The sequence below is a fragment of the Ctenopharyngodon idella genome, chromosome 8 (assembly GCF_019924925.1).
Source record: "Ctenopharyngodon idella isolate HZGC_01 chromosome 8, HZGC01, whole genome shotgun sequence".
Lineage (NCBI taxonomy): Eukaryota > Metazoa > Chordata > Actinopteri > Cypriniformes > Xenocyprididae > Ctenopharyngodon > Ctenopharyngodon idella.
Window position 1 is genome coordinate 30,924,071 of NC_067227.1, and position 144,179 is coordinate 31,068,249.

Sequence of the window (144,179 nt, forward strand, 5' to 3'; positions counted from 1 at the left end):
CTGCTGCTCCCGGCCCCCTTTCCAGAAGAGGGTGGAGCTTTAACAGCTCTTCAGTTGCTCAACAACAACAAAGCTGGAGAATCTCACGCAGCCAAAATGAGGATTGTCAGTAACGGTGTTCAGCCTTACATTGTTCAAACCGGAGTCGACACTGATGGAGAGACTCAGGAAGAAGTTAAATCTTTTAGAATGAAACTGGACGTTTCTGAATGGTTAGTGGATAAATTTATGTAGTTGCTGTGGAGTTGATTCAACTCATCGACTAGCATGTGCCGTCATGTTAATCTTTTGTGCAAATCCAGTGTTGAATTGACCCTCGTTTGTGAAGCAGTCCAGTGTAAAATGACGGCATGACAACAACACTCTACTACAACAACTCTTCCTCTTCTCTAAAGCAGCCCAACATGGCCTCACCCCCTTTGTAGCATGTTCTCAGGGGCGGGGTTTACGTAAATTTTGGGGTTTGTGATGTCACCAACCCGGGAAGAAGCTTGTTGTAGTCCCTACCAGCCGTTTGTTGTAGTCCTTAAACAGTGATTTCTGTAAAAGAAAATATCTCCCTTTGCATTGAACTTTGAGCGTCGTAACTTTCCAGATGTTGTTTATGCTCAAACAGCAACATTACACACTAACTAAAGTTAAAAAAGTCAAATCATAATCAACCACCCCTTTAAGTCTTTTCAAATAATTTTGATATAAGCCAATTTCTAAATTGCTTTGATTACTAAAACTAAAACTGAAATAATAATAAAGGTAACACTTTACTTAAAGCCTTTATGTATAATGCATTATAAAGGTATTCATAATATCCGTCATAATGCATTATATCTTTTCATAAATAATTGTAACCAAAGTTAAAATGCATTGTAATATTTGTAGATCTGAAGTTGGTTGTTTGTCATGTGTTTTAATGCACTTTATACTTTCTAAAGGCGTAACAATGAATAGATAAGTATTATAATTAGATATTAGAAATCATACAATGCATTATAAGGTGCAATAAAAGGAATAATTAATACATTAAAAATACTTTTATAATGCATTATATATAAAGGCTTTAAGTGTCACCAAAATAAGTTAAAGCTATACAGAAATATAAAAAAAAACACTGAAACTGACAAGAACATAACAAAATTGTTTAAACGAACATGAAAACTGAAAATATGAATATATAAGAGAAAATTCTAAATATTAATAAATATTATAATGGTATATAAATAATAGTAAAATAACGCTGCCTGGAAAGCACAATTAGACTGTGTGAAGCCTGTGGTGTTTGCTTTTAACATTAGTTTGACAGAATGCAGAAAACATTGCTTTACATATGAGAAATGCATTCACGCTGCAAATGCTCCTGAGGCTATTAGGATTGTGTAAATAGAAAACATAAAACAAGTCTAAGAAATCAAACTAATGCACACTAACAAATGCATGAAGAACTTTTCTATATATCTGAATGAAAAGCTAATCTGGCGCAATCCGCAAGAGCAGAGCTATAATAATGTGCTACAGCACTCACGTCATTAACTTCAAAGTATCCTGCTAACAGGAGGGATGCGATGGTGATCAGTATGGTGCCGATGAGGAAGAGAACGGTTGCCAGGGCGATCGCTTTATAAGGGACTTTAGGTGGACTCTTCTTAAACTGAGAAGAGAAAGAACAATGCTCAATATTACAGCATTTCAGTCAAGAGCAGTACATGGAAAACAAGTTAAACATGAATATCTGCAATGATTTGTGTGTGATACATATTTATAATTCATTAAAATAATATTATATGTGTTATATTATTATTTATTTGTGATATTATAATGAAGATATCATTTATGTGTGATATTTAAATTTATACATATATTATGCGTGATAAATACTGTACATACATACATACATACATGCACAGATATATAAAAAGACATACATATATAGAAAGACAGACAGAAAGGCAGACATATTAATAAATAGATATGTAAATAAAACCTGGAAATGACTAATATTAAAGTGAGCAACACTGATATATGCATATATGCAGCCTTTTTCTCTCTCTCTCACCTGCAGATCAATGTATCCGTCATCATCACTCGCTAGTTTGGAGTATCTGACTCCACTGTTGATCGTGTTTCGAGCTGGCATCTTCTCACTCGGATTCAAAAGCATATTTAATACTTCATAAACACACACGAATGAAAACAATAATCAAAGCATATGCTGTTATCTATTACTAAACTACTAAATCAGGTCGAACATTTTTAATGGTAATATGTAGAAGAGATATTTACATGTCAACGTATCAAAATAAACATGTTTAACCTGTAACTTGCTTGCTAAATTAATTACCTTTAACTTGATATTGCAGCCTCAGAATAGTCTGATGACGAATTTTCCTACAAATCACAAGAAAAAATTATTTATACTTCCGTTTTCACAGTCATTTTAAGCTCATGTTTATTAAAAACGCCATTAATGTCAGTTTGAGACAGTCGCACATGAGATTATGTTTATAAACCTAATGCTTCCGGATGTATAAAGCACGCATGCGCCCTCTACTGGTGTCTTCCGGGTTCACTTCAAACTACGCATGCGTATTGAATTCGCTGCCAAAACCGCATGAGGGAGCTCTATCATTATCATAGAGAAACTTATTATTGATTACCACCAGTCTTTGGGAAGTGAGTTTTATGAAATATAAATAATATACTTAAACAAAGGATTTGGTCATTATCTAATTATTAAATTCAGAAGATAAGTCTTATAAGGTTTAATAAATGTATGAGACGTAAAAAGTATTAGCGTCTAGATGCACGTGTCATCATCCAATTAAAAAAAAAAAAACTAAAGAAATCATTACGTCAAATGAACAACAAACAATATCAATATATGATACCATAAATATTGAAAAACGCTTACAATTACTCATTTGATTTTGTCCAAAATATTGTCAGAAAAAAAACAAAACTTATGTTTATGTATTTCTACCAAAAGGCACAGGTTAGTATGTTAATGTTTAAACTAGCCTGTCAGGTCACATATTTTCATAAATATTACAAAAAATATAAAATATTTTAATTTATTATATTTTGCACAAATAGCCTATTGCAAAATGCCATAAGTATTTTTGTTCTTAAAATTAGAATTTGTCCAAAATATTGACAGAAAATATTTTATTTAATTTTTTTTACAAAATGGTACAGGTTGTGGGTCTAGGTGTGATATCCTAAGAAAGAAACTCTTAAAGTTAATTTAAGTCTTGAATCCAGCTTGTAAGGTCACACATTTTCATACAGACAGAGATGAATATGCCTTTCAATGCTGTCAAATCACTATAGAAACATTTCATCACTTAATGATGAACAGTCTGGCTTGCTTAAAAGAAATAATACAGCAGATGCATCTATTTCTTCTTTCCCCCTGTTTCCGGATGTTTGCTCAACTGCGTTGAAAAGTGACAATGAGCGGAAAGCAGAGAAATGACTCATGTTTGAAAACTCAACATTATCTCATGACGTATATATAACCCGCAGTAAACGACTAAATAAAAATAGTGACCACCCTCCATCTAACAAGCTCAACTAATTAGCAATTTTGAAATAATTAAATCCCTTGTGAATGTAAAGAATCAGTAGCATTGCATGTTTTTTGCTGGCAGACTGTTAAGACTGTTCCTCTGTCTGTCTTCTAGAACAGGGAGAAAGTTTAGAGAAAAATAATAATATTAAAAATAAAATTAAACAATAAATAAACTTATTAAAATTAATTAATTTATACATAAATAAATACATCTCTTATAGTATAGTTCTATAATGAGTAGTAAAAACTAAACTAAACTAAATACTTTCCAAATAATATTTTAGACATATTTACAATAAAAAATTTCACAGTAAAAATTGGTTCTTTATACATGAATGAATGAAGGGATGGGAGTCCCTCGCACAAGGATGATCATATTTGGGGGAAAAAATTTCATTCTCAAATTTGCACTAATTTTATCAAAAATGATCAATTCTAGTGCTGTCAAGGGACATATCATGAAAATCAGACTTTTTCTGTGTTTAAGTGCTATAATCGGGTCCCGGTGCATCTACCAACCCAGGAAATGTGAAAAAGGACAACCCAGTAACCTTTCTCTGCAAGCATGTGAAAAAACGAGCCACTCAGATTTCACTCCCCTAGTGATGTAGGAAGGGGATCTTATTATAATATTACCGCCCCTTAATCTGCATGTTTCCATCCACGGCGCCGCCATTTTGTTTTCGCAAGCGAAAAAATGTGTACCAGTTCTAACGCCATGGCAAAAGTTCATGCAAAGCATGCTAACTGTTCTGTCGTTGGCTGCACAGACGAGCACAGACACTTTTCTGTCCAAGCGATATTTTGGAAAAAATATTAGACCATTCACAGCATTTGATAGCAATCATAAACGTTAGCCGGGTGTGTATGGCTCTGTTTGGCAAACAGGTACGCTATGTATAGTGGGCGTCCATACGGGTTTTGCACAAAAGATTAACATGACGGCACATGCTAGTCGATGAGTTGAATCAACTCCACAGCAACTACATAAATTTATCCACTAACCATTCAGAAACATCCAGTTTCATTCTAAAAGTTGTAACTTCTTCCTGAGTCTCTCCATTAGTGTCCGACTCCGGTTTGAACAATGTAAGGCTGAACACCGTTACTGACAATCCTCATTTTGGCTGCATGAGATTCTCCAACTTTGTTGTTGTTGAGCAACCGAAGCGCGAGCTGTTTCCTCTTCTGGAAAGGGGGCCGGGAGCAGCAGCTCATTTGCATTTAAAGGGACACACACAAAAATGGCGTGTTTTTGCTCACACCCAAATAGGGGCAAATTTAACAAGCTATAATAAATGATCTGTGGGGTATTTTGAGCTGAAACTTCACAGACACATTCTGGGGACACCAGAGACTTATTACAACTTGTGAAAAGGGGCATAATAGGTCCCCTTTAATTGCTTTTCATAATATGACCGGTGACCACAGTGTGTTTTGCGCTATTATTATATTGGCTGCCAAGAACATGAAACCATCAAAATTGAATTTTTACTACCCTGTTGGGTTGCTACTTGGTCCTGAAGCAAAACTATTTGAGTCTAGACAGTGAGGGATAAAGGTTGATCCAACACATTTTACAGCTTCCATCCTCTTGTTTTGTCCTCTTTTAGATGGATTAAGAGGATTCGTTCCAGGACAGAGATGTACAGTTCCTCTTAGACGGACCATTTCATAACACATAACATCAGCAATGAGTTTGGTAATGGCCCCACTCAGCATTAATTACGGCATGTAGCCGCTGGCTTCACCCCACCATCACCCTGAAACGCTCCAATGCACCATGAAACAGCAGAAGGGTAAAAAAAGGTTTCACAACAGGAGTCAATATATGGATTGTGATGTGGATGGTGGTCTTATTTAAAGTCTGGGAGACGGGGAGGGGTGGTGGAGGTATCGATTCAGACGCTGGACCACTGATCCATCACATCTCTCACTGTGGGCACTGTCTGTGGTCTGGGCTTTTCTGTCAAGTCTATTGTCTTGACCGCGTTTAACGGACCAGCGAGTATCTGTTTAACGTTTGGAGTCAGGGTTGTGTTGAATTAACATTGATCGGGCAAAGCCTGCTAGCTAGGAAGGGATTTTAAAACACTAGAGTAATTAAACCTAATTATAAAACAGCTATTTCTGGTCCTGGATGCTGATTGGTCAGTCTAGTCATGCTAAAATACACTATATAGTGAAAATAAGATATTGCATTATATGTACAATACCTGTCAAATGTTTGAAATAATTAAGATTTTTAAATGTTTTTGAAAGAAGTATTTATGCATATATTTGTTAAAAAATACAGTAAAATTGTTAAAAATTTCAAATATTATTACAATTTAAAATAACTGTTTTATATGTGAATATATTGTAAAATGTAATTTATTCCTGTGATCAAAGCTGAATTTTCAGCATCATTACTCCAGTCTTCAGTGTCACATGATCCTTCAGAAATCATTCTAATATGCTGATTGTATTGTAGTGATGATTATATTGATAACCTCTCGTACCTTATTGCTTAAATATGCAATTTTCATCCATAAAATCATACTAGTTCACAGAGGTCAGAGAAAAGCTGTGGTTTTACCGCGGTCTCCCGCTTTAAGCCCTCATGATTACAGCTCCTGTGATAAGCATCGGTTAATTATCTAAGGGGTCGATTGAAAGCACAGGCTTGACAAAATGATTCCTCTCTGCTGCTCGCGTCAGCTTCATGATGAGCATTGCTTCTGTCACGTTCACATGGTCCAAGACACGCTTTTCTCATGCGAATGCTGCTGTTGGATGGTCACTGTGAAAGTCACTAGTTTTTGCTTCTTAGAGTTGGTATCATTGATGCTAGATGTATGTATCGGTAATCAAGGTGATGAATGGTACAAGAGAGAGGTGTAAATCTCATAAAGTTTTGTTCAAATGAAGAAAAATTATTATATTACACTTTTTTATTAATTTATTTATATTTTTGCATCATGATATCATGCATCATAAATGTCTTATATAGTTTTTTTGTTAATTGTATGAATTTTGTTGTTTATTCTGTTTATTTTCATGGCAATTAAGCACATTCAATACCCAAAATCTCATTACTGTAATATGACATTTTATTTTTTTTAATTTTAGTAGGTGATTCTTATTCTCAGTGGAGTTTCTTTTTTTATTTAAAACAGAATTAAAGAGGCTGTATGTAAAAAAAAATTCCAGATCTATATAGCCTATAGTCCCAAATAGGCCTATAAGCTACTTTATAATCAAACTATCATAATGGTGTAATTTTAATTACCTCATCTGTCGACATGATGCCGGTGAATTGCAGAGCTGGTGCAGACATATCCATATCGCTATGATCAGATGCTTTCTTAACTGCTGTTTACTCTCCACTGTCATTTTTTTGTGTGTTTGCTTTGTTATTGAGAAGAAAGTGCGTAGCACATATTTACATATCTAAACGTCGCTCTCAGCAGTGTGGATGGCGTCTGGATTTTCGTTAACAGTATATTGCTGTTTTTCCAATTTATTTTTACCCCTAAGCGAAGAACAGAAAAGAACGTCGCCGTGAGTATATCGGGTGTTGAATCACGTTCAGTCTGTTGTACGTTACACGTGCACGAGCGCAAGCACGAGCTGTAAGTTGCTGGCTGCAGTTCACTTAACAGCCACTGGTGTTGCTACTAACAAGGGTTTCTGAATTCTACATATAGTCCCTTTAAAGCAACACCATGGAACATTTGCTTATGGTTCCCCCATGTGGTTGATAAGCGCAACTGTCTGTTACCAGTGTCGTAAATACTGTCGCTGTATAAGCTTCCCCGTGGACAGCGCCATACACGTGAATTTGTTGACTAAGCTGACGGAACCGGCGAATGCAGAAACCTCGTTTGGAAACCATGTTCACCTACCAGGTAAAGTAGCCCGTATTACACTATGTTCTACAAATATCATTACATGGTTTTATTTATTGTTACTCCAGAATTGAAAATTGTTCGTATGTAGCATTGTTTGCAAAGGGTGTAATTTGTATAATAAAATAAAATGATGTCCGCATGGTTTTGAGACTTGCATATTAGATTGTTTCGTCTTATAGTTAGCTGTTGGCTAACTCCACCCAGGCTACGAGTAAAATATGTGACGTATGCCGTAAAGCAGGTCGCACTCTTCCGCTGGCAGGGGATGGGCGGGGCTGTGTGTACCGACCCGAACACAAAACTCGCAGAGTGTGGTTGTAGCCGCTAGGAGGCTGCTCAGGTAGCAGTGGCAGTAGAATTCGTCCGGTTAAGAGTTGTTCTACCACTGAAATAATTTTAGAGACATTATTTTAAGGTAAAAAAACTACATAGTGTTGCTTTAAAGGGGACCTATTATGCACCTTTTTACAAGATGTAAAATAAGTCTCTGATGTCTCCAGAGTGTGTATGTGAAGTTTTAGCTCAAAATACCCCACAGATAATTTTTTATAGCATGTCAAAATTGCCACTTTTTCGGGGTGAGCAAAAACGTGCAGTTTTTGTGTGTGTCCCTTTAAATGCAAATGAGCTGCTGCTCTGGGTCTCCTTTCAAGAAGAGGGTGGAGCTTTAAGAGCTCATGCTCCGGCATATCGGTGTAGGACAGATTGTCAGAACACCGGCAACAACAAAACAGGACAGTCTCACGCACTGAAAATGTCAGAAACTGTCAGTAGCGGTGTTCAGCCTTGAACCGGAGTCGTTGAAAAGACCCTTGTTTGTGAAGCAGTCCACCGCAAAATGATTACCGCAAACATGTACATTTCCTTCGAAAATGAAATTTAACCACGGTGTCCTCAGTGGTGGGAGTCTATGGAGACTCTTATGTGCATTGGTACATCCCAAAACACAACACTTGTAATGCCTCTTTGGCGCAGATGTTGTACAACTCCAGCTGCTACAGTGAGGATACAGAAATGGCGGACTCTGTGCTTCTCACTCAGGTCTATTGCGATCTCAGAATTCAGGCCAGCTGATAATACCTAGAATATCAAAATCAACCACAGGCGGTAGATCCTTCTCCTATTTGGCACCTAAACTCTGGAACAATCTTCCTAGCATTGTTCGGGAAGCAGACACACTCTGTCAGTTTAAATCTAGATTAAAAACGCATCTCTTTAACCTGGCATACACATAACACATTATCAATTTATATTTTCAAATCCGTTAAAGGATTATTAGGCTGCATAAATTAGGTCAGCCGGAACCGGGAACACTTCCTATAACACCTGATGTACTTGTTACATTAGAAGAAGAATGGCATCTACGCTAATATTAGTATTTCTGTTTATCCCGAGGTTTACCGTAGTCAACCGGATCCGGGACGTATCCAGGTGAGATCGAGGACCTGCGCCTTGACGCGACCACAACGCAGCCCTGATGTATCAGCAGAGATTGAGTCAACTAGATCATCCATTGTGAGGGCCTCATCGACACAACCAGTGGCATAGTTCCTCAACAAACCGTCCATACCGGCGTGATGAATACGATCCTCAGCTGGATGGAACTGGAATAAATACTTTGAATGTTGCGATCCCATCGGACTTATGATAGCTACCTGAATCGTAACAAAGCACTGTTTGCCAGAGGAGAACTGGCCCCCCGACTAAGCCTGGTTTCTCCCAAGGTTTTTTTCTCCATTTTAACACCTATTTGCCACCTGTTTGCCACCTGATGTCACCTGTTGGAGTTTGGGTTCCTTGCCGCTGTCGCTTTTGGCTTGCTTAGTTGGGGACACTTGACGTTTGATATTCAACAGTGCTTTGCATCTGCCTGCATTGACACCATTTTCTTTAAGAGTGCAACCAAAATTATATACCAGTTATCACTGTAAAGCTGCTTTGACACAATCTGCATTGTAAAAAGTGCTATATAAATAAAGGTGACTTGACTTGACTTGATTGTGTCTATGCTACTGTAATAGGGAAGATCGTCACCGGCTGTGGCCGGGCTTCTCCCTATAATGACATTATCGTAAGGGGGAATCTGAATCAGCTCATTTGAAGAGACTGCTTTTGATTTATGGGAATTATAAAAACATGACTGAGTGGATTTTTACCATTATAGGCTGGTTGTTCTCACACACTGCGGACACACATCAGTGTTCAAACACCTTATAAAAGCGAATTTTGCATAATAGGTTCCCATTTAAAGGTGGTATAGCAAATACAACGATATAGAAATACTTTACTATTTAAAAAATGTGTAATTATTTTTCTTTCATAGTAATGTTTTTGTGCAGTAATACGTAAGGGTGGAAATGTTCTTTTTATCTATATTATACTTTTTTAGTGCATTTCTATTTAACATGTCATTAAAATAATGTCTCAGTGCTAGACAAAATACTTTCTTGCATTGTAAAATAACACTGTTACATGTTCTTGACCAGTTTTGTAACATTCATCTAGAGAGCTTTTTCTTGTGTGTATGTTTCATGCTGCTGAAATAATGACATTCATTGTTGTTTTCTTTTATTATTGCTTTATATACAGTATATATAAAAAGTTGTATCATATTATCTCACTGCACACAGTTTGATCTATTTAATTTGCACGCCGAATGAGAATGAAAATATCATTCAGAGTAAGTAATGAGCATTTGGCAGTATTCTGTAATTTGTAGATCATATTTTCTCAGGTTCTTGGCTGCAGGGGTGACTGCATGACTCAATATATATAACAGTGATTTTACTTTAAAGAGTTTGTGTCATAATTTATCTGAACATCTGCATAGATACGTGCATTGAAAGATGACTAGCACTCTGTAAATATTGTTAGAAAGGCATTATGCAGAGGTGTATTTGGGCACTTGCACCACACATAGAAATGTCATTGCATTAAATACATTTATTGCAAAGAAAGTTATTAAAGAAAAACACATTTTGTGACTTATGTTTGCTTTTGGTTAGTGGAGCATGTTGATAGTTAATGTGTGATCTTTGTGAACTGACTACACCCACTAAAAATCACTACAAGTGAATCAAAAGACATTGAGACTTCAAAAATGGAGTAAAAGGTTAATGAAAGCAAATATCCTGCAGCATTTAAGAAGATACAGATACTTGTTTAGTTTACTAAAACAATGACATTCAGATGTCAAGTGTATCCAAAAACATTTTAGGGCCCCTATATATTTTCAGTGAGTGTTAAAAAGAGGAATGCCATCCATCTTTATTAGGACAGTAAACACTGTGCCAATCTCATCAGCCTTTGTGTGTGTGTGTGTGTGTGTGTGTGTACATGAGTGCGTTTGTGTATTTGTGGGAGTGAATGAATGGTTGTATATGCTATTTGCTCTGTAATAACCTAAATGTGTCCTACGCTCTTGGTAGGAGGGTAAAAAGCAATAAAAACAACAGCAAAAAGTTAATCTCGAGGTCCACAACTTCCCCGTTGTTGAATAATTGATGCACTCTGAACAGATAGAGAGAAACTGTCAGAGTCCAACCCACCTACTGGATCACTGAGACTGCCTGAATATTAGCCTGTCATGTAGGCCAATGTGACGCCCCCTGCAGGCACTCGCCTGTACAACAGCTAAAGCACTGAACTCCATTACAAATCATTGACAGGAACATTATAGAAATGTTCCAGCTTAAATACAACTTAAACAATATTAAAGGGTTAGTGCACCCAAAAATGAAAATAATGTCATTAATTACTCACCTTCATGTCGTTTTACACCCTTAAGACCTTTGTTTATCTTCAGAACACAAATTAAGATATTTTTGATGAAATCCGATGGCTCAGTAAGGCCTCTATTGCCAGCAATGTCACCGAACTTCTCAAGATCCATAAAGGTACTCAAAACATATTTAAAACAGTTCACATGAGTACAGTGGTTCTACCTTAATATTATAAAGTGAGGAGAATACTTTTTGTGCGCCAAAAAACAAAATAACGACTTTTCAACAATATCTAGTGATGGGCGATTTCAAAACACTGCTTCATGAAGCTTCGAAGCTTTATGAATCTTTTGTTTCAGATCAATTGTTCGGAGCGCCAAAGTCACGTGATTTTAGCAGTTTGGCAGTTTGATATGTGAACCGAATCACTGATTCGAAACAAAAGATTCGTAATGCTTCAAAGCAGTGTTTTGAAATCGCCCACCACTAGATATTGCTGAAAAGTCGTTATTTTGTTTTTTTTTTGGCACACAAAAAGTATTTTCGTCACTTTATAATATTAAGGTAGAATCACATTAACTGTTTTAAATATGTTTTAAAACTAACCCTTTAACAACTTTATTCATTATGACTAGACTTCAGTTTTTGAAAACATTTGTAAAATCCAATTTGTTTAAAAGAAGTCTCTTCTGCTTACCAAGGCTGCATTTATTTGATCAAAAATACAATAAAAACAGTAATATCACAAAATATTATATTATATAAAATTATATATTATTTTCAAAATGAATTTATTCTTGTGATCAAAGCTGAATTTTCAGCATCATTCTTCAGTGTCACATGACCCTTCAGAAAACATTCTAATATGCTGATTTGCTGCTCAAGAAACATTTCTTTTTATTATTTTTACTTAATATTTTTTGTGGTAGTTGAGTTTTTTTGATGAATGATGTTCAGAAGAACAGCATTTATTTTATATAGTATCTTTTGTAACATTATTAATGTCTTTACTGTCATTTTTGATCAATTTATAGCGTCCTTGCTGAATAAAAGTATTATTTTCTTTGAAAAAAAATCGTACTTTTGAACAGTAGCATTTATTCATTATATATATTGCAGTAATTTATCAGGCTAATTTTGTAAGATGAATTATACAGTTAAATTATTTGTTCTGTAAAGCTGTCTAAATGGCCCTTTTAAACGGGTCGACTTTTTCAGGTGGGAACATCCTGCACCGTTTGTGGATGATTTTTCTAATCACGTCTTGTTGAGGAGATCTGTTACTTTAGGTGACCAGACTTATGATATTTTTCATCCGGAGGCCTATAAAAATAATCTCTGACTTACATTAAAGGACAAACCCGAGGCCAAAAGATCATTAAGACTTGAGGATGTGTAGGCTCATTTGACTAAGGCTAGTTAGCTACCACATAGCAACATTATATCATTTATAATATCATGGCAGCGAGTTGCGCAGACAAACACCACTCAAATTTTTTTGAGAAAAAGAGCGTTCTGCTGTAATTGATGTCATGGTTTTGAGTGTTGGTGATATTTTTAGTCTGTAATCTAAGTGCATATACGGCCCACATCAGCGGGGATCCCACACCAATTTCATGAATTTAATTGGTTGTTAGAGCAAATGCAAATAACCTTAGTGCAATTCCTCCAGGGGTTGTAAAAGACACAGTTAAGGATGGTTTTAAAACCCGATTTCCCTCTTCAGCTTTGAGGTGGATGACAGATTCTCTACACATGAGCGGGCTTGTTGCCATACGGCTTTGTAATGAGGCAGCGTCGTCGCTTGCTATCTTGTTTTCGAGATGCCGTCTCGCTGATAAAAGGGATTCAGAGACAAACGCAAGTACAGGAGGGCAGATTGTTGTTTTTGTAAAGTATTTCATAATTGATGGGCTGCTTTGATTTGATTTGTAGCCTGATGGATTTATCTGAAGTAATTAGGGAGAGCACGGTTTAAAAGCAGCAGTCATCTACGGCCTGAGTACTTTGATATTTTACGTGAAAGAAATAAATGAATATAAACAGACGCACACACATTCCCACAGGGGGCTTAACTGTAAGTCTGGGAGACATCCGGGGTTCAGTAATTTAGTCTGAGTCCATTATGAGACAGGAAAAAGAAGGTTGTGGCGAAAAATGAAAGGGGTGGTTTTGCAAGGTCTTTAGGTGAGCTGTTAGAAGTAAACCTTCTTCTGATAGACTCTCGACACACACATGCTCAAAAATACTTCATTAAAGATTAACATAGGAATAAAAAAATCAAAAAGAATGTCTCTTTAACATCTCAGTTGTTTCTCCTACTTCTGCTAAAGTCTCGCATGTTTCTCTCAAGAAAAAGACCTTGTTAATTTCACATATCAACAATGGCTGCATTTACACTTGCCATTAAAGTGTTAGTTCACCCAAAAATGAAAATTCTGTCATTAATTACTCACCCTCGTGTCGTTGTAATTAGACTTTTGTAAAAAGACTTTCGTTCATCTTTGGAACAAAAATTAAGATATTTTTTATGAAATCTGAGAGATTTCTGTCACAGACAGCTACACAACCACTTTGACGCTTCAAAAAGTTCACAAAGAGATAATAAAACTAAATTATAATTTAATTTTATAGCTATGTACTTTAACTGTATGCAAACATTTGACTCAGTGTTTGCTTAAATGAACCAACATTACGTGAAAACATCACAGCTAGAGTTAGAGTTATAATGCATGTTGTTATTTTTATGTAGATGCATCTTTATGTTGTCAAACCCCGCTATTTATTAGATTTAATGTGTGTGTTTGCTTAGCTATAGTTAGACAAATGTGTCCCCAGAACTGAGTTAAATCTGACCTCCTGTTGGGGACAAGGTTCACAAAGACCCGCCGCCTTTAGTTACTGTTGCTATGTCCGACAAGCCATGCCGCTCTCACGCTACACATCATGTTCTCACGCAGAGAACGCGACGACGGACAAGGCAGAGAAGGTTACTTTCGATATGAAACAAACTCTCAAATTTCAAATATTGTAATTTTTAAAGAAATTTAAACAATAAATACCGTTTTGTGGCTCTTTTCGTGACAGATTGCTATAGCGCCTTACTTCAAGCGGCTCGTGAACCGATCATCTCTTCCTACTAGTTCATTTATAGCATCAAATAAACATGAATCAGAAAGAATGTTGTTTCAACCACGGAAAGACGTCAGTACACACCATTTTTCAAGTTCAAGTCCACCAACATAATCTACTAACTCCCCTGACTGCTTTGTCTGACATAATGGCGGATTCGGCGTTATGATTGGTTAGATCGCCTGTCAATCAAACTCCCTGCGAAGGGTCAATTGTAAAAAATATTTTAAACGAAAAATAATTAAATAAATAAATAAAAATGTCTAAATAGCAATAATAATATTTGCAATAATATAAATTTAATATTTATTTATTATTAAATATTTTATTTTAAAGATATTAGTATATAATAAATGAATATGATCTAATATATTTACTTTAAATATATGTAAAAAAAATAATTATTAATAATAATATTTACAATAATATGATTTATTTATTATTAAATAAATAAGATTTTTTATTTTAAAGATATTAATATATAATATAATATTAATATGATATATAATATATTTACTTTAAATAAATTTATTACATATTTCAATACAAAACATTGTATTTTAGGGTTAAAAATAGAAACCTAAGCAGCGTTTCTACCACAATTACCCGGAACAATTTGTCCCAGGAACATTTTTCCCCCCGGACCTGTTGCTGTCTGTGTTTCCATCGCAGTCTAAAGTACCGTGAAGATTAAGTCCAGTGACAAAGGATTTTCCAGTTCCCACTGGATTTTGTCCTCCGGATATAAGCTTAATAAAGCCTGAACCTCGTCAACGGTCCATCGGTTGTATGTTGATTCGAATAGCAAACAGCTCTTACTGCACGCACCGCAACAGACTTTTAAAAATGGTGGTTGAAATAAAATGCTGCGTGGAGTCAACCAATCAAAATGCTGCATGAACTCAACCAATCAGTATGTTCAGTGCACAAGTCCCACCCCCAAAAGTTCCTGAACTTTGAAAAAGTACTACCTCGCTAGCAGGGACTTTCTGAGGGGGAAATTTTTACCCGGAACTTCATTTAGATCCTGGTTCCTGCGGTCGAAACACACTGAGTACCACTCCAAAGTCCCTAGGGAAAGTTCCTGCGGTGGAAACGAGGCTCTATTGTCATAATTTTGATAGCTGCATTAGTGTGTGTGTGTGTGTTTGTGTGTGTGTGCGTGTGGTATATAAGTTTACACAGCTGTGACTTTGAACTCCAGTTCTCTTTCTCTGTCTTCAAACCGCTGCCCTGCAGGTCACACATACAGTATTTCTCAGAGCACAACACACTGGCTCAAGTTCCTGCTGCTCTCACTTACTGGGTTCACTGCATCATTTTGAATTATATTTAAAGTTTCTATGTGTATTTTTCATGTTAAAATACTTTTAACATCCCAGTTTAACAAGCAGAGACAAAGTCAGTGGCAGTTTGACCTTGTGAAGAGTAAAGCCTCGTGACTGCGATGCTTTCAGAACATTGATCTGTTTGTTTGGGTGGCTCGACATGATGACTTCTGGCACAACTAAAGGTAAAGTTTGGGGCGGGAATGTCTGTTTGCTTGCCCATTGGTAGATGGGGACAGGGTAGAAGGGAAAACATTTTGTACAATGTGTGCTAGGCATTAGATGGTATCACATGCAGTCTGCACGCATGCACATTTACACAGAACTACAGCTTAAACTAATTTAATTGGTACCAGACCAAAAAAAAAAGCAGTTTGCAGTTAAAAAAGTCCCCAACCCTCCCAAACAATTCAGAGTTCAAAGTTTCTGTTTTCATCTGCCAGAGTGGTTTATTGATCATTTGAGAAATACAGCTCTATTTTGAGGATGTACACAGTGACATCGGTCAAAGGTGTGTGTTTGTGTGTTGTTCTGCTGATGAGAGCTGGAATTGGCTCTCTGAGGTACAAAGAACATTTCTGGACATTACACGCTGTAATTCACTCAACTAGGACTCTCTCTCAGACATCGTAATGCTTAATTTGATCTGTTGCCTTCTGAGGAGACACCATAGCACTTCATCAGAAACAATTAGGAAATTAGGGGAGCCTGGGGCTAGTTGTCACATGGAGAAATCCCCACAAGACCTATATATCTGGAAAATATCAGATGTTTTGTTTACAGTAGCAGTGGTTTTGTATGTTGGTTTTAACATCTTGAATTAGCATCATTTTTTTTTTTTTGTTAGTTGTCGAATCTAAAATTCCAAAATCATCATATTTTCTGTTACATCTGATGACAATAAATGTTTATATATATATATATCTACAGTCAAACCAAAATGTATTCGGACACCTTGAACATTTCATTCATTAATACAGTTTATTCACTATAGTTTAAAAAAATGGTAATAAAATATGACAAGATCTCAGAGTTAAACTGTGTCAGAAAAAAATTATTCTTAATTATGTCAGATTACACTTAAGCAAAACATGGTCAGGTCAAAGTGTCTGAATAATTTTTGTTCAACATTTTCATAAATTTTACTGGTAGTCCACTGTATGAAGAATTTTTGGGTATAATATGTCACAGTTTACTTTATTTTGCTCTCCTCACTTACATAAATGAACTATAGTGTCCTGCACCCACAAGTAAAAAATATCAAAAATATAAAAAATGTCTGAATAATTTTTGGTTTGACTGTATAATATTTTGTAGCCTACTTATTTTTTATGTACTTTACTCAGTAATGAAGGTTTATTGTTACAAGGGCTATTTATCAGAAACTATTAGATGTTTTGTTGCTGTCATCTTTTTTTTTTTTTGTCTTTGTTTTTTACTTTTTATTGGTGCAAACTGTCATGTTTTGCTTTCATTTTAATGCATTTCTTTAAAATAACATTTAGATTTTTTTTGTACGTTATCTTTAATATTTTTGCTGTTTGTTATGAATGTTATGTAATTCATAATTGTTTTGCATAAACAATTTAATGGCTGATTTATAATAGTATATAATACAATTTAAAGGATGTCATAATATTATAATAGTGTATATTAAACTATAATAGTTTCATTGTTTACTCATGCCATTCAAATACTTGTTTTATTTTTGGGTCAACGATTCTTTTAAAAATAAATATGTTATGTCTTGTTTTTAATTTAGGTGGTATTTCATATTTCAAACAGCAGGTTTACCCCACTTACCCCATATGGTGTGGCAATACTATTAGACCAAAGAACCATATCTTTTTTTCTCTCAGCCAATAATGGTGCAGATGTTCAATAGCTGTGTTTTGTAGTGAAGGCTTTAAGGTTTGTTTTTACTAGTAATAAGATGGCAGCTAACTCCAGCCTCCACTATTATCATGTATTCCGATTTGCATTTAATGTAAGATAGTGGTTTTGCTGCAAAACAATGTTAATTGTATGTTTATCCAGACAATTGAGTGTTGAAAAGGGTTCAATTGTGAGTCTAACTCTGAGTCAGAATGCATGTTAAGGTCCACCACAGGAAACATCCCTACGAGAGAGGAGAATTCATTAATTTACTCAGCAGCATTTGACTTTGCATGCTTTTCCATACATTAACTTTTAACAGTCAGATGACCCTGAAATTGATTTTCATTTCTCTCGGAACCCTTTGAAGTTTCTGCCTCTTGCCAGTTCTTGTGAGAAGAAACCTCAACCCCAAGATAATTGCTCATCTGACAAGCATCTCAGGATATTCTTGGAGACTAGGTGAGCATGTATTCATGCAGATGCTCACTCAACATCTTTTGCCTGTTGCCTTTCTGCCTGCATTCTCCACCAAGTAAATTGACTCGAAAATATCAGTGTGGATTTCGCTGATTTTTTCACTTGGCAAAATGCAGGTATTCTGTAGGGCTTTGTAAAGTAAGCAATTCCGAGGCGGAGACGCCCCCAAAAGAATAGCCCTCAATCTGCGGAGGTCACAGTTGGGACACAGTTTCATTACACCACTGTAGGAAAAGTAAAGGTCCATCATGGTTCATCCCAGTGATCCATGCGATTTCGCTATGTTTGGAGAAAATGCCATCAATTCTTTAGTATGTCAATGCAGTGGAGGAATAATTCACCCCAAAAATTAAAATTCTTTCTTTCTGCCGTGAAACACAAAAGGATACATTTTGAATGTCTATACTGCTCTTTTCCATGCAGCTAATGTTTTAAAAAATAACACACTAAAGTACAGACTGACTGAAGTGCAGATGAAAACATAAAGGCAGAATCTATTCACGAGCAGTCTCAAAAGACTCAAAAACATAAACTTGAATGGAATAACCAACTTTACACAACGAATACCAAACAATGACTGAAAACAAGCACAATATACTGTATACTACAAGACTAAACCAATGACAAACAGGTGCAACTGATAATCAAATCAATGAAAAACCATGAAAACTAATGGCACTTTTCCACTGCGTGGAAACTACTCGGCTCGGCTCGGCTCGCTTTACTTTCAGTTTGCTTTTCCATTGCAGTTAATGGAAAGTGGGTGGGATTATAGACTAATTGTTATAGTTTTGCCGCCTCTACTGCCGTGGATCGGCTCCTGCACCTCATCTACTGACCACGATACAGCCATTTCTTTTTTCAAGTTGTGTGCAACGGTTGTTTAAAGCAAGTCCTTTCACGAACAAATGATACTGTGGTGGCTGTTACTGACTATTTAAATCTAGCGGGTTTGGTGTCTCGTGTTTCAAATCCAATGACGCTGGTAGTGATGATTCTCTCTGACCAATCAGTGATCTGCAGTGTTTACACATCACATTTAGTATCGGTACGGCTCGCTTGGAACCTCACCGAGCCGTCCCAAGCAGTGGAAAACACCAAAAAGTGAGCTGTATTGAGCCGTTCCGAGCCATACCATGCAGTGGAAAAGTGCCAGAACTTTACATTAACACAACAACAATGTGCTAAAAACGAATTCACACGGATCCGCGAAAACGACTACAAGCTGTATTATTCATGCCAGGCCAGCAGTCGGCGATGTCACTTTGTAAGAGGGAGGGAGAGGGAGGGCAATATGCATTTTAAGAAAATGATTCCAGTCGGGGGGCCGCCGTACAATCGATGCCCCCACCCACACATCCCAATCCGCAATCCGCAATCCCTTCAAATTGAGTTTAGAGAGAATATTAAAGGAATAGTTCAGGCAAAAAATAAAAATCGTATAATTTGCTCACTAAACAAATAAAAATAGTCCATACAACTTGTGCACTATCTTAGGAAGTCATTTGATAGCTTTGTCTGAAGAACAGATTTTTTAATTAACAAGCCTTATTTATTCTGCTAAAAATAAACTGTTTTATTAGCAAATTGTCCAACAAATCACAGAATGCCCACCAGATTGTCCCAAAAATACAGAAAAAATGTCCAAATTATTAAAGCGCCTATAGACTGAACACATAATGACGTCACCGTTTTCACAAATTCGCATTTTTGTAGTTTACAACAACGATGCTGGGATTGTTTTCAAAAACTTGCAATTTGTAACCCGTTTTCAAAAGTTTGCATTTTCAGGCCCCCAAAACGCCATTGTCGTGCAAATGAACGGCCAAATCGCATAAAAAGTTTTTAGTTTTTTTTTAAAACAGTGTCGTGTAAACTGCCCCTGAAACACAGGAAACTGAACTACACATGCAAAACCCACCCAAAAACAGAAACAATACATGATCACCTGTAACAAGTACAATAAATGTAGCCAACACTCAAAAAATTAATTGTTGGATTTACCTAAAAAAGAAGTGTCAAGTGGTTCCACGCAACTATATTGAGTAATTTGTACAAATAATAATTTAGTTGTATGAAAAAAGGAATTCAAGTAAAGCTGACAAAATTTCTTTGAGTAAATACAAATCATTTGAATGTCACTGTTACATGATTTTATATGTGCAGTTTACTTAATAATGTTATGTTTATTACATAAGGTGAACACATTTATTGACTTAATTTACCTTATTAAATGAACTATTTGCTCTACAAAATGCACTCAAAAAATAACTCATTGAACAAACTCAATTGAATTGAGTGAATTCCATCCTATAAACATGCATATATGAGGCTCACAGCCTAAACGCAGGCAACACTCTTCTGCATAATGGTAACCATAAAATTCAAAAACATTACAGAAACTACTCTAAATGTCCAACATAACTGAACATTAAACATTAACATAAACTAACAACATCTTTCCCTTTACTGAAAAACACATAAAATAACACTTTAATCCCTAAATTTACTCTCCTAATGCAGTCCCTTGCAAAGCATGCTGGGAACCACGGATCCACTGCCCAGTTAGTTATGTCAACATTAATTTGTGCGTTTCACTCAGCAATGTTAAGTTGACTGAACAAACACTTACTAAGTAAAGCTGACAATACTCATTTTTAGTAGAAACAACTCATAAATTATGTTTATGTAGTTACATGAGTTTTTTAAGTAATGTGAACAAGGGTGGTTTGAGTGAAACTAACAACAGTGAAAGTTAATTTTTTTGAGTGAATATGACCCATATGAAATCATATGATAGCAACAGTTAAACATTTTCATTTATTAAAATGTGGCGATGTTCCTTTAATAATTTGCAAGGTGGAAATTTTCTCTAGTTTTTAACCAATTTATTTTTTAGAACAGTTGTTTTGATATTTTTTCTGTATTACCGTTTACATTATTTTTCATATTCATTGTTTTACACAATTGTTTAATGACTGATGAGCCTATAATACATTTTAAAGGAACAATTCTCCCAAAATAAAAAAAAAAATGTCATCATTTATTGATGTCGTTCCAAACCTTCATGACTTTCTTTGACAGAATTTTCTACTTGTTTGAACCAATCCTGTCAATACAAATATGTTATTGCTTTATTTTTTTTTTTTTACTTCATTTCATATTTTAAACAGTACAGTAGGTGCCTATTGTGAGTTTGTGACAACTTACCCCATATGGTGTGGCACATTTCTTCACAGTTATTTAGTGAACAGCATATTAAGGTAAATTAAAAAAAACTAAATTTGATCTGTAGTAATTTGCAGATGCTCTTTTAATAATTTGGTCATTTTTTTCCTGTAGTTTTTAGGACAATCTGTTGGGCATTCTGTGTTTTTGGACAATTTACTAATAAAACTGTTTATTTTTAGAAGAATATTTTTATTTGTTTAGTGAGCAAATTATATGATTTTTATGTTTTTGCCTGAACTATTCCTTTAATATTCTCTCCAAACTCAATTTGAAACCTTATTCCATGCTTGCTGATGATACCAGTCCTCATGTTTGAAATCCAGACCCATGACATTTGTTTATTCAAATCACTCCCTGCTGAAGCGATACGTTTCATTCTTGCCATCTTTTACTCAACTGCAGAATGAATCTCACCACCCTTGATGGATATCCATGCGGATTGGGATGTGTGGGTGGGGGCATCGATTGTACGGCGGCCCCCCGACTGCAATCATTTTCTTAAGATGCATGTCGCCCTCCCTCTCCTCTCATATCTAAAGCTATTCCTGAGCAGTGATTTAGGAGATAAATACAACCTAAGAGTTGTCATGGTGATTTAGACTCGGGAGGTGGCGATAAGACGGCAGAGGAGGGCGCAGACAAAGACAAAGAGGAGGATGAGAGACACCGAGCGCAAGAAAGAGAGAGAGAACACGGAATACCGCTGCTGGAGGGCATGATAATGTAGAAACCCACTTGATTAGTTTGTGTTTCCCTCTAAAACGAAACTGCCAGACAAATGGTGATAGCACATTAGAGCTGGAGACCATGGAGTGAAAATGGGTTTGTGTGTGCATTTTGATAGGTTGGGGAAACGGACTGTGGGAACGACTTGACACGAAGACAAGAGAGCTGTTCGGTTGGATCAATAGATGCTGTCTAATAAAGTGCTTTTGAATAAGTCCCATCACCTTTAGTGTCGCAGGTATTAGAAAGACGCTTTTAAAAATGCCCCTCCTTCACCTGAGAGTGAAGCGCTCAACTATAACAAATAAATGTGTGGGTTCCTGATAAGATTCTTGACAATCTGACCCCGTCAAATATTGAACAATGGAGCAAAAGTCACCTGAGATCAAGAGCGTTTGCGCTTGCAACCTCTTCTGCTCAATCAGTTTATATGTAAACAAACATCTTCAAAGATTCACTATCATCTAATGTAAATCGTCTCAAGGGCAGTCAATAAATCTGAAGGAGAAAGACGGACAAATATAGCCCTGAACCAAAAGGCAAACCCAATAGACTCCTGAACACGAGCCTGTCAATCCAATCATAGCCTGACCTGAGCTTTAGGAAGACTGACTCGGGTCTCCCGGGATTGACTGTGATAAAGGAAGAAGGTGAAATAATAAAGAAAACACATTTAAGGTCTGTTCAAAACCAACAGAGATGCCTTGAAGTCAAAGGGAATGACACTTGTTGTTGTTTTACTCATAATGTAATAACTCAGTATGTAGACTTTATGGAAGTAGCTTCACTTAACTTTGTCTTATACTTTTTCCTTATGTTCTCTTTTTTTTTTTCCTTTTCTTTTTTTACATTGTACATGCTATTTTTTGCCGTAACTGTTTACCTCCTTATATGTCATTGCATGCAAACCGGGGTTTTATAGTTAACTGAGACTTAAAGTCTCCCTGTGGTGAAAATCAAGTATTTAATGTTGTTTATATGTCTATGTGGTGTTTTTAATATGCTTTAAGACGAACCATGTGCAAATTCATAAGTCAACACCATTGCGGAGTATTTTCTCTTTAAAACTGCAGTGATCTAAAGACAGTCTCAAAAACACGGTTTGAAATCGCTGGTGTTTCTTACGTCACAAACTACCTTGTAACCAATCACGTCAACGTGCCGGCAGGCTTTAGCATATCATTAACTATGACCGCTCTGAAGCAGGAGAGCCTCAAGAGAAGCCAGGTTATCCCGCTATATTTTTTTGTTGATATGAAAAATCCGGTAGATTTAGTAATATAGCAGGTGTATGATGTATATTACGATGTTATAATGAACTATATGCCTTTCTCCACTAACGTTCTGAGTTGTTCAAAGCGTTTGTAAGGATGCTGATTGTTAGAAGGCAGCTGTCTGACTCTGAGATGGCGAACAGGAACATGGTTTGTGTAACATTAGCAGCACATTATTAGCTGTTTGATAACGCAGTTGTAACAAGTCCACTGTAGGCAAGTTGCAGAACCCAAGTGCAGTTTATTTAACATAAATCCAAACATGAACAAAATATAAAACAAAGACGTGGCATGACTTGGCAAAACAAAACATGAACATAACAGAAGCTTACCAACAGTGGTACAGGAAGCAATGCATGACAAAGACACATGGCAAACACAAGAGTTTAAATACACAAGGGCTAATGACATAACAAGACACACCTGAAAGCAATGATTAAACCAATGAAAACATGGGACACATGACAAAGGAGCACATGGCAGGATCACACAATACAAACAAGGGAAACACATGGCAACAGGGACATGAAACATGACAATGACTACTTACAAAATAAGAGACATGAAACTATAAACATGAAACAAAACCCATCACCATCTGTGAAATATTCCCCCCTCTATGGGCGGCTCCAGACGCCCAAACATGAAACAAAACCCAACACCATCTGTGACAGTAGTCAAGCAAAAGGCTAATCATATCATATTACCGTTATGTGTCCGACGTTGTAAAAAGCGATACCATTGTGCGGCGTTTACCTCAGTAAGTTGACCGAGTGGATCTCTGAGCTCATGTGCCTGAGCGGAGGAGGGGCTAATTAGCATATTCATGGGTCCACGTATATTAAATGAAGCAAAGGTGTAGAGTTACATTCAAGCTATTTTAAGGCATGAAGAAAATTTTTCACAGGAAAAAACGTTTAAATATGTCATTTTGGTGATCAAAGATGAGTTTTAAGGGATAAAATTATTGACTACAGGGGGACTTTAATAAAAAATAATAATAATAATAATAATAATAATGACAAAAACACAGCAAAAAAAGAACAAATGAAAACAGAACATGTATTTAAAAAATTAACAAAAACGAAAATAACACTAAAACACAGCTTGCTTATAATCTGCTGTGAAATTAAATGCAATTACACAAGAATCACAATTGTGGGAAGCGTTGTATCATGCACCTAACACTCCAGTTTTTACAAATAGTGTCTTTATATATATATATATATATGCACTCGCTTAGGACATATATATTTGGAATTCTCATGCAGCCAATAGAAAACATTACGGCAACACCAAGTAACACAAGTTCTGTCAATTTATAAAAATAGTTTAGTCTATTATATATCAATCATTTTTTAGTATTCACTGAAATATATTTATAATTATGTCTCTTGATTCCAGTTGCCGTCTTAGACGGATTACATTTACTGCACTGCATTTTTGGATTTTGGTGAAGGACGTTTCCTTAAAATTTGTCCAAAATGAGACTTGGAAGGCAATCGGAACAGCCTTCGTGTGATGTCTAGGTTGACAGCTCACTTGTTTTTGGAACAGAGCTTTATAGTGAGTGGGTGGACAGTTAATCACAGCTGCTATCAGCATCTGTGTGGCTCAGGTACACAACCACTGCTTTTCTCTGACAGTGATGAACATTTCAGAATGACTGCCTTCTCATGCATCATTTCACTGAGTGATTCTTCTACCTGTACCTGTTTACTAAGGATAGCATCACTATACCTATTACTATACTTATATGTTTTGATATTAAATAGGCCAAAAAAAATCCAGTAGACGTAAAATGAAGGAGGGACTTTATAAATCTAAATCTAGAGACCAAAATATCACACTTTTTAAAATTGGGACAGTAAGCAAATACCCAGAACACACTAGCAATTGCACAGCAGTGTATTAACCTCTCCAAAACATCGTAGCAACAGCATAGCAAGAGAGTTTTGCATGGGTAAACTCCAATCACATTTACTTTGGAAAAAATAAAAAACTAGTTTGAGTTATAAATGGGTTATGCAAAAGACGCATATTAGCATTTTGTTCCAGGAATACTCTGAGTCAAAAGTTTACATTTAAATGATTTAACAGACATCAATTATTTATGATTTTAGAATTCCTTCCTTGAAATATTGATCCAAAAGGCAACATTCAATACAATAAATCTTTGTAGGCAGATTTAGAAATGGTCACATCAAATACAGAGTGACACCTCGCAGCTGGTAGTGAGATTGATTTCTAAATGTAGAAATGGTTTTGGTTTGCTCGCTGGGGTTTTGTAAGGCACTAGTCTTTGTAAAGCTGATTTGCGCTGTGGAAATCACCAAACACATAACTGTGAATTTTGTTGGACGTCTGTACTTTACACCCTAATTACGACTAATTAGAAATTTATTTAGTTGGATCCTGTCTGAAACAGATGGAAACAGATGGTTTGAAATGCAGAACTACAGTATATATATATATATATATATATATATATATATATACTTACTGTAGACTTACTGTAGAGGAAAACATCAGTGAACAAAACATTTTTTTCACAGTCTTATGGACAAGTTCTGATACTTTGGTGTTTTTTGAGTTTGGCAGTATTACATCAGCATCTATTTTATGGACGGGAGCAGGACACTCTACAGAATTTGTCTTTTATGTTCCTTTTTATGACAAGAAACAGAAAAACTCAGACAGGAGGGGGAGTTTTCACCTTTGCTTGAGGGTCAAAGACGAAAAAGGATTTTCAAGCATCAAAACAATAAGTCTAATACAGCTTTGAAGTGTTGTTGTTTTTCAGTACATCAGAATGGGTCCTGCTTAATTTGTTTGTTCTTTTCTGAGCAAAAATTAAATATCATACATCACCAATGATTTACAGAAGACGCACACTAAAATGTCATTCAGTGTAACAATCTTGTCAGGAATATTTACAACAAAAAATCTATTTATGCCATATTAAAGACTAATTACTTTTACCCCAGATCCTAATTACTTGTAATTTTACATTTTTAAACTTTGCCTCTATTGTAGGTTTTGCCCATTTGTCAGCAACAATTTTTTACTCATTTAAAATGCAGTATGCTCACTTATTCTTTTAGATATTTTAATACGTACAGGTCAGAATAAGTATGTTGTTTCAAGTGTTACACTGAATGACAACGGAACATTATTTCACCCACATTTTGACATTTTATTCTCCCAAAACTTATTTTGAAACCTTAAAAGTAGACGTTTATTTGCATTTAATGTGCTCTCTATGTATATAAAATCACTTTTGTAAATTTCTATTGATGCGGACATCTAAATGTCTTTGACCCTTGAACTTATGGGTGACTCTAACAAAAACATGTCTGGGTTATTTTCGTTCCATAACACGGTAACAACAGTTCATGAACCTCGTGGAGCTTTGGGTACCCGCCCTTCTCATGTCTATTTTAACTTAATAGACGATGGAGGCTATTTTAACCAGAAATCGCGTCAGCAGCTGATTCACCCTTCATTGAGGTGATGTTCCATTGCTGGCCAATAGCCACGTCTACATCCACGAGCTCAGAGCACAGCAAAGTTTGTGCGTAAAGGAGGAGGCGCGGCGCCATGACTCACTCACTGTCACCTCCTCTGAGAAATACCGATGTCCCGAGGACCCTTCCGCTCAAATGTGCGTGTGGAAACACAGAACTGCACTTGACTCGCTGAACTTGAGCTCTGCTGCTGTTTCCACAGCGATGACTGGAGAGAGTGAAGCGCTGAACCGGAGACGCGCTGCACGTCCATCTACCCAAACACCTCCGGATCGAGTTCTCGCGTTCGCCGACACGCTGCTGAGGTGAGTGTTCATTCAATCGTACAACTGCTAGACAGTATTGAGCAGGCAATCATTAGGTATCACACAGTATAAATGTTATTTTCCGTTCACAAACTTCGTGTGATGTAGGTGAGGCAGATGAGCGCTGGACTGAGTCCACAGGTTGCTTCGGATAACTTCACAAATATCCTGTCGCGTTCAGTTTACAATCTTCAAAATGAGGGATTGCGTGTGTTTGCTTGTTTAGCCGTTGTATTGGTGCATACTGATGTAATGCATCGATCAGCTGTGTTCCAGAGATTTCTGCATCCTCTCCCAGCTGTCAGAATGATTTATGCATGACGGGGAACATGAAAAGGTTACTCTTGTTGGTTTGCATTGACTGGAGCAAAAATTGTTTGATTAGGCTATAAAGCAGAATTTCTCGTCTTCTCAAAAACAAACTGTTGAATCAGAAAATGTGAACTGCGATACACATTTGCATAAAGATGCTGTTGCTTTTCAATTATGATTAGCCAGAATTGCATCTCAAAGTTACTGCTCAAATCATGGAGCAAATGGTTAACGCCTAATTAAATAGACCTTAATTACATTTTGTATTATCAGTTTCTGATTTTATCAGTAGTAAACAATTCTTGTTTAATAATAAGACACATGCTTTTTGTAGCAACATCAAGATTTTAGATTAAGATTTACATGATTAATGCTCGTAATTTTTTTTAAGTTTCTCAATGTTTTTAATCACATTTTTACTTTGGTTTATTTTAAAGTGTAACAATACATTTTTAAGTACGCAATAAATATTCCATGTCTCTTAATTAACACTTATAAGCTACTCAGGGTCTTTTCATCCCCAAATGACTTTATTTGAAATTAAAAAAAAATATATTCAATTGATCCAAATGGCATGAAACTTTGTAATGCTGTCAACACTTTGTAGATCTACAATACAATAAAATAAAATAAAATATATAAAATTGGAATGATGTTTTATGTTAGTGTGAGAAAAAAGTAATGCTCAAGCTGTTCAGGGTATTTAAAAAAATATTTATTAATTTATTTATATAAATTTAAAACATGCCATACATTTCCCCAAAACTGCACAAATATAGAGTAAAAACATTAATAAAGTGAGACAAATTACATTTGTTTTTTAAAAAAAAACATTTTGTTACAAAATCACATTTTATTGTCTGCGGTCTGGAGACTAAGTGAGTGTACATTCCAAACGAACAGCTTACAAGGCTTAATATGAAGTCATAAAAATAAATAAATAAATATGTATTTAAAAAAACACACACAAGCCAGTGAAGCACAAAAGGTGATTAAAAATGGTAAGAAACTTAATATATATTTCATTATAAGACATTTTAAAACTTTTACAATTTAATAAAATTCTTAAATATACATATTGGCATATTGTTTCACATGTAGTTGCCGAAATTTCAATAGACTGACCACCTTCAATTTCAATAATTCTGCTATTTCTCGCTCAGGACAGAGAGGATCACGTGTCCTGAGTCTGTCAGAATGCGTCGTTTCGTGTTCCTGAAGATGTTCTAGAAAGCCGTGGACCTGAGCTTTTAGTCAGCAGAGATATGGCACTGCCCGCATGCCCTCTTCACCCTCCGCTGAGGTCTCACGCTTTGATGTTACATAAACACCGAGCCAGTGACGGAACTCATTTCTGTCTTTTTGAAGCCTGTACATTAGTACGCTTCGACTGGCATTACCTTTCAGTGTTGAAGCCTAAATATTTACCGCTCTTTATGTAAAAGCTGGCAACCGTATCCATTAATTTCACCGGTGGCGTTGGAGATTACAGAGAGAGCGTGCCCCTGCAGGGCTCTGATAAGTACTTGGCAAAGAAGACCAATAATTGTGATTTAATCTCAGTCGGAGTAAGTGTGGCCTACAGGCCGTGGAGGGACCACCGAGCTGAAACCCAACGGATCGACTGTTTTCATGATGAGTGAGACTGTTGGACCGCCCGCAGGCCACCCTGATTTCTTTACTATCTGATAATGAATGATAGAGACTCCTCTGAAGTCTTTAAAGGCCCACTGAAATGCCTTGAAACGTGCAGCATTATTCAATGTGTTGACGTAATTTCCACTGAAACAGGAAGACAGGGCGGGACATATTGAACAGCACCACTCCTAATAGCGTTTCATTTTAATCACAGCTCAACCGGAGCCGTTGAGCTCAGTAAAGCCGCAGTTTCCTCCTAATCTCTAACCGTTTCTCCTCTTAATCTCCTCCATATCGCTGTGCAGAATTCAAATGGGTCCGATGCGTTTTCCGACTCGCGCATATGATCCACTCTGTGCTCTCGTGTCACTGAACCGGAGCAGACTGTGCACGCACTGCTGCAGTTTGCGTGACACTAACGTGAAATCAGACTTCATTTGCCCCAGTGGAAAGCATATTTACACTGTCTGAATCGTTCCCTATCCCCTATATAGTGCACTATGTGCCATTCACTATATAGAAAATAGTAAATGTGTGAACAAGTGACCGATTTCAGCCACAGCTTCAGCGTCTATTTATAATGTAAAGTGCGGGACGCTTTAGATTTTAAGCTGATGCGAAGCTGAAATGCAGCATGATTTCATCAAAATCATTGATCCATATTGGCGAAAGTGAGATTTTTGTCATTGTTTTGGAGCACACAAGCTTATAGATAACAGTGTGGCTAACATATTCATACTAAAAGACAAAAAAAACTTTTGATTTCATGGGCAGTGGTAAGGCAGTGGTTCTCTTGTCCTGGAGACCCTCTACATTTGGAGGTCACACCCATTTCAGGTCTTGGAGTCTCTACTAATGAGCTGATGACCTGAATCAGGTGTGTTTGATTTGGGAGACATCTAAAACTTTTTTTTTCTAAAACTAAAACACTTTTTTTTTACTGTGTAGCCTATGTATGTGTGCATTGATCGGTTTGTTTCAGAAGACTTGAGATTTGAGTCATATTGATTACTATCACACTTCCTTTATGTCCTTTTTGAAAATTCTGGACCTCATTGACTTGTATTGCATGGACAAAAACACTAAAACCTTCAAAATATAATATAAAAAAAAAAATGTAAATATCAAAATATAATTTGTGTTCTGCAGATTAAAAATAATGCTTAGTAAACTGAAAATTGTAACATCTAAATTAACTGGTTTTATTCAAATAAAAAAATATTATTAAGTCGGCACTGATAGCCTCGTGAGCAGCATGCTGACATATAGCACCGTTGCGCTTCGGCCGACCCAAGTTTGAGTCCCGGCTCGCAGACCTTTCCTGATCCCCGTCCCCCTCTCTTTCTCCCACTTTGCTTCCTGTCTCCTTAATGTCCTATCATAATAATGGCAAAAACGCCAAAAATAAATCTTTAAAAAAAAAAAAAAAAAAAACATTTAGCATTGCTGAATCAACTTAAATACATTATTTTATAACAACAAAACTAATTTTTATGTGTTAAACCAGATAAAATTTATAAAAATATATATCATGGCGATGGTATAAAATGCCTATAGAGATTTTGCTATATTGTGTATGTTGCGTTATGTAAATATATAGCACTATTGACACTTTAGAGTGATGAAACGCACGAATGAAAATATAAAGGGTACTTCTATGTAACAATGCATTTTTAAGTAGGCAACAAATATATACAATTTATATAAGTTTATTAGATTTATATAATACAAATTTATAAGAAATAAGATTTTGGTTGTATTGCCCACCCCTACTGTATGGTGTTTCATGTTTTTATCCTGTTGTGGTGTTGTCAAAAGTACTAACTTCGATATCAAGTTGGTACTGAAATTTTTAAAATGTGACTCTTTGAGCACTGTTGAGCGGATTCGTAAACACCACTGATTGGCCATTGTGTTCACACGCTCATCAGATATGTATGCGATTGGCTACAATGATCAAGGCACGGGAGCGTTTGAAAGCACACAGAAGTGTTTGAATTTGAAAGCACTTTGAAAGCAGGAGTGGGAGCATTTGAAAGAAGCCATTTATCAGCGGACTGATAGACACCTGCTTTCAAACGCTCCCATGTGTATCTGTGTAAGCTCTCGGTGAAAAGCGTCATTGATGTCTATTTACAATGTTTTTGAAGTGTTGATCATTGTAGCCAATCACAGACATTTCTGTTGAGTGTGTGAACACAATGACCAATCAGAGGTGTTTACGAATCCGCTCAAAAGCGCTCAAAGCATCACATTTTTACAATTTCAGTACCAACTTGGTACCAAAGTCGGTACTTTTGACAACACTATTCTGTTGTACTTATTTTCATTTTTTTTAGTTGATGTTGTTCAGTGCAGTGGTCAACTATTGTGGTGCTTTATAAATAAATTGAGATTGAGATAGATTACATTAAAGCAAAATGTGTTTTAGTACTCGCTGGTACTTATATATCTCTTGCAAAAATATAAACTGAATTTCTTTTGTTGCTGAGGCGATGAGCTGTTTTATCAAATCGATTCTTGGGCACGACCATATGGGTGCCAGTCTGGCGAAGCTCAAGGTTTCTTACTGACGTTAGTGAGAATCATCTGGCTGTCAGTTTTATTTACGGTTTGCTGGAGGACTAAAACAACAAGTGCTTCAGTTGCGTCCCTCACCATAGCCGAAATCTAGGAGTCTTGTCGATCAGATTGAGCAATGCTCATTAATATGTATAACTCAACTCGACTGAAGTCGGTGAGCGCTGATAGCAACGGCACAGGAGCGGACGGTGTAGCGCAGGCAGGAGGGCTGCTGTGCAATGCAGCATGGCAGCTCAAAGCGAGCCAGCTGAGGCTCTGAACAGCTGGCCTGTCAGCGTGGATTTCCACTCGACGCACCGGTGAGGCCCAAAGGTCAGACGCTGTTGATGTCGTGATGGGGGGATCAGAGACGGAGAGACCGTTGAATGAACGCTGAACTCCACAATCACATTCCTTGGACTATTATTATCACGCTGAGTCTGGCGAAACCTGGAAGGGATTCTGTTTCTCTCGCCTGTGTGGATAATAAGGCAGTTGCTTTTAGACAGAGGAAATGAATGCTGGCATGCACAAAAGAGGAAGGGAGATAATGCAACAAACAGGGGATTTGTGTTAAAAACATTTTTTTTTGAAGGCAACATGAAATCAAATTTGAATGTCACTGGTCTTATTGTGTGTTATTCATCCATGCAGTTTGTTTATTTGTTTATTTCTATAGTCTTTCATCAAAATGCAATAACTTTCCCTGACAGTCCAGGTGGGTGGGAAAAAGATTAATCTTTTCAGAGCACAACATACACCGACAGGTGGAATCCTGATCTTAATTCATACAGTAGCATATAACTCGATGTGCCAAAATGTGCAGTATACAACCACAGCGCACTGCATATTGTATCCCACAATGCAATGACCTCGACACAACAGACCAGAAGTATAAACCATAAACAACTCATTATTTGATCTGACTGCAAAGATTTAGGACATTTGTATACACTTTTGTATAAGTCTTTTCTGCTCACTAAAGCTACATTTGTTTGATCAAAAATACAGTAAAAAACAGTAATATCGTGCAATATTATTACAATTTAAAATAACTGTTTTCTATTTGAATATATTGTAAAATGCAATTTATTCCTGTGATCAAAGCTGAATTTTCAGCATCATTACAGTCTTCAGTGTCACATGATCCTTCAGAAATCATTGCTGCTCAAGAAACATTTCTTTTTATCATCAATGTTAAAAACAGTTATGCTGCTTCATATTTTGTGGAAAATGATTGTTTTTCAGGATTCTTTGATGAATAGAGTTGAAAAGAACAGCATTAATTTGAAAATAGAAATCTTTTGTAACATTATAAATGTCTTTACTGTCACTTTTGATCAACTGAATGCATTCTTGCTAAATAAAAGTATTAATTTCTTTCAAAAACAAACAAACAAACAAATCATACTGACCTCAGTCTTTTGAACTGTAGTATCAATATAAATATAAATGCAGTTGCAGACTTTAACGATGGTCATTTAGAAATGAATTAATCAATTTGAAATCAAATGAATACATTTAATTTGTTGTGGCTTATAAAAGAAAAAATCCTTATTGTCTTAGAGAAGAGAGTGTTTTTATAGGCTTGTCTTGAAGTGCAATATAATTTCTAAACAGAATACAAAAGAAAATAATTCTTTGTGTTAATACAGTTGCACCAGCCAAACCCTGAGCCTGTGTCTATGTGCGTGTTTGTGTTTCAGCACCCGTGTTTTCTAAAGCACAGTTCACGGTCGAGTGCAGCAGGAGTAATTTTGTGTCCTAACACCTCCGTAGTGTCCAGGCAGCAGCGAGAGTCACCTCTGTGCCTCATTAGGCTGGAAATCAGATCAATATTACGACTAATGTCGGAAACACGAGAGCTTCTGAGTAGGAGTGTTAAGCTTGCGTGCATTTCTCCTCTCAAAGTTAATTGATAGAGTCACAAACGGAGGGTAGGCGATCTCATTAGAAGTAATTAGTGTCAATCTGGAAAAATAATAGCAGAGTAATGAAAAAGATCATTTTTTCAGTTTAAAATGAAGCGTGTGTGCGGTTTATAATCAGTGGTTTGATCAGTTGGTGCAAACTCTACTCTCAAAGCTTTGCACAGCTGAATTTATTCTGACATCATTATAAATAGAGACCGCAAAAAAGATTAATTTTTCTGTCTGTCTGATTGCTCATGCTGTTTGGCAGAACACTGGTTAAGGTGGAAGAATGACAGAACAGAACAGAAGATTTTAATTTCTAAAGGTCAGGAAGCCAGAAATCTCTCAAAAGAAACAAAGCAATACGTCTTTGTCGACAGACACAGAGAGAGAAAAAAAAAAAAAAACAAGAAAAGGGATTTTGTTGTGCAGCTGAGGGATTTGCCTGAAATCATGAGATATTTGAATGTTATTAAATATGTTTTCTTAACTTACTAAGCTTTTTCTGTTTCTTATGGCAAGCAGCAAGAATTGGCTTGATTAAAGTGGGAATTAGAGAGCATGAAAACAGCAAAAATTGTTTTTGAGGCAGACTGTGTTTTTTGCCCAGTGTGTGCGTTTTTTCACAACTGTGAGGTAAAGAGAAAAAAAATCTGTTGCTGTTTCAGTTCGTTTTGAACCGACCAGAGTCTCACAGGACACAATCCCTGTAAGAAGGTTGTTTTCTGCATCTGTTACTTCCTTTGCACAGAAACAACCTGAAACTCGCTTTTTACATGTTCTGAAGGAAATGAGAGTGGTTGTCAGAGCGTTGCTATCTTTTTTATCTTCTATTCCCTCATCAGTTTGACGTTTTCAGGAATCTTGGAATAATCTGTGACGCAGCATTTCATCTATCAAGTTCTCAAGGTGCTGTTAATGTTTGTCTTTCTGTAAATTCGTGATATATAACTGATGGCGTAGTCAGTGAGTGATCTGAAATGGTGGGTGGTCATATGTTAGTGAGCTCATACACGTCATTTTGAACTATCTTTTCAGTCTGGTTTCAATAAAGTATCTGCATGAACTGAAACGAGAGGTTTGCATTGTGAATGTTATGACTTCATAATCTTTGATTCAACTCAAAAAAAAAAAAAATGACCTATTTAGACTGCTTTGTCAACAGTGTTGGGTAAAGTTACTTTTAAAAGTAATGCATTACAATATTGCGTTACTCCCTACAAAAGTTACTAATTGCATTACTTAGTTGCTTTCTATGGAAAGTAATGTGTTACGTTACTTTTGCGTTACTTTTTCTCATCTGAGCTGGGCTGTTTGTTTGTTTGTTTTTATAACAACAAAAAAAGTTCTATTTTTGGCAAATGTAAAGGCCCTTTCACACCAAAAGTGAAATGAATAAGCCTCAGGCTGAAGGAAATGCAAATTCACACTTGTACAGTAGAGGGCGCAGCTCAAACAAGCTTTTCAGATATGCTGCCATTCTGGATTAAAGAAGAATAAGACGCAGGAGAAGTAAATGTGTAGCGCTGCATCCGAAATCGAATACTTCTCTACTATATAGTATGCGAAAAACAATATGTGAACAGAGTAGTATGTCCGAATTCATAGTATTCGAAAAACAGGTGAAAAGTACCCAGATGGACACTTTACTATCCCATGAGGCCACGGATTTGTGAATGGTCATGTGACAGTAACAACATGGCGGAAATAGTATGTCCGAATTCATTCATACTACAGGCATTCATACTATATAGAACATACTTTTTCAACGGTTGTGAAGTAAATTTAAATTCAAATGTAGTACCTACTACCTACTCGACAGTACGCGATTTCGGACGCAGCTTAAATGTATGTTCGCATTTAGTCTATAACTAGTCTAGAATAACCATCATGTTCACACAACACCTCTGCAGTCCCAATTTCTCTCAACATGGGGACAGGAGTGGTGTCAGTCAATAAATGGGAAAACGAAGTAACTTGCATTACTTATTTGAACTGCTATTTTGTTGTAAATTAATGCGTTACTTTACTAGTTAATTGAAAAAAGTAATCTGATTACGTAACTCGCATCACTTGCAATGCGTTACCCCCAACACTGTTTGTCAATATATGTTATTTGACTTGTACTGCCTAGGATAGATATTAAAATCTTCCTGATCATCTATTAGTCTGATTTGTGTGTATTAAACAGTGACCATTCATTTTATTTTGTCCCATTTGATTTTGTGTTTGACATCACAGTAAATGATTCACTTCAGGAGAAACATAAATAAAAGCATTTGTTTTGGTGACGATCACTCATGGAGAGAAATCCATTTGCAGGTCCTTTATCAGAGAAATATGAATTAATGAATCTATATATCATTCACTGGAACCGGTTCATAATTTTATGCCAAACGATTGCACACTTCATTATAATGCATGAGTAATGGCTTAAAAGTTCCCTGTCTGATAAATGAATCCACTTCACTGATAAAACTCCACTTTCTCTCCCTGTTTTTCAGGGTTCATCAGTGTTCAAACCAAACCAGCATGGCTGCTTTACGACCAAATCTATTCTGATTGAAGCTGTTCACCTAAAAATTGCAGCAAGAACTGCTCTTCAGTCAAAAATATCTCCTCAGCACATGCCCAAGTGCTTTTAGCTTCGACCTTGTTATCCGCCAGTGACATCAGCCAACGCCGTGCAGACTTTCAGCGTGAATCTACGAGTGACCGTCAGCACCATGTGGACCGTTTCCAACCATGGCAGACGTGCGCAAAAAGATGAGAAGCCTTTCACCTTCACAACGTCTGTTAAAACATTTACAGTGCTTTATGAATGTGCAAAGCAAATTGGAGGTTTGCAGAGCGTTTTGACACCTTCACACATCGATGCATTGATGCACATCTAAAACAGATCACTCATGCATCAAACCTCATGCTTGGAAATTACAGACAAACCTCTTTTGTATCTTAATAGATCACATAAATTGCAACAACGCCGTTTGTGCCATTCTCGTTGTTCTCTAAGATGTTGCAGCTGCACATGGTTATGAATATGTCAAAACATCCTTCGAATTTATGACTTTATGACAAAAGAACCTGACATTCTCCTCAGCATAATATGTTTAGTTCCCCATGTTTGTTTCTTCACCCACAGCGAATTTCCACGAACATGCATCATTAAAAGCTCATCTAGGACATTGAGAAATGAGGCTTAAATTTCATCCCGTTCCCTCAGAGATCTATTGGAAATGCCCTGATTTTCTTGTACCACGGCCAATGCAGTAGAATCGTTTTCAACTTTTCATTGGATACAATCCGATATTAAGGTGCAAAACTGAACTGGATACCACCTGGCTCACAATCAGACCATTATTAAATGCCTGGACATCTTGAACAGATGGTTCCCTTCAAAGACAACATGACCCCGGAGTCATTCTCCGAGAACTGTAGCAACTGCAGCCAAGTTCTCGCCCCGGAGCTGAACGTCATGAAAGCCGTCGTTCTGGGAATGGTGTTGGCGATCTTCATCGTTTTTGGCGTTTTGGGCAACATCTTGGTTATCCTCTCGGTGGCTTGCCACCGTAATCTACGCACGGTTACGCATTACTTCATCGTGAACTTAGCGGTTGCGGACCTTCTGCTGAGCTCCACGGTTCTTCCCTTCTCCACGGTCTTTGAGATGCTGGGTCGTTGGATCTTCGGACGGCCTTTTTGTGATGTTTGGGCGGCCATGGATGTCCTGTGCTGCACGGCGTCCATCATGAGCTTGTGCGTGATCTCGGTGGACCGCTATATTGGCGTTAGCTATCCTTTGCAGTACCCGTCCATCATGACGGAGAGACGAGCATTGCTTGCATTAATAGTTCTGTGGGCTCTATCAATCACCATCTCCATCGGACCTCTTTTTGGCTGGAAGGAACCGGCGCCAGATGACGAATCCATATGCAAGATAACCGAGGAACCCGGCTACGCCATCTTCTCTGCGTTGGGGTCCTTCTACCTCCCATTGGTGGTGATTCTGTCAATGTATTGCCGCGTGTACGTGGTCGCAAAGAGGGAGACTCGAGGACTGATTAGTGGACAGAAAACGGAAAAGTCCGATCATGCAGCGGAGGCCGTCACCTTGCGGATACACCGCGGGAACGCGACGGTGTCCGAGGACGAGGCCTTGCGCAACCGGACACACTTCACACTGCGTCTGCTCAAGTTCTCACGGGAAAAAAAGGCAGCTAAGACCCTGGGCATCGTGGTTGGATGCTTTGTCCTTTGTTGGCTTCCGTTTTTCCTGGTTCTTCCAATCAGTAAGTGTTTCACTTTCTACATTTGATTATAGGCAAATACCAGCTTTTTTTGGAAGTGTCTGATGAAAATCCAAGCCAAAAATACACTTTGACATGAAAGAGCACTTGTAGAAAAATAAACGAGGAAAAAAAAAGGCAGCGGCTATTTGAAAATAACATTTTCTTTGCAATAGATGCTATTTACTCTAAGTGCAAATAGCTGTAGATGATATTTACACTATATAAAAGTAGCAGTTCTTTGCAATAAGTGCAAATAGTTGTTAGATGCTATTTATACTTATAAATAGTGGCAGATGCTATTTGCACCTCAGTATTGTTGTACATTAACAGCATGCAATAATAACAGAGTGTAAATAATAATATTTATTAAAATTATTAAATGGATGCCACTTTATTGGGACAATAAAGCTCTCCCTACACCTACATCTACCCGATAAATACTTTATTAGCCTATTAAAACACTTGTTAAGCACTTTATTTCCACTTTTCATATATTTTCTTAATTTCTATTGAAAATAAATGCCTTTCCAATCTGATTTGTGATGGGAAAAGGGCAGGGGTGTCCAAACTCGATCCTGGAGGGGCACTGCCCTGCAGAGTTTAGCTCCAACTTGCCTCAAGACACCTGCCTGTAAGTTTTATTATGCCTGGTAAGACCTTGATTAGATGGTTCAGGTGTGTTTAATTGGGGTTGGAGCTAAACTTTGCAGGACAGTGGCCCTCCAGGAGCAGGATTGGACACCCCTTGAAAAGGGAGAAGAGCGAGTTCGGCAGAAGGCAGATTCAAACTCAGGCCGATCAACAAGACAGGCTATTTACTCTTAGTGTAAACAGACACTCCAGGGAAAAAATGGCGGCTGTAGGAAAAGGCCTTGTCTTTCAGTTAAGGATCATTTTACAAAATAAATAAGATTTTATGACTTTTGTTCTTTATTTTAAATCTTCTTTTTCCCCAATCAGAATTTTTCATACTAACATTAAACAGTATTACACCAATATCACGTTTAAATTAAACTTATGAAAAATAAATTAAAATTAAATGAAAAATCCACCATGTGCACTGTTTGAACAGCCCATTTTTTCCTTCTTCTGAACTTTGACATTGGAAGTATTTTTTCACAGCTTTTGTATTTTCAAAACACATTTTGTTGATGAAATCATTGAAAAAAGTGACAATTTTAATTATTTTTGTTTTTCTCTTTTCACAGTTTTGCTTTTTTCACAATGTGCGAAACAATACAGAGTAAAAATATTTAATGAGGCCTTTTATATGCAATTGTTCTTCATTATTTGTGAATGTTTGTCACCATATTTTTAGAATAACCCTTAAAAGAGCCAATAACCTGTTTGGCAAAAACACAGCCTTGTCTTTTTTGTCTAGAATGTGCAAGTGTATTATATGGAAGAATTGTGAGATAATTTTTGCCTGATTGTATTGGTGATTTTGCATTGTGTTATTGAAATGTAAGCATGGCAAAGTTTAGGACATGTTGACCTTTCCCCATTCAGATTGACTGGAGTTGTACAGTGTACTTTGTACAAGATGGCCACAAACTTACCTCAAAAAGGACAGTGTGGATTAAATTAGTATAGGTTTGAAAACCATTAGAAAAGAAAAGTTGCCTCTGAGCTGGGATTTTCTTTTCAGTGTGTGTAATATCTGGTCCGTATGTGTGATTTTCACGCTTTTCCTTGACAGAAATAGGTTAACAGACATGCACAGGGACATTTTTTAGGTTTCCTGTCTGAAATTCAGATGCACAGAAATTTTTCCAAGTGCTAGAAGATGGGGAAAATAATTACCTCAAGTGGGTAAAATGCTGCCATGTGGAGAATTGAGAAGATCAGGAAAATATTTAGGTCCACATGGGCTTTGTCTGTTAGCATGCACAATTAGAGTTCATCTTGCAATTTTAGTATACAGGTTGAAAGAATCAACTCGCTTGTGGCTCCGCACATCTTGTAGTGCAGCAGAAGTCTTTGTTGTACCAGTGGTTTAAAAGATGTTTGTTTAAACCTTCGTTTAGAGCGTTCTCTCAGACAACAGGGTCAAGAGTGTTTACGCAACATGTTTGGCTCCAGAAATGAGTTTCACAGAGAGTCAGAACGATCAGTAATTCCCTTAATGCACAGCTGAGCTTCTCGGGTTCCCCAGATATGAATTTTAGCTGTTATTATATTTCCCACCCCTGCAAAAGGGCTCTTGTGAGACCTTTCGGTTCAAGGTCAGTCCGAATTAAACCACAAAATAGAGTCAGGAAAAAAAACAAAGAATCCAGTAAACGGTATTATTGGAAGGCCAATGCAAACAAATAACATAGTTTTCTGAATCTGTGGTAAACATGGGATTCTGTTAACTTAAAAGGACACAAAAAATTATTATGAATCCGCATGTAGATTTGTAAGAAACATGATTTGCACAATACTGAAACGCTTGCTAATTAACTGGCATTAAATTGCATAAAACAGAGTGTTTAATAAAGCTCAGGGGATTCAATGACCTTATCAGCATGACTCAGTCCGAGACAAAAACGACCACGCTCTCGCTCTGCAACCACATCTGTAGTAGCAGTGAAATCTAAAACACTGCGTTCAATAGGAAAGTTGTTCGTTTAATGTTACGCTGATCGATGCGACTCTATTTTTGCATGTATAGCATCTCACGGTGGAGCAGAGAGACATTTTGCACTCATAATGAAGTCACAGTTTAATCCGTGATAATTAAAAACAACAGGTTAATTGTTTTCCCAGTGAAGTAATTACATGCTATTTTCATCACAGAATCCACTGGACGCCTGGAGCAGAAAGACTTATAGATGCTGTTTGGTGGAGACATACTGTATGGTATAATATCAAGGGGATTTTGCTGACAAATGTCGGTATTAGGATGAAGAATTTGCCCTTCGGACAGACATTCTTCCTTTTAAATTTTCCCTCGATGCTTCCAATGCAGTAGCAGCAGTGAAGAGAGAATCATTTTTATGCCTGGTTGAGTCTCAAGAACATCCACTGCATTAAAGTCAGTGTGATAATACTGCATGAACACAGTGACTTATAGCAGCCAGTGAAAAATCACTATGGTAAACAGTTTACTATATTTTTGTTGTGCATCCTCAATAGTTATGGGTTGTTCTAAAGGGTTAGAGAGTCAGTAAGCCACCACCGGCAAGAACACCCTAGCAACTGCATAGCAACAAGGCACTGAGTTTTACATGGGCGAACACTCATTTTTAGGGACAAAGCACTGATGATGCAAGGATTTTCGAATTGATCTGTTTATTATTTCTTAAATTGTTAAATTCTTCTTTGTGATATATCAGTACCATATTATTTAGAGATTTAATTTTTTCTTGTTCAAGCACAACCTCTGTTTTACATATATATATATATATATATATATATATATATATACACACATATATATATATAAGGGATAATCCACGGCTAGCTGTGCATTAAGTTAGGGATAATGTACATCCAGCCGGTTGTTATCTCAGAATAAACCCCGACAGGGTGATCAGGACCCTGACGCGAAGCGGAGGGGTCTTGTATCAGCCTGAAGGGGTTTATTCTGAGATAACAACCGGATGGATGTTCATTATCCCGCTTATTACATGGCTACTTGCCACATAAGTAAATAATTAGACACGAAATATTGAGCTCAGATATTGATCTGAGATTAAAATGATTTAAAATCGTACCTGTTTTTTATCTTAATCCATTATAGTGAACAAAACAATAGTCGCAAAATGGCAGCAGCTGCGTTTGTATGAAACGAGAGAGCAAGTCCGCGATACCGGATGACATAATTAAATAACTACGCAAAATTTGACTGCTTTTTAATATTTTATTAGCTTACCAAAGGCAAAACTTCCACAAGGAAAACCCGTTCCTAGCAAGCATATAGCGCTGCAGACTTCAGTAACCCGGATGAGCCTGTGTTAACTATTTTCAGCGGTTGTTATCGGGGAATAACATACCGCTGGATGGTGCCATTGACCAATCAGAATCAAGTATTCCACAGAGCCGTGTAAAAACTTCCCTCTGTCTTGTTCCCTTGGATGTATGTCATTGCTTACGTTGCACAAGTGGCCACTACTGGTGGAACCCTTGCAATGTGTTTAAATGGAAAACCCTAAGCCCTTCAGTGGAGTCCGAAATGAAGCGTATTTATTATTTACAGTTTCTTCCTTATGAATTTGTTTTATGCATCATTCTATAGGCCTGTATGTATGCTTGGGCTGTTAGAGAACATTTAATAAAATTACACAAACAAAAATGATAAGAATTAGGGGTGTGACACATTAAAATGTGATGAGATTTGAGTGAAAAGCTGTCATACGATATTGCCATGATGGAGCGTAAAGATGAAATTAGCATACACCTCTACGTGTACATTACATTACAGTGCCACCGCAGCACCGCCTCCACTGTCGTTTTGCATTTTTTTATAGAAATAAAAACCACTTAATCCAGTTGGATAACGCTTCAATTGTAAACGTCGGCTCTGCTCATCCAGCACGAGCTGCAGAGTCACACACAGTGCAGCAGGAATCAGAGTTCACTGATCACGTGACGAGAGTAAGGCGAGATGACTGACAAGACCATGGCGGAGGATTCGTTGCGCAACAGAGCCTAAGCCTCTGATAAATGTCTTATCTTGTAGAATGCGCGCTCAGCACCGCCGCTCCATATACACAGAGTGTGCGATCACAAATTCGAAAGCGAAAGTAAAACGCGAGCTCCTTGGTGCGCGCAAATTAGGCTACATAGGCCTGTCTCCCAATATCAAACCAATCTTGAGCTGCGCTGTGTAGTTGTAAACACCTCTTAGCTCTGGTCTGTTTTGGTCTCTGTTTGCACTTTGAATATTGAGAGAGTACTTTGATTATGGTTGCACTTATTGTTTGCACTTAATAAGACTAAGAAGAAACTGTTATTTATTTTTGTTATTTATACTGTTTTTATTTCTATGTTCAATTTGTGGAAAGGAGTTCAATTAGGAGGTCACACACATCCTCAATCAGAAGTTCTGGAAGCTCATAATTCATGTCTGAAGAGACACATGTGAAATCATACAGGAGAGAAGCCAGTCAGTTGAGTTTGCGGCAAAAACCTTTTACAGTGCTTGAGTATTATTGTCTTTCAATGTATATGATAATTCAAACTCAGAAAGTAGAACTGAAATGACATTTATTAAAAGATGATTAGTTAAAACATTTCAAAATGCACCTGCAGACCAATTTTCCAGTCATGAATTTTGTCATTGAGGGTTTCTTAAAAATACTGTGCAAAAATCTTGTCTCGTAAACCCAATCTTGTGTCTCGTCTCGTGAGCTAAGTGTCTCGTCACACCCCTAATAACACTACAATAAACTATAACAGTCAGCTTAAGGAAGCTACATGTATTATGCGGTAAAAAGTCAAAATAACTTCAATATCATAAACTAGAGTTGTGTGTGTGTGGGGAGTAAATTAAGCGCAATCTCCAGTGACATCACTATCGTGTTGCATTGTGGTCTATGGATCTGCCTGACTCACTCAATCCCTCTGCCAAAATTGAGGGGTCAAGGGTCTGTCCAAATAAACTTCCCTCGCCCACTTGCTGTGGTTGAACACACTTCAAAATGGCGGCTAGGATTCCCTTGAGGGGAAGAGCTTAGGGAAGTTTTTGAGTGTATGTTTAAAAGTGGAGTTAAACGCAGACTTCGTTGGCAACAACGGAACTTGCAACCATAGTTGGCTAACAATGCTTTTGGGAAACGCACTCCTGGATGTTTTTATCACCTGTAGCAGAGTCTGTTTCAGGGTTTGTTAGTTCACTTAGAGACTCCTAGAGACTTGTGCTCTGTGCCGTCTATTTCCAGTCAAACCTGCGTCAGACAGCATGAGTTGCGTGACCAAAGCACTGCTTGTATTTCAGGGAGTACACGGTCATATACCGTGACGTGTGCATAAGCCCTCGGTCAATCTTTAACACCGAATTCATCTCTGAAATTCTCACATGGCATAAACTCTCTATTTTCTCTGATCATTTGCCCTGACAAGGAACCATGGGAAATGAGACGGGAGGTACCAAACTGCTCAGGCTGAAAAAATGGAATTGAAAACGAGATCAGTCATCCTGTATTTTTGGAAGCATTAGCACAGTGGATGCATAAATGGAGTAAAATTCAGTTGGGATCCGTGAGGCTTTAATAAATAATGGGCATCAGTATCTGCTGTGGTTAATATTACATTCGAGCTAATATTAAAGAGCAGCGGGCTTGACATTAAGAAAAGCACAGGCAAACGTTTTTATGTCTACAAGTTTTTGAGAGCAGTCGATTCATTCTCAGTGACATTTGTGTCTCCATGGCTTATACTGATATAATGAACAGGGTGCTAAAATAAGTCACATTATTTGATTTAACTTCAGTATTACAAAAATTGTGAATTTTTAAAATAATACATTTTTTAAACACTTGTTATTGGAATATTGCAGAAGCTTGTTTCTGCTACTTAATAAAAAAAAAAATAAAAAAGGTAATTGTGACTTCTGACTTTTTTTCTCGCAATTGCAAGTTTATATCTCACAGAATTGAGATTTTAAATCTTGCAATTCTGAGAAAAATTCAGAATTTTTTCTTTTCTCGCAATTGTGAGCTTTTAATCACGCAATTCTGACTTTATATCTCAAAATTCTGACTTTTTTTCTCAGAATTAGGAGATACAGACTCACAATTGCAAGTTATAAAGGCAGAATTGTGAGATATAAAAAAAATATTTTTTTCCTGACAATTTTGACATTATATCCCACAATTCTGACTTTATATCACAATTGTGAGTTTATATCTCGCAATTTTGAGGGGAAAAAAGTCAGAATTATGAGATATAAACTTGCATTTGCGATTTTTTTATTTTTTATTTCATGGCAGAAACAAGCTTCCATAGAATATCAGCCACTTTGCATCTCCGCATTCATTTTAATGGGATATATAGAATTAAACTTGTTAAAATTAAACTAGTTGCCAAGGCAACATTTCTCATTTTTGTTTAGTTTAAGCTGAAGTAAAATAACCAAAACTAAATAAACAAAAAACATAATAAAAAATATATAGACATTTTTAAAAAATTATAATAATAAAAATGCCAAAACACACAAAATTACAACTTTAACTTTAACTAAAATTAAAATAATAGAAATACTAATTGAAAATATTAACAAAAATAGTTCTACTCAGATCTTTCAAACTTCATATTTATCATATTTCATATTTATCATATTTGAGGATTTAAGATCATAAAAGTATTTTAACTAGATGGTGTGAATAGATAAGTTATACACTTAATCAGTATTTCATTATGATTATGTGTAAATTGGCATTATCAAGCTCACTAGTTCATTTATATAATAATGTATGGAAAAAACAAATCATAGTGAAAATTTGATAGACTTTTTTTCTTGGCCCAAAGTACAAAAATATTGATTGACTATTGTGGTGCAGTGCAGTGATATACACTTTCATAAGGCTGTTATTAGTCATGTTTGCACTGACCTTCAACCCTTTAACATTTTGAATGTAAATAAAAAAAATGACTTGGTTATCTACTTAAATTATAAAAGCATTTATGTATTACAAATTTACTGTAGTGGAGTGGAAATCATGGAGTGCTTTTGGGTTAGGAATGACAGCAACTGGTACTTTGCAAGGCTGTAACCACATATTTAGGATTGGAGGGTAATAGTCAATGGATCATTTTATTGAACAAAATCTAAATAAAAGTTTGCATATGTGTTTTATGTTTTGTATCATATGATACATCAGGCTTTAATGGCTCATATGATATAGTGAGAATATGGCGCTCAAACTCAAGGAGGATAAAACACCTCAGGTTTTATTCAGAGGCTCAAACTGAACAAAACTATGCAATTTGGTGCAGATGCTGATATTTATATGACCAAAAAGTAAGATGAAATTCTGATTGTAATGTAAATCAGTGAGATCTTTATAACAGTATGGCAGACTACTGACATGAAATGCATATAAATATCAGTCGTCACGCTATATCTGCCAATAATATGTCTTAGTAAGATGATATTTAAATGCTTAGTTTTATGATCAAATCTCTGTAGTTTTAAAACATGCAATACAATACAATGATGATTGAGAGATGAACAAATAAACCCTCCTCAGAAGCCTGATGGATCGTATTTGATACTGGCATTTTAACATGATTTTTCTAAAAATAATTTGGGCCTGATGATTTCAGACCATCAGTCATCATTTCAAATGATAATTACTGGGAAAATGTCCAGACACAAATGTCACAGTTTCCTCAGAATGTCCCAGTCACTGTACTGCAACATACGGCCGTGTCAATTTTTTGACAACACCAGATATGCTCGGCGGCCCTTTCTAATGATGACTAACAGAGGCGTTCCAGCAGTCAAGGACAGCGCTGTTATGCATATGCAATGTGATGCTTCAGCAGGACCTGGTGGCTTGATTTAGCGTCAGATGTATGATTGTTTATTTCCGTCCTCTACGGCTCGTAAAGGGCTTTAAACCACACCTCAGTGCACCGAGGACATAACTTTTGATGGAATCTGACCTGATAAACAGTCACTTTCATTGTTCAGGATTTTTACGAGAGCCTTTATCCACAGTCGCACAGAAAGTCCCAGGGTTTGACTCGAGGAAACACACTTTCCCAGTAGAAAGCGTTTGCGTTTCAGTCATTATCATTATGGGTTTGGATGAAATCGCTTTTGTTTTCTCATTTTGACTTCCTTCAATTTAACGCATCATTTAGTCAGATCCACTATTTATATTTCCGCACACATCACTCGAGATAGATGGTAGAACATCAGTCATTTAATGTGTCCATTTTTATATTTTCCTCTCTCTTTATACATTAAAACACATTGTGACTCCTGATAAACAATTCTGAGGATGAGTTGTTACCATCAGTAGCTGGATGAATCTAACAAGACTAAGAATATGACCAGGTTACAGTTTTTTTTTTTTTTTTTTTTAACAGCAAAAGTAAATTATAAACTATCTATCGGTAACACTTTATTTTAGGGTCTTTTAACGAGTTGCTTATTAGCATGCATATTACTAGAATATTGGCTATTTATTAGTACTTATTAAGCACATATTAATGCCTTATTCTGCATGACCTTATTCTACATTCTTAATCCTACCTAAAGTCACAGTTAATAGTTTATATGTGTTCCCTATACTAAAGTGTTACCCTATCTATCTATCTATCTATCTATCTATCTATCTATCTATCTGTCTGTCTGTCTGTCTGTCTCTGTCTACATGTCTATCTATCTATCTATCTATCTATCTGTCTGTCTCTGTCTACATGTCTATCCATCTGTCTACATGTCTATCTATCTATCTATCTGTCTCTCTGTCATCTATCTATCTATCTATCTATCTATCTATCTGTCTACATGTCTATCCATCTGTCTACATGTCTATCCATCTGTCTACATGTCTATCTATCTATCTATCTATCTATCTATCTATCTATCTGTCTCTCTTTGGGGCTAAGTCACCTAAAAAATGGAAAACATTTATTTTATATTTATAATTTTATGATCATTAATTTTCATCATTTATTTTTTATACGAATTTTCTTCGAATCGTTAATTTTTTTTTTTACAAACATGATGCAAAGATATGTTGTTATGAAAATAATGTCAAAATATACATTTCACTCCAGGTTACATTTAATTTGCAAAATAAAGAAACCCCCCAAAATGTTAATGGTCCTAAAAATAGGCTTAATGTTCTTTATGCAAAATAAATAATCTTTTAATTTTGGGGTGAAATATGACTTGGTGGACAGAAACTAAAATGTAGATGAAGAAACGTCAGTTTAACCTCTTCCTCTGGTTCAGCCTGCAGATAGTAATGATTAAAGTGTGGCGTTTGGAGACTGTTCCCACAGCCCTGTCTGTCAGTCTCTGGCTCTCCTTCATCTTCTACCCTGTGTGTGTAAAAGCCCCTCTAGACTCGCTCTTAAAGTGTGTTACGAGACGCTCCAGCTTTTAACGCTGAAGACAGATGCTGCATCTCAAGGCCAGGTGGTTTTGCTAGACACTTTAATTCTTTTAATGGTACGGTCAACGCGGTATTAGAAAAATCCAGTGGGTGTGTGAACGGTTAAATATATAACCATGTGATTCTCTTTTCTGTGCCTGCGTCCTTTATAACGCCGAACAATTCCTTTCCTCTGAAGGGACCTTCTCTGATCAAATTGAGCCGGATTTATGATGGCAATTTGAATAAAACTATTAACCTTGATTAACGGAGGAACGTTCCAGCGTGAGATCAGATCAGATGCTATAAAAAGACTTGGCCGGCATTGTGATGCATGACGTAGTTATCTGTCCTGTCACACAGAGGCAACGGCGGTGAGAACGATGCTTTCTGAAGCATTCACACGTTTTTCTCTTTTCCAGACATAACCTTTTTCATTTTCTGCACCTTAATTTCAGGTCCCATTAATCTTCCCCATCTGAGGGAATGAAACCATCTTTTAAGAGCCTTACATTATTTATCGATTGGTTACCCATTATTATCCGAATCCAGATGAATTTTACTGGATGTGGTCACATGCACATCTTAACCAGACAGTGTGTAGGAGACATGAAACTGTTCTTTTATCAGTGAACTGGTTTCACTTTGCACGGAAACTCATCTATCTGCTAGCTTTGTTTTACATTTATCATGATTCTTCAGTGCACATAATGTAAAATCTGATTTTCATGTTTCCTTTTCAGCTGATGTTCAATTCAATTCTCATTATTTGTATAGTGCTTTTCAAAATACACATCATTTCAAAGCAGCTTTACAGAAAATACATGTGTCTACATTACAATTTAGAGTGATCTGTTATCAGAGGTGACTTTGTTCAAGTAACGGATTTCAGAAATGTACATACAAATCGATTTATTCAGCAAGGATGCATTAAACTGATCAAAACGCAAAAACAAACAGAATGACTTTATTCAACAATTTCTTCTCTTCCCTGAACTATTCCTTTAAGCAGCACAACTGTTTTTAACACTGATAATAATAATAATAATAATAATAATGTTTCTTGAGCAGCAAAACAGCATATTAGAATGATTTCTGAAGAATCATGTGACACTGAAGACTGGAGTAATGATGCTGAAAATTCAGCTTTGATCACAGTATACTGATAAACTCATTAATGGTGATTGAAAATAAGTAGTAAACTTTTTATGATGCCAGACTAGTAAAATTCCTTACACTTTTTGTCTGTCTAGGTTCCATCTTCCCGACGTACAGACCCTCGGACACAGTCTTCAAGATAACGTTTTGGCTGGGCTATTTCAACAGCTGCATCAACCCCATCATCTACCCCTGCTCCAGTCAGGAGTTTAAGAAAGCCTTCCTGAGCGTGTTGGGCGCGCGCTGCCTCCGCAAGAGATCCACGCCGTCCCACCCGCTGTACCAGAGTCACAGTCCGCGGCACGGCCAGTCTCAGATCCTCGGCCTGACGAGCCTTGACAATCCATCCCGTCTGAGCCCGTCCTCTTCCATAGTGCTGTCCCGCAGCCCTTCCTCCAGGGACGGCCGGGACTGGCAGGCCCCTTCCCGGACTTCGTCGGTGGGGACGACCGGGGTCAGCACCGGGGTGAGCGTGGGAGCAAAAGTGGCGGGAATGTGTGGTAAGAACCTGGTGAGGACGTGCTGCTGCGTGAAAACGGATTCGCCGCAGCCTGAGCCGCCTGCGCACAACTCGCTTCCCATCATCAAAATCCATCAGCTCTCGCTGTGTGAGGATGGGGATGCGGTGTGAATGAGCAGCACGCTGGGGAAATCACTCTAAGGAGACTCACACTGGCTGTGATGCCACTTTGCCACTTGAGTCTCAGACTCGAGAACACAAACTGATGAACAAAAGCCAGACGCTTTGAACTGAAACGATCTGCGCTGGGAACATTGAAAGCTGCTGCAAAGCTGTTGATGCTTATTAAAGGGACAGTTTACCAGTGAATGAACACTGTCTTTATTTACTCACCCACATGTTGTTCTAAACCTGTCGAATGACAGTCGATGAGTTGAAACACATGAGATTTTACAGCTTCAATGGAGGTAAATGCACAATGACTTAACCCTGTAAAGCCGGAATTATGAAGTAATAGTCCGAAAAATCAATTTTTTTTTAAAATGGAACAGTTTATTGAGCAAAATCTAAAAAAAAAAAAGTTTGCATATGTGTTTATGTTTTGTATCATATTTGATACATCAGGCTTTTATGGTTCATACTGAGAATATTGAGCTCATAATTGACCTTAATTTTATTCAGAGGCCCAAACTGAGCAAAAATATGCAATTTGGTGCAGATGATGATATTTCTATGAACAAAAAGTAAGATGAAATTCTGACGCGCAATGCAACGCCAGGTGCAACACAAGTGTTTTTTGCTAGTTTCAGCCCGACGCAGTTATCAATTTCACGTCCAGCGGCACGTCGTTTAAATCGCAAATGCATTTGCGCCCATCTGTTCGCCCATGGGTGTGTTGGTCTGAAAACGAGGTGTGTTCAGGTGCATTGTTGGCGTGTTGCTATTTTGAGGCAACTGAAAACCACTTCTTTTTTTTTATGTTATTTAAAAGGGAGCATTAGTAATATGCACCTATATGCGGGTGCACAACGTGAGTACACTCTGCTTGTTACACACACAGGGACGCACAGCAGCACACAAAAATTATTAAATAAAAGGATTACAATGTAAAAGATTATTATTGTGTACATAAAAATGGCTACACGTCATAATGGATAGTCATTGCATGTATCAGAATTACCTATTTGCAGTAATGACGAATGAAATTGGCTAATTATTTGATCAACTGTGTCAATACACACATGTATTTAAACTGACTCGTCAGGTTGAGCGTGTCTATATTCCACCATGTAAATAGCGAATTAAAGGGAATGGGAGATGAGACTCTGATTGGTTTATTGCACATTACGCTCAAAACACACCCATGATCCATTAAGAGACTAGGTACAACTATTTTGGACCACGCGTCTGTTGCGCCGACCATTTTTTCCGTCGTTATACTAGCAAAAGTGGATTTGGCACCTGCGCCATGCACTTAGATCGTTAAAATAGGGCCCCTATATCTGCCAATAATGTCCTAATAAGATGACATTTTAAATGCTTAGTTTTATGATTAAAGCTTTGTAGTTTTAAAACATATAATGCAATGCAATACAATGATGATTGAGAGATAAACAAACTTTCCTTAAAAGCCTGATGATCATTTTTGATACTCACATTTGAACATGATTTTTCTAATATATGGATAATCAAGTTATCCTAAGTTGCTTCAGCCCAGTAAGAAAACAGTACTAACAATATTAAAGTTATTTTTGCATTTACTTTATAAAAAATCAGTAAAGATTTCACAGCAAAAATACATGTGAACCACGAGCTGAAGGTGGATGATTTATACTAAAAGGCCTTTTTCTTGCTAAAAAAACTATGAACTATCAATCAGACAGCAGAAGCCTGTATAGATTGTGTGCAACAAGTTTTTCAGCAAAGTTTTGATCATGTTGATAATTAAGAGACCTTAGAAATCCTTTCATATCAAATATGATACAGTAGCCTTTACAGGGTTAAACTCAGTCTGTTCCTCACACAAAGCTGTCATGTTCTTCAGAAGAAGATGTTGAATATATAACGCACAAGTCTTATGGACTATTCTATGCTGCTTTTATTGTATTTTTGTGTGTGTTTTTTTTTAGACTGACAAAAATGGGCACATTGTTTTATGTTTTTAGGTTTGGAATGACATGAGCATGAACAAACACTGACAGAAATGTCATGTTTGAGTGAACTATTCCTTTAAAAGGAGGCAGTGCACGTGTTTGTTTGCTTGGAAATTATGGTGGACATCATTCTGCATGGATCTGTGATGATAAATACCAGCAATTTTATTATTAATATTATTGTTATTGACTACAGTTATTTTAAAAATGTCTGATAAGTGTTTCTATACAGGGTTTGACATTAACTTTTTTGCTCACCAGCCACTGTGCTTATTGGTTACTAGCCACTCAGCATTTTCACTGGCCACAATTTTGACATTGATACCATGTGGATAAATAATATTATCTCAGAATTTGGCAGCAGGTAAATTAGGCTGCTGTCACTTTAAGACCTGACGCACAGATCCATTACACTGGTACACATGCGTTTTCTGTTGCAACTGTTTATATTCACTTTAAACATAACTGACTGTGTTTATGTGAATACTCGCCAAGACCGGCATTTTGACATTATTTTGTGTGTATTTGACTGTTTGTGCACAATAAGCAGTGAAAAAGGACTCAATTTAGTACTGAGAGCCCATCTTATTTGCACACACTTTGGGTGTGAGCACAAAATCTGCGGGAATGAGTAAAATTATGCGCAATCCCATGCTGAAATTAAAACCCTGTAACACCAATAATATTTATTCTGAGCAAACGAAACGAGTGAGTGAGGGGAGGCGGGTTTGTGTGTCAACTCACTGTCGGAGAGATGAGAGAGAGAAAGCACTGCTGGTATTGTGTATCTGTTCTGCAGAAAACGAGTACTGGAAGCGTTTCAGATATTTCAGTATCAATATGTATCGAAAAATCTGTATTTTTGTCAACACTACATTATTTCAGATGGCTTATTAAAAGACTACAATTGAAAAATGTGTATTATATATAAAATTCAACCCGCCGAAGTGGCTAGTAGAAGTGACTGCGTTACACGCCACTGCTGAAATCCACCCGCATTTGGCGGTTGTTAATGTCAAGCCCTGTTTCTATATACAAAAAAGAAAAGAGTATTATACTTTCTTGTTTGTTCAGTTTTCTGAAATTGCACTACAGTTAATGGCCATGAGTTGTTTGCATTGAGTATAATCAGACTTTCCATTACAGAAAACCCATGTCACCTGATGATTAATAGTGATGCACAGAAACCTTTGTGAACAAAGAATTGATCTTATTGGTATTCCTGCATGGTCGCCTTATTATCTGTACACCCCTGCTACTGTATGTCAAAAATGAGCGTCAGATACGGCTTTCCATGTGTTTCACCCTGGGACCAACAATCACTCTTCCCATCATTTGTGTTTCCATTACTGTGATCTGGGAAACGCACAAATCTCCATGTGATATTGATACTTGACCTTGATCATAATGAATATGTGATGATGACCTCAAAATGACCAACTTGTGTTGCTTAAATGCCTTATAACAAGCGGCACTTCTGTTATTGTGTTTGTTTCTCAAATGAAAGAAAATCGTGTGATTCCAATATGGATAATATCCAATAAAACATTCTGTATCATAAGTGTTTTGGGAATAGTTCCGATGAATCGTCCCACTTAGCAAAGCTTCCGATACAACCCACCATGAGAATGTCATCATGGTTTCTATGACATTCCAGCAGTGGTCACATTCCCCTAGTGACGGACGGCTATTCACAATTACATGGAAATGTGCCATCACAGATGAGAAATTAAATAAAAACTGTGTTTGCTTTTAATATTTTGGGGTTTCTTGTAAAAGTAGACAAGAAATGAGATGATGGGGATGTTTGGGAAATGATGCAGTCTGTGTTCAAACCTGGATCTCATGGGATGCTACAACCCTTATATATCAAGAACATATGACTGTACTTTTGTTTTCTTACAAGATGTCATTTTTCCCTTAAGTCCTCTTATAATTTTAGCAAGGATGTGATTTTTCCATGTTTATACAATTTTTTTTTTTTGGAGTCACTTATAATGAGCTTTTGAAAATGCAACACACACCAACTATCTTCCCAAATTTGTAACGAAAATAGTTTATAAATCTGTTGTCAGCAAAAGACTTGCTGTAGTTTTTCCGCCAAAATAAAAGCTGCAAAGAAATTAAGGCAGCCATAAATATTAGTATTGTAATTTTACTGTTGTTCTGTAAATAAAATTATTATAATTATTATTAAATACTCATTTTTATTTTACAGTGTACATTTTTTATTTATTTAATTGTAACTTAAATAATTCAATGTAATAAAAAAGTAATAATAATAATAATAATAATAATAATAATTATTATTATTATAATACATTAATACCAATACATTAATAATTATTATTAATTATTATTATTAAATACAAACTGTACAAGACTTATTTTTAAAATTTAAATACAATTTTATTATTATTATTATTATTATTATTATTATTGTACACTCTAAAAAATGCTGGGTTAAAAACAACCTAAGTTGGGTTGAAATGGACAAATCTAGCATTTGGGTGGTTTTAACCCAGACATGCTACGAGGCAATTTTATTTAACCCAGCTTTTGTTTAAAAATGACTATATGGCTGTCTTAAAATGAACCTAAAATAGGTTGGAAATTAAAAATCAGAAGCATAATTACTAGAGGCAACAATAATAATCAAAAGGTGAACATTTAATAATAAGCAATTTAATAAATGTTTATTGTTTAATTATTATTCATTAAACTTATTAATAAATGTTAATTTCCAACATATTTTTGGTTAATTTTAAGCGAGCAATATAGTAATTTTTAAACAATAGTTGAGTTAAATAAAACTACCCAAACATTTAACCCAACCTACTGGGTTTGTCTATTTTCAACCCAACTTGGGTTGTTTTTAACCCAGCATTTTTTTTAGTGTGTAGTAGTTACCAGGAAACTATTGCTTCTTTTTTTGGTCTTTAGCTGATCACATGCCTGGTTAGTCAAGGATTGCTGCACCAAAAACAGCTGTGTTTTATGACCTTTTTTGAGCCAAATTCTAATGCAGCATCATATATATCTTTACAAAGCCAATTCCAGAATGCAATGCCCCAAAGGTGCAATATGAGGTTGCTAGGGTCTTCAGGGTGGTTTCTAGGTGATTATTTAGTCAAAATAGTCCGTCCATAAGTCTGTTTGATATTCCGGTCGATAGATATGGCTTGGGTCCCTGCTGTTTTATTTTAGTGTTAGCCTGCTTTATTGTCTGAAAATCACAAGTAAGCCTAGAGATGTAATATACTTCACAACCAGCTGCATGATTTGAGGTGTCACTCATGCCTGAATTCAGGGCAAGTTATTCACCGAACTTTATACTTTAGCACAACTCTGATTTTGAGCAATAGTAATCATGAGGCTTGTCTCAGCACTAATATAGTAAACACATTGTGGTCTGTTGTGGCATCTCAGAATGGCTGTTTTTGATTTATGGCAGCACTCAAAAAAAGCCTGTCTACGGAAGCATAAACTGAGTCATCTGGGGAAGGTTATTTTTGCAGAAGTACTACTTCTGATTAGTCCAAACACCCTCCCCCATATCTTCAACATCTTATCAGCACTGTTCACAGCATTTCTGAGGATGAAGAGACACAGAGAGCATCTCAGATCAGTTGGCGCCTCACATTTGACCACTTATTCTCAACAAGCAGACATTTATTGTACAAGTGTCATATTCACTGTCTCCCTAGCTCTTTATCCCTGTGTTGCTATGTGGCATCAGGCCAACATTTTACTTGTAAATGTAAATTTAGTTTAGTGCAATGATATATTACAAAGGCACAGAAGGTCAAACGCAGTGGGACACTACTAATAATACAGTCACAATGAATCACTGTGGAACGCAGAATTATCAATGTGAGAGCAGGTTTATCAGACAAAATGTTTTTTGATTTTTCATGATTTCTGAAAAACGCTGTTGAAAGTGGATTACACTGAGCACCACAACAAACTTATAGCCAATCAGCAGTAGTAAATAGCTTAGACAAAAATGAATCACTGATGACTTCATGATATTCAAAGACATATGACTTTCTTTCTTCTGTGAAACGTAACAGGAGATGTTTCATAGAATTTCCAATCGTTTCTTTGCATTTGATGAAAGTCAACACTGACCAAAGGCTGTTAAATTCAACAATAAATGCCATTCGAGACCCATTTTAATTCCGTAACAATATATGAGTAAAACACGACATTCAATGAAAAGAAAAAAGATATTTTTAAAATTTGGAATAATGTGCATGCAAGAATTGTGCACAATGAAATGTTTAAGAGAATAAATTTGCTCAGTTGACTTCAAGTTAAACAAAAAAGCATCATAAAAGTAGGTCTTTTAAAAATAAACCTCCTTTTGGAACCTTTTCGTAGCGATGGATGTAATACAAGAACCATTATTGCTTCCCTAAAGAATCTGAAGAACCTTTTTCCATTCTAAAAAACATCCATGTTTCCATAGATGTTAAAGGGGTTATATGTAAGATTTTTTCATGTATGAATCGTTTTTTTATTGTCAATGTGTGAACAGATTGTAACGAAACGTAAATAACGAAAAAAAATAAATAAATAAACACGACCTTCCTCTACTTCCTACTACTTTGTCTATACACCTTTTCATAGCACCGCCATCTTTGATTTTTAATGATGTTTTATTAACAAAATTTGGGAGGAGCAACGTTCAAATAATCTGACTAATCATCACGTCATTTCAGCCAGCTGTTAGCAATCAGTAATCAACATATCTACCCAATCAGCATGAGTGAAAACATATATTATATATATAGACACAGTCGACTCATCCATATTCCTCGACAGTTTTACAGCATCCCTCCACCACCCCGTCTCCTCACACTTGCTTGGTTACTTTCCTAACCAGAATACGAGGGGGAGTACTCTGGGTTCGGGCCAAAATACCGAGCTCGGAGCCCTCTCCTCGGACAGCACGCCAAATACGCATACCACGTACTATTTACTATCTGATTATTTGTAAGTGTGAACTCGTGAAATGGGAACGAAAGTGAGGCTGTGAGGGACAGACGTATGGTTACATCTCTTCAGTAGGTTGTACTGTTATTTCATGTTTTTATTGTTCTGGTGAAGAAACACTGCAAAAACATCCTTCCAAAAAACATTCAGTATACTTATTTTTATGTGAAGGACTCGAAGTTTTGGGAAAATAGAAATGTCGTGACGGTTACGCACGTTCCCGAGAGCCTCTCTTCAGTGACACTTGAAATTAACGCAATGTACTGAACAATTAATTACAAAATAGCTGTTCTGTACTGTCATGTCAATGAGTCATGCAAAAAAATTTATTAATTGAAACTATGTAGTCTCACATAGCCAAATCTATATAGTCTATAAATATAGCCTCCTTTATAATCAAACTATCATAACAGTGTAATTTTAATTACCTCATCTGTCGACATGATGCCGGTGAAATGCAGAGCTTGTGCAAACATATCCACATCGCTATCAGAGAGAAAAGCGTGCAGCACATGTTTACATATCCATCTAAATGTCCCTCTCAGCAGTTTGGATGGCATCTGAATGTTTGTTAACAGTATATGCAAAAGTATTTATTTTTACTTCTAAGCAAAAAACGAAAAAGACCTTAACTGTGAGTATATCAGTGCCTTGAATCACATCCAACACATGTGCACGAGTGCGAGCACGCATGAGCAATAAGTTGCTGGCTGCAGTTCACTTAACGGCCACCGGTGTCCCTAAAAAAGAAACCTTTACTTCTAATGGGGCGTTCACACCAGACGCGAGTAGTTGGATGCTTGAACATTTTGAGTTTACTCGCTTCATTCGCTTCATTCGCGCTTGAAATTCACTTCACAACAGACGCGAATTCACGTCACGGAGGGGCTTCTGCCAGGCGGCTCCAGTCTCGTTGCGAAATGGCTGACATGGATTTTGTTGAGAGGGTATCTGCGCTTTATGTGCTATGGAAGGCTGAAAACCGGCGTAGACTCGTTCGGCGCCGTGTCTGGGTCCATCATTATGTAGATGTATCGTACAGCTCCAGGTATCCACATACAGCGACAATGATTTTGTCCTCCATACGTCGTAATCACATCACTACTAGAGCAAGCTCCTGATTGGTTAACACGGCGCGAATATTCGCCAAAGTTCAGATTTTTCAACTCGCGTGAATCACGTGTTACGCGCGTCAAACGCTCAATTCGCACCGTGTCATTCGCGCCGCCTCATTCGCCGCAGGATGTCTATCGCAACTTTGCATTGACTTAACATGTAAATCACTCACGCTTCACGCTTCATTCGCGTCTGGTGTGAACGCACCATAAGTGTATATGACCCATGCACTTTCAAATCTTCTGAAGTCTTTGTGTGTGAAAAAGAAACAAAAAAACAGTAAAAAGAAAACAGCCCAATATGACTCTGTCTGCATATCTGAAAGGAAAGGACAGGAAAGTTTTGTTTTCATGCAAGTCTGTCTTGAATTTGTCATTGGTCTGACACACCAAGGTTGCACATTTCCTGGGTCTGGTAACGCAGTGTTCTCACGGGACTGAGATATGCTTCATTCAGGCCTTCGTGAGAGCTGCTCCAAACATAGAGCACATGAGAAAGCCATCGCCCACAGAAACATGGCAACGGTCTGCTTAAAATTCCAGTCCTTGCTCGAGGGATTGTGTGTTTAGACCCCAGAGCACCATTTACCTCCACGCTGATGATGATCATGGGCTCTGCAAATGGTGTGATTTATGTTTACAAATGTATGTGTTTGTATGAATCAATCACAAAACATGCACATAAAAATATAGGCCTAAATGTTTCCTGAAACATGCACATGATTGTTCGGCCACACGTGGTGCTTACCGTACACCAGGGTCAAAAGCTGATTTCTTGTGGAATCATGTGGAAATGCAAATCTAAATCAGCATCACTCTTTCTTCTCAGGTGTGTGGTCTATAGAAAATGTTGAACAATTATCATCATTTATCGTTATAATGCATCGGCCTCACAAATAGCCTATATGAAACCCCATACTAATTGTTGTTATTGTGCATTATTTAGAGCATTATTGAAAATATATGAAAAAAATATACATCATAACTCAGTGTGTGGGTAGTTTTTGTGCTCCTGGGTCAGATGTAACAACCCAGTGTTTGCGTAGTTTTTGTGTTCCCCAACTCCTGGGTCAGACGTAACAACCCAGTGTTTGGGTAGTTTTTGTGTTAACCAGATCATGGGTCAGACGTAACAACCCAGCGTTTGGGTAGTTTTTGTTTTACCCAGATCCTGGGTCAGATGTAACAACCCAGTGTTTGGGTAGTTTTTGTGTTCCCCAGCTCCTGGGTCAGACGTAACAACCCAGTGCTCGGGTAGTTTTTGTGTTCCCCAGCTCCTGGGTCAGACGTAACAACCCAGTGTTTGGGTAGTTTTTGTGTTCCGCAGCTCCTGGGTCAGATGTAACAACCCAGTGTTTGGGTAGTTTTTGTGTTACCCAGATCCTGGGTCAGACGTAACAACCCCCAGGGGTTGAGTTATTTATCGCAGGCTTTTTGCGACCTCTTCAGGAGAGAGCAGTGCAGCTCTGTCAAATTGGTGCATGTCTTCGGTAAAATACAGGTTTGTGTACGTTTTATTTTATCTAAAAAATTCGTTATTGTTTCGTATATCGTTTAATTCTATGCAAAGCAATAGACAGGGGCGCGATGTGAGTCAGGTCTGAAGTTAGCAGTTCCCCCGCCAAACGCGAGCCATCTCCAGCACGTGATCCAGCGCCGTTACGGTGGAAACAGGACAACAGAGACTGGTCAATTACACTTGAATTACTTCTAAATGTTTAATTTTTACTTCTAATATTTTTTAAACAAGCTTAAATGTAGGCAATATGTATTAAAAATGATATCAAATATGCTATACTATTAAATATATCATGCAAACCAGTGGTTGTAAGGATTTAAGTTAATCCGTAAACATTAATTCATGTATGTAGGCTAGTAAAAAAAAAAAAAAAAGCTAGTATTATTGTAAAAATAAACAACCCAATTTGCTAGGTAAAATTAACCCAACATGTGTTCTGTCCTATATTTACCCAGACCTTGGGTTGAAAACAACTCAGATTGTTTTTTTTTACCCAGTGTTTTTTATTTTCATTCAGAAACTGCAAGTAATTTCACAAATAATTACAAAGATATGTAGAACACATTGTTGTCTTTTTCTTGTAAAACATACTCCAATAATCTCTATTATTTAAAAATCTGAAAAATCATTTACAGTGTAATTAACAGCCATTCTGTTTCACATTCAGAATTTGCTTCAATTAATTGCAATTCAGTATAAAATGGACGACATGCTGTGTTTTTTGAATGGTTAGAAAAAAGGCTCGCCTCAAGAAGAAAACAATCCTCATTAAAGGTAAAACAGCTCTTAAACATCAGTTCTGGGGGCAAACGCGGCCCCTCATTTCAAAGAAAAGTTCATTTCTGACACTGCTGTACACCCACCTCCACTGCTAAAAAAAATGAATTATGTATGCAGAAGATCAGACAATAGCCCATCATGTAATGATCTATAACAGGCTCTTGCCGCAAGACAGCGGAGGAGAATTTAAAAACCTGTCAGGGTCATTAGTGTTGTAGTCCTGGTGCTGCGGGGGAAGACAGCGCCTGCTCAACATCACCCGACAGAAACTTTAAATGGGAGCTCATGTACATTTGTATAACTTTTCTGATGCCCTCCTCTGTGGGAGGCTGAAATGCCCCTTCGCTTTCCCTTTGCAAAGTGGCTTCAATTGAGCACACACGAGCAAAAAGTACCCAAACATACTCATTACCACATTTTTAAAGGCTAGTTATCTTGTCTAACAAGTGGTAATATGTTTTTGGACATGCACTATGATAAAAAAACGAAATAATAGCTCTTTGAACATGTACTATGGTAATATGTTCTTTGGACATAATGACAACACAATGGTTTTTAGACATGATAGCACCATGGTATTCTTTGAAGTAGTATGTGAATATCATGGTTTATGAATATGGTAGACATTTAATACTATGATACCACTGTCAAAAGTGGTAGCGTGCAATTGTCTCCTTCTAATAGCTGTTTTCTACCTGATGTAACCCATAAAAATTTGTTTTGTGGGTATAAATGTATTTAGGTTGAATCAGTGATGTTAAATAATATTTTTCATTTGAATAAAACTAGCTACCATTACCATTTTTAGGTTACTATTTTTTTCAGTGTTGTTTATCCACTCATAATTGGATCTGTATTTTTTATAATGGTCAATATAATGATCCACAGGTCCAGATGTGAAGGAGGTACTGCTCTTTTTCTGACATACAACACCTCCTACTGTTCTAATGCGAGTATAACACCCAGAGTTTCAACAATTTGGCTGTTCAAAATAGCATACTACTCCATTTCTGCAGTATACTCTGAACTTTCTGTATAAACAGAATATCCAGATGATAGAAGACACTGCGATGCATTTGACTTGACAGCATTGTCAGTGTGCTAGAGTACACATTTCTTACCTATGAAACTTTTTAAAACTTAATATGAAATGCATGACAAAAATGTGTGTAATGTATCACAAAAAAACAACTTGAATACATCTGTTTATACGTTAACTCCAACTCCCGCCATTTCTAGATTTAAAATGAATCGTGCATGAGGACTTGTCACCCTGTGTCACATGACCATAAACAATTAAATTGCTTCCTTGGAGTGACCATAGCATGATCCCTTTGCTAACAGACTTGTGGAAGGGATTCAGTTGTTCACTTTTTGTTTGGAACGCCCCTACAAATGGCATCCCCTTCCCGAAGTGCCCTTCAAGGGTGCAAAAACGCCATTTGGAATTTGCCCTTTAACTGTTCTCATTGGAGTGGGAGGAGACTAGAGCAATCATCCAATCAGAGAGTGATCAGGTGGCCAATAATGTCGATATCAATCAGGGTTGCCAGGTTTTCACAACAAAACCAGCCCAATTGCTTCACAAAACTAGCCCAATCACATTTCAGGAGGGGTTCCCCCGGTAAAAAAATCACCTTCCGGGGGCTAAATATCATGTTATTTGGGGTTGCTTTAACCTGCGGACATGAAAAACAAACCAAGGCAACAGTGTTAAAGTAGCGAAAACCGCTGACTTGGCAACACTCATACTTGAAGGCTGCATCCGAAAGATATACTAGTAGGCAAAAACAAACAGTATGTGACAAAAGAAGTATGTCCGAATTCAAAGTACTCATAAAAGACTAGGCAAAAAGTACCCGGATGACCTACTACTTCCTGTGAGATTCTGAAGTGTGCATATGATGGACACTTTAGGCCCTGCGTTCCATTCGAAGGGCTCATCCCTATGCCCTAATCCCTTCAAAGGGTTTACCCTCCGGAGTGAGAGCTTCGAAGGGATGAAGGATGTAGGGGTTAAAAAAACTCTTTTTTTGGAACGCACTTCTGTCATCTTAACGAGACAATCACGGAGGCGCCTTCGTCGTACATTTTGTACGCTGGTTGACCCCCAAAAAACACGCTCTGAACGATGAGTATATTGTGCAATGTTAGTTTATTTATTTATATATTTATTTATTTATTTTTAGTTTAGCGCACCATATTGTATATTGTGTCTATGTATTTGAATGTTTGAATGGACTGATAAAGGTAGCTGTGAAGTATTTTTGTTGAACTACAATGTTGCACCAAATAATGCACCAAATCTAACTCGTATAAATATTACAGTAGTATAGAAAAATAGCCTACTATACATACATTTATAGGTAAAAATCAAACTCCTAGCCTCCTGTACCCATTCCAGAGATCGTATTATTATAGGGAGATAAGGGTCTGTATCTCTTACCATTGGAGAAAGCGTAATGGTGAACTTAATCATGTGCGGCTCCTCTCAGCCTATCGTGCCGCCAATGCGCACCGCCAGTTAGCATTAGCCGTTACGCTTTTTTGGCTAAAAGTTGCAGCCTTGCCTTCCAGTGACTTTCCCCGTTCTGTGCATTCTGTGACCTCAAACAACTTCCCTGTGCAAAGGATCATGGGGGCCCGAAATGTCCATCAGTTGTACCCTTCGAAATCCTTCATTCCGAAGGGCTCATTGAAGTGGCCAGTTTTGAGCACTTCGGTTTGGAACGACCCTTCAACATGGCGGCCATGATTGTTTTCACTCCGAAGTGCCCTTCGGAGGGTGATATATCCCGTTTGGAACGCACCGTGAATTTGTCAATGGCAGTAAAGAGACGCTGGTAGGTCACATGATAATGACAATATGGCGATTGTAGTAGTCTAAGTCCGGATAACATTCTACACACATTCATACTATATAGACCATATTTTTTTATGCTTTATATGTATGTCAGGGAAGTTATTAGGCTACAAAATGCGAAAATTCGATTTCGGGTGCAGTCTGTTTTTTTTTTGTTTTTTTTTTCTATCAGCTTTACACTTGAGTAGCGGATAATATTGTTACACTTTAAAAAAAAAAAAAAAAAAAAGCCTCCGGATTTCATTCATACCACACGCATTCCTACTATATAGAACGTACTTTTTCAACGGTCGGGAAATAAATTTAAATTCAAATGTAGTACCATACTTAGTATGCGATTTCGGACGCTGTTTAGGATTTGTGAATGGCAGTGAAGCGACGCAACTGACGCTGCTAGGTCACATGATATTGACAACATGGCGAAAGTAGTAGGCCTACGTCTGGATTTTATTAATGCTACACACATTCATACTATATAGAACATACTTTTTTATGCTCTATATGTGTCAGTGAAGTTATTACTTAATCAAAATGCAAAAATTCGATTTCGATTTCTTTCTATCTATATATTAGCTTCACACATTTTTAAAAGAGCACTAGCTGCAAACATGATTTTTTTTCTGTATTATCTGATAGCCATCAATGTGGAAGGTGAAGCAGCCTACAAATATTAGAGTGGTCTGATGAAGTATGTGTGGAAATAATGTGTTTGACAATGGACAAGCTGCACAGGTTTTGTTCACAACTGCATTTTATTTTAACAATCAAAGACATGAAGAATGATGAATTCTGTACACATCTTCCATGAGAAATGTTCAGCTTGTCATAACACTCACAGACATTAATCAAGAACTGTATCACTTGGTGAATAGGCAGGCAAGACGATTTATAAAAACAAAGCAGAGCTGCAACGTAAGAAAATCATTGTGACCGAACGTTTAATTCAGACTAACACTGATCAACCTTACTCATGCCGGACGATCCGTTTGAGAGACAGAGTCGCTGCAACCTTCAAAATGTCCTCACGGTAAAGGTCGGTTGTGTTGCGGGACGGGAGAGAGGGGGTGTGTAGCTGCCCCGCGGAGCGGCTGTGATGTCACGGGAAACGGTTGAACCCGTGCCGAGATCCACCGCACGAATAAAACCCCCGGTGAGAAGAGGTTACCGGGGCAATGCTCCAACACGGCACGGCTGTCGTATCTAATCAGCATCCACGCCGAGCGATCGGGACCGTTGCTATGGTCACCGCCTTCATCCTAAACCGAAATGAAAGGGTGAAAAAGAGCAGCTCTCTCTCGAGCTGTTGTTCGCCCAGAGAGTTTTCCATTATTTTCTCAACTGTATTGTATTCTTTCTGGTGAGACCCCCTTTGTGTAAACTGTGGGACAAAGTAGGAACGGACAGTTTGACATTTACAGCGAAAAATGAGTGAATTCAAATCACACCAAAACCCCACAGGACTGCGCACCATGGCCAACAACACCACTGTTAGTCTTTTTCTTCTTTTTTTGCTCCAAAACTGCAGTTAAATAACGAGAAAATAAAGAAGTGCAAACACGTGAGGAAGACAAACGTGAGGGATTTCAGGGAGCATTGAAACACTGAAACCGAAATCAGAACATACGTACAAAAAAATAAAATAAAAAAAGAAACTATTAAGTTCATTATAAAACAACATTCTAAAAACTTTTAATAAATCAGGCTTTTGTGGAAAAATTGACACTTTTGCAAAATGTAAAATGCATCCTAAACAATAAATAACTCATCGACTCTTCCTACAAGGAAAAACAACAAATCAAAATGGCAACAGCACGTTTAATACTAAACGATACAGGCGGGAGTTTTGTGCTGTTCTTTTCCAGAATGCAAACAAATAAAAACATTAAAGTATGGAGGCAAATGACGGATAGAGTACTAGTTCCTGTTCTTTGAATGTAGCTTACTAAGTTTCAGAAACACTTGGCAAAAAACAAAATTTTTGCATTGCATGTTTATGTCACATTTATCAAGTCGGAAATAAATGATTTATTTTGCATTTTAATCTAATTGCATGTAAAGAAAATCCTAATTTAGACACTGATTAAATAAGAAAATTTCAAAAAAGATGCTGATATTATTTCCAGTTCATTCGTCACATGTGAAATGGATGGTTGCATTGCATTATGGGATACAGTACGTAGTGCAATATGCTCTGTTGCATACTGCACATTTTGCAAAATGTAGTAGGTGGTTCAGTGCACAAAGAAAACTCTCGTACTATGAATAGTATACATACTGAAGAATTAGTAGTATGCTAGTCTGAACATAGCCAACTATTCCAGCACATAACCCAGTTTAATGCCAAGTCATCCTGAAACGTAACACACATTCAAAGAACAGGTGCTAGAAGGATGGGGGTTGGGGGTCGGTGAACGGACTGAAGTGTTGGAGGAAGTGGAGGTGTGCTTGTTGGGACGGATGTCCAGATGCTTGGACCAGTCCCGGAGAAAAAGCCCAAGTTTCTTTAACCCCCCCCATCCCACCCCATCCTTTATTTTCCTCTGTGGTGTAAATGATTTTATCCCAGGCTGGTAATGTTGGCCCTGCCACCTGGGGGCGCCACAATGCGTTGAGTGGTACGACGAGGGACGTTGTCGTCAATTTGAGCCCCTGTGAAACAGTGCAAGAAAAACATTTGAGCTATACATGTATATAGTATACTATTTTCTTTTTTAAATGTGTGAGAAAGAGTATGCAACAATAAAAATTGTTTTGAACAGTTATCAAATTTTATATAAATTTATATGTTATATGCATTTTATTTTATTTGTATAGCGCTTTTCACACAACACATTGTTTCAAAGCAGCTTTACAGTTAATTGTGATAATGTTTATAATATCTTAATATCTTCATGGCTTACAGTTGCATTTAGCAGAATAGGGTTGGACGTTAATATAGTTTACATTTTGTGCCGGTACTACTAAACGATACTGTGAGTATACTAATTACTAAGTTATCATCTTATAAATAAAAATAAGATGCCTTCTTAAATCTATTTTTATGTAAAAATGTCAAAATCGGTGGAAATGCAAAAAATCCTGGCTGCTATTGCTTCTTTCGTCACACTGGAATTGGATGGTCATGTGGAGAGCAATGCACTGTGCAATATGGTGTGCTCTGTTTTTACTGTATATTGCACATTACAGGAAAAGCTACACACACACACATATATATATATATATACACACATTTATATTAGTACTTTAAATCGGTTAAAAAAATTAACCAATTAATCGCACATTTTTTCATTGGAGTTTTTAATATTTTTATTATGGTGGTGGTCAGAATTATTGGCACCCTTGGTAAATATGATCAAGACTGTAAAAATAAATCTGCATTGTTTATCCTTTTGATCTTTAATTCATAAAATTAGCAAAAATCTAACCTTTCATTGAAGGAAAAGAATTGAAAGTGGGGGGAAAATCACATTATGAAATAAATGTTTTTCTCCAAAACACGTTGGCCACAATTATTGGCACTCTTTTATTCAATACTTTTTGCAACCTCCTTTTGCCAAGATAACAGCTCTGAGTCTTCTTCTATAATGCCTGAAGAGTTTGGAGAACACCTGACAAGAGATCAGAGACCATTCCTTCATGCAGAATCTCTCCAGATCCTTCAGATTCCCAGATCCATGTTGGTGCATCTTCTCTTCAGTTCACTCCACTCATTTTCTTTATGGTTCAGGTCAGGGGACTGGGACTGCCATGGCAGAAGCTTCATTTTGTGCTCAGTGACACATTTTTGTGTTGATTTTGATGTTTGTTTTGGATCATTGTCCTGGTGGAAGATCCAACCACGGCCCATTATTGGATTTCTAGCAGAAGTGGTCAGGTTTTGATTTTTCATCTGTTGGTATTTGATAGAATCCATGATACCATGTACATGAACAAGATGTCCAGGACCACCAGCAGAAAAATAGGCCCACAACATTAAAGATCCAGCAGTATATTTAACCGTGGGCATGGGGTACTTTTTATCCATGTGTGCACCAAACCCATCTGGTGGGTTTGCTGCCAAAAAGCTCTTTTTTTAGTTTCATCTGACCATAGAAGCCGGTCCCTTTTGAAGTTCCAGTCGTGTCTGACAACTGAATATGCTGGAGATTGTTTCTGGATGAGACCAGAGGATTTTTCTTGAAACCCTCCCGAACAACTTGTGGGGATGTAGGTGCTGTTTGCTGTTTTTTTAAGGCTTTCTGAGACTCAAGACTCAACTAATCTCTGCAATTCTCCAGCTGTGATCCTTGGAGAGTCTTTGGCCACTCAAACTTTCCTCCTCACCGCGCATTAGGATGATTTAGACACACGTCCTCTTCCAGGCAGATTTGTAACATCTTTAGTTGATGGGAACTTCTTAATTATTGCCCTGATAGTGGAAATAGGGATTTTCAATGCTTTAGCTATTTTCTTACAGCCACTTTCTATTTTGTGAAGCTCAACAATCTTTTGCTGCACATCAGAACTATATTCTTTGGTTTTTCTCATTGTGATGAATGATTAAGGGAATTTGGCCTTTGTGTTTCCTCATGTTCATACTCCTGTGGAACAGGAAATCATGGCTGGACAATTTCATGTTCATGATCACCCTGGTGTGCTAAAAAAATGTAAATATGAATGGGAATATACTTCAGAGATATTTTAGTCATAAAAAATTCTAGGGGTGCCAATAATTGTGGCCAACGTGTTTTGGAGAAAAACATTCATTTCATAATGTGATTTTCCCCCACCTTTCAATTCTTTTCCTTCAATGAAAGGTTACATTTTTGCTAATTTTATGAATTAAAGATCAAAAGGATAAACAATGCAGATTTATTTTCACAGTCATCTTTGATCATATTTATCAAGGGTGCCAATAATTCTGACCACAACTGTATATATATATATATATATATATATATATACACTGCACATTGCAAAAATAGTAGTATGGTAGTATGCCATTCTGAAAAGTCTCTTTGTAGTAATTAAATTATATACAATTGTTTTAAAAATAAGTTAGGACATTTAGTTGTATTCTCACCAGACAGGCTGAATCCAGACTGGTGCAGGTTGCGAACTGGTTGAGGAGCAGTTTTGATCGGAGAAGTCTTACCAGAAGTGACAGGGGTCATGATCTTAGGTGTCACAGTGACCTCACACACTGGACCGTCATATAGACCTCGTGGGACTCCGCGCAGCTCAGCAAGCTGTGAAGAGAGACGCCTTAATTGTTCGAGACAATCGAATTTAAAACATGATTAAAATCATGAATCTCTAATCACTTATGATGAATTAAACTGGGAGATTTGAGTGTATATATGCATCTCTCTCTATATTTAATGTGTATGTACCCTGCTTCGGGCCTTTATCCTCTTGTAGACGTAGTCTGGGAAGGGTTTACGGGTGATGTAGCGTCCAGAACCCTCAGTGGTGTGCAGGTTCCCATCCTCTAGGACGATCTTCCCCTGGCTGATCACCACCAGAGGAGCTCCACGCACCTCAATCCCCTCAAAGATGTTGTACTCCACCGCCTGAGAAAGACAGAACGAGGGAAAAGCTCTCAGATCTTTAACCATTATGTTCTTTAAATGTCTGTCTATTTGAACTTTTGCAGGCTGTGTACTTTCAACACAATCAGTAGCACATCCCTTAAGTAATTACATATTAAATGAACATAAAACATTATGGCAATACAATTAATTCTTGCTCACACTGAAATTTTTTAGTCTCACAAAGGCTGCATTTATTCTGTCTGACATCATGAAATTGTTACTTCATATTTTCAAAAATCAGTCATGAATAAATTACACTCAACATGATAAGAGTTTAAAAAATACTGTGCAAATTATATATAATCTATCAACAGTGGATTATGTAAATTCTCTAATTTCAAATATTTTCAGGTGATTTTTTTAGCAAAACTATTTAAATGTATAAAAACAATTATAAATCTAAAACTACTTTTTTTCTTAATCTATTATATTGATTTATATTATATTGATCACTACTACAAATATTTTCAGAATTTGGGGTTGGTAAGATTTTTTAATGTTTTAATGAAAGAAAGAATGAATTTTCAGCATCATTACTCCAGTCTTGTGTCACATGATCCTTCAGAAATCATTCTAATATGATGATTTGCTGCTCAAGAAACATTTCTGATTATTATCAATATTAAAAACAGTTAATATGTTTGTGGAAACCATTTTGTTCAGGATTCAATCAATAGAAAGTTCAAGAACAGCAGTCTTTACTGTCACTTTTGATCAATTTAATGCATCCTTGCTGAATAAAAGTATTAATATCTTTCCAAAAAATAATCTCACTGACTATAAAGTGTTGTATGGTAGTGTACAGTCATGAATTCCAGAGGTCACCAGCGCTCAGTGACAGCAAGTGTGACCTCATGATAGTTCTCTCTTTCCATATTTGACGGCATCAGCATCTCATTCCAGTCAAATTAAATCAGTGTAGACCGCAGGATCGGCCTCATTGACAAACAGGAGCGGACAGAGCGAGCGAGTCAGCAGAATATCAAAACAGCTCATAGCAGAGCAGAGGATCATGGGAGTCAGAGCTGGTACAGACCTAATGGTGTCGCCCACATTACGGGTCATTTAAAGAGCCCTCAGTCAGACAAGCAACCTGTAATGCACTAAACTAACATTCAGATCCCGAAGCCTCCTTCTCAGTCCACCAACATTATTACACCAAAACTCTTCTCACCAGGTGGTGACTCTTAGCAGAGATGATTTTGGTGGCGTCGGGGTCCCAGAGCACCAGGTCAGCATCAGAGCCCACGGCGATACGGCCCTTCCGTGGGTACAGGTTAAAGATCTTGGCAGCGTTGGTGCTCGTCACAGACACAAACTGGTTTTCATCCATCTTACCGGTCACCTGTGAAGCAGAACATTCATCTTAAGGACAAGTTCAGAAACCTTTTACGGGAATGATACAGTAATGAGAGTTACATTGATTTTTAAAAAAACATTTTTTTACCAAAGTATAGGTATAGTGTGTTGTGCACGCCATGAAACAGAATATTACTTCAATAAATACAATGAAAAAGTACCTTTTATTAATATAAATTAGAGCTGCACGATTCTGGATAAATTGAGAATCATGATTTTTTTCCTTAAGAAAAAACATTAGACAACTAAACAAATTAACACGTAATTTACTAGAGATTCTGACAAAATTTTTATTGCTTCAGTCTATTTAAAAAAAAACATTATTTGAATGAAATAATTACACAAAATCATGTGAATGAAGGAGTCAATGTCTCATTCATAAACACTTGTTTTGTTATTGGATGAATCAGCGTTTGTGAATGAATCTCTTGAATGAATGATTCAATGACAAACACTTTTTTAAACAGTCTCTTGTCACCACCTCCTGGCATAAAAAAAGATAAAACATAGATAAACAAGATAAAATACATACAAGTGTCAAAACTTTAAAAAAGGTGATTTGCTCTATTTTCATCACTACCAGATATCAGTGTTCATACCTAAACAAACTTTTATCTCCTTACACATTCGTTCCTTGTTATTTAAATGTTTATAACACATAAATAATGATAATGTGTGGTTGAAAAGACTGTTTGTGAAGCTGCTTCATATAATACTTTTACATGACAGCTGCTGCAGTGCGATGAATGTACTTTAAAAGGTTAACCAAAGTCCATAAAGTCTTTGGTTTAAAGGCGTTTCACGTCACAAGCGTCAGCGGAGCATGAGCAGCGCTTGTTTTTCCTGCCGACCCTTTTAATCATCAACATGGGCAGCGACAAAATACATGCTGCTCATGCTCCGCTGACGCTTGTGATGTGAAACAGCCATGGTAATAGACAAAGCGGAATTGTTGTCATTTAGAAACAAGATCATGTGGGTTCCTGCTGAAATCCACCTGCATTTGGAAGGTTTACAGGTGTTAAACGTCAAGCCCTGCTAATAATAATAATAATTAATAATAGTAATAATAAAAAATATACAGTGGGTACGGAAAGTATTCAGACCCCCTTAAATTTTTCACTCTTTGTTATATTGCAGCCATTTGCTAAAATCATTTAAGTTCATTTTTTTCCCTCATTAATGTACACACAGCATCCCATATTGACAGAAAAACACAGAATTGTTGACATTTTTGCAGATTTATTAAAAAAGAACAACTGAAATATCACATGGTCCTAAGTATTCAGACCCTTTGTTGTGACACTCATATATTTAACTCAGGTGCTGTCCATTTCTTCTGATCATCCTTGAGATGGTTCTACACCTTCATTTGAGTCCAGCTGTGTTTGATTATACTGATTGGACTTGATTAGGAAAGCCACACACCTGTCTATATAAGACCTTACAGCTCACAGTGCATGTCAGAGCAAATGAGAATCATGAGGTCAAAGGAACTGCCTGAAGAGCTCAGAGACAGAATTGTGGCAAGGCACAGATCTGGCCAAGGTTACAAAAAAAATTCTGCTGCACTTAAGGTTCCTAAGAGCACAGCGACCTCCATAATCCTTAAATTGAAGATGTTTGGGACGACCAGAACCCTTCCTAGAGCTGGCCGTCCGGCCAAACTGAGCTATCGGGGGAGAAGAGCCTTGGTGAGAGAGGTAAAGAAGAACCCAAAGATCACTGTGGCTGAGCTCCAGAGATGCAGTCGGGAGATGGGAGAAAGTTGTAGAAAGTCAACCATCACTGCAGCCCTCCACCAGTCGGGGCTTTATGGCAGAGTGACCCGACGGAAGCCTCTCCTCAGTGCAAGACACATGAAAGCCCGCATGGAGGACTCCAAGATGGTGAGAAATAAGATTCTCTGGTCTGATGAGACCAAGATAGAACTTTTTGGCCTTAATTCTAAGCGGTATGTGTGGAGAAAACCAGGCACTGCTCATCACCTGTCCAATACAGTCCCAACAGTGAAGCATGGTGGTGGCAGCATCATGCTGTGGGGGTGTTTTTCAGCTGCAGGGACAGGACGACTGGTTGCAATCGAGGGAAAGATGAATGCGGCCAAGTACAGGGATATCCTGGACGAAAACCTTCTCCAGAGTGCTCAGGACCTCAGACTGGGCCGAAGGTTTACCTTCCAACAAGACAATGACCCTAAGCACACAGCTAAAATAACGAAGGAGTGGCTTCACAACAACTCCGTGACTGTTCTTGAATGGCCCAGCCAGAGCCCTGACTTAAACCCAATTGAGCATCTCTGGAGAGACCTAAAAATGGCTGTCCACCAACGTTTACCATCCAACCTGACAGAACTGGAGAGGATCTGCAAGGAGGAATGGCAGAGGATCCCCAAATCCAGGTGTGAAAAACTTGTTGCATCTTTCCCAAAAAGACTCATGGCTGTATTAGATCAAAAGGGTGCTTCTACTAAATACTGAGCAAAGGGTCTGAATACTTAGGACCATGTGATATTTCAGTTTTTCTTTTTTAATAAATCTGCAAAAATGTCAACAATTCTGTGTTTTTCTGTCAATATGGGGTGCTGTGTGTACATTAATGAGGAAAAAAAATGAACTTAAATGATTTTAGCAAATGGCTGCAATATAACAAAGAGTGAAAAATTTAAGGGGGTCTGAATACTTTCCGTACCCACTGTAGCTGCGAGCAGCAATTATCGGAGTTTAAGGGCTTTAAGGCCTTTAAGCACATGCGTAAAAATAATGTTTTTAACCATCTCAGTCATAGAAAAGAAATATTTACAACCAATACAGGCAATTTACCATGGGAAATATATGGTTTATAAAGCTTTTTAACAGTTACTGAGGTTGAGCCAAAAACCTAGAACTAGTTTGCCAATGTTTTTTTTTTTTTTTTTTTAAATCTCCAATATTTAACAAACCATTCGATGGACAGCGGCGGTCCCTAGAGGCAAAGTTACTCAGAATGAGGAGGTCTACCATGTGGTACGAATGTTGTGAGTGCGCGCGATACACGATCCTTTACGCATGTAAAAAACGCAAAGGCGCCCCCCCGGTGGCCGATTTCTTTTGAATTTCTCAGAGACTTCTAGGGCCGTGAGTCAAACAGGCCCAGCGAGTTTGTTCCCATCGGCCCCCATTAAACTTGTCTGATAGCTGCTCAAACTTCATTGGCCGATGTTTTTTGAGATATATCAATGTCCTCATAGACAGTCATGGCACCTTGAATGAAGACACTGCATGCCAATTTTCAAGTGGATCGGACTAACGGTAAAGTAGTAATAGCCATTTTTAATTTTTTTTTTCCTGTTATAGCGCCACCGAGTGGCCAGTTGCAGTGTCCTTTTTCATGCGACCACAGAATGAGCTCTTACATATGTGTGCCAAATTTGGTGAAAATCTCATTCCCTTTACAAGTTATAGCCATTTTAGTAAAAGTGGCTCCACCCACTTTGAATGTTTTGGCGGCCCTTAGGGACCGGTAATCGGAATCTCAACTTTTTTTTTATAACTATTGACAATCAGACTTCAGAGAATCTCGCTGCACTGGTTCGGACTAGTTTGTAAAAGTTTTTTTTTTTTTTTTCAAAAAATCCAAAATACCCCAAATTTTCGACTTGGCTGTCTTGAGCCAAGGATTCCAGCGATATTAGACACTTGAGCCTACGCCTAATGGTTTAGGAGTTATGAGCTATACATACTTTTCACCGCTGTAGCGCCCCCGTCAGGCCGATCGGGGCAAGCCTTGGTGACGTTGTGGACGGTGTGAGTACTACCGGCCCTCAAAGATTCAAGTCTCTACAACTTACGGTTTAGTCTGCCCGATCACTTTTAGGGGAGAATGCTGATCCTTGGAAATTTTAACAATTACAATAGGGTTTCAGCGCTACGATGCCCTAACAATACAACATGGCCCATCTAATCAGATGAAACTATTTTACAGATGAAACTATTCATTAATAAATACCCATTTAGGCTGCAATAAATCAAAAAAGATAAGCCCATGAAAAGTAACAAATGATTTTGAACTGTAAACTCCTCATGTGTCATTTAATCTGGATCTGTAACAATACGTATAAACATATAAAGCAGACAAACTGTCTCTCACCACACACTTGTCCCAGATGATGGACATTCTCTCCTCAGTGCCGTTAGTTCCCTCTGGGATCAGGGTGAAATTATCCTTGCCAACAGCCCTTTGGGAGGTGTTGAAGGTGCAGTGGGCACTGGCTGTCACCTGCAGATCACCACTGCACAGAAAACACATGCAAAACAACTGTTTAAAACACTGACAAACAGTATCGTTTTTGCACATGGCAATATAATGTTGTTGTTTTTTTTTTTTAAGTAATTTCTTTCATAGTCATTTGTATTTTGTCTTAGTTTGTCATTAGAAGAAGCCAAGAGAAAAGCTCACAGTAGGCTGTTCTTTGTATAATGGTGCCCTCTAGTGATCATCCCATAAATGTTCTTCCCTTAGCAAGCAGGATAACGAATGGGTGACCATAATGAATGACCCCTGTCTGCACACACTCACTGTGGTCCAAATACCCCCTGTAATCTATGTCCCACAATGCACTAGAACAGCTGTGGACACACACCAGGCCAGCAGGGAGTTGAGATAGTCCGGGGTGGTGGGGTCGGGGCTGAGGGGTGGAGATGTGATGTAGGCTGCAGCTTTGGCCCAGTTCTTGCTCCAGTAGTGAGTGCCGTCTGTCCCCAGGCTGGCTGAGATGGGCTCCCCGTACACCACGGTACCTGCGCAGGGAAAGCACAGGGTCAGGATCGCTAGAATGGTTTGAAGAGCTGTTCGCTGCTCAGTGAGCACAGTAGATTTAAGAGCTACTTCATTCTTCATACTTAAATGCCTCGTGCTCATAAGCAGACGATGGTGTTTCAAACTCTAAAGAGTTGTTTTGCTGTATAACGCCTGCTGAAAAAACAGCTAAAACCAGCCAATGAAGGATGACTGGACGTAGCTGGTTTAAGCTGGTGTTTAGCTGGTTTTAGTTAGTTGGTCAGCCAGTTACCCAGCCTCACCTGCTAAAGAAGTGTAAAAACGTCTTTAAACCAGCTATGACCAGGCTAGGGAAACCATTTTTTTTTTCCAAAAAAAAAAAAAAAAATCTGTAAAATAAGAAATTTTTTCCAGATAAAACTCTTGATAAAAGTTAAAAAAGTGAAAAAATCTGCCAGCAAGTGCAAAAAGACACACTGTACATACATATGGTGCGTTCAAGTCCTCCTGGGAAGTTCGTTTTTACGAGGTGGGAAGTCATGTTAACGACGGCAGTTGCGTTCAAGTCACTTTCGTCGGCGTAAGATGGCGGTGTACCTTCTCTTAATTAATTACACAAAATACAGCACTTTTACTTATAGAAAATGAAGAACAAAGAATGTGCATCAGGTGTTTTTTTTTTTGTTTTTGTTTTTAGTTAATTTATGAAGCCACTGTAAACTTTATTGTTACATATTATGTTGTTATATTATAATGCTACCATATTTTGTGCAGGCAATTAGCTTACTTCACTGTAAATAGAAAAGCCGGACAATGTCACTGCTAAATACCTATAATATTGTGGTATTCTGCCATGCTTCTCACTGACACACCCCCAGCTCGTACAGATCGGGGCTTAAAAAAAATTCCCACTCGTATTTGCGACATTGTGGTGCCATTCATGTGGGTTCAGCTCGTAAATACGATCTTTCTGACATGACTTGAAGATAAAGTTACACTATGTACACTATGTATTTTTTTTTTTTTGTTCAAAATTACCAAAATTTAAATACTGTTTCAATACATCAATGCTTCTTCCAAAATGTGTTTTTGTCTTACCCTGATTCACTATAAGTGTTTATATTTTAGACCTGGAGGAATGGTTTTCACAGGAAATTGCGTACTTGCATCACTCGTCTGTGCGTGTCTCGTCATATCCTTAAATAGAGAAAAGTTGCTCCGCCCACTTTGACGCGTGTCTGGTGTGGGAGTGGCTTATGTTAGTTGTCACAACGAGCGAGAAAGGTTAACATGGAGCAGCTAGATCTCCAACCTCCAGGAATCACCTGTTTTAAACAAACGCCGAACAGTCTACTGGCAAAAAGATAACGTGACAGAGCTTGTAATAAAAAAAGAATCAACAGTGGTTTGGCTTTTCAGAGATGGCGAGAACTGAGGGATTTGAAATGTTGTAAACGCGCCACAGAGATGGTGTTTTTATTACTCAACAGGTTAGTAAGGTATTTTATTGAACAGATAAATTGCCATATGCAACTCTCATTGTAAAGCATTATCTATTGTGAAGGGTCATATTCATCCGCACGAAGCACAACCAAAACAATGTTCTTCTTCTAAATGCATGCATTTTTTTTTGTAACCACTTGAATGTCAAAAGTTACATAGTGTACCTTTAAGATATGTAAAAAGTAAATTTATCTTGTTTTAAGGATACTGAGATATTTTTAGTCATAGGCCTGTTCACACAAAGAATGATAACTATAAAGATAACGGTAAAGATATAGTTCTAAAAATCATTCTAAATATAAAAGAACAGCACTGTTTACACCACAGCTAGCGATAACGATATAGAGAAATGATATTATTGGGATCACTTTCAGAACTATTTTTTTTCAGCTGTTGAACGATAAAACACTGACAGCCAATCAGAATCCATTAATTAAGGGCTAAATGGCAACTGACTTTGCGAAGAAGTTAATCGCCGAGGTCCAGAAAAAGCCACCACTGTTTGACAAGTTTTCAAGGATACTTTAAAGAAAATGGATATATGGAAAACAATCAGTCATACCCTCGGAATAAATGGTGAGAAGTATTAACGATGAGACAATTATGCCAGGCTAGCGTATAGTGTAAAATAAAATTACCTCAGGTATCCAGCGCTAGTTTCGACAACATTGTCTTGCTTCCTTTGAAGTTGCAGTGAAAAAGACTAGACGTTGTTTTTATTCCACTATATTGACTTCGTCAGCTAAATTCACTGTTAGATTAGATCGATTACACTAGCTATTCACTCGAAACATAGCATGCTGAGGACATCTGCTGGTTAAAGCTGTGTAAATGCAACAAGAACAGCAAAAACATGTTGTACACACTTTGAAACCGCAGCGTGAGCTTAGAATAAACAGACCGTTATCGTTCGTTGTTGTAGACGCAAATATAGTTATCGTTATAGTTATCGTTCTTGGTGTGAAAGGGCCTTATAAAACATTAGCATAATGCTAAGCTAACAGTTAGTTTAACAGCTAATAGTTCATTTTAATTACACTTATTATAGATACTGATTAAAAATATTTTTAAAATGACATTTCCCTTAGAAAAAATCCACGAAACAGCAAAGAACTAGTCTAAAGTTTAACAGGTTGGTTTTAGAGGGGTTTTGGCCACTTCTTTAGATACTCAGGCTGGTCTTAGCATCTTAAACCAACTACATCCAGCTTAAACCAGCTTAATCCAGTAATACTAGTAAGCCTCTGCTGAGAAAAAAAAATCAGCCGGTTGGCTTGTCTTAGCTGAATTTTTTTTTTCAGCATAATTTGAGAATAAAACCCATGTGGCAACTTTTTCCAAGCTCATCCAAGGGTTAGAGGGATGTTAATCAATTCATAGGACTTTTATATCAAACATCTGATGTACCTTTTTTCCTAGCCTGGGCGATGACATCAGCAGCACTCTTGCTCATTACTTTGGTGATGTAGAGCGGACAGTTGGTCTGATTGGCGATGGTCACAGCCCGGTTGACGGCCTCGGCCTCCACCTATAAAACATCGGCCGACACTCACTGACCTTCAGATGAAATTACAGACGCAGCCGAGGTAAAGTGCTGCTCAGCACCTCCTGAACGCTGACTGCACTTTATGTGCGCCAACAGACTCGGCTAAAGGTTTCTGGAAGGCTGATGTGTCTGTGATACCAATGATCAATGACTTTGGCAGCAAAAACTGTGGGAAAGTGGAAAGTCTGAACTCCCCTGATCCCTAAAGGGAAACAAACCATAAATGTGTTTTAGTGCAGCATGTTTGAAGGTTATTTTGGAAGCGTTCTCGGGTCTTGATGTACGTGTAAGGCCGATGATGTGCTAAAAACCTCCTTCCATGTGGTGCACAGATGTAATTGTGCAGTGTCAATATGTTCTGATGGTGTATTTGATGTGGTGTGATGTGCCCTAGATTATAGCATTATAATCAAGGTGCATGTGAAGCGTTTTACCTCCTCTGGGCGGCTCAGAACGTGTCCCTCTGGACCAGTGATACCCAATCCCAGAATCCTCTTCTGCTCCTAAAAACAAAGGAGAGTAAAAGAGGTTTATATGGATTTCACCATATCAAATATCCATTACAATTTGGCATACTTGACTCCAATTTGTCATTACTGTAATGCAGACATTTTACTTTTTACTCATTTATTTTGTATTTCTCATTTATTCTAAAAGTTGATTTTCATGGAATTATCATTACTGTAATTCTTTACGATTCTTCTTTTAAATTAAAATAAATTTGAAATAATGAATAATAATAAAAAATTAAATTAAAAAATTTAAAAAAATCAAATAAAAAATAATATTTTTTTAATTCAAATAAATTTCTTTTTGCATTACAAAATACTGTATATATTTTGCATAATGAGAACTGGGGAAGAGAGGATGATTAATTGTCACAATTAAAAAAAATCTTAATGATCCCAAAAATACATATATATATATATATATATATATATACAGTGGGTACGGAAAGTATTCAGACCCCCTTAAATTTTTCACACTTTGTTATATTGCAGCCATTTGCTAAAATCATTTAAGTTCATTTTTTTTCCTCATTAATGTACACACAGCACCCCATATTGACAGAAAAACACAGAATTGTCGACATTTTTGCAGATTTATTAAAAAAGAAAAACTGAAATATCACATGGTCCTAAGTATTCAGACCCTTTGCTGTGACACTCATATATTTAACTCAGGTGCTGTCCATTTCTTCTGATCATCCTTGAGATGGTTCTACACCTTCATTTGAGTCCAGCTGTGTTTGATTATACTGATTGGACTTGATTAGGAAAGCCACACACCTGTCTATATAAGACCTTACAGCTCACAGTGCATGTCAGAGCAAATGAGAATCATGAGGTCAAAGGAACTGCCTGAAGAGCTCAGAGACAGAATTGTGGCAAGGCACAGATCTGGCCAAGGTTACAAAAAAATTTCTGCTGCACTTAAGGTTTTTAAGAGCACAGTGGCCTCCATAATCCTTAAATGGAAGACGTTTGGGACGACCAGAACCCTTCCTAGAGCTGGCCGTCCGGCCAAACTGAGCTATCGGGGGAGAAGAGCCTTGGTGAGAGAGGTAAAGAAGAACCCAAAGTTCACTGTGGCTGAGCTCCAGAGATGCAGTCGGGAGATGGGAGAAAGTTGTAGAAAGTCAACCATCACTGCAGCCCTCCACCAGTCGGGGCTTTATGGCAGAGTGGCCCGACGGAAGCCTCTCCTCAGTGCAAGACACATGAAAGCCCGCATGGAGGACTCCAAGATGGTGAGAAATAAGATTCTCTGGTCTGATGAGACCAAGATAGAACTTTTTGGCCTTAATTCTAAGCAGTATGTGTGGAGAAAACCAGGCACTGCTCATCACCTGTCCAATACAGTCCCAACAGTGAAGCATGGTGGTGGCAGCATCATGCTGTGGGGGTGTTTTTCAGCTGCAGGGACAGGACGACTGGTTGCAATCGAGGGAAAGATGAATGCGGCCAAGTACAGGGATATCCTGGACGAAAACCTTCTCCAGAGTGCTCTGGAGCTCAGACTGGGCCGAAGGTTTACCTTCTAACAAGACAATGACCCTAAGCACACAGCTAAAATAACGAAGGAGTGGCTTCACAACAACTCCGTGACTGTTCTTGAATGGCCCAGCCAGAGCCCTGACTTAAACCCAATTGAGCATCTCTGGAGAGACCTAAAAATGGCTGTCCACCAACGTTTACCATCCAACCTGACAGAACTGGAGAGGATCTGCAAGGAGGAATGGCAGAGGATCCCCAAATCCAGGTGTGAAAAACTTGTTGCATCTTTCCCAAAAAGACTCATGGCTGTATTAGATCAAAAGGGTGCTTCTACTAAATACTGAGCAAAGGGTCTGAATACTTAGGACCATGTGATATTTCAGTTTTTCTTTTTTAATAAATCTGCAAAATGTCAACAATTCTGTGTTTTCTTGTCAATATGGGATGCTGTGTGTACATTAATGAGGAAAAAAAAAAGAACTTAAATGATTTTAGCAAATGGCTGCAATATAACAAAGAGTGAAAAATTTAAGGGGGTCTGAATACTTTCCGTACCCACTGTATATATTTTTTAATTTTTTTAATTTTTTTTTTTTCTGAGGTGATAAACTGTATATCAAATTCAATCTACAATCAGCATTGTCATCACAGGAATAAATTACATTTTAAAATATATTCAACTAGAGAACAGTTATTTAAAATTGTAATAATAATTCACAATATCACTGTTTTTACTGTATTTTTGATCAAATAAATGCAGCCTTGGTGAGCAGAAGAGACTTCTTTGAAAAACAGGAAACTGGTAGTATATTTATATATGTTGAGATCACCTCAGCAATGATGTCACCGTTCTCTGCGTGCACCTGGGCGATGGCTCCCATGTCCCTGATCACACTGAACACCTCATACATCTATAACAGACAGAAGGAACAACACTGGGTGTGTTTTCTGTGTTTTTCGTCTGCTCTGAATCTACGGCTATAGGAAATGTGGTGAACTCTCAAATCACATCAGTGCATGGAGAACTCATCATTACTGCATTCTCAACACACCAAAAACACAGAGATCTTGACTTTATGAAGTAAATACACTCACAAAAAAGTGTCTAATCCACCTTTATAAGCATAATTAAAGGCATATATGCATGAGAAATCATGCTTTACAGTCATACCTGGGAGTCATTTAGCTGAAAAATATCCTTGTAAGCCAAGTAGACCAGGAAAGAGTTGACGCCTGGGAGAAAAAAGGATGTTAGACATCATCAGACATGGACACATACAGAGAGAAGCTGCTAGAACAAGAGAGGTTCAAGTAACGGGGTCACGGAGAGTTTAAAGGCAGAAATGTGCAGATTGTCTTGTAATGATTCTTCCTTTGAAAATGTGTGTAATTTGTGCTATAAAGTGCCTAAATCATTACTTTCATGTGGGAATACTGTTCTAGGTGGATAAACCTAATCACATTATTTTCATGGGAACTAACCCTCCTATTGTATTTGGGTCAGGTTTAACCCGGAAACGGTGCATAAAAATTTCATAAAACTTTGCAAATGGATTAAGACTTTCAAAATACACAGTTTTTTGTTTTTTTTAAGAGATATAACTGTTTAAATGAGTTTTGAGTTTTAACTGTAGTAATAACATAGTAAAACACTGTAACGTTCAAAACTTTGAAATGTTTGCACATTCACTCATTAATGAGAAGTTACTGATCAGATACAATTAAGTTATGACTGTTTTATAAGCTCACATTCTGACTCACAAAACTGACCTGGGAAAGCAAAAGGTGTATACATATTTTTGTAATACAATAGCAGGAATTTGGCTCCAAATTCTCATGACTGTACTGCAGACATTTAGCTTTTTTGTTTATTCTAAATTATTTTTTATTTTTGTATATTATATTCATTCTCAGAGGTGATTTTCCAGTAAAAAAATAAATAAAAAATACAATAATTATTATATTCATTATTATTTTTTTGTACATTTTTAATCTGACTCTGAAAATATGTCATTTAAAGTACCTAAATCAACACTTTTCATGTGGGAATGCTGTTCTAGGTAGATACATTTAGTTAATAATCAATGATGTAACTGTTGTATACACAGTCACTTGCACATACAATGTGAAAGTTACCGGATTTACCCACATCACATGGTCACGGCACGAGAGTATTTTATCACACTAATCTCATGTTAACATATAATGTTTAACTCCTGCAGCTAAACTTTTTAATATGTGTGTATTTGTCAGTGATATATTTAAAGAACAATTTAAAATAATCTTCTCTGAATCTTGCTTTCATTTTCATTGCACATATTTAAGCTGCAAATGTTTTGGCAATACAAATGCAGTATTTGCCATGCAAGTTAAAGTGATGTTGATTTAAAGGTAAAGTATGTAGTTTCTGTGACACTAGTGGCTCAACTACTGTCTCAACAGGTAAAAGTAGGCTACTTTCAATGAAAGATCCAACAAATTAGGTATACTTTTAGCTGTGTTGCGATGTGTCATGAGAGTAAGCAACTGAGCAGCTAACACTCTGTCTTGAGCAAACGTGATTGTCTCTTCTATAATAAACTCATCCAATGTATCTGCATAGGGCATTTTTTGACACGTGTGACAAGTGTGAGGAATATACCGTGATCTTTGACCAGCGCCTCGACTTCCTCCTGCATGCCCTTGTGCCACTCCGTGATGTCCACATGGAGAGAGTAATCACAGCAGGACTTGTGGTCGGCCCACTCCCTCCACTGGTTAAAGGCAGCGATCAGACTAACGCCGGGCTCCGGGACCACATGATCGACTGAAAACACATGTCAAAATCTAAATATAGTGATACCATATACTTACGGTGAGGAAACTTATGTATAAAAAGTAAATGGAAGGATGTTAAACTTCAGCATTAAACTCATCCCACACATTTTGGACACTTAATATTCAGTAAAATTATCAATTTGAGCCCTCTTAAGCTGCACTGAAACTGCAAGTTGGACCTTCAACCTGTTGAACCCCAGTGAAGTCCACTATATGGAGAAAAATGTCCTCAAAAACATTAATTTTTTTTCGAGTAAAGAAGAAAGAAAGACATAAACATCTTGAATGACATGAGGGTGAGTAAATTATCAGGAAATTTTAATTCTGAAGTGAACTAATCCTTTAACATCCACTCAGACGTGACATCTGCTGAGCTGGAGCCAATGCTACAGTAAGTGCTAATGAGAGGGCTGTTATTATAACTTTTATATAATTATCACTAATTATATTGGTCTGTCTAGTTGCTGTGGTGATGACTGACACTCGGCCAGGATCATATACTGGTTCTGTTTGAGTCTGAAACAGCTGTGGTACATTAGCACTGATTCTGTGTGTAAATTCAGACGGCAGTAACACAAACACTTTCAGAGCTCATGCAGAACATATTAGCCAACATTTGTCACAATAAATGCTATATTTATCTTTGTTTTAGCTTCTTACTAGGTGGATTTGCATCATGGTAGTAGCATTTTATTCTTCGATGCATCATAGTACAGCTTCAGTGCTTTTAGAGAAGGTTCGCAAAAAGTACTGAGGCTGTACTATGATGCATTGACGAATAAAATGCTACTACTATGTTGCAAGTCCAAAAACCTGGCAATACCATCATGCTTTTGGAATGTTTTTGTTAGCGCATGACAGTCAGTTAGTAAAATATATTTCTATAAGTGCTGCCAAAGTTCACATCTGACATTAAAGGGATAGTTCACCCAAAAATTAAAATTCTGTCATCATTTACTCACCATCAAGTGGTTCCAAACCTGTATGAATTTCTTTCTTCTGCTGAACACAAAAGAAGATATTTTAAAGAATTTTGGTAACCAGACAGTTGACAGTTGACTACCATAGGATTTTTTTTCCTACTATGGAATGGCTACCGTCAGCTGCTTGAATACCAATGAGTAAATGATGACAACATTTTCATTTTTGGTTGACCTATCCCTTTAATTAAATGTGTAGTGGTATTATACTCACAGATCAGTTTATAAAGCAAACGGCGGATAATGTAATTGATTATATGTCTAATTTATTCATAAATCAAATTCAGATAAAATTTACATTGTCTATATGTAGAAATTTGACTATCATCCAAAACATATTAGGGTAGCACTTTATTTTACAGTCCTGTTCCCAGTGTACATACAATATACTTATTATAGTAATTGCAATAACAGAGTAATAACAAGGTACTAACCATAAACCTGCCCCTAAACCTAACCTTAACCTATGTAGATACCTTATATTACCCAGTACTTTCATGGGTAAGTACACTGTAAGTACACGTAAATGCACGTACTGTAAAATTTTGCATACAATTTTTATATATACTAATAATAATAATAATAATATTAAATACATATTTTTATATAAAGTTATATAAAGTTTATGGTTCTTTTATTTCATTTTGTTATTTTATATATATATATATATATATATATAAACACACTGTATACACATACATACATGCATACGATTTTTATATATTTTATATATAATAATAATAATAATATAACATATATATTTTTAATAAATCGCATATAAATTCTTTAAAGGTCTTGTTATTCATTTTTTTAGACGTACTGATCATAGTGGTGCCGCCAGCGAGAGCAGCTCGTGTGCCCTGGTAGAAGTCATCAGCGGCTGTCATGCCCCGGTCAGGCATCTGGAAGCGGGTATGAACATCAATGCCACCTGGTATAAGCATCCTGCCGTGGGCGTCGATGGTCTTCACGCCACCAGGAACTATGAGGTTTTCACCGATTTGCCTGGAGAGAGAAAGTAAGCGCCACAAAGGTCAACAGAGGTCATCTCTACTGTTAGTCAACACTTGATGAGATAGACTAGAAATTAAATAATAATAAAACACTTGCTTGATGACTCCATCCTCCATATAGATGTCGGCATGGAAAGACTGATCATCGTTCACTATCTTCGCACCTTTGATTAGAAGACGGTCACTCTGTGAGAAAGAGAGACAGAGAGTCATACAAAAACTGCCTTTATTCCCAGCAGCTGTATGCATCTATTTATACAATAATTGGACTGTAACTCAATAGATCTCACATGCTATCAGTTAAGCACAGAAACACTTTGTTTTTGCATAGTATGAACAATAAAACAAAAATGAATGTGCATATTTCACAGTAACATTTCCTTCACCGGTGGTTCTTAAATGCCACAAACCCACTGCTGCTAAATACAGTTTTCACTCATTTTCTGAGTTATATATAAATACTATATAAATACTAAATAGATTCATTCATTAGTTCATTCGTTCATTCTTTTGTTTATTCATTCATTCAAGTTCAGGCATGACTCCTGCATTTCATATACATGAATCACTTTTTAGAGGATTCACTTTTTCGCATTTAAAGTGCCCCTGTTATGCTATTTTAAAGGCTCATAATTTCGTTTTTGAGTCTCCTACAACAGGTTTACATGCATCCAAGGTCAAAAAACATTTTCTCATAATATACATTGTAGCATCAGCTCTTTTTTTCAGTGTCTGAAATGGTTTGATCAAGGATTCGGTCTCTCTGAACCCCGCCTGTCTGAGAGCCTGCTCTGCTCTGATTGGTCAAATGGTTCAGTCTGTTGGCCAACCGCTTACAGTAAGTGCCAAAAACGAAAAGCCCATTACCATCTGAATTTCAGCTCTTCCTCAGCACTTGATACTCAAGCTGCGTCCGAAATCGAATACTTCTCTACTATATTGTATGCAAAAAACAGTATGCGAACAAAGTAGTATGTCGGAATTCATAGTATTCGAAGAACAGTAGGCGAAAAGTACCCAGATGACTTACTACTTCTGGCGAGATTCTGAAGTGCGCATATGATGGACACTTTACTATCCCACAAGGCCACAGGAGAGGATTTGTGAATGGAGTTGAAGGGACATAACCGACGCTGGTAGGTCATGTGATAGTAACAACATGGCTGATGTAGTACGTCCGAATTCATTCATACTACACGCATTCGTACTATATAGAACGTAATTTTACAACGGTCGTGAAGTAAATTTAAATTCAAATGTAGTACCTACTCAACAGTACACGATTTCGGACGCAGCTACAGTTATAAGAACAGTAATGATGGTGTCAGTTTGACATGCTAGCAAAATGCTAAGTCATGCTAACAAGATGCTAATTATGTTGGCAACATGCTAGCAACATGTTAAATCAGGCTAGCAACATGCTTGAAATGTGCTAATCATGCTAGCAATGTGTTAATCATGTTAGCAACATGCTAACAACAAGTTAGCAACATATCAAAAACTTTAGGAGTCAGCTGTCCACGACAATCCTAAACCTGCCACTGTACCAGCACAATAACACACTCAGCAAAATATCTGTTCTAATTCTAATTATTGTTATCGATAAAATCCCAAAAGATATCGAGATAAATTTTTTTGTCAATACTGCAGCGTCGAAAATAGTGTCTTCTCTTCATGTCGACAACACAAACCAAACTCTTCCAGTCTCAGCTACAACTACAGTGTTAGAGGGTTGGGAAAAGTAGATGTTTGCAGGCAGCCAATGGAAACCATTATGCAAATTTGTTACAAACCTACATAGGTTTGAGCAGGAAGACTGGAATTACTGATGACTTGTTTCAGGCAGTTCAGAATCGCTTCTTTCTTTTGGGAAACAATAACTCCATTTATCGTTTATTTTTTTATCTTTGAAACTTTGCAGACTTTTTACACTCACAAACAGCTATATTACACACTACATGAAAGGTAATGTATGAAAAAAAGCATAATAGGGGCATTGACTATAAACCTTGCAGTGTGTATGTGGCTATAAAAAGTCACCACTGTTGTTGACAGTGATGTGATTTGATTTGATAAATGTCTTAGCATGACAAGGTCACTGTAAGAAACAACCAAATGAGATGCAGATCTCTTCAACTGAAGACTCAGGACTGCACAGTCAGAATCCTTTTCTAAACCACACCATGCACTAAAAAAAAATGACCGACAAACACTGGACATCAGGTTCAATCAGAGCTGAAGCATAAAGATCGCAGAGGCACATCAGAAAAATACAGTGATTCTTATCATGCTAAATGGATTCTGACACGCCATCATGGGCCCAAACGTCATTTAAGGACACCGCCATTGACTGCAGCCCGCATGCTTTCCTCCTGTTGAGACACGCAGTTGAATTTTTTTTCAATCACTATTGAATTATTGAATGCCACAGTATTTCCACTTTAACCCATCATGATAGTGCCATCCAAAGGCATGATGGGAATTGTAGGGGGTTTAAGAAGATCTTAGTTGCATTGTGCTCTGTAATTAATGACCTGAAGGGATAATTGTCATGGAAGTCTTAATCTGTAGCTGGTTGACTGCTAATGAGTAGCTATTGTTGAGCTGTGTTTCATGATTCTACTGTAAGAAAAGAGCCTGTGCTGTGGAGAACAAGACATCGGAAAGACTGCTGAAAAGTTAAATATTTATGATTGACCACAGTTAAACTTAACATGCTTTACAATCATATCAGAATGATTGTATTGTACAAAACAAGCACACATGAACGGCACAACAATGCTGTATTTAACAATGGGAATCCCTGGGATTTCTTTAAGCCTTATTACTGACATGTTTTTATCATTTCAAAAACATTGTTTAGTCATAAATAAGTTTTCATTCCGAATGTTGACTTTACAATTTATTGTGTACACAGTTTTAGTACTGTTGACGATGAACCTACTATTTGAGGCAACAGGCTTGCACAACAAACTACATTTCCCATCATTCTCTGTAGCAACACAGTTAAAATGAGGTGCACTGATACTAAATTTCTCTGCCGATACCGATAGCCGATTATTCAGAATGATATCGTCTGATGCCGATAGTTTGGTTTTTCTTTAAGGAAAAAAAATCACTCCCAAATAATGTTGCAAACTATACAGGGAACCCTCTCATTTGGTACACTACAATATTAGAGGTTACAATTAACAACAGAGATATTCAGCTGCTGTTTATTTTCAGATATAATAATTACACTCAAATAAAAACTGAAATGTTTGTATAAAACCTAGTATCACATAAGCACTTGTTGTCTTCATGGCAAATTTACACAAACATATAATTAACAGTAAATAAGCTCTTCTCTGGTGTTCTTTGTGTATATAGATAGCTAAGGAACTGTGAACATTGGAAAACATTCCTGAGGTAAAAGTGACATGATGTGACATATTGTTCACAAGCTGTTTTATTGACGTCTTTCCGCGGTGTAAACACAAATAAAGTGATTACATGAGACATGATACATTCCCGTAAGTTGTACTATATTTTTCAACATACCTTTGATGTTCATGCATGTTTTTCGAGATATAACTTGTATTGAAGAGGAAGAAAAGACTCGCGCTCCGAGTTGCCGGAGGCATTACAGCGATCTGACATTTAAGAGCGTCAAAACGTATTATTGTTTGAATTTTATGACAAAATGGACAGAATTTGAAAACTGACACGTTTATTCTTATCAGAAGTAACAAAGCACAAAGCTTTTTGCGATTATAGGATGGGAGGCGCTACAAATAATATTTGATGTAGCAAAAAAACGCAGACCTGGCAACCCTGGCTTGAACTACGGGTGATTCATAGGGTCAGAAAGAGGCTGCTTTTACATCACTATTTTTAATCTGTTAATGCGTTAAAATTCAACACAAGAGTGATTTTCTTCACACACACAGTATGTATGAGTTGCAGTCTGAACACGTTTTTCCGCACCCTTTTGATTGACAAGGATATAATCGGCCCTGATCATCGGCCGTTTTTAAACAATCCGATTGTATACAACAGTGCATCTCTATGATAAACAATACAATACACAGATGAAGCATCAATTACACACTTTATGTGCATTATTTGCTCTTTATTATATTCCATTATAGGGGTGGTCGAAATGACCAAAATATTATATCACGATATGAATAATTTTATTTCATTAAAATTATATATTACGAAAAAAGCAAAAGTAAGGGTTTTACAATACTTTTTTACACACTGTAAAAAAAAAAATGGTGTAGAATTTACTTTGAAACAATTTTCACACAGAAATTGCTAGTAAATTTCACAAAAAATACAAAGAAATGGCAAGTAACATTGAATTAAACATGAAATTCTGAAGTAGAAAGACTGAAATAGTATTTTCTTGTAAAACATACTCTAATAATTTTTACTTTTTTATTTAATTTTTAATGACAAAATTTTAGATATCATTGATATTTCACAACTCCCGAAACCAATTTCTATATCACATGAAAAAAATAATACTAACCCTATCAGTATGATAAAAACAAGAAATTAATTACAAGCAACAGAAGGACAAATACATATAACAGAACAAAAATACAAATGAAATGAAAAGTGATTTAATTTTTTCAGGTAGGTCTAATTCAGAACCTCTACTGGATGACAAATCAGTTTATCCTGTTAACCCATATATAGCCCAACCCTATGTTCCATTATTGCTAAAATATATATATTTTTGATTGCTGTTAATAAGTGAAAAAGAGAGAATTGGTTTATTCAGACCAAAATACCCTGAACACACATTGCAAATATCCCCCCTAAAAAGTTTTTTTTTAACAATTTAATCACGTTTTAACCAGCCACATCAGCTAGCTAACATAATCTCGGTATACAGTATATCAACCCAGTTTGAGAAAGAATGATCATGCAATTACTTAAACATCCAAACGGAAATGAGGCCTTATCTGTCTCACTGCTTTACTATGACACACACAGAGTCTCCAGACCGCATTTATCATCATAATCGGCTGTGCCACAGAGCGCTGAAAAACATCTCACAAACATCCAAACCATCTTAACTTTGTTAGTCACAGTGGAAGGATTGTGGCTCGCTGGAGCTCAGGCAATCACGTGGGTTATTTGTGATGTTTATACAGAGCTGGAGATCAATGTCAGAGATCAAGATGAACTCGTTTTATTCAACCGTGACAGGACTTGTGCTCTGGAGTTGTTTGTTGGTCACTCTTCCACACAAATCCATTACTAGTGCTGCGTCTAGACAAATGCTGGCTCATTCTGCAGCCGGCATTACGGTCCAAAGGCTCATTAAAACAGACCTTTACATCTGCTTTACCGCTGAGCTTTTGGCTTATTCAGCAGTTGTTTAATGTTCTAATGCATATTCAGGAATACTGACCAACTAAGAGGATTTAAGATGGTAGGCAATATTTAACCTTACTCTACATGAATTATGAGTATCCAGAACTTCTGACTGAGGCTGTGTGTGACCTCCAAATTAAAAAACAGTATAAATAACAAAAATAAGTAACAGTTTATTCTTAGTCTTATTAAGTGCAAACAATAAGTGCAACCATAATCAAAGTACTCTCTCAATATACAAAGCTCAAACAGAGTCTAAAACAGAGACCAGAACTAAGAGGTGTTTTCAACTACACAGCCCAGCCTAAGATTGGTTTGATATTGATAGATAGGCTATTGTATGTAGTCTAATTTGCGTGCATCAGGGAGCTCGCGTTTTACTTTCGCTTTCGAATTTGTGATTGCACATACTCTGTATAGGGAGTGGCAGTGCTGAGCACGGATTCTACAAGATAAGACATTTAACAGAAGCTTAGGCTCTGTTGCGCAACGAATCCTCCGCCATGGTCTTGTCAGTCATCTCGCCTTACTCTCGTCACGTGATCAGTGAACTGTGATTCCTGCTGCACTGTGTGTGACTCTGCAGCCCGTGGTGGATGAGCAGAGCCGACGTTTACAATAGTTTACAACTGAAGCAACAGTTTTCTCAAAAGAGAAAAAAAACAATTGAATTAAGACTGAAATGAACACACTAAAAATATTAAAAACAAAAATTCACATTTTAACCCTTAAAAGGAGTATATGGCTTGGGAAGAATCAGATCCTGAAATTATCGGTACTCATCCATCTCTGAGACAATCATCCCACAAAGACTTTTTTTAAGGTACTTTCATCAAATAGAGAACAGATATAAATATATAGATTGTATATGTAAATATATACAAATGGCTACAACTACAACAAAATATAGTTTTACCCATCCCTGATTTAAAAAAAAAAGTCTCAGTTATGGTAAGGCACGTACAGTGTACAATCAATGTAATGAAAAAATATAAACATTATATAAACAAAATAAACATTAAAATACACACTGTATATGGCCACTAGTTAACATAATATAATTTCAAACCTGCTAATCCTGATACATTTTGCATGAGGTCTACACAAGGATACCAAGAAGTAAGATGACGTAACTTCGTTGTTTACATGAAGCTAAACTGCTAGCTTGCCAGAATGTTGTCTTGAATCCACAGAAGAACGTAAACTTGTCTCTACACGTATCTACATGTTTATGACATTTATCAACCAAAAATATGACACCCATCTGGAACAGCAGTCCCACCAAAAATAACTATTTAGACAACTTTACAAGCTCAAATAATACACATTTTGCATAGAAAAATTAATGTAAGTGCTTTAACAAAAAAAGCTTCATATTTCAATATAAAATTTCTGAGTTTTACTGTATTACTCAAACTGCAAAAAAAGTTAAAATATTTTTCTGTGGTTAGTTCTTCTTACCACAATGATGTTGATAGAGCTGAACTCGTACTGAACCCAGAATATTCCTTTAATCCATTGCAAAGCCTGTGAATGGGCTTAATTGGTCATTACGTAACAGCAAAAAGTCCCTCCTCTAGATCAAGCAGTGCAAAGTGTGTTTGTACTTAAAATGTTGAAGAACTAAACGTTTGTTATGGTTACATGTATTTCCGACAGCTAAGAGTGCCTAGTGCTGCTCTGTTTAGAGTAAAATGACAAATGCTGCACTTAGTAATTTACTATTCCATTTTTTTCCCCTCAGCTTCACGTAGTGTGTACTGCAGTGAGCGTGAGGGGTTGCTAAAGATGGCCTCCAGAGAGCCCGTCCATACCAGACCAAATCCCTGCGACCCACTTACAGCAAATCTAGTGCATACTTTTATCCTAAAGACATACACACTAACTCAAGCTATACTCAAATTGACATAATGGCCCGTGGACGGAGGGGGCTCCCATTCTGGGTGCACGAGAAAAACTGCCTTTCTGAAAGTAATGTGCACTGAGAACTAAGAGAAGTGTGGTCCTGTAAGTGGGTCAAACACACTCAGTTTCTTGAAGGTACAGTCACGTCTAGCTGTAGTGGAAGTGTTTCTGTGTTTCAAGTTTTCAGAAGAATAACATGTATGTATGCGGTCTAAACACAAAAAAAAATACAAAATTTTGAGGGTCTTAGACTGTTCTGTTCTGTTTGCTGCAGCTTTAAAAAAAAATAAAAAACAGAGACCATAGACTTTGTACAGATATCTCTTAGTCATGCCTCACAAATGTCCACTGACAAATGATTTAATCAAGTTAAAGCTGGTTTCTCTTTCCACATTTGTGTTTATTTTGCTTTTGAACTGCAAATCCAGATAGTGTTGGTGAATATAGATCATATTCCTGTGGTTGAAATTATATGCAGTATTTTGAATGGTAGGATCTTACTTTACACAATTACATGAATGCAAATACTTCTAGCTACACAGTCATTGTGTTTGAAATATGCAAGTGTCCAATTCATAACAAAATGCAAGTATGATTTGCTGGCGATATATCGTTACCACATACCAATGAGGACTTTTTCTATTCATCTCAGTCAAACAAAAAGAACATTAACACCAAAACTAGCCTCAGCAGCAAACAGACTATGCTGAATTACAGCAAGTTGACTATCACTGTTGTAAATAACTGGAGCACAGATTATTCAGTCTTTTTACTTCAAAATGTCACATTTAATTCAGTGTGTAACTTGCCATTTCTTTGTAATGTTTTGTGAAATTTAGTCTGAGTTTGCTTCCTGAGTTCAACTGCTCTGTGCTAGCTGGAAATTTGGAGTCTTTCTGATCCAGAGGGTTAATCATGAGTTCAGCTTCAAATCAGAATGACGTTCTCGGGTTCTGAACTAGCAATCAGTGTAATCTACAGGGTCGGTGTGCTGTCAAAGATGGAAGATCATCTTTACCATGACAATTGAGGCAATAACAATGTCATAGTTTTAACCAAATGGATGTCAAACTGTAACGAGCGGTTTGTCAACACCTGCCAGCAATCAAAAGCACATTAGGTGCTGAAACCAAGCTTATTGGCACCGACATTGTTCTAAGGAAGACGTATCATTACACGCTATTACTCTGCAATTTCCTTCTGTGATTTTTCTAACCACACATTTGAAGCACGCACGCTATCAACACTGCTACGATTACATGTGAAACAAAACATCACAAAGGAGATTTCTATATCTTATGTGTTTTAGGTGGTTATGAGGTTAAATGGAGAGCAAACTGTCTCCTGTTTCGCAGATAATCTCACATTCGTTCTTGGGTTTTCAGAAGAGATCTCCTCAATGTATCAGACTTCTGCAATCAAAAGCCAGATGATCCAAATTTACAACTCACTCTCCCAGCTAACAGGGAATGATCTCAGAACTTTAGCTAAAGCTGTGGCAAGGTTCTCGAAGAAAGTTATAAACAAAAGTTCTTCAAGTGAAGTTAATAAAAAACTGTTATCTAGTCTTTAAAAACGTAGCACAAAAACATTATTTACACATCGTTCATGGAACGTTTTTACATGTAATGTCTTAACTTTTTTTTAAATGTTACTACTTGTTACAAAAATAACAATTCCATAATGTTTGAAAAATGATAAAATGGATCGTTCCCTTAAGGTTTGCATAACCAAGAAAAACCGTTGGACGTTTTGGACATAAGGAGAACATTTAGAACATCTTTATAGCTTAATGGGAACATTAGCAGAACGTTCTTAGAACATATTTTTGTTAGCTGGGTCCAAGCCAACAATCAACTCTTTTCTTTCTATTATAGGAGAGGCCAAGTTGATACTCCTAAGAAAAGTATCTGAGAACTGCTGAGCCTTGAGAGAGTAACTTCTGAATGGAGCAGATTCTTAAACACCTCTGATTGGCCACTGTGTTCACACACTCAACAGATACGTCTGTGATTGGCTACAATGATTAACGCTTCAAAAACATGTTGTAAATAGACATCTTTGACACTCTTCACCAAGTGCTTACACAGATACACATGGGAACATTTGAAAGCAGGTGTCTTTTGGCAGATACGTCTATCAGCAGATATTTTAGGGATCCGCTGATAGACGCCTGCTTTCAAACGCTCTGTGTGTATCTATGTAAAGATGTCTATTTACAACATGTTTTTGTAGCGCTGATCATAGTAGCCAATCACAGACATATATGTTGAGCGTGTGAACACAATGGCCAATCAGAGGTGTTTAAGAATCCACTCAACAGCTCTCAAAATGCTAGGGGAAATGCTGGGATCATCACATTTTTAATATTTTAGTACCGACTTGGTACCAAAGTCGGTACTTTTTACAACACTACAATAAAATGCTGCGTTCACGCCATGTTGTGATTACCGTAATTTCAAGATGACAACACATGATGTTCTATTTGGAGCTGTTCACGTCCTCGGACTGGGAATTTTGCTTTTTTATGGCAACACTATCAACGCCTAAATGAATCTGCAGCAGTCAGGCGGTCACATGGTACAAGTAGGAGCTTTCTGAAAATTCCCAGCTTACAAGTTGTAATTACGAGCTATACGAGGACGGGAACGCTTTTACCAAATTGAAATCTTGTAATTATGTTAATTATGACATGGTGTGAACGCAACAATAGTTTCATAGAATCGATCATGATGGGTTGATGAAATACATCTGGGTTTTTTAAGGTGAGCTTCACTGCTGTCACCAATTCAAACGTGAGTCAAAGGGAATGGACGGCTGCACTTTATCAAATCAATGAGAGCATGAGAGTGTACAACATAAAACCAGTGGAGCTCTCAGACATTCGATACGCTGTGGACGATGAAGTCAGGCGAAGCAGAACATTGTCTGTGGGAATGTGATTGCTGCAGAAAACATGGATAGAAAGTGGGCCATGTGTGTGTGTGTGTTTCAGAGGGAAAGGATCGAGTGCTCAGGCCAAGTTTGTCATGAGTGGTGTGGCGATGTGACACTGTCAGACAATGATAAAATGAGAAAGAAGCATAAGAAATATAATTTTAGTATAATCGTAAAAACGCATGTGTCAAGTGTCTTTTTGCTTCAAAGACTTTACTGACTGGTAACACTTTAGTTTAGGGTCCAATTCTCACTATTAACTGATGCTTATTATCATGCATATTACAAGGATATTGGCTGTTTATTAGTACTTATAAAACGGTTAGTTCCTGTCCTTGATTCTGATTGGTCAATAGCTGTGTTTTATTTACCGCTTCACCCAACGGTTCTGTGTATCACTACACAACACCCTTAGCAACCACTCTTAGCAAAGTAAACTGTTCTCAAACGATATTGTTCATTTAAGCTTACTGTATTATGTAGAAGAGTACTGTAAGAAAGAGATCGAGTGAGCGAGTTTATTACCTGCATTCAGATTTAGCATTTTCCTTCAGGTCAGTCCTATGTTCATAATAAAAAATCTGTTTAAATGTCTGATGTATTATCTTGTCCTTTTAACAGTTAACAGTGACTGACAGCGCTAGTCAACGCATTTGTCAGTTGCGTCTTGTTCCGTGTTCACAACAATTCAGTCTTTTCAATGTAAAAGTCTTCGCTACTGACTGACACACTCATAAAGACAATCTTTGCCGCCATCTAATGGTATAATAATGTAACTTCTGTTGCTGTTCATGGTCAGGGACTATTTTTTCCAGTGGAAGGAAGGCTTTTAGTGAAACTTTACTTCATGAAAGTTGCATTGATACGTATTTTTGGCTTTAATATTTGTATTGTGTGGTAATCGTTTTATAAAAGCAATAAGGTACTCAAGGCTAGTGCTGTATCGTGAATAAGTCATGACTTATTCACGATACAGCACTAGCCTCGAGTACTTTGTTGCTTACTTATAAACTTATGACCATATTCTACATCCCATAATCCTACCTAATACCTAAACTTAACAACTACCGTACTATTAATAAGCAGTAATTAGGAGTTTTTTGAGGCAAAAGTCGTAGTTAATAGTTAGTTAACAGTGAGAATCTAAAGTGTGACCAAATAACTTTTATATTGTTAGTAATATTTCAAGATGAACACTTACTGGACTGAAGCAACTTAGATTTACTTAATTATCCATACATCATTATTTATAAAAATCATGTTCAAATGTGAGTCTTAAATATGATCATCAGGCTTCTGAGGAGGGTTTATTTGTTCATCTCTCAATCATTATTGTATTGCATTACATTATATACTTTAAAACTACAGAGCTTTAATCATAAAACTAAGCATTTAAATATCATCTTACTAAGGCTTTATTGGCAGATATAGAGTGATAACTGATATTTATATGCATTTTATGTCAGCAGTCTGATATATTGTTATAAAAATCTCCTTATTTACATTACAAGCTTTCATATAGATATAAATATCAGCATCTGCATCAAATTGCATATTTTTGCTCATTTTGGGCCAACGCAATTAAGGTGTTTTTTACTCCTCGAGTATGAGCTTCATATTCTCACTTTATCATAATATATGAGCCATAAAAGTTTGATGTATCAAATATGACACAAAACATAAAACACATATGCAAACTTTTTATAAACATTTTGTCTAAAGGTTCAGTAAACTCTTCCAATTATTTTTACATGGTTAAGAATCTTCACGCAGATCTTTCCCATACAATCTCATTCACATTTCTGCATATTTTAACATTTTTCCACATTCGCTTCGGATTCTGAACATGGATGCAAACAAGATTTTAAAGCTTTGTGAAGATTAAATTTGGGTCTGTTCCTCATCAAAGCTGATACATAATAAGACTTGTAATATATAGTACAGCACATCAGTCATATGTACTAGCTGTAGGTTATTTTATTGTGCTTTTTGTTCCTTTTGGAACTCGACAGATGATGTCACTATAAAATGTCATCGTATGCAAAAGAGCTGCATGAATATTCAAACACTCTCCTGTGTTTGGAACAATGACATAACGTGAACTATTCCTTTAAGTCTTTGAGTGTGTAGTATCAGCGTTTGCCACCCACTGGCAGTCTTATCACCATCCTTTAAGATGGCTGAAGCTTAGCTGACATCCAAGAGCTAAAGGCAAGATCTAACGGCAAAGGCAGAGTTTTCATCTTTCTCCCTCCTGTCCCAGATCTGCCCGTTCCTGCAGGCCTCCGCGATCAGATCAGCGCCACCTCTAAAACAATCACAGTGAATATCGATGCAGTGCACACTGTCTTTGCACTATGATAGGTTACTGGTGAACTGAACGTGTATTACAGGAATGTTTCAACACATACCATCACAAACACTTTACATTCACTGACCTACTTTTCAAAAGAGGATTTTCATTCATTTCCTCTGGAGACGGTTTTCTGCATTTAGCATGGCTATCAAACCAGCGGGGGTGGGTACGGAGGCCATTGTACCGGCAGCTAAACTGAAGCTGCTTTTTTACATTAATGAACTGCACTTTTGAAGATGAATGTTGTCACTGGAGATATATCTGGTAAGATACATTTCTGCAATAGATATATACACTTGAAGGTTCTGTTGGAATAATGCTTGATCTGATTCTCTTTGATTTGAGGCTGTGATATATCCCGAAGGAGGCATGCATGCTTTCCACAATCTAGTTTTTCAAGTTTTCAGTGCACACAAAACCATAAATCATAAAGATTTCCAAAGAACTGCAATGATGCATTGCTTCACATTCACTGAAGATACTTATCTTGAAGAAGGATCTTAAAATAATACATGCATGCATGCTTAACAGCTTTCCATACAGAAAAAATCACCAATGATGAATTACTGTATATTCATCATTTGGGACAAGATATAGCAACATTATAAGCAACAAAATAAGAATTGAATGTAATAAATTGTAGTATTGCAATCAAATGTGGGCATGTTATGTTTATGGCTAGGGATAATGCATTCTATTCTATTTAAATGAGGTCTGTTTTATAATGCATGCATGCTTGACAGCTTTCTACAAGGTAAAAGTGTAACCTATAGCAGAGCTTCAATGGATCTAGGCGCTGACCCACAAAGAAACCCATTTGAAGGTGGGCCTGAATGTATGTGACATTGAAATGAGAGGTGACAGTAATCCAACATCTGATGTAAAGGTATTGGCATAACTGGACCACTGTGAAACCACAAAACCTAACAGCATATATAGGCTTAACTTGATTATTTCAGCACTCAAATTCCATTATATGAATCTCCACTCCTGTTAGGAGTCGCTGTCATCATTTCATCGCCTCATCTTTAATCGCGAGTGTTTTCAGACCATCATTCGTGTTGATCTGTACTCACAGTGATGCGAGGGATGTTCTTTTTGCCCTGGTATCCGGACATCTCTGCGCTGATGGCTGGAGATCCGCACGCGTAATGGTTCCCGATGCGCGTTTGGAGAAGCGACGCCCCGCAGCTCAATGACACCCGCCGCCGTCGGCACAAAACAACCCGGATGCGATGGTGGAACGTTTCCAGACAATCCTGCAGAGATGCTAAAGGTGGATGATGAATTTCCTCTCGGTTTCAGGTGACGGGCTCTTCTCTCTTGCTCCGGCGCAGCGGCAGGACGCTCCAGACAGACACTGATGGAGATTTACGCGGCCAAAGCCACCGTGCATGCGCAACACCCCACCCTGATCCACACACACATACACGCGCGCGTGCGCACGCACACACACACACACACACACACACACACACACACACACACAAAAGCAATCAGAAGAGTTAAATTTTCTGAATAATATGACCTGACTGTTGATATATTCTGTGGTCTCTTTTTGAATAATATACATTTTGTATATAAATAACCTAAGGGTCAATGACGTGACGGGTCATTTTTTTGTCCAAAGACCTTAATAACAATAAAAAAACAAAGAAATGACATTCAAAGTATGTAGTACAACTAGATCTCTTTTATTGAATCCAAAAGGTTTTAATTATATTTTGCTACATATAAAGGTATTTTAAAGATTTTGAAGTGTCAAAAGGTCATTCGGTTTAACCGTCCAAAGGCCAATACAGCCATTTCATTTGTGATTAAAATATCTTAAAATGTAATAACTGTATATATTTTTTATTCTGGCATGATTTTATAACATCATATATCAACATAGTGCAAAATGGTATTAAAATTATGTGTAGAAGACGTTGCTTTGTTATGAGAAAGAATGTCCGGAAATGTCCGGTCATTCGGAGTAACCAATATAAAGGGACCATTTTGGATCAAATCATGCGGTCAATATCATGTGACAGGATGTGACATCCTTTAGACACATGCAAAGGTCGTGAAGCAAAGTAACTAACTCTCTAAATCTGAAAAATTCATATTTTTACTTGCTCATACGCATATCCCGAAACATCAGGCCATTCGGTACAACCACTATAAAACATGGAAAATGTTGTAATATTTAAAAAACTTCTACTAAATATAACATTTTGATTGTCCTTTGCTAGCTAGCTAGAAATCAGCCTAAAACCGAAATTTTGGTTAAACCGAATGACTTTTTTGGTGACAAATTTTGTCCATCTTGTAAAAAATGACAAAAGCAGTGTTAATTGATTATAAAAAACACATAATATCATTGTTAACACTTAGCAAAACTTCAAAATTAAGTATGTCTCCATTATATATATATATATATATATATATTTTTTACACTTTTAAAAACCTTATTCGTCAATGACCCATATGCAGTTTTTTGTTTAGTTTTTTGTTTGCTGTTTAGGTAAAAAAATTCAATTCAATTAAAAAAAAATAAAATAAAACTATCAGCATTTCTACAAACCTACAAATGTCTTAAATAAAATAAAATCAAAGCTGTTGGGAAATATATATGTTGTATTTAATATATCTGTTCTTTTTTCATTATTCATTATGTTTAGCAGCTTTATTTATTGATAGGTCTAATGTTTAGAGAAAATCTTACTGAAACCATAGAACAAAATAATATATTTGATTAGGACCAACAATACAATTAATGTATAATACAGATGAAGATATGCTTTTTTGTGCCTTGTATTAAACTGACTTTATGTGTCAATGTAAATAAATTTTAATGTGTCAGGCCTGCTGGTCAATAGGCATTTTTTAAAATACAAAAGGACTTTTCTTTTGAGAGATCTCATACTTAAATATAATGAGGAAAATCATAACAATAGAATATGTTGACAAATAATGAATTAGGCACACTTCACACACATGTAACACACAGCCCCTCCACTTCAGCATATGCAACCTCAGAACACCTGCCAGCAGCCAATCACATGAATGGAAGCCCACAGGCTCCTCCCAATGAGTTTCTATGGTTGCCGTGGGTTACTGGGTATAGGCTGGTCGTCTACGCCTGTCTCCCATAAATGAAGACCACCGGCAGCACAATGGATCCTGCTCTTGTGTGAGATAATTTGGTATTTCATGGCCTGGTTCTCACTGCATGGCTAATCGTTCTTTATAAATGTGAGCAAAATGAGTGTAGAAACTATTTGGAAGCATCTCATATTGTTGAATCGTATAACAAAGACGGTTTGATTGTGAAAAAGGAACAACCAGTGAGCTGCTTTACAAGCTGAAAACAGCTCCAGCATGTTTTACAGTGAGATACATAGAATAAAACCTCCACTTGCTCTTCCGAGTGTTACGATGGTCTAAAATCACAATGAGCATCTTGTTGTTGTATCTGTGCTTCTGGAAGGATGTTTGTTTACTGCTACTGACTGCAGTTTCATTTCTACCATCCATTTGGCTTTTTAGCCATTAGGAGGCAGTAATGTGCTAATTATCACTAACTATATTTAGAATAGCATACTACCATACTGTTCCTACAATATGTATACTACACAATTTCTCTGAAGTGTGCATCTTTAGTTTAAAAAATCCAGTATAAACTTAATTTTATCCAATATAATCTTTTATACAACTGAAATATTTGATTCCCAGAATTATTGTAAATAATGTGCAATATTTACTCTTCTTTATTGATTCATTATAAGATTAGGTGACAATTCAGATTAAAAAAATAACTTTTTATTTTCTGGGCCTGATTCAAATCATTACAAGTGAAACGATCTACGTAATCAGATACATTTTTTTTAAGTAACTAGTAAAGTAACGCATTACTGTTAAATTTTTCAACAAAATATCTGAGTTACTTTTTCAAATAGTAATGCAAGTTACTCATTCATTACACTTTTGGTGTGAAACGGCCTTTACATTTGGCAAAAACTTTGTTATTACAAAGTAAACAAGCAAGCCCAGCCTAGGTGAGAAAAAAGTAATGCAAAACGTAACACATTACTTTCCACAAAAAGTAACTAAGTAACGCAATTAGTTACTTTTAAGGGTGTAACACAATATTGTAACGCATTTAAAAGTATCATTCCCCAACACTGCATGTGACTATGTAGCACACTAAATTCATTGTTACATACTCACCTATTTAAAAACAGTAGCCTGTAGACCTTATGTAGCCCCCTTTTCAGCGCTGCGATCGTTGTGTTCTGTCTTGTATTTCCACAGCAAGAAGGTAAGATACGGATTTATGAATGAACCGCTCGTTTTAAAATCTTCACAGTCAACTGACATTTTTTATGACATCTGCTTCAAACATTATGCTCATGATAACTTTCATTAACTCTAAGTAACCAACTAATTTCAAAGACAAAATTCTAAAGATGGCTGCGCCCAATTGCTACTCAAAACTAGCCCAATCGCGTTTCAGGGGGTGGGGGGGTCCCACGGTAAAAATCGCGTTCCGGGGGGTAAAATCCGCGTTTTTGGCGGGACTCCTCAGGTAAAAGTCTCGTTCCAGGGGCTAAATATCATGTTATTTGCGGTCGCTTCAACCCGAGGACATGAAAAACAACCCGCGGCAACAGTGTAAAAATAGCACAATTCCAACAACACTGTGCGCTTGTTTCTCTGGCGCATAAGATCAGACCAGAGCCGTTAGAATAACACAAGATGCGTCACTCGTATTGTTTTGAATGTGAGAAAGTGCAACGCGCAATAGGTCCCGCCTTCTAAATAAGAGCCAATCGCCGATTGGTAAAGTCATCACGTCAATGCAGCGGCCGTTAGAAGCTCCGGTTCCTAGGTACGCGCATTTAGGACTGCACATGCGCATTAGCTTGATCCAGCCTGAAAAATACCGTTTTTTGTCATGATTCAAGCGTTTAGAAACAAAATTTATGTGGCAGTTGTTGTCAGATTTCATTGGTGATTTCAAATATTAAATAAAATCGAAAGATTGGTAAACAGCTTTGGAGAATTTGATGTTTCCCCATTCAAAGAGATAGGAGCTGCACTTGCATGCCTGAGAGGCGTTTCAAAGATGGCCGCCGAGTGAAATGACTTTGATAAGGTCTGTAGACCTTAGCTGGTGAAGTGGATTTACTTGTTAATTAAAGTTATCGTGAGCATTGTAATGTTTAAAGCAGATGTCTTAACAAGTGTCAGTAGACCCAGAAGATTTTAAAACGAGCAGTTCATTCATAAATACGCAAGATCATAGACATTATAATAAACATTATGTTTATTTATGTGTGTGTTTATTATAATGTCTATGCGTAAGATCGCTGTGGAAATACAAACCGGAAGTCAAAAGACAACGAGCGCAGTGCTGAAAAGGGGCGGGGCTACATAAGGTCTATATTATGCAGTGTTCTAATATTCCAAATCCGATATGTTACAAAAATCAAATTTTAAAGTGAGAATAAATTAAGTAAAAATGCTGTTTTAACAGATGAGAATCAGTAGCATTTTACGTGGTAATATAAACAAATTCGGAAACAACACAAAATTCTGTTCATCATTTATCTACTTTTAATGCAAACAAAACACGAGACATGATATACACAAGTGTCATGAATTCATATCTTACAAAGGCAGGCTAAAAATGCTTTGGCAAAAGAAAGCTTACAGCTCTGTGTCCATCTATGAACAAGATTTTAGGAGAAACGAAAACAGGTTCAGACCACATGAAAAGGAGATCACAGTAATCACTAAAAAGACTTAAGTAAACCTAATCAACAGATACTGGTTTACATTGCGATCTAAATATTACTGATTCTATTATGAAAATAATTATTCACAGTGGGTGACTTATGAGAACTAAAGCTGGTTGTGTTTTGATCAACCATCCAAATAAACAAAATAAAGGTTCAGCATGCAATAATTAAGGCAAGTGAAGGAAACATGGGGGGGAGGTTTTTCTTTTGGCAGTGGCATAAAAGCGAACAAAAATCTGCTTTGTGTCCCCATTGATTCCATCATGAAATGAGATATGAACATCAAAAATCATATTCAAACACTCATTCAGTTTGAGTGAGCTCTTAAAGAGACAGCGCACACAAAAAGGAAAATTCTGTTATCATTTGCTCATCGTTCCAAACCTTTTTTATTGATTTGGTTTCTTTTGTGGAACACATAAGGAGATGTTCATGTTGTTTTTATTACCACAGACCTTTCAAATGTTCCATAAAAGTAGTGCATATGATTTTTGTGAAGGAATAGGCTACAGTCCTTTATGTGAAGAACAGTCCCAAATTTAAGCCATATTTCGTTTTGTTTTTGCATGTGGTCACTGCGAGCTTTGTGAAGACTTTACTGTTTCACAGAAGAAAGTAAGTCAAACAGATCTGAACATCATGAGGGTGAGTGACATTTTTGGGTGCACTGTCTCTTTAAAAAGAATGCCATTTTTGCTTTTCTCTGTCACTGAAGCATTTGTTAGCTTTCCATATTTAAAGTTTGTACATAACAGAATAAAAGCGTATCCTGTACCATGCGGTTTTCTGTACCTGTAACATGCATCAGGACAGGAGAGACCACCAATCAGAGTGCAGGTCGCATGCTTGCCTGTCTGTGGAGACTTTTTACCAAATAAAACAAACACAAAACCCCACATTCATAGTGCTCAACAATCACATGCATTCACAGTTCACACGCTCGCTGCCTGTACGCGAGTCATTCCATCAAACACACACTCGTGCACCTGTAAATTAGCCTTCAGTCCACCAAGACCATGATGGTGGCACTATGGCAAGAAATATGGGTAAATATAAACGTCAGATGAATGAAATACTAGAATGTTTTTGCCATAGATTTACTAGGAATTACATGAGATGCCAGGGACGATCAATGCCATATGCTTTGTAAGGTTGAATGGATCAGTGTTGCCAATTTAGGGATTTTGTCACTAGATTTAGTGACTTCCCCACCCCTTTTGAGACTTTTTTCAAAAGTTTAGGAACAAATCTAGCAACTTCTTGGATAAACCTTATCTAGATTCTTATTTTGCCCACTGATCTCTATTCATATTTATATAGATCAATGAATTTGCCATTATGATGCCATCTAGTGACATTTAGCTACCAGTTTTAGCTACTTTCAATTGAAAGCAGTTCTCTAGAGGCACACCAACAGTACACAATTTGGACATCTCCCTTATCTTATCCATACATTCCAGGTCTTGGAGTCTCTACTAATGAGCTGATGAGTTTAATCAGGTGTGTTTGATTAGGAAGAGTTGGAAAATGTGTATTGTTGGTGTGCCTCCAGGAACAGGTTGGGAAACACTGTACTAGGACATCTATATACGAACCCATTTCTGATACTTCCTCATTTGCTGTTTGGTGCCTTCACCAGCAACGTCATTAAGATGTTTTTGGAAAATTGTACTGAACATCTAACATTCATTTGGTGTCTTTTGTGAAGCTTGATCTCAATATGATTTGAGCCAATTTCGGTATAGATTGGACAAACTTAGAAGGGTTATCCTTGAACAAAAAGGTGCAAAAAAATCCATTAAATATAGGGTGAAACTTAAGAAATTGTTCATCATAGTCACCAAATTTAACTTGTATGTATTAAGTCATTACTAATGACTTTAATAATGACTAACGGCTGGCTTAAAATGAACCCAAAATAAGTTGGAAATTAAAAATCAGACACAATTACTAGATGAAACAATAATAATCAAAAGATGAACATTTATTAATATACAAATAAATAAATGTTTATAGTTTAATTATTATTCATTAAACTTATTGATAAATGTAAATTTCCAACATACTTTGGGTTCATTTTAAGCAAGCAATATAGGTTGCTCAACATTTAACCTATTCGCTGGGTTAAAATAACCCAATTGCTGGGTTTGTCCATTTTCAACCGAGCATTTTTTAGAGTGAAGTTTGGTGGGGGAATTAACCCCTAGTTCATAAAATTTAATTTATAGGCGATTCGGTTCAAATGATAAAGCTAAAGACACATGTCGGTCATTTACATTTATCCATTTGGCAGATGCTTTTAAAAGCGACTTACATTGCATTTAAGGTGTACATTTTATTAGTTTATGCATGCCCAGGAATTAAACCCATGATCTTGGCATTAGCGCCATGGTCTACTGTTTGAACTGCAGAAATCCTGGAACAACATCCTAGTAAACCAGTCACAATTTTAAGAAAAATGGGTGTGTTTCAGTTAGGACCATTATTTCCTTCTGATTTTAATGGTATTTGGACTATATGAAGCTTTTGAGACTGTCAACAATTCCTGGTTTATTAAAGCAATGTTCATTTTATGCCACAAGGTTTCCCAAAACTTCCAAAATAATTATTGAAATATTAACTAAAAAAAGTTGGGAATGTCTGCAGCATCAAACTGACTATTGTAGAGTATATAAATCTACATTTGTTCAGTTCTACATGTATATTAGTGCAAGGATATTTAATCAATGAATACAACAGGGAAGCCAAACAAAAAGGATGGGTTTCATAAAACTTCCTAACTTGTCACATGGCAAAAGCAAAACAAATGAGTAACATGGACACACAAACCAACAATGGAATGACAACAAAAGAAAAGATGAATGTCAGGTTATATTTTAATATCAGTTCAGTTTTCCTCCAATACCAGCGAAATACAAGAAACTACACGTTCTTTGCTTCATCACTCCAGTCACTATTGGAATTCAAACGAAACACATCATACAGCTGTCAATCACGAGGGCCCCGCCCTCCAGTATCCATACTCATGATTAAAGCAAAAATTCAAAACAACAAAAGAGATATAACAGAGAAAAAAACATAATAATGTGCGTAAAACATCACGTATGGTGATCCCACCCAACATAGACAGGGCAGGGCTAGTTTATCATATCTGACATGAGCTACAGCTATTCCATTCACAGTTGTCATTTCCGCCCCACGCAGGGGAAAACTTCACCTCTGTCACTGGTCCTGATGTGGATTCTCTGAACACACGCATGCAATGGGGCTCAGAAAAGGTGCAAACAAAACTTGAGGCACGGCTGAAGTGACACTAAATTGGCCTCTTGTATTTCCACTCCCCCTCCGAGACAGAAAAAGCATGAAAACAGAGTAAAGAAGTAAAGTGTGGCACAATGACACAGACGGACTCAATGCAAAGGGTGACCTGTTAACTGGTTAAAGTAGCAGAACTCTCACTGGACTATTTAACTATGAGGTTTCAAGGTCTTTTAAACACTCTCTGCTTAATAGAAGTGTTACTAGATACTGTGAGGGTGAAAAACCTGTCAAGAAAATGTCCAGGTTATCTTTAATATATATATATATATATATATATATATATATATGCACACACACAAACACACCCATATATGTGTGTGTGTTTATGTTTAGGACTAATGCAATTATTATTTTTTAAATTGTGACATTATTTCCATTAATTTTTTTTTTACTGTATTACAATAAAAATTAGTGTAATACTATTTTTTTTTTTAATTAAAACAGCATGAATTTAAAGGCAGTGAAATGAATATAACCATGAATTATACACATTAAAGCAAAAATTATTTCATTCACAGTTTAATTTAAATTTTTCAATTGAAAAGAAAATGGGTGAAAATTAGTTTAATTGTCCTGGAAAAAATACCTCAATACCTTATTGGTATTAAAACCAGGCTTAGGTCTTTATAAATTAGAATATAATCGATCATAAGGATTGATCATGGGATGAAATATGACCTGGACGTGTTCACGACAGATTTCATCTGTAAATCGGTGAGTGTAAACCTGTTACAGTCATCTAAACGTTCTGTAAAACTACTCCATGTCACATAAAAATATGTAGATGGAGTGTGGATCTGTTGATTTGACAAAAGTACGTACAACAGCGCATAATACGCAACTATAGAAACACTATGACTAATATCAACAGGATGTTCACAGTAAAATCAAAGGCCTTGTAAGGTGTTGTCAAAATGGAGCAACTGACGGGAAAAATAATCCACTCAAACCAGTCCGAGTCTACGAGAAGTGCGAGGGACTCGTGTTGGGTTTGGCAGTGGAAACCCTTTGGCACTGAGATACACAGTCAGAAACTGCTGCAAGCAGGATATGCATCAAGGCAAACCAGAGCATGTGAGTTTGTATGTGTGTGTAGCTTTTCTAATAACTCAAAAAACAACTAACCGGACCAGTTTGGCTCTTAAACAGATGTATGTCCATGCTGATCTCTTTAGCTTAAGGTCTTTTGATTAGAAAAACATGTATTGTGGTAGTACATTTATATATTTTTATACTCTGCTGCTATAAAGCAATGTTTCAGTTTTGTATCTGTCATACTGGATCTTTCTGGAAGCGAAGAGCAAATTGAATTTTCAGCAACTCAATCCTCCTAAAACTGAGAGGAAGGTTTACATTCTACACAAAATAAGTCTCAAAATAATTGTAACAGTCCAACATAATGCACTGACATATGTAAAAAATGACTTTAAATAGTCTCATGAGGCCGTCGTTCTCCTATAAAAGTCATTGAAATGACTCTAACATGTATTTATGATTCATTCGCACATGAAGGGAAGTGAATTAATTCAAATGCACATCATTATCTCTCTAGAATGATTTCTTTAGGGTGAAACATCACTAATTTTTTAAATTAGGAGTCAATATACTTGATACAAAGGTGACACTATACTGTGTATAAGTCCAGCGGTACCTAAAACAGTAATCTCCCAAGATTCCCGGCCACATCCAGGAGCACACAGAGAGACATTAGTTGCATATGAAATGCGTCATGCAGAAATAAAAGATAATATGCTGTGGTTGTAGTGATGGAGTGGTAACTGGGGCTCTAGCTTGCATCAGTGAATAATTGAGAACATGTCCAAATAAAAACATAAAACATGTCAGTAAGCCACAGCGTTAGAGGGAAAGGAACTGCGACAGAGATAAAGGTCAACAAGCGGAGCGTCTCCCAGCAGAGGGGGTTATGGGAAACCAGTACCGTGGGTTCAAAGAGAAGATAAAGAGAAAGACAGACAGGGGAGAGAAGAGAGAGAGAGAGAGAGAGAGAGAGAGAGAGAGAGGAATCATCACATGATTGGCCACTGCTGTGCCACGGCTGCTCATGATGGGGCGTCCAGGCACTGGGGTCTAATCAGGTTTAAAATGAGCTGGTGGAGGCTGTAGTCAACCTCTTCCCAATGTAGACCCTAAAAAAAGGACAAAATATTTGTATAATATAATATTAATACAGTAAATATATTGCGTGGGAGAAAAAATGCGCTGATTTGGTGTGTGTACCTTTAAATGCAAATGAGCTTGTGTCCCTGCCCCCAAGCTCATGATTCCAATACATTGAGGCAATAACAATACAGGAGAAGCTCACACAGTAAGTATAACTCTCAAAATGGATCATTATAAACTGTTCGTGATGCAGCATATCAGATCACGTAGATTTGGCATGTATTTTGTGGATGTTCGCTAACATTTGATTCTGAATGAGTCTGATAGCGTGCTGCACGACTAACGTGGCTGAAGCTACACACTGTTGGAGAGGCTCAATAAGAATGAAGCTGCGTTTATGAATTATACAGACTGCAAGTGTTTTCGGGTTAAAAATGAAACTAACAACATGGCTCTGGTCTCTGTGAATACAGTAAGAAACAATGATAACTTTATCCACATTTAACAGTACATTAGCAACGTGCTAACAAAACACATTCAGAAAGACAATTTGCAAACATCACGAAATATATATGAAATTGGATCATGAACAGTTGGTATCGATCCGTCTTTGAGAATCAACTTCTGTGCAAATCCTGTGTTTTACTGACCCTCGTGTGCAAAGCAGTCTGGTGTAAAATGACTTGCACATGCTGATATATGAATTTATCTGGACACATTCCCAAGTAGCCAAGACAGAGGGTGGAAACGGTCATGTAAAACTAAATTACGACTTTCTGGTGCAGGAAACCTAGATTAACATTATAAGTGCACTTCAGAGGAAAAAATATAAGCTTTATGCACAAATAAATACATTTTACCTGCATAAAATAACAACATGTAAAAATACATGTTGTTATATCATACCTTAATAGTATCAGCATGCATCAACATCACTGCAGCTGTATTTATGTGTTGCTTTGAAGTGATTATTGTGATATGCACAGGTTGAGCTTGTAAAGTATATGGTGTTTGTGTTGGCACTCACCCCAGTCCCAGAGCCAGGATGTGGGTGAGCAGCAGCGAGGGCATGAACATTTTGAGGAACTCAGCGGAGAACACGCCTCCTTTCTTCATAGCACCTGTCTTTCTCATGCTCAGAGACACCGATCCAGAACGCTTCGGGTGGCGGAAGTGGAATTCCCTGTGAGTGGTCAAAGAGAACCATTATGCTAATATCTCACTTAAACTGCAGAACACTTCTGTTGTGAGCTTGGTATTTACCGATAAAATAAATTAAAAAAAAAATAAAATAATTTTTCTAAATAAAAATACATAAATAAATAAATTAAAATATATATTTTTTTAAATATAAAAATTTAATTAAATATTAAAAAATAAGTAAATAAAATAATTTAAATTAACACATAATATTTAAAATAATAAGTGAAATAATAAAATAAAAATGAAATAATTTTTTTTGTAAATAAAATACATTTAAAATAAATCAAATACTTTAAACACATTTTAAAAAATATAAAAATTAAATTAAAATAAATATTTTTAATAAATAATTTATTTTAAATAATATAACATTTAAAATAAATTAATATATATAATTATAAAATTAAATTAAATATTTAAAAATATGTGAATAAAATAATATTAATTAATGCATAATATTTAAAATAAGTAAAATAATAAAATAAAAAATAAAATATTTTTTTCTAAATAAAATACATTTAAATTAAATCAAATACTTTAAACATATTTTAAAAATAAAATAAATTTAAATTTTTTGAATAAATAAGTAATTTATTTTAATTAATATGTAACATTTAAAAAATAAATAAATAAATAAATAAATAAATGAATGAATGAATGAAATGAATGAATGAATGAATAAATAAATAAATAAATAAATAAAAACAATAAAAAAAGGTGGAATTCCCTGCAAGTGGTCAAAAGGGATCATTATACTTTTCTAATTGGCAAAACACTTCTGTTGATAGTTTGGTACTTTACTGAGGGTTTATAAAATAAAATAAAATATCTTTTTTTCAATTAATATATATATAATAAATAAATAAATAAATAAATAAATAAGTAATGAAGCTATTTTAGTTAATACATAATGTTTAAAATCAATAAGTAAATAAAATATTTTTAATAAAATTATAAAATAATATAAAAAAAAAACATTTCATTTTCACAGAGAATAGAATAGAATATTTTATGAATATAAAATATTGTATATAATATAAGTATATTGGATTTGTTTAAAAAATTAATAAATTTTCTCATGTGGCAATATGTCATATGTGATGAAACTGTGAACATACACACAAAATGGTTTTCTATAGGTTCTTACTTCGGGGGAATGTTCTCTGGCCGACTGGACCAGTCTGCCACCCAACTCTCCCCTTTATTCATGAGGATATCATCCTCTTTGTCCCTCTCCAGACTATCATCTTCTGACTGAAAGAGATGAGAAAAGACAGCATTCATTAAGGTGTGCTCATTAAATAACAGTACTATCACGCTATATCACTGTTAGACAGTGGTTCAGCAAAGACTCTAGATTACTGTGTTCTGCTCTTACCTGACAGTCTCTCTCGCTGGGCATCTCCACATCAAACATGATCTGCCCTTCATCCTGGTCAGGACTGTGTGGTCGTGGTGGGCTGTAAACACACATCATCAAAGAGATGTAAAAGACAGATCAGAGAAAACCAAACAACAGCATATGCTTGAATCATTTGTGGAGTGAATTAGACTGTACTGAGAGCTGCAGACCTAATAATAAAAGGACTTAATCACATAATACACAGAGCTTTATTTATGTATTTATTTAAATTATTTCAGTTTTAGTTAACTATTGAGTACAACATTCGGGTTCCAGAAGTAAAAACTCATTAATTTTCATTTTGAAATTCATTTTGAACTTTCTTTAAATCTTTAAAGACAGACCTACTGTGAGCTATAAGGTTGTTAATCGATGGAATTTGCTTCTGTTGAAGCCATCAGCCGCATTATTTCAACCTAATTTTAAAATAATTGTGTTAAAAACTACATTACCCATGATGCTATACAGAAAATTCAACCAATCAGAGAATCGAAACTAATATATATATATATATATATATATTTATTTATATATATGCGTATTTGGTTACACTTTAGTTTAGGGCTCAATTCTCATTATTAACTAACTATTAACTACGACTTTTGCCTCAAACTCCTAAATACTGCTTATTAATAGTATGGTAGTTGTTAAGTTTAGGTTTGTGGAAGGATTAAGGTTTAGGTTTCATGCAGAATAAGGCATTAATATGTGCTTTATAAGTACTAATAAACAGCTAATATCCTAGTGATATGCATAATAAGCCACTAGTTAATAGTGAGAATTGGCCCTAAACTAAAGTGTTACTGCATATTTTGCAATAAACAATATATATATATATATATATATATATTATATTTTAAATGAATAGTTTTATGTTTCTCGATCGGTTTTAATTTGATTATGCTGTTCACAATGCTTCATGGGATTGTAAAGCCGTTAAGAAAGGTCTTCTACCTTTGTATTTTTATTAATACTTTTTTGCTTCGAATCAATGTTTATAAAGTTATTCACCTTGTAGCTTGTTGACTTGGTTCATGGCTTATAACTAAGACATTTTCGAAATTCCTATAGGACGAATGAATGGAAAAAATTATTCCAAAACCAACGCCGCTAAAAAAAAGGTGCGGGAGCTAATGCGCTTTATAATAACCCTGGTCTGGGGAGTAGTCCACTTATTTTTAGCCAATCAATTATTTCCTGTCAATCATTTTGAGTGTTTGGGTTTGTCATACCTGTTGCAGGATGAACTGCTAGGGCTGGACTCGTGTTGGGCGTCCAGTAGGATTTTCTCCATGTCTCCGTTATGGATAGAGGAGGAGGAAGGCACGTGCTCCAGTCCTCCTGTTAGGACCTCCTCTTCCTCCTGCACGGCCTCCAGGGCTTGTGAAGCCTGGGACTCGCCTTGGTTCCCATTCCCCAGCAGCGAGGGCAAGCTGGTGTTCTGCTGCTGAGTGTTTCCGTTCAACTCCAGCTCCACCCAGGACCCTAAAAAGCCAAAACAGTCATTAGCATCGGCTCCTGCATTTAAATGGGCCTTGTTTTATTTATCGCTTTAACCCAGTGAAATAATTTAGTTTTTTCATGAGAGTTTCTAACCTCTCTCTAACCCTTAGCGTACGTCTCCAATGGTGTGGAGCTGAGTGGGCGTATTCAATTCATTCTCTAGGCAGACTCATTCAGGGGATTGTGGGATTGACATTAGGACAGAGTAAGCTATGAGAGAACGCCTGCATTTTAAGCAAAGAGGAGCCCAAAAAAACAAACAAAAAAAAACAACAACACATTTTGCTCAAAAGTGAATATGAGACTGACTTCTTAGAACACACATGCTCTGTTGACCCGGTGCAAACATGAGACACGTACGTATCCCATTTGACCCTCATTGTTGCTAGGCAACACAGAAAGATCCACAGTCGGGTCCCACGATGCTTTAATAACATGATGGAGTGATGGGATGTTGCTAGGCATTGTCTTGCGGCTGCTATGGTGTTCTGGGTGGTTGGTTACTGAGTCCAATCTCAAGTTTCTACAGTTGCTCTAAACAAAATAAGAGTTAAGTAAATTCTATTAAAGTGATAGTTCACCCAAAAATGAAAATTCTGTCATTAATTACTCACCCTCATGTCCAAACCTGTAAGACATTCATTCATCTTCGGAACACAAATGAAGATCTTATTAATGAAATCTGAGAGCTTTCTGTCTCTCCATTGACAGTCTATGCAACTACCATTTTTAAGGCCCAGAAAGGTAGTAAAGACATCATAAAAGTAATCCATGTGACTCCAGTGGATTAACCTCAGCTTTATGAAGTGAGGCGAGTGCTTTGATTGTGCAAAATATTATTATCCAATGCGGGCTCATGCAACGTCTGCTCGCGTGTCAACATAACACGCATGCGTGTTGCTCTCGTGAACGCACGTTGGAGACACAGACTGTAAAAAATATGGACGACGCACCTTCACTGTCTTCCATTGTAGTAACTGAAGCCGCCAGTGTGCAAATATGGCGCTGACATCTTGAGTCTCGAGTCTGCGCATAGTGAACGTGGAGCCCGAGTCTGCGCAGTAGTGAGCGCGAAATGGAGCTGCGATATCAATGTTCCGCCCAAACTCCCGCAAAATCAGTTAATGCTGCAGAACAACACACTATGTTGTTGTGAATTAAACAGTTCTGGAAATGTAGAAATTAAAGTTAAAGCTCCAATCTCTTCCCAAAGATCCATAAAAAAGTCTGTTGGTGCTTCAGTGACGACTTCACTCAGAGAAGCTGTCATCTCAGCTGTCAATCATGACGTCAAAACCCGCGTTTTTATAGCATCAAATAACTAACTTAAAACAAATTTATTTAAAGGATGAACACTTTAACTAACATCAGCGTGATAAAAACTGCCTAAAATGACAGAAACCATCTTTGGAAGAAAAAATATTTGACGTGTAATTTGACTGTTTAGTTTGTCTCACATTACATGAGAGGGCAGGGTTTATGACCTATACTGCATCCAGCCACTTGGGGGTGATCGAGACGCCTTGGCTTCACTTTTCAAGACTTGTGTGGCACGCTTGATTGAAGATTAATATTTTGTAAATAATAGTGTTGTCAAAAGTACTGACTTCGGTACCAAGTTGTAAATAGACATCTTTGACACTCTTCACCGAGTGCTTACACAGATACACACAGGAGCGTTTGAAAGCAGTTTGAAAGCAGTTTGAAAGCGTTGATCATTATAGCCAATCACAGACATATCTGTTGAGCACATGAAAACAACAGCCAATCAGAGGTGTTTAAGAAATCCGCTCAACAGCACTCAAAATGCTAGGGGGAAATGCTGGTATGGTCACATTTTTAAAAATTCAAAATCTTTTGACAACACTAGTAAATAAAGTGGTAAATTGTTTTTTTTGTGCAAACAAAGCACTCGCGTCGCTTAATAAAACTGAGGTTAAACCACTGGAGTCACATGGATTAATTTTATGATGTTTTTACTACCTTTCTGGGCCTTGAAAGTGGTAGTTGCATAGCTGTCAATGGAGGGACAGAAAGCTCTCAAACTTTAATTAAAAAGATCTTCATTTGTGTTCCGAAGATGAATGAATGTCTTACAGGTTTGGAACGACATGTCATTTTGAATTATATTGGTAGTTCACCCAAAAATGAAAATTAATTCAAAATGTATGATCATTATTACAACATCAAGGGAAATAATCAACAACATTGCAGCACTAATAAGCCAGCGTCCTGTTTAAATGAGCATGCCTGATTATCTTATTATCCTCCACCAGAGGCCAGCCCAAAACAATGAACTCGTGTATTTGCCCACAGTTATGGGCATGTTGCCATGGCAGACTACATTCCACCAGCTCTTCATCTGTGAGCATTTGTTGTCACACTGCATCACAACAAACCACAGACTTGCATTGAAGGAGGGACCCGAGCCATATCTGGCACCAGTAACCACCAGAACACCCCAACAACTGCATAGCAACACCCTGTTGGGCGAGCATTCGAAAAAATATAAAAATCTAACTTGGCCACATCCTAGGCCAAAAAGTGATGAATGGCTATCAATGTGGTAAAATATGCAAATGAATGCACAGATAACACACCAGCTCTAGTTGCTCTGATCCTGGAGCAGCTCTGATGGAATTCACCGCAGGACCGGAGCGGGAGGAAGGGAGGGATTATGTAATCTCTGGCACATCAAACCACTCGCTGCTTTTTCCTCTCCCATCCCCCTGCTGTGTCTGTAACCCAGATCTGTCTGTGTGCCACAGACACTGAGAAACCTACTGTGCACCACCGCTAAATGCTAAACGGTAAACAGAATGACTCATTTTTAGGGGTTTGCACCTTCTGAAAGCTCTCCAATGAGTGGACAGCAGGGTCAAAAATGCAGTACAGTAACGTGAATGTGAGAGAAGCTATTGAGCTGCCTTTCTAGACAGCATTTTTGGGCATCATAGGATGTATAAATGCTGTCTAGTTAGGTTGATGATGAGTGTAAACAAAGCCAGAATCATTTTACTTCTGTAATGTGACAAATTTTCAGAGTGCAATGGAATATTCAAGAAGAATGATTGTAGGGTGGGACTTGATTATATCTGTCAAGAATTTATTGGATGGTGAAAAGTGAGAGATTTAATATGAAGGGCTGAAAAATAAGAGGCCTTGATGACATCAGCTTAGTTTTAGTAGCTGGGTTATTCCAGTAAAGCAGCACATTTTCCCATCATACGTGTTGATACCTATTGAATAAATTATCTTTTTTTCTTAAACTGAAATCTCATTGGTTTTTTTTAACCAGAATACCACAATTAAGTGAACACATAGGTTAATTTTAAATAATTTCACTACTAGTAAATGTTGCCTTGCCCGCCCTGTCCTGAAAACAGCAGTCTGTTCAGACATTTTCCTGGAAAACAATCTGAAAACATCACAAAAATAAACTATTTTTCTTCAGAATAATTTGCATTGGTGAATTTTGCACAACCAGAGCATGAAAATGCATTAAGAAAGTTAAAAAAAAAAAATTGAACATCATGTTGACTTGTTTGGACATGTTCATTGGGGCTTCTTGAAAGATTTGAGATGGTTTCAGAGATACTGTCACCTGTCTTAAATCACATAACGGACCTTAAATTACTTTATTATGTCACTTTACAACTAGTGCAACCAAAACTGCACAGACAGCAGGGAAATGGTATTACCAACAGCTGCTACATAACAAGTGCTACACATCGCCCTTGCATGTTTATCAAATATTTTTAGCTTGAATATGAATTTGCATATGCTTTCAGCTAACCAATAGCATACTACTCTTAGCTTTTATCATGTTTAAAGTTATTTCACAGAATATCAGAGATATTACTCTAAAAATAAGCACAGATTCAGTCAGAGCATGGTTATACATTCTCCATGTTCTCTTACATTGGCAGAAAAAATGCATACGAAGATTCATCTACATTATATTAAAATCTACAATGCTTATGCAAGAATTAAGAGTAATAGTGCAGTTAATATTTGGTTCTGGATGCAACTATATGCACTACAAACCATATATTTTTATGCACAAACAAACAAAAGAAGGAAATATGGTTTGCACTTCACTTGGAATTGTTCAGAGGTACAGAATGAATGTGAAAAATGACGTGCTGAATGTTTGAGGTCATCTGACTAGTAAAAAAAAAGAGTTTAAAAAAACTAATGGACTAATATGAAATGATCAGTATTATGAGCTCAGTGCTCTCAGAGAGAGCTTACATAATGCAAATAAACAGTTTAAATGTTGCAGTAATGATTACTAAACTCAAGCACTAAATAATTGCTCCTTGTTCCACAATCAAAGAGATTTAGTGATATCTGCTAATAAGTGAAGGTTGTTCCTTCTTTCCAAGAACCATGTTTGAATAATACAGAAATATGAAAAAAGAGGGGGGAAAAAAAAACAGGAAAATGTCTGAACAGACTGCTGTTTTCAGGACAGGGCGGGCAAGGCAACATTTACTAGTAGTGAAATTATTTAAAATTAACCTATGTGTTCACTTAATTGTGGTATTCTGGTTAAAAAAAAAAACTAATGAGATTTCAGTTTAAGAAAAAAGATAATTTATTCAATAGATATCAACACGTATGATGGGAAAATGTTCTGCTTTACTGGAATAACCCAGCTACTAAAACTAAAAGAGAATGGAGCACACAATGAACAGCAAAATAATAAGGCAATAGCCAGTTTAATTAAGCCGAGCTAAATTCACCTCGTAGTTTCATTAGTTATTTACACGCCCCCGCCTCCATTTTTTACAGATCCCCTCTTCGCCTTGTTTTGATATTAACGTAGCCCCGCCTCCACGGAGCTCGAATTTAAAGTCGAACTAACGGTTGGCTTACGTTCCATCAATCATTCCGAGTTGCCAAGCAACGCCACCGCTAGTCCCGCTCACATTCATTCCCATTCGCTCTCGCGTTATGACGCCATCTTAATCTCCCGCCCTTCAACCCCTCCCCTAAGAGCAAGGAGGAAATTCCAGCCATTGAGCGAAGTGAGACAATAGATGTTGCATAACAGCGTTTTAAAGCTCCAGACACAAATAAAACGTACAGACAACAGATTTAAAGCGACATTAGGATCCCTCCCGAGCTTTCACTGCAGAAATATGGACGGAGTTTTACCGTTGAGTCCATGTTCTTCATTGTTGTTCAGCTGCGCGGCGGCTGTGGTGGACATGTTGCCTCTCCAGTCACTCGCGTCCGTCAACACGGCGCGCTCCTCGTGAACGCGCACAAGCATCTGCGGCCCCTGAATGGCTCCACCTGAGCGCGAGCGTGACGTCATCACATTCAGAACATTCATTTCAATAACATGTACTAAATAAAAGATGCACAAAACTTAAGTATAATTTTAAGTGTGCAGCTGCTAGATAGACGGATAGATGTACAGTGCTGAAATTAAAGGGATAGTACACCCAAAAATGAAAATTCTGTCATTTACTCATCCTCAAGTTGTTCCAAACCTGTGTTAATTTCTTTCTTCTGCTGAACACAAATGATATTTTGAAGAATGTCAGTAACCAAACAGTTGATGGGCCCCATACTATTTTTTTTTTCTCTCTCAATGGGGCCGTCAGCTGTTTGGTTACCCATATTCTTCAAAATATCTTCTGTGTTCAACAGAATAAAGAAATTCATACATGTTTGGAACAACTTGAGGGTAAATGATGACAGAATCTTCATTTTTGAGTGAACTATCCCTTTAATGTTATTTACTTTCAATGACAGCCTATATAAAAATTATAAAATTGTAAGACAACATAAAATGTCTGCATGTACTGCCATAATGACAACCTAAAAACCTGTTACTTAGGCTCACCGATCACCAACTCCTAAAATAGCTCAGGCACAGATTCATTTCAGGATGTCCTATTTGTTCCTGCTAACCTAAATATGGGGCAGAAGTTTAAAGAAAAGTGATTCTACTCTGTATAATCTTCTCTTACCTGCTTTATAATGAAATGACATTTTCTTTTACTGACCTCCAAATGGAAAAATGAGCCCACGAAGTTTAGTTCTCAGTCTTAAAATTAAGTTTTATTTTACATTTGGGTTTTACAACTATTAAGATAAAGGGAACTTATTTCCGGGTTTGTTCATATACAGCAGGCCTGATTTCCATGTAAACGCACTCCATTATACAGAATCATTCTGCACCAATCAACAGCTCAAAGACAGTCACGTGACTGCATTAATACACTGAATACTGTCAAGGACACGATTTAAATTTTCGAAAATTTATATAAAAATATCTAGAGCATTCTTTACCTCATAGGAACCATTCTGTATTAAAAAGCTGCAAATAAAACCACACACATCATAAGATGCCGAAAATCATAAGACATTATAAAACATGCACATCTGCACAAACATTTACTTAAGACTTAAAATATTTGTGTCCCTATTAAAAGAGACTGATAAAAAGTCTCCCTTCCCCACAAAGACTAAGATATTGCATAAAATTAATGCCACAATTAGTTGTATCCATTAGGGACTTAATGTAGGGAATAATGTAGCTATTTGGGAACCCTGCAACTTCAAGTCAATTGCACTTGTGGATGAATGTCAGGCATTAGACCGAGCGTTTGGTGAAGGAAACGTCCTGTTGCACCAGGCCAGAAGGGAGCGATCAGAGCATGAGGTTTTGTACAACTCATTCAGTGTTAATCATGACTATGCAAACTTATTAAACAGGATTCTTGCAGGTCAGTTTGGTTGCGTGTTCGAGACGTGGAAAAATATCCCAGCAGTGCGTGGGGTTTCTGATTAAAGCTAAAACGGACAGATCAACAATGTGCAAAATAAAAAAACAAAACAAATACAGTAATACAACTAAAAATCCCTTCCTCCGGCCTACAGTGTATCAATTAACATAATAGAATAATCCAAAGGTTTTCATGTACTACAGTGGTTAATATTAAGACTATGAGTTTCAGGAGAGAGGTTGTGCATGGATACTAGATTAGCATGTATCCCGCCTAACTCCTGGAGCTAGGAATGGAGACGAAGCAGTTTGAAATTCCTAATTCAGTTTCTCCTGGAATATGTATAGGTTATTGACTGTCGCCAAGGCAACAATGTTATCCTGAGGATGCCAGGAGGTGTAGAGGATCTTTCTGCTGAAGTCCAGGCAGTCCACGCCGATCTCGTTTCTCTTGCGTCTGCTCCCCGCGCTCACGCGCCAGGTCTTGAGCGGGCAGCCGGGGGAGCCGTTCTCCCACGTGGCCTCGAGGGTCGCGTCGCGCTGGGCGTCGCGATCAAACATCCGGAAGAAGTTGTTATAGGACCCGGTCATGACCTCACTGAAAATGGAGAGATGAAAAATAAGAAGAAAATTAGGCAGATTTCTTCTTTTATAAGAAAAAACGTTGTCTTTATGGCAATGGCAAAAAACAAAACTGTTATTAGCCAAATGTATCTATTAAATGTAGGGCTGACCAATATATATATATATATATATATATATCTCATTTATTTGCTTTGACTTTAACTAATTTCAGCCAAAACGCCATTGCTGTAGAGTAAAATATAGTAAAAATTTGGTTAAAAAAAAAAAAAAAAAGTTTTTCGATAAATAAGCAGAGGTAAAAATATTTTAACAATTTTTGTTTTCACATGTGTAAAATTTCATTCACTCCATTTATTACAGCCATTGAGTTTTATTACATTACCGTTCAAAAGTTTGGGATCTGTTAGATTTTTTTAAAATGTTTTTGACATGTTTTAATGTTTATTTAATCAAAAATGCAAAAAAATAAAAAACACAAAATTTTTTAAAAAAACTTTTCTATTTTAATATATTTTAAAATGTAATTTATTCTTGTGATCAAAGCTGTATTTTTAGTGTTCAGTGTCACATGATCCAGTCTTCAGCATCACATGATCCTTCAGAAATCATTCTAATATGCTGATTTGCTGCTCAAGAAACATTTTTGATTATTATCAATGTTGATTTAAGATTCTTTGATGAATAGAAAGTAAAAAAAAAACAAAAAAAAAAAACAGCATTTACTTGAAATAGAAATATTTTCTGTAATAATATAAATGTCTTTACTGTCATATTTGATCAATTTAATGCATCACTGCTGAATAAAAGTATTAATTTCTTTCAACCAACAATTAAAAAAAAAAAATAATAAATAAAAAAAAAATAATCTTATTGGCCCCAAAGTTTTGAATGGTAGTTATAGGTTTATAAACATAAAATGGTTAACTTTAATTATCATAAATATTTGGTAACACTTTATTTTACAGTGCCTTTGAACACATTACATGTAGTTATTATAGTAATTACTATAAATGGTGCTTAATTACATGCAACTAACCTAAAATTACATCCTAATCCTAACCCAAACCCTACAGTAAGTACATGTAGTTAATTATTATTACTCAGTACTTAAATGTGTAATTACACTGTAACACAAACACCTTAAAATAAAGTGTAACCAAATTTTCTATATAATGTAGTTACATGTACTTTAGCTCAAAGTGAGGAAGTTTCTGAAACATTGTTGTGTGTCTGTATTTGTGAGCGCTCTGTTAGTCAAAGATAAAGCTCGAGTCTGATAAACCCTCTCTGGTCGCAGTGATACGGCTGGGAGCACACACAGCTCATGCCTATTCAAGGTTTGCTTTGTATTTGCCTTTATCATTAACTGAAGATACTTTGGTCATTAGAAGAATGTGCAGGAGAATCATTACTGCATACGAGTCATGTCTCATCTCAGAGCATCTCCTCACCTGTCATCGCCCCTCCAGCAGCACTCAAACTTATCAAAGATGCAGTCGTTCTCATAGAGAGAGCACAGCTTACTCCTGAGATAACCATGAACCTGATGAGAGAGAGAAAGATCAAAGTCACACAACACACTGATGGCACATACATGCTTCTGATACAAGGGCAGGACAGCAAGAAAAGCTTGTTTATGACTTGGTTCCTCAACGTTTACAGTGTCACTGTCTTTAATCAGTGCACCCTGGGTAATCAGAGCCATAAAATGAATGTCATAATTACACCAAGAAGCTCTTTAACTGGGTAATCGCAATAAAGATTTAAAGGGTTAGTTCACCCAAAAATGAAAATTCTGTCATGTACTCACCCTCAAGTTGTTCCAAACCTGACTTTCATTCATCTTCAGAACACAAATGAAGATATTTTTAATGAAATTTGAGAGATTTCTGTCCCTCCATTGACAGCCTAAGCAATTGACACTTTGACACTTCAAAAAGTTCATAAAGAGACTGTAAAACTAATCCATATGAATTGAGAGGTTTAGTCCAAATTTTTGGAAGAAACTCAATCACTTTATATGATGAACAGATTTAATTTAGGCTTTTGTTCACTTATAAACATTGATCAGTAAAAAAACAGAAGCTCAACCGAACCTGAATGACAAGCAAGATCAAAACTCTTGCGAACCTCAAATGTGCTGCGTGAATGCTTACATGTGAATTAAAGCCTAAATTCAATCTGTTCATCATATAAAGCGACTGAGTCTCTTCAAAAAATTTGGACTAAACCGCTCAATTCTTATGGATTAGTTTTACGATCTCTTTATAACTTTTTGAAGTGTCAAATTGTCAGTTGCGTAGCTGTCAATGGAGGGACAGAAATCGCTCAGATTTCATCAAAAAGATAATTTGTGTTCTGAAGATGAGCAAAAGTATTAAGGGTGTGGAATGACATGAGGGTGAGTAATTAATGACAGAGTTTTCATTTTTGGGTGAACTAACCCTTTAAAGTCGGCATGAAACGGAAGTTGTGATAGTCTTTTCTTCCGTATTGTGAAATGCATCCAAGATCCAAAAAAAATTCAAAAGTTCCAAAGTTTTGTTCATGGGGAACTAATTGGATGGTTGTGGTTTGCTATTGGTGGATCTCATGTGAGTGACAGGTTGCCCCACCCTCACGCCAGTAAACAAGTCATCAGAGAAGAGAAGAGATGTTACAAGAGGGGAACTTATTTTGATTAAAGTTTACGAGGCACATGGATTTAAATAAAATAATGATGCATGAAGTGCATATTATAATGAATAATTATGTGCAAGGATAGATCATAATAAATACTGCAACATTTCATAAAAACAGCCAATTTTGATTTCTTGGTGACTTTAAAAACTGCTTATTGTTTCTGCGTGTTGCTAACATACACATTTATAAGTGCTCATTTTATGAATTTATTCACAGATTTTATTACATTTTCTATATAAAAAGCAAATATTTTATCTAAATTAAATGAATAATTATGTTAACGTTAACTGTACATATGCGTATACATAACAGTAAAGTTGGTCATGCATTTAATTTTGGAATCATCATGACTATTGACATTCAAACAAATTCTGAATACAATGTACAAATGCTCAGACTTTATAATTACAGTAATTGAAATATATCATTAATGTAGTGCATCATAAGCCAACTTTTCATGATCCAACTAAATCCCGATGGCTTCTCGTACTTTATTTACTGCTGAATATTACATACTCTTATATATTCTGAATATTATATATAATATTATATATAGCTAAAAAAATATAAAAATTAAAACATTTCACACATTATGGAAAAATAATACTTCCATGCAATGCAAAATCATCACTATATAAATATGGACAAGAAATAAATTCCTAATGCCACCTAGTGGTCAATCTTGCTAAATCACCATTTTGTTTGTTCACACAAAATGAAAAGGATCATTTATGTGGTTCCAAACCTCAACTTTCTTTCTTTCATGGAAAAGGTGAATTTAAAGAATGTCCTGGTTGCTTTTCCAATGTAATTACAATGAATGGAGACTGAGCATTTAAGGTTAAAAAGAACACAAATATATTAAAAAAAGCAATTCGTATTACAATTCTTCTATTCATAAAATAGCTTTGATTTAAAGGGATAATTCACACAAAAAATGGAAATTCTGTCATCATTTTCTCACCCTCAAGTTGTTTCAAACCTGTATGAATTTCTTTCTTTTGCTGAACACAAAAGAAGATATTTTGAAGAATGCCGGTAACCAAACAGTTGACAGACCCCATTGACTTGAGTAAATGATGACAGAACTGCCATTTTTGGGTGACCTACCCCTTTAAGTTGTTACTCACAAATAATCCAGGGAGTCATTAACTGCTACAAGTGGATGGAGTCTGGATCGGCACGATTCGAGAACAAATCACTCAGACTGAGGTTTTGTGAAATGGATCAATTGATTAAATCTTTTACAAAGATCCAATTCAAAAGAACAATTGGTTCACAAACTGGGCATTGCTACTTTTCATGAAGATGTCAAAGAGAGCTAGGATGGATATCAAGATAATGAGGGAATATTTAATTTTTGGCCTATTTCTCAAACAAGGTATGACTTGAACTTGAATTTTAGCACACAGACCATTTTTACCATAAGAGACTTTTCTAAATTTGAAATCATCAGTCTACATTAATTGCTAGAATAAACGCAGGACATTCTTAATTTCTGCTAAAGGGTCCCACAGAAGTCAGTCATACAGATTTGCAACAATGTGATCATTTTTAGATGAACTATTCCTTAAATTATTTCTTCCAAGTGTATGTCTGGTTTGGTACACCAAAGCTATATAGCTTATTACTAAATTTTTTTGCAGCAAAAAAATGTCCCCCAGTGACAGAAACTGCACCTGGTAATATGCCTGTAGTGATTACTGATTAATCATCTAATCATGGTTATTCAATCTAATCCCAATTGTTTGAGATAATTGTGCAGTTTAAATTTTAATCAGTATATTATATTATAAGTAAAAAAAAAAAAAAAAAAAATCATATAATGTATTAGGCTTACACTGAGACTTGAACAAAACAGATTTAAATCATTAAATCGCAATTATTTGCATGACAATTAATCGTCAGCACAAAATTCATGATCGTTACATGCCTACCTGGTAAATTTCCACCGGCCGACTCTCCATGTGAAGGTCCCAGATCTTGAGGGTCAGATAATCTCTGGTCATCATGTATCGGCCGCTGTGACTGAACTTGACGTCTGAGATGGATGAGATGATTTCAGAGAAGAAGGACCGTGTGCTGGGGTCCTCGGGTTCCTCAAACACTACACAGAAACACACGATAAATGAGTTACATGCAGCGTGAGAGGTTCTGAAAGGTTTACTGCTCGATCAATGAAAAGCAAGTGAAGCAGTGAAAGTTCAGAAACGAACATTTTGAGTGTTGGTCACACAGAGCGGACGCCCTCATGTCACACAGGCGCACTGAGCCCTTGCTGCTGCCGTACACAAACGTGTTGCACTGGAGCGGGTGAAACTCTGAAGCTGTGATCACCTCCGTCAGCTCCTCCATGTTGGCCGGCTTGATATCAACAATGTCTGAGACAGTGGTTAAGGGCTAAACTTCAGTAAAACAGTGTATAATATGAGGAAAAAACATGAAAAACAATTCAACATTAATATGTCATGTAATATAATTACACTTCCTTTCAAAAGTTTGGGGTCAATAAGATTTTTTCTAAGAAATTAATACTTTTATTTTGTAAGGATGAATTAAAACATTGTTGCAAAAGATTTCTATTTCAAACAAATACTGTTCTTTTGAACTTTCTATTCACCAAAGAATCAAAGTATTACAGAGAGTACGTGCACTGAACAAAGCTCTTCGTTTCAGCGATGATTAATCTGACCTCTTCTGATTGGCCATCACATTCATAAACTCAACAGAAACGTGCACGATTGGTTATAATGCTCAACACTGCAAAACGAAATCTGATGGAATGTCGCAGTCGGATGGATCGAATGAACATTAAGTATTGCAGTTTGTTTAACCAATATTATCACTTAAACATATATTCTACAAATATTTTGAAACAAATTTCCATGACTTTTCCAAAACTTTCTGGGTTTATTTATTTTCCCAAAACTTTTCCAGGCCTGGAAATAGAACGATTTCTGAAGGATCATGTGACACTGAAGACTGGAGTAATGATGCTGAAAATTCAGCTTTGATCACAGGAATAAATTACATTTTAAAATATATTACAATAGAAAGCAGTTATTTTAAATCAGTCTTGGTGAGCAGAATTGACTTCTTTCAAAAACATTAAAAAAGAAATCTTACAGACAGTAGTACGAATAAACGAAAAATGTATAAATAGGATACTGAAGCTTCGGTCAGTGAAGTCCAGGTGCCATAGGTTGATCCGGAGGTCATCGGCGGAGAGATACGTCTCGTTGTCGCTGTTGACGGAGATGGAGTTGATGTGGTAGGTGTGAGCATTGGCGTACACGCGCCGTGGACTCGCCTCCACCATCAAATCCATCGGCTGGAACACTGGAACCTGTGCGGAGCGAAGCGTGTTACTCAAATGGGGTTGTTAACGCATTAACATAATCCTGAGAGAGTGTGTGTATGTATCTACACACCCGTAGTGTCGTGAGCGATGACGGATGCCTGTAGCGGCCATCCTCTTCTTTGAGGTTATACCCCTCCGGTCTCTTGTCTCGTTCACTGATTTTCCAGAGCTTGATGGTTTTATCTGCATGCAATAAAAAAAACAGAGCATTGAATAATCAACAAACTCCATTAAAGAACAGTCATTTCATTTAACTAAAATAATTTTCGGTAATTGAACTAAAGTGAAAATAAAATAGAAAATAAATATTAGATGAAAAACCTAAATGAAAATGAGAAACGTTATCTTAGGAAATGAACTTTTGTTAAATGAACATTTGTTAGCTCACCGTTTGTCGACAACAAGAAGTGTGCAGCATTTTTCTGAGGAAGCCAGCGGATCTTGTTGATCTTTTCCTCAATTTCCAGACTCTTCAGATAGTCGAACTCCGGCTCATGACTCTGGAACGTGCTGTAGACATTATACTCCGCATGGCACTGCGGCAGGTTTTTACTCTGGACACAGAAACGTCACATGTAAGGGATAAACCACAGCTTGGTGTGCATTACATGATTTTAATGCACAACGTGGAGCGGAAAACTTATGTAATGCACAGCTAGCTGCGGATTATCCTGCTTATACCATGGTTACATAGTTAAAGCTGTCATAGATGTTTGTAGCAGTAAATTTGACTGGAAGGGTTAAAATGATGGTTATTTTTGTCAACTACGACTTATTAGATCTAGCATTCTTAAAATAAGACACACCTGCATCTCTATCTACTAGCAATGAAGCTGTGAGCTTAATTACTTCAAAAACAGCGATGTTCCCCTTGTTGCTGAGAAATATAATGTAGCGATTCAACAGGGAAGCCAATTTATTAACAAAATTCTCGGGCAGTGCTCTGTGCTCCCGTTTCTGTGTGTGTGTGTGTGTGTATATACATACGTATGTATATATATATATATATATATATATATATATATATATATATATATATATATATATATATTTATTTATTTTTAATGCCATGTCAGCAGCAAGGCTATCTTCATGATGAAAACAGAACAAACAACACAAGTCATACAATTAACAAAAAGCTACACAAGACATTTAAGGTTAATACTAGACTAGAAATTCCAAAATACATTCAGGTGATACTTTTTTTTTTTTTTTTTTAAACATCTCTGAATAAAACCTTTGTCCATTTACATTAAAAACAGTGCAGTCCAGTAAAATATGTAGTAATATGTAGGACCTAAACGGCATCTAATGAAAAACAACTTGATCATACCTAGATTTGAAATTAGTAAAAAACATTCTTCTTATACTGGGATTTATTTCATGTAACTTATTTCCATGGCATTCATCCCATTCCATCTGCCACATGTTATTAATATAAGAGTTTATTAAAGGTCTGAGATTAGAGAGTGGAATTTGACACTCTTAAATATTGAAGATAAGAAATATTCTCCTTTGCAGCGATGCCTGCTTTCTTATCACCAGATAATACGATCTGGATATAAAGGTATATAAGTAACTAGGGGTGTAACGATACACTTATGTCACGATTCGATACAAATCGCGAAACTGAACTCAGATACGTTACTACTGCGATATTTTAAGCCAAAATAAAGAAGAGAGTTTTTTTTTTAAATTATTATTACTTAATTATTAAAACAATTTTATTATTATTATCATCAAGACCCACAAATATTCCCCCATTGCATTATTATACATTATATCCAACATTACATAGATTAATCTAGTAATGTCACTAAAACTCTGTAAACTTTCTTTTTTTCCCCCTCACGCTTTTTTTCTTTTACTCGCGCTTTCAATGCAGGCATTTGTAGGATCTCTTACATAGACAAGCTGCGCACGCACAGACTCTCCCGGTGCTCACTATGCCCCGCCTCTCCCACTATTAATGCACTATATACATATAAGAATAAACCATCTAAAACGCTTTAAATAATCATACTATTAAAACTAAACATGATATGGTGATTTAAAAGATGTTTGCGCTTTCACTTATGCACTTCAGATGATCAAAGCAATCAATCACAGTTCTAATAGCAAGAAAGCATGTCAAAATGATTATTCCCAAACTGTAAATGGTTAGTTCACACAAATATTTAAATTCTGCATTTACAACATGTTGTTTTCATGTGTCACGCAAGCATTTGAACATCCGTGTTTACTACAGTATGCTCGTCGTTGTAAATCTTTAAATCATATAAAGCCATCGTGTCTTCAAAGATTAGTTCACCCAAAAATGAAATTTCTGTCATTAATTACTGACCCACATGTCATTCCACACCTGTAAGACCTTCGTTCATCTTCAGAACACAAATGAAGATATTTTTGATGAAATCCAAGAGGTTTTTTTTTTTAATCCTCAATAGAAAGCAACGAAATGACCACATTCAAGGTCCAGAAAAGTAGTAAAAACATTATTAAAATTGTCAACGTGACTGCAGTGGTTCAACCTTAATGTTATGAAGTGACGAGAATACTTTTTGTGCGCAAAAACAAAACAAAAATAACAACTTTATTCAACAAATTCGTCACTCCCCTGTCATTCTCCTACTGCTATTTTTGTTGCAGCGCTTCCAGGTTCTACGTCTTTATTCAACAATTTCTTCTCTACCCTGTCAGTCTCGTATGCAGTTGATGCAGTGAACACAGTTCACCGCTTCCGTGTTTACATCCGAACACCGACTCGGTATTGGCCGATGCCTGTTCACGTGAGCAGCATGAAGCATGCGTGTGATGCTGACGCAGGAGCCGGCCAATAATGAGTCGGTATTTGGACGTAAACACGGAAGCGGTGAACTGTGTTCACTGCATCAACTGCGTACAAGACTGACAGGGTAGAGAAGAAATTGTTGAATAAAGTCATTATTTTTGTTTGGTTTTTGTGCACAAAAAGTATTCTCGTCGCTTCATAACATTACAGTGAGTCACGTTGACTATTTTAACAATGTTTTTACTACTTCTCTGGACCTTGAATGACGGTAATTACATTGCTTTCTATTGGGGATAAGAAAAACCTTGGATTTCAACAAAAATATCTTAATTTGTGTTCTGAAGATGAACGAAGGTCTTACAGGTGTGGAACAACATGAGGGTGAGTAATTAATGACAGAAATTTCATTTTCGGGTGAACTAACCCTTTCAGAAGACTTGGATTTGGATTAGACCACTCGATTTATTATTTTTTACGGTGCCTTTATGACATTTTTTTTGGATCTTTTAAGTTTTAGAGGAATGGACTTTAAATGGAGGGAGAGAAATCTCTCATGTTTTCATAAAAAAATATCTTCATTTATGTTTGGAAGTTGAACAAAAATCTTATAGATTTTAAAACTACATGAAGGTGAGTAAACGATGACAGAATTTAAATTTTTGGGTGAATTATACCTTATGAATAAGTAAGCTGAGCTTTAGATAAAACTAACTCATATCATTTACATCAACGTTACATATCGCTGCATTTTTATATCACGTTATCTCGATATAACGATGTATCATAACGCTAAAATAACATATAATCCACCCATAAATGAAGCTTTCAATATTGCATATTCAAACCAGGCCAGTTGTAATTGATCACAAGACAAGTGAAAAACAAAAACGTTCTGCATGTTGTGTCCTGAGGTGCCAAGTTTGAATATATGGCCTCCTTTTGCATTCTGAATAACAATTTCAAGCATGAAAAGCCCATTTATGCTCCACCCTTTAATTGTTCTGCGTAATGAACAGTAATCCATCTCACCTCTTGTTCTTGCTGGAAGATCACTATTCTTCCACCCCGGTCTCCTGTGGCCAAAAGCTCCCCGGAATGATTGAACTCCACCGCAGAGATGATGTCAGCTGCAACACACATACACAATAATGAATTATTGAAGAGAACAACTATGAGACCATATTGTTTCTCTGAATGTTTCTGAGAATATAAGTGACTCTTGTATTTGTGCGTGTGTGGGCGGGCACATGCGGAGCCTGGCATTAAAAGCATCTCAGGCATCTGCACACGCAGTACCATCCAACAACCCCCCATCCCTGCGTTCCCTAAGAATAACAATCTCTCTCTCTCTGTCTGTCTGTCGTATTATTGTGACGAGCAACAGCGTGGTGCTGGGCTGTGCCATGTTCTGACTCAAACCAGAGAACAAATCCTTTATGTTTACAACACATACACAATTTAATTTCATATATAAACATAATAAAACATATTTTGACATGACCAGTTTGAAGTCAGAGCCAAAGATCAACTGAAACACTGTAAACTCTAATTGGTTTGAGTAGGACAAGCTTAAATTAAACAAATTAGTTCAGTCAAATTAACTTTTATGAGTATTTAGCACTTTCTTTTTCTTCCAAGTTCACTGAACTGATATATTTTAAGTAAACTGAACTGTTTCATTGTTTTGAGTTTTATGAACTAATTTCTTTTAAATTAGATGAACTTAAGTTTAACTAAAACGGGCCTGGGATTTTTTTATTTCCCAGCATGCTTTGCTCATGGCAATCGAAAGGAAGATTAAATACTAAAATTAAGAATTATTTAATGTTTTTTCTTTTTGCGCAAGATTAATGTTAAGTGGGAGATTTAGTAGTGATTAATGTTTTGATTCAGTAAGTGCTATACCATGCTATTGTTAGCAAATTAGCATTTTCTGAATTAGCTTGTTATAGCTAGCTAAGTTTACACTAATACAAATGTTTACACTGAGGTTAGATGATAATTTTAAATTAAAAAGTATGAATTAATGTACTCAAACATTTCAAGTTAAGTACAAATAAAATATGAGTACAAAATAAAAATCTGCCAGTTCTGCTTACTTAAACTTTGAATTGCTTAACTTAAAAATTGAGGCAAATTTTTTGAGTTTTGCCAACTTATTCTGGTTTACAAAAAACATTTCTGCTAAAGAACATCATTCTCAGAGCTTGTGAAGTTGTATGGCATTTACTTTCTAAATGATTTGATAAATATAGCACACAAAAGGGCACTTTGTAGCTGATAGAATATTTTATAATAAATAAAAAATTATATACAAATCTCTCTCTCTCTCTCTCTCTCTATATATATACAAATCCTTTCACTTGTCATGTTAAATATCAAGTTTTTACAGATTTAAAACATCTCATTTAAAGATATAAATAAGTTTACAATTCATTCATGTGTTTCCATGACCACAAGAATGTTTGAATAATGCATACTCATACAAAGATAAAGAAAAACAATAATAAAAATAAATAATATTAACTTCATTACAACACTACAGATTTCTTAACTTGGATAATATCCAGCAGCACGGTTACAAAAATGACACTGAAAAGACAAAAAAAAAAGCTCCTTTGTCAATGTATTATGGTTTTACAGTAGTAACTATGGTATTTTGGTACTTAAATTACCGTGGTAAAGCAGGGATGTGTCTTACCTTCAGCTACATCATCATCTACGGCTCCTTTGACCTGGGACAGACACCAGCGGCTCTGGCCGTCTCCATCTCCTGGAACCGAAGACAAATTCAGACTGTATGTCCAACACGAAGACCACATTAAAAAAAACCCTATCTGTGTCCACTACAACAAATGTGTCCTGTGAAGAACTAGTGATTCTGATCTATAAATCTTCATGAAACACAAAAATATCCAGTAAGTTTACATGGATTCGAGAAAGAGCTGTTGATCAGGACTGTGTCCAGCAGTCTGTGCCAAACATCTGACCACAGCAGCATCAAACATCTGACGATCTACACATGCATCAGAACACAGAGGTGGGACCTTATTTCGGCTTCAACATGATTTGCAATTCAGGGCAAATTCAAATCACAATCAACATACAAACATTTAATAATCTCTAAACACCGCAGACCACAAAATGGGTCTGAATATCAGCTTTACTTCCGAGGAACGCAATGAACAGGGAAAAAAAACATTACTTGACCGCATGAATCGTATTAAACATAGCGAAATTAAAGTTACATATACCGTCCATGCTGGGCTGGATCTGAATCAGTCCTGGGCCTGTTTATTTTTCGATGGTTATTTCAAGCGTCTTTTCCTCTGACTCGGTTACTTCATAAAGATATTTTAATAAGAGAACGTTTGTTTTCTTAACACAGTGCTGGAATACTGTTTGATTTCATAATTCCCTCCTTACAGAAGCGTGTTTAGCTCTTCTATCATTCCGCACACACGCGCTGGATGTGCGTGATCCGGTGACGTCACGACTCACGCAAGAAGCTCGACAGCGGCCACACGCGGTCACCGTCAAGTCGTGACGGCAGTTTGTAGGCCAAAATGGACGGTTTTACGATATTGATAGTATAAAATAAACTAATGATAATAACAAATAATAATAATAAATTCTCTCAGGAATTTATCTCCCTCAGGAATTTAGTATTCATGTGTGTAATTTATGCTGGAACAAAACGCGAAAGTGTCTTCAAGTGGTGTGATGATAGGCCGACATTTTATTTTTCTTATAAAGTGAATTGAAACACTTTAAAGTATAAATGTATATACATTTTCAACAGTTTGAGCAGATTGTCTCTTGGTGCTGCATTTCTAAGATGAAACATTGGTAATTTATTAGGAAATATTCCAATTGTTTCTTAATTTTTCCTTTCTATAATGAACGTTTTCTCTAATTACATGTTTTCTTTTAGATAATGACTCGTATTTTTTTTTGTAAAATCCTTTCAGTTACTTAATGACATCATCTTCCAGGAAGTGACATACCAATATAGCACCAATATAAGTAAGTATTAGCACTGGATTAAATTATTTTTTTTGTGTTGTTTTGTGCCATTAGTGGGTTTATGTCACTCTAAAACTCTCAGTCCTGTTTGGTGAAATCACAGAAATGGATTTGATGTCAACATTTTTTTTAAAAGATTTTAAAATAAAAATGAACTTTATGTCCACATGTAAACTGTCAACCCCTCATTAACTTTAGATCTTTATTTACATCCTGTTCATTTTCTTGCTGAAGTTTATTTTTTACCGCAGCTGCATTTACTGGATCAAAAATCCTCATTAAGCTGTTTTCATCACTAATAATCAGAAATGTTTCTTGAGCAGCAAATCAGCCTATTAGAATGATTTCTGAAGGATCATGTGACACTGAAGACTGGAGTAATGATGCTGAAAATTCAGCTTTGCATCACAGGAATACATTTTATTTTTAAACATATTAAAGTAGAAAACAGTTACTATAAATTGTAATAATATTTTACTGTTTTTTTTTTTTTTTTTTTTGATCAAACAAATGCAGCCTTAAGAACATAAATCTTACTGACCCCAAACCTTTGAATGATAATTTAAGTCAGATTATAGTGTTCTTCCATAAATCCAGTCCATGTCTTAGTTGATACGGTTTTGAGAACAAGCAATGAGAAAGAGATGAGAAATCAGAGTCTGGTTATCGATTTACCAATAATGCATTATTTTTTGCAATAGCGCATTAACTGAAATTGTATCTCTAAAACAAATTAGTATCAAGCTGTAAAAGCAGAATAAATAGAATTTAATGTGTGTTAGATAGTGCAGCCCAAAGGCATTATTTGTATGCCATGGTCCATAAAGATTAATCTCTCCTATTAAACAGAACACATGGTGTCTAGTCTTGGATCTGGATCCCCAGGTCTTTTTAGCAAGTGCATTGATTTGGACCAAAACAAAAGCTTTATGAGCCTTTGATTTTCATCGCTATTCTCTTGATCCTAATTAGCACAACTCTGCAAGTTAAATGATTTCAAACAAAGGCCATTTTCACTGTGTAACTTTAGCGTACTGCATACTGCACAGTTTGTACTGCATTTTTGTGACTACTTTTTAGAAATGTTTGAAATCTAAGCATTCATTTCATATGGTAGTATGCTTGTTGTCACATAACCTCATGTTGTTTAATTCACTGAGTGGTGTCCATGTCATCAATGCAATAAATGCAGTTATTTTGCATTTTTAATCCAATTTGTGTAATAATATCCTTATTTAGCTGTCCAGTGAAATAATGAGACAAGAAAGAGTTACGGTTCATATCACTTCTGGTTTATTTATCACTCTAGAAATGTAAGGTCAAGTTGAGTGAAATGCCCCAAAAATTCTGAAATGGAATCAATATTAGCTTAAAAAAACATCAACCATTTTTATGTTTTCCATTAACAGCTGAACCGCAGATCTTTTTCAGTTTGTTGCCTTCGAAAATTGACCAGACAATGGCATTTTATTAGTCTGAATTAGTATTTATTTTTACATTTTCAGTTTTTATGTTAATGTTAGTTTAAGCTTTAGTCATTTTGCCTTTGTCATTTTTATTGGTTTTAATATTTATATTTAGCTTTAAATAAAAAGCTTTCTGTTTTAGTAATTTTTACTTCAAATTAAACTTATTTTATTTCACAGTAACACTTTACAATAACGTTCATTAGTTAAACATTAGTTAATATATTAACTAACATGAACTAACCATGAGCAATACATTTGTTACTGTATTTACTAATCTTCGTTAACATTAGTTAATGAAAATACAGTTGTTCATTGTTTGTTCATGTTACTTCACAGTGCATTAACTAATGTTAACAAGATTTAATAATGTATTAGTAAATGTTGAAGTTAACATTAACAAAGATTAATAAATACTGTAAAAGTGCAGTTCATTATTAGTTCTTGTTAACTAATGTAGTTAACTAATGTTAACTAATGAACCTTATTGTAAAGTGTTACCTTTCACTTAGTTGGCAACATTTCGAATTTTATTTTATTTCAGCTTTATTTCAATTAAAAAAAAAAAAAAATATATATATATATATATAGTAATGAAAACATTACAAGACAATTCAAAAGATTCCAGCCAAACTTTTGCTTTTAGGGCTAAAAATGCAACATGTGATTTATTGCTTTGTCCAAATATCATCATAATGATAGAGATATAATATAGAAAGTAAATAATATAGAAGTAAAGTATAGCTAGTTTTCTTCAAAGAATTGTGTGGTGAAATTTGACAACATTTAATCATCTGTTAGAAACCTGTCATCATAGATCCTGCCGGCAGGTGGCAGTGTGTTCCTACTTATTGAACAAGACCAAACTGAATTCCTTCTGGCAGCTGAACTACTTTAACTTATCAATAATTGACTAGATAATTGAGACACGTTTAACCAAAATGTAAGACCTAACACCCTGAGAGGATTTAGTTAATGATTACTGTAGATTGCTGAATTAATGTCCCAAGAAATATTGCCATTTCTCACGCCAAGCCCTGAAATCAAGCCTGCTGAAATATTAATGCAATAACTAGCTTGAATACATAAACATGGTTGACAGGTGTAAACGTAACTGTTTTTGAGTAAGTAATGAGATAATTTTCTTAGGGGGTTTAAAGACAACATGAAATCAAACCTATTTTATTTTTAATACACATTCATTGTATTACTGTACATGACTAATCAGCTGACATAATTCCAAGAGAAAAAAGTGCAAGATTTTCAGAATAAAAAATAAACAAATTTTGATTATGAAGGTAAACTTTTTTAATAATAATAACAAAAAACAAAATAATTAATAAATAATCAGCAAAATATATATTATTATTAAAAACATTCACTCTTTATATATATATATATATATATATATATATATAGAGAGAGAGAGAGAGAGAGATTGGCTGTGTCCGAAATCCTTCACTGCCTTTGATATCCCACAATCCTGTGCTTTCCATTCTCTGACAGTTAAAAAAAATAAAGATGGCGTTTGAAAGTTGCAATTGGTGGTTAGTTTGTTTGTAAGTTTAAGTGTAATTGTCTAAACTTATTTACGCTACCATGATATTCATTAGTATTTTTTTTTGCTTTAATTAGGGCTATTAAAGAATATTGTTTACAGATCACATAAAGAAACCTAATATTACATCCTATGTATATAAGGTATGTAAAAGTATGTGATTTTGCTGCCATGGAACTGCAAAATGCAATAATGATTGTTTCCAAACAGGTTTCCCCATCTGCTTTTACATGAATATGTTGTTCCGCCCCAAACTCACGCCATTGGTTGAGCCAGAAGTTGACATGTCGGGACACAGAATCAAACAGGTCAGTGTTTTGAAATGTGTTTTGATTCACAGACTTACTTTTAGCTGACTTTCCATATTACATACTAACATAAGTATTAAACTTTAGTGTATAAACCATATGGTGCCATTTGTGCTGCTGTCATATGATACCTCAAGTCATGCTATTACTTTTTAAAGCAATCAGATTTTACGCCCAATGATTTTCAATTGCCAGATGATAAAATGGTTGAAAATTCTGTATCTGAGCCATATCTAGAGACTAGACTATCTATTGAGACCTGCACAGGTAATCTTATGATTTATATATGATTTTATATATGTATAAAAATGTAGTTCAGCATCTGTACTCTTTGGCCCTGGTGTCCTTGCAGAACTGCTGTTTTAGGCCCTGCATCCCACAGGATCAGCAGATGGTAAGAGTGAAAGCGAACACGTCCATGACCTGCTGTACTGAGGCACAACAAAGAAGAAATGCTGCGGTTTTAACTTTGCGCCCTGGTATATAAGATCACAAACATGGCCTCCTGCCAGTGGCTACCCATATGTCACGCACTCCCTCCACATAAATTCACCAGGCTTTACTTTGATTAAAATATAAATCATAATTTATGTACTGCCCAGGGCTGCCATTTCATCAAATGCTGATAAATACAGAGAGAAGAGGAAAACATGGTATGATGAGTAAAGAAAACCCCTGAAACTCTTCAGGCCCTTTTACAGGGTTCAACGCGCCTCCCATGCACCTGCTTTGACCTCAGCGTGAAATGCATTGCTGACAGCGTCACAGAAGGACTGTGACGAGGTTGCTAGGAAGCAAAGCAAAGTGGAAGAAAGAAAATGGAACATGCATTTGAGCTTAGAATAGAAAAAGTCCTGGCGATTGCTCTAATGTGTCAGTTTATGATTTTTGCACCAAGCACTGCTCACATAAACATAAAGTCTTGTTCAGTGTCATGTAGTCATTGCCTGCACTTTCATAGATCAGTGGTAATGAGGTCAAAGTTGAAACCTTATAACCAGGGCCTAAAACTAATTTTTTTGCCACACCTGCCAATGGCCGGTGACTTAAAGTGTTAGTTCACCCAAAAATTAAAATTCTGATACTCACCCTCATGTCGTTCCACACCCATAAGACCTTCATTCATCTTCGGAACACAAATTAAGATATTTTTGATGAAATCCGATGGCTCAGTGAGGCCTGCATTGCCAGCAAGATAATTAACTCTTTCAAATGCCCAGAAAGCTACTAAAGACGTATTTAAAACAGTTCATGTGACTACAGTGGTTCAACCTTAATGTTATGAAGTGACGAGAATACTTTTTGTGCACCAAAAAAAACAAAATAATGACTTTATTCAACAATATCTAGTGATGGGCGATTTTAAAACACTGCTTCATGAAGCTTTAAAGCTTTATGAATCTTTTGTTTTGAGTCAGTGGTTCGGAGCGTGTATCAAACTGCCAAAGTCATGTGCTTTCAGTAAATGAGGCTTCGTTATGTCATAAGTGTTTCGAAACATTTCAAAATTTCAATGGTTCACGTGACTTTGGCAGTTTGATAACGCTCCGAACGATCAATGCAGGCCTCACTGAGCCATCAGATTTTATCAAAAATATCTTAATTTGTGTTCTGAAGATGAACGAAGGTCTTACAGGTGTGGAACGACATGAGGGGGAGTAATTAATGACAGAATTTTCATTTTTGGGTGAACTAACCCTTTAAAGGCACAATATGTAATTTTTTGCCGCTAGAGGTCGCTGATTAAAAAAAAAAAAGGCGTAGCTTGATGACACCGAGATTGAACGTGGAATCATGGGAGTTGTCGTCTTCACCTCACAGCCACTGGAAAAGAATACGACAGGACTCGGGCAGAAATCATGTTCATGGATGAGATTATTAACGATACTGTAGTTTGTAGTACTCTCTCTAAAGTAGTTCCAGGCAGGTCTTGACCGCATTGCAGTTCCATATCACTTCGCCTAATGACTTCAGTTATTTCAAAGGTCCTTACAGCCTACAACAGCAAAAGAAACAAAACTCACAATAACACTGACCAAGCAAATAAATATAGTAAACAATAGCATAAAAACGACAAATTATTTCCATGTATTTTTGCTAGAAAATTACGTTTAGTATGTACGGAAAGCTTACAGCTTCGCTATTAGTAGAGATGCTGCTGCTGGACACTGTTAAGAGATGCACAGACTCAGGTAATTCACACATGCTTAATCTCTTTCTTTCTCTCTGACTGCATTAATAACTGAATTATACAGCTATTATGGCTCAAGCCTCTGTTACTAGCTCCAAAGTGATATTTTGGAATTAGGAACGGAGGCGTGGGATGAGATGCGTAAGAAATTAGTCCTACACACAAGAGCATTTTAAGGACAAAAACCCGACAAATGTCTTGAAATACAACATCTGAACAATGTCTTGAGGTGTGGTAACCATAGTATAAGCGGAATAATTGACTGGTTCATTGAAGTATTAGAAAATAATGCACAGCCGAGGTTCGCTTCGCGTCGTGGCTGCATTACCCCCTCAGGTATGCATTATTTTCTAATAATTCAACAGCCCGTCGTCAGTTATTCCTCACATCTATACTGTATATATGATCCAAGAGCATGGGAGGTCAAGGCTATGTCCTAATACAAAGCATTTGCTCTGCCAACATGAATAGCAAGTAGAGAAATTCGCTTTACTCAGCAAAGCAGTTTCATCATTCGTGTAATCCAAAGCCTGACACAGCTAAAGAGTTTCAGTGTGCTGGAGTGTGTTTGCTTGTGTACCAGATATACAGAAATGCACTGAAGCTTTAGACAAGATATTGTCCTGTTATTGTAAGACTTTGCATGCGGATAAAACCATAACCCAGCTGGAAAAACCAGGGCACATCAACTTAAAGTCAACATGAACTCACTTTATTTCTATAATGAATGTATTACTAAATGAAACATGACTAAGCAAAAACTTCAGGAATGAACTTAATGTTTTAAGGATTTTATGTTAAAGAATATAGTATATTAGTGCTGTCAAATGATTAATTGTGATTAATCGCGTCCAAAATAAAAGTGTTTACATAATATATGTGTGTGTACTATGTATATTTATTATGTATATAAAAATACACACACACACACATATATATATTTAACAAAAATATATTATATTTATATATAAAATATTTATATTTATATGTAATATAAATTGTATATAAATATATATGTATATTTATACAATATTTCTTAAAAAATACATGTATGTGTGTGTATTTACACATACATAAATATACACAGTACACACACATATTATGTAAACACAGACTTTTATTTTGGATGCTATATATATATATATATATATATATATATATGTATATATGTATATATATATATATATATATATATATACATATATATACACACTGTTCCCAACCAGCATATCCAAGGTTTCAACCAGGTTGACTCATTTGAACTCATTTCATATTTGACGATCTTTACACAGTTATTTAATGAAACAATTCAGCTGAACAATGACACTATTGTCTTTTTAGGGCTGCTTTACAGCAGAATTGAACTCTGTTTGCATTATTGAATCTTTATTTTCCTGTTTATCCCCAAAAAGGTGCTTTGAAACAATCTCTATTGTATAAAGCGCCATATAAATAAAGGTGAGTTGACTGTTTTACTGGAGGGAACTTGGGATCAAAGTTACAGATACCTGTAATAATATATTGAACCCTGTGATTTCTATTTATCTAGGCTCCCTCTGCTGAATTCAACAGAAGGTCTGTTGAACTTGTCTCACCAAGCGCTCATGAGGGATCAACCTGTTGGCTGAGACAAATCTAATAGCGGTGACAAGAACCTGCATCATACAAGTCAGATATAATAACAGCACAAACATGACAGTCACTTAAGCCGAACAGAGAGACGCCTCTGGATAAAGAGGAATCCACGGAGGCCTGCGAAGACTCAACGCAACCCACATAAGAAGCTGGTGAGGTGAGTCAAAGGGCTCGAGGGCAGGTGTTAGTAATTACCCACGAACAAACTGATTATGGTGTGAGTTCCAGGTTAGAGGACTCTCTAGACAGTCAATTACTGAAACAAATCAATGGAAAGCCAGCATATACAACAGACCTGCGGCTGTTGGTCTGAAAGTCTGCGTATGCATTTCTCAATGTCACTGTTTTTTTTTTTTTTATATCTTTAAGGAATTGTTTAGACTAGTATAACATAAGGGGTTAATCTACTTCCTTACAACATCTGTCATTAGTAAATACTGAATTGAAGTCAATAGAAAATAGAACTGTTTACTTTCTTAATGCACATTTCTGGACTTATTGCGAATGATTCGTCAGTGCGCATTATTCCTAAATAATAATAATAAAAAAAAATAGTCTTTGTAATCTTTCTTAAAACTTGCTCTGCTTCTTAAGCTGTTAAAAGTGCACTATGGCCTCTTTATCTGGCTTCTGTGGTTGAAAAGCAAAACATGCATTTTCTCCCCCTAAAAATCTTCTATAATGTACCTTTAATATTTTATTTTTGGCTGATGTTACCAAGGCTACAGATTTATGTTATTTAAGCACTGTTTTAGGATACTGTTGTAGGTAATGCAGTCTAAAAATAGTCTTTAAATATCATCTCACTCACACCTGCGCTAGAAATCCTCTGTGCTCGTCTTAATGAATCTTTAGGGACTTGCAGATATTTTTCCAGTTTTTTCTAACTGTGTTAGTTGGAACCTTTCAGTGCATGTGCAGTCATTGTGGGTTTCTTACATTAAGAGTGTTTACGTGCACAACTTTAAATGGTGTTCTGTTATCAAGTAAAGGTCATAAAATGTTAAGCTAAGAAATATCTCTAAACCTAGATTTTTGCTTCTTAGTCCGACTTGTATTTTAGCTATTGGCAGCAATGATTACATGTCTGTTTAGGTGTTGACATCAAAATTTTTCAATTCTGACTTTATGGGCTGAAGTGCATGGTGCAGGTGCACTTAGGGCGTGTCCGAATCCACTTTTGCTAGTTTAACGATGGAAAAAATGGTCGGCGCTCAAGGCGCATGGTCCAAAATAGTTGTACTTAGTCTCTTAATGAGTCATGGGTGTGTTTTGGGCACAATAAATCAATCAGAGTCTCATCTCCCATTCCCTTTAAAATGCAGGTGCGCTTGCACCATGGTGGATTCACTATTTACATGGTGGAATATAGACACGCTCAACCTGACGATTCAGTTTAAATACATGTGTGTATTTGCACGATTGGTCAAATAATTTCAATAGTCATTACTGCATATAGGTTATTCTGATACATGCAATGGCTATCCATTGTGACATGTAGGCATTTTTATCTTTATGTACACAATAATAATCTTTTACATTGTAATCCTTTTATTTTTAATATTTGGCATGTTTGTGTGCTGCTGTGCGTCACTGTGTGTGTAATAAACAGTGTACGCGCGTTGTGCACCCGCCTATAGGCGCATATTACTAACGCACCCTTTAACAAAAAAAATACTGTGCCATTGACTTTAGACCAGGTTTCAGTTGGTCAATGGTGCAATCGTTTTCAGTTGCCTCAAAATAGCTACACGCCAACAATGCACCTGAACACACCTCATTTTCAGACCAGCATGCCCATGGGCGAACAGATGGGCGCGAGTGCATTTGCTATTTAAACAACGTGGCATTGGACGTGAAAATGAGTGCGTTTACATGAACGTTCTTAAGCCGATTATGCTTAATAAGCCGACAACGAACGTGGTCATGTAAACCCGGTAACCCGTTTTCTTTTATTGGAGTAAGGTCATAAACGACTTAAGCATAAACCGGTCAGAACAGGTAGTTTTTGGCTCTTACACCAATTTCGCATGGCATGTAAACACATTAATCTGCTTTCTGTCCGCTTATTTAAGTGCGCATGTGTGATACGTGACAGAAACGCATACTTAGTGCAGATTTAATGCATCCAGACAGAGCGAGCGTTTTGTGGGAAAGGAAGAAAGGAAATATATCACAAACGCAGACTCTTTCAAGACCCAGAAAATTGTAAAAATGTGTTCTCATCTCTCGTGCAGCAGAAGAAGTGGTTCAGTCAAAACACTGCATCTGTAACTGCATGAGAGAATAATATATGAGCCGTAAGTTTCCCGCTGACATATTGCAAGCTTTATTTAACATCACAACGTCACTACAGGGAAAGAGCCCTGTATTAATAAATATTAATAAAGTCATGTAAACGCGGTTTATTGTCAGTTAACTGGTTTGCATGTAAATGTGGAAAACTGGTTATTTCAATAAGCTGATATTTATGAGTTATCAGCTTACTGGTGTGCATGTAAACGTGCTTAATGATAACTGTGTCGGGCTGAAACCAGCAAGAAACACTTGTGCCGGGTGTATGATAGGGCCCTAAAACTCGCATTTGTTGAGTTCCTATCTGGCAATTCTGACTTCATAACTAATAATTGTGAGTTTGTTATGCAGTTCTGAAAAAAAAAGTCAGAATTGTGAGATAAAAAGTCGCAATTACTTTTTTTAATTCAGTGGTGGAAACAAGCTTACATATAAAAACGTCTGCTAAATGCATAAATGTCTACACTGGATGCGGTGTGGCGCGAAGCGACATGACAAATCTTCGACAGTAAACTGCTGCTACGTTCTATTTCTGTCGTATTTCAAGTGCTGCCGCTACTTCTGACAATGATTTGCAATGTTCGCTTTGTCGCGTCAAGTGTAGACAGCCTCAAGATGTTGTAATGTAGTTATTTGATCTGATATTTTATTGATATGTAGTTTTAGTTGGTCATTCAAATATAATAGGTTTTAAAGGGGGTTCTAGATGTATAAGTTTGGCAGATCAGACACCCTTGATGGATGAAGAAGTTGTGATTTTACCACAGCGATTGTTTAATAGCATTTAGTTATTTAATAACGCACTCGGCAGATAGAATCGTTCTTAACTGCTTACATAACACCATCCAGCGTCTCTGAGAACATGTTTCAAATGTCAGCCTGTTTTTCTCTTTCGTTCTGTGATTGTGGCATGCTTTTCAGGGCTGACAGCTTTTAACATTTTACTCACGTGGGCTGAATTGACCTGAGCTGCTGCTATAGTCTATGATTCAAAACAAACCAGGTTTGAGAGAAAGACAAGTATCATCTGAATCTCTCTGCTCTGGTGTTCGCTTCTGCAGATTGATGCTTGAACAGATTGTCATACAAGTGTCTTATTTGACCTGATGACATCATAATGGGCATCACTTTAACCCGTCTTGATTGGTGGAAGAGGGTAACAAACCGTCCAATTGGCCCTTTTCCCTTTTTCATCGCTGCTCCTCATTAAACAAGCAGAATTCATAACTGATACCAGCCATTAACCGCCCCGAACAGCAGTGGGGGAGATGGAAGATTACGACATTATGCAGTATCATTGTCCGATTTGATTAGTCGGCACTGCTGTTACCTCCGCAAAGTGAATTAGTTCATTCGGGAGATATGTCAGTGGGTAATATAAAACGGAAATTAAAAATGTCTAAGCTGTATCTCACGTTCGGTCTTTCCTGTTCCACCGAATCACTCCGTTGGCTGGCGGTGAGGCCATATGATGGTTTGGAATAGGCGAGCGTTTGCACTGGCCGGTTGGCATTGCCACAGACAACTGCTGTTCCCTCTATTGAGTTACAGAACAGACTGCCAGGCGCTGCGGTTCGGGCCCATGAATGCCGTAAAAGCCAGTGATATGATGTCAGCGTCGCAAAGTTTTTGGCCACTACGGTTCCAAACTTCATTCTGGAATCTTTATAGGCCATCATATTTAATTAAACCTAATAGGCCTCAGATGTAAAAAGTAAATAAATGTTTCATTCAAAAATCAAATTAAAAAACCTGCAGCCTGAACTGGCCATTTAGAGCGGTGGGCTTTAAACCCGTCTCTCTGATTGCTGGTAAATGTTTAATTTCTTTATTAAAATCTTATGAGTCAAGATGGTCTGAATAATGAGGCCTGAATTTGATTTCAGATAAAATCATCAAAATTAAAACTCTCATTCAGGGGATTTCAATAATTCAGGTTATGAATTTGTTTGTAGAGGATAAGTTTTCATCTTGTGGTCCATAACTAACTGGGAAACAAGATGTCAAAAGCTGAAATTCTTCAAATGGAATTTTTCTCATATCAATATTTGCATTTATTAACATTTATTCAGTCAAATGGACATAAAAATAACTAATATATATATATATATATATATATATATATATATATATATATATAAGCATAAAATAATATAATATAAAATAACAATATTACTATTTTATAAAAATGTTAAATATATAATATATTTTAAAATATTATTTTATAA

At 36.5% G+C, this 144,179-nt stretch overlaps 5 protein-coding genes across 6 annotated transcripts in view; 1 reads left to right on the plus strand and 4 right to left on the minus strand.

The window, feature by feature from the left end:
• The window catches only part of tmem230b (transmembrane protein 230b), a 4,322-nt gene extending 1,784 nt beyond the window's left edge, over positions 1-2,538 (minus strand). The window contains exons 1-3 of one of the 2 annotated variants that reach the window (XM_051904498.1): positions 2,336-2,538; positions 2,051-2,138; positions 1,520-1,645 (exon numbers count right to left, since the gene is read on the minus strand). In XM_051904498.1, the coding sequence (XP_051760458.1) occupies positions 1,520-1,645; positions 2,051-2,131 (207 nt within the window). In that variant the 5' untranslated portion in view covers positions 2,132-2,138; positions 2,336-2,538. Of the gene's footprint in view, positions 1-1,519; positions 1,646-2,050; positions 2,164-2,335 lie in introns of those variants that run through there. The other variant, XM_051904497.1, reaches the window with a different exon arrangement.
• A 20,915-nt stretch (positions 2,539-23,453) lies between these two features.
• On the plus strand, positions 23,454-53,144 carry adra1aa (adrenoceptor alpha 1Aa). Its single transcript, XM_051904465.1, has 3 exons — positions 23,454-27,058; positions 35,988-37,772; positions 49,066-53,144. The coding sequence occupies exons 2-3, from the start codon at positions 36,848-36,850 to the stop codon at positions 49,599-49,601; spliced, it is 1,461 nt and encodes a 486-aa protein (XP_051760425.1). The 5' UTR covers positions 23,454-27,058; positions 35,988-36,847; the 3' UTR covers positions 49,602-53,144.
• A 10,447-nt stretch (positions 53,145-63,591) lies between these two features.
• On the minus strand, positions 63,592-98,393 carry dpysl2a (dihydropyrimidinase like 2a). Its single transcript, XM_051904461.1, has 14 exons — positions 98,049-98,393; positions 84,502-84,590; positions 84,212-84,396; positions 82,236-82,400; positions 80,766-80,827; positions 80,425-80,505; positions 78,032-78,100; positions 77,459-77,579; positions 74,412-74,568; positions 73,919-74,060; positions 69,606-69,776; positions 68,231-68,410; positions 67,921-68,086; positions 63,592-65,507 (listed from the first exon to the last, which is right to left on the minus strand). Exons 1-14 carry the CDS (start codon positions 98,088-98,090, stop codon positions 65,416-65,418), a joined length of 1,722 nt encoding a protein of 573 aa, XP_051760421.1. The 5' UTR covers positions 98,091-98,393; the 3' UTR covers positions 63,592-65,415.
• Positions 98,394-105,616: 7,223 nt separating this feature from the next.
• bnip3la (BCL2 interacting protein 3 like a) lies at positions 105,617-117,649 on the minus strand. Its single transcript, XM_051904489.1, has 6 exons — positions 117,472-117,649; positions 112,038-112,290; positions 110,782-110,863; positions 110,551-110,657; positions 109,228-109,383; positions 105,617-108,226 (listed from the first exon to the last, which is right to left on the minus strand). The coding sequence occupies exons 1-6, from the start codon at positions 117,632-117,634 to the stop codon at positions 108,178-108,180; spliced, it is 810 nt and encodes a 269-aa protein (XP_051760449.1). The 5' UTR covers positions 117,635-117,649; the 3' UTR covers positions 105,617-108,177.
• Positions 117,650-118,359: 710 nt separating this feature from the next.
• Positions 118,360-132,019, minus strand: ppp2r2aa (protein phosphatase 2, regulatory subunit B, alpha a). Its single transcript, XM_051904470.1, has 10 exons — positions 131,727-132,019; positions 131,174-131,245; positions 129,502-129,599; positions 126,070-126,235; positions 125,752-125,864; positions 125,489-125,666; positions 124,537-124,701; positions 124,258-124,427; positions 121,090-121,181; positions 118,360-119,651 (listed from the first exon to the last, which is right to left on the minus strand). The coding sequence occupies exons 1-10, from the start codon at positions 131,731-131,733 to the stop codon at positions 119,372-119,374; spliced, it is 1,341 nt and encodes a 446-aa protein (XP_051760430.1). The 5' UTR covers positions 131,734-132,019; the 3' UTR covers positions 118,360-119,371.
• Positions 132,020-144,179: the final 12,160 nt, after the last annotated feature.

What these genes read in the sequence shown, in the direction of transcription:
- dpysl2a (XM_051904461.1), bottom strand. Translation starts at nt 98,090, where the DNA reads ATGTCCGGATACCAGGGCAAAAAGAACATCCCTCGCATCACT. An exon ending in ATGGAGGATGGAGTCATCAA is followed by an intron (nt 84,397 to 84,501) that starts GCAAGTGTTTTA and finishes TTCTCTCTCCAG; the next exon opens with GCAAATCGGTGAAAACCTCA. An exon ending in GGATAAAGGCCCGAAGCAGG is followed by an intron (nt 68,087 to 68,230) that starts GTACATACACAT and finishes CTCTCTTCACAG; the next exon opens with CTTGCTGAGCTGCGCGGAGT.
- ppp2r2aa (XM_051904470.1), bottom strand. An exon ending in AGATGATGATGTAGCTGAAG is followed by an intron (nt 129,600 to 131,173) that starts GTAAGACACATC and finishes TGTGTGTTGCAG; the next exon opens with CTGACATCATCTCTGCGGTG. An exon ending in TCTTCCAGCAAGAACAAGAG is followed by an intron (nt 126,236 to 129,501) that starts GTGAGATGGATT and finishes TTCTGTGTCCAG; the next exon opens with AGTAAAAACCTGCCGCAGTG.
- adra1aa (XM_051904465.1), top strand. Translation starts at nt 36,848, where the DNA reads ATGCCTGGACATCTTGAACAGATGGTTCCCTTCAAAGACAACATGACC. An exon ending in TTTCCTGGTTCTTCCAATCA is followed by an intron (nt 37,773 to 49,065) that starts GTAAGTGTTTCA and finishes TTGTCTGTCTAG; the next exon opens with GTTCCATCTTCCCGACGTAC.
- bnip3la (XM_051904489.1), bottom strand. Translation starts at nt 117,634, where the DNA reads ATGACGTCACGCTCGCGCTCAGGTGGAGCCATTCAGGGGCCGCAGATG. An exon ending in AGCAGTTCATCCTGCAACAG is followed by an intron (nt 110,864 to 112,037) that starts GTATGACAAACC and finishes GTGTGTTTACAG; the next exon opens with CCCACCACGACCACACAGTC. An exon ending in ATCCTGGCTCTGGGACTGGG is followed by an intron (nt 108,227 to 109,227) that starts GTGAGTGCCAAC and finishes TCCTTTTTTTAG; the next exon opens with GGTCTACATTGGGAAGAGGT.